The 144,179-nt window shown below is 42.4% G+C and overlaps 1 protein-coding gene across 2 annotated transcripts; it reads left to right on the plus strand.

The window, feature by feature from the left end:
• Positions 1-18,640: 18,640 nt before the first annotated feature.
• On the plus strand, positions 18,641-79,532 carry LOC120049658 (inactive ubiquitin carboxyl-terminal hydrolase 53-like). Of its 2 annotated transcripts, none has more exons than XM_038995994.1 (17): positions 18,641-19,050; positions 38,339-39,062; positions 40,124-40,216; positions 40,447-40,581; positions 42,441-42,551; positions 43,435-43,517; positions 43,659-43,743; positions 44,489-44,635; positions 46,527-46,676; positions 48,816-48,984; positions 52,167-52,319; positions 53,688-53,834; positions 57,733-58,543; positions 61,726-61,793; positions 75,977-76,046; positions 76,256-77,037; positions 77,282-79,532. In XM_038995994.1, the coding sequence occupies exons 2-17, from the start codon at positions 38,919-38,921 to the stop codon at positions 77,356-77,358; spliced, it is 3,225 nt and encodes a 1,074-aa protein (XP_038851922.1). In that variant the 5' UTR covers positions 18,641-19,050; positions 38,339-38,918; the 3' UTR covers positions 77,359-79,532. The 2 variants fall into 2 exon arrangements, with proteins under 2 accessions (XP_038851922.1, XP_038851923.1); XM_038995995.1 differs by having other exon boundaries at positions 76,259-77,037.
• The last annotated feature ends 64,647 nt before the right edge of the window (positions 79,533-144,179 follow it).

A 144,179-nucleotide genomic window follows, 5' to 3' on the forward strand; every position in this document is an offset into this window, starting at 1 on the left:
GCACAACGTTATAATTTCAGTTTACAATTGAATTGCATTTTTTCCTGCTGAATTACATCAGCATATACAGTACACTCTATATCCCTTGTGATTGAGACACAAATTGCTTTAACATATTCCCAGAGAAATGCTTGAATAACTGTTCAGCAGTGAAGCATCCATGGGCCGCATGACATTGTATTTTTTTATTTACTGAGTTACAGTTCATATACTGAAATCAGTCAAATGAAAGAAAGAAATTAGGCCCTGATCTATGGATTTCACATGACCGGGAAGCATACAGATATGCTTGTTGGTCAGATCCCTTAAAAAAAAAAGTAGGGTCGTGGATCAGAAAACCAGACAGTATCTGGTGACCACCATTTGCATCATGCAGCACAACAAATCTCCTTCGCATAGAGTTGATCAGGCTGTTGATTGTGGCCTGTGGAATGCTGTCCCACTCCTCTTCAATGGCTGTGCGACGTTGCTAGATATTGGCGGGTACACGTCGATCCAGAGCATCCCAAACATGCTCAAAGGGTGACATTTCTGGTGTGTGTGCAGGCCACGGAAGAACTGGGTCATTTTCAGCTTCCAGGAATTGCGTACAGATCCTTGCGACATGGGGCTGTGCATCATCATGCTGAAACATGAGGTGATGGCGGTGGATGAATGGCATAACAATGGACCTCAGGATCTCGTCACGGTATCTCTGTGCATTCAAATTGCCATCGATAAAATGCAATTGTGTTCATTGTCCATAGCTTATGCCTGCCCATAGCATGATCCCACTGCCACCATGGGGCACTCTGTTAACAACTTTGACGTCAGCAAACCACTCGCCCACACGACGCCATCTGCCCGGTACAGTTGAAACCGAGATTCATCCGTGAAGAGCACACTTCTGCAGTGTGCCAGTGGCCATCGAAGGTGAGCATTTGCCCACTGAAGTCGGTTACGATGCTGAACCGCAGTCAGGTTAAGACCCTGGTGAGGAAGACGAGCACGCAGATGAGCTTCCCTGAAACGGTTTAACAGTTTGTGCAGAAATTCTTCGGTTGCGCAAACCCACAGTTTCATCAGCTGTCCGGATGGCTGGTCTCAGACGATCCCGCAGGTGAAGAAGCCGGATGTGGAGGTCCTGGGCTGGCATGGTTACACGTGGTCTGCGGTTGTGAGGCCGTTGGACAGGCCGCCAAATTCTCTAACACGTCGTCAGACGTTATGGTAGAGAAATTATCTGGCAACAGCTCTGATGGACATTACTGCTGTTAGCATGCCAAATGCACGCTCCCTCAAAACTTGAGACATCTGTGGCACTGTGTTGCGTGACAAAACTGAACATTATAGTGGCCTTTTATTGTCCCCAGCACAAGGTGCACCTGTGTAATGAGCATGCAGTTTAATCAGCTTCTTGATATGCCACACCTGTCAGGTGCATGGATTAGCTTTCCAAAGGAGAAATGCTCACCAACAGGGATGTAAACAAATATGTGCAAAACATTTTACAGAAATAAGCTTTTTGTGTGTATGGAAAATGTCTGGGATCTTTTTTTTCTTCTCATGAAACATGGGAACAACACTTTACATGTTGCGTTTGCACTTTTGTTTACCTGCTTATCTACAGAACTCCACATGCAACTTAATTTAAATTCAAAAGTGAGATTCTTTCATGGCTTTATGAATAATAATCATCATTTGGAGCCATTATTTTACAGAGTTGACTTCATGCACTCCATGAAAGCGAGGAAAGTATATCACACATGATATAATGGCGTTGTGTGATTGGCTGGGGGGGCACCCCTGGGGGGTTATGATGAGCACAGAGAGGGAGGGAGTGAGAGAGACATACAGACGGCCAGACAGACTAGCAGTCAAATGAATATATACAGACAGACACAGGCAGGGAAGCAGACAGAGACAGACAATCCATTCAAACAGAATCTTGACATGTGTAAAAGACAGCTTTTTGTTTAGCTGTCCATCAACACCAGAGCAGTGTGTGGTACGTCAGAAACCATGGAGTGTAATATACGACTGTACATTGAAGCAAGCTAAATGTACTGCCCTTGTGGATTGCAAGACCGGTTGGTCACTGTGGATGGATCTGAAAAGAATTGGGTTCTCGGCAAATGTCAGCTTTCGGGGAGTGTTTTTGATCTTTTCTCTCTGTACATTTAAGCAATAAGGCATAAGAACCCAGGGGTTATCGTATGAGAACTCCTGACTAAGGGCTGTTCTTAGGCCCAAGGTCGAAGCCTAAACGGTTTGAGCGCCTTATTGTCTTTATAAAATGGTTGCCAACATATGTATAAAAATAATGACATTTTCATTAAAAATATTATTTTCATATATTATAAATCTACTAGAGAGCTGGGAATATAGTCACAGGATGAACAGGTTAATTTTTTCAGCCTTACACTATTTCTCAAGATGAAAGGACAAATTCAGCTACCACAAAGAGAGAACTTTGGCATGTGGCTCATAAAACACAACACATTCCAAAGACAGTTCTCCATCTCATGTAAATCGGCTGGACAATTAAGCTTTATGAATTTCAATACTAGAAAGTTGCTGCAAACTCACTCCCTATTGACAGGGACAACTGATTATGGTTGACAGACAGCGGTCAAATGGGGTCCAGTGGCTGCATGCATTCCTAGCCTCCGTTTTGGCAATCTGTGTAATGCACTGGCCCACACGAACCTCCCCTTTGGCTGTCTTATTGAATTCCTCTCCATCAGTCTCCTGAGCGCTCTGTCTACACTCAGCATCTGAGCACGGCAGCATTGCCAAGACCGTTACGCTATATCCAGCCTGTTTATCAAGAATGGCCTGGCCTCTCTTTGAACTTTGATTATGCCCAGTATCAAAACTCAGATAGGGAATATTTGGCTGGTGATGGGTTGGGGAGGGGGGGGGTTTCCCCCAGGCGTGTATTATTTGGCACGGGATAGCACGACGGTATGTGGGCCGAGCAAGTCGAGGGGCTTTGGTTGGCAGACCAAGAAATCCAGGAATGTGGTCGAAGACAAGGCCTGCCCAGTCACTCCTGTACACACTGTGCCCTGGGGAGTACTGTAAATTAGAAGATAAATCAGCAACTCTTTGAAGGGCAATGGGAGTTTTCTTCAAAAATAACAATTTCAATGAAATCATTTCATTGTTAAAAAACGGACACGTTTCGGCGAATGCCTTCGTCACGGTATTTTGTAAAATCCAACAAAAACATGGCCGTTAGTATAGACCATTACCCGGGTTATGTACCACACTCTCTGGGGCATTGCAGAGAAGACAAGACCACTTTTGCCTTTCAATCGTGTGATTGCCTGAGATTGTGAAACGCAGGACAGACAGACTCAACAATCAGAATTCTCATAACTTCATAACTACTACCCAAACATGCCAATGGTGTTCTTCTTGTTGTTACTTCTAACAGAGTTTAATATCATGTTAGTCTGCCATCTGAATGTTTATATAGCACTCCCACGGTCTTGTGAAGCCATCAATTGGTGCTGTTGCTACTGCACGTACAGCCAGTGAGTGTCATGGAAAAGTACTTCAGTCCCCAGAGAATTACTCTGTACAAACAGCACCAAAAGCCACTTTTTTTGCAGCTGACACTCACACAGGCTCTAAAAGGGTGAGACTCATCTCCCAAAAGGGTTTCCTCTAACCTTTCAATGTCTCATGTAAAGAGCCTGAAACAGAGCAATATCAGTGTAGATTCCAGGCTAATAGCGGGCTATTGTACAGGCTAAAACGGCAAGGTCTCACAAGCACGGCTAAAGGGAGGTGTTCTGAAAGTGAATACTGTACTGTTGCTCTCATGGGCACCTGTTTCTGTCTGAGAATGTGGTTCATCAGAGGACCATGGGACATATTTGGAGAGTTTGACTAGTAACATTTTGTGTTGGTTTCTAACCCTGTCTTAACTCTGCAGGCAGACAACTTTCAAACATACAGCGCTGCATTTGGGACATGGGATAAGTAGTCCTTAGTGATATTTGACCTCCACACGTGTTCTAAATGACTGATATCCAACCATTGGGATTTTTGGTCCTCCAGGAGTAGGTCTAATCCCAGACACACCCACAGACAAAACATAACTTGTAGTTAAAATACAGTTTAAGGGAATCTCCATTTAAAGTACTGTTTGGTCCAGGAGTAGACCTAATCTGTTTCAGTATATATCCACTGTATTATTAACAATACTGTAGATGGTGTAAATATACTGTATGCATGCTTTGGCCTGGTCCTAGTAAATGGACACAGCAGGTGGTCTATTTCACAGGGGGTGCTCAACCCAGTGTGATGGCCAAAAATACAAGTGAAGAAAATATCCTGAGGTTGGTATTAGAGGTCGACCCATTATGATTTTTCAACGCCGATACCGATTATTGGAGGACCAAAAAAAGGCCGATACCGATTTTTTATTTATTTATTTGTAATAATGACAATTACAACAATACTGAATGAACACTTTTATTTTAACTCAATATAATACATCAATAAAATCAATTTAGCCTCAAATAAATAATGAAACATGTTCAATTTGGTTTAAATAATGCAAAAACAAAGTGTTGGAGAAGAAAGTAAAAGTGCAATATGTGCCATGTAAGAAAGCTAACGTTTAAGTTCCTTGCTCAGAACATGAGAACATATGAAAGCTGGTGGTTCCTTTTAACATGAGTCTTCAATATTCCCAGGTAAGAAGTTTTAGGTTGTAGTTATAGGACTATTTCTCTCTATACGATTTGTATTTCATATACCTTTGACTATTGGATGTTCTTATAGGCACTTTAGTATTGCCAGTGTAACAGTATAGCTTCCATCCCTCTCCTCGCCTCTACCTGGGCTCGAACCAGGAACACATCGAAAACAGCCACCCTCGAAGCAGCATTACCCATGCAGAGCAAGGGGAACAACTACTCCAAGTCTCAGAGCGAGTGACGTTTGAAACGCTATTAGCGCACACCCCGCTAACTAGCTAGCCATTTCACATCGGTTACACCAGCCTAATCTCGGGAGTTGATAGGCTTGAAGTCATAAACAGCGCAATGCTTGAAGCATTGCGAAGAGCTGCTGGTAAAAATGCACGAAAGTGCTGTTTGAATGAATGCTTACGAGCCTGCTGGTGCCTACCATCGCTCAGACTGCTCTCTCAAATCATAGACTTAATTAGAACATAATAACACACAGAAATACGAGCCTTAGGTCATTAATTTGGTCGAATCCGGAAGCTATCATCTCAAAAACAAAACGCTTATTCTTTCAGTGAAATACGGAACCGTTCCGTATTTTATCTAACGGGTGGCATCCATAAGTCTAAATATTCCTGTTACATTGCACAACCTTCAATGTTATGTCATAATTACGTAAAATTCTGGCTAATTAGTTCGCAATGAGCCAGGCGGCCCAAACTGTTGCATATACCCTGACTCTGCGTGCAATGAACGCAAGAGAAGTGACACAATTTCACCTGGTTAATATTGCCTGCTAACCTGGATTTATTTTAGCTAAATATGCAGGTTTAAAAATATATACTTCTGTGTATTGATTGGCATTGAAAGGCATTGATGTTTATGGTTAGGTACACGTTGATGCAACGACAGTCCTTTTTCGCGAATGCGCACTGCATCGATTATATGCAACGGAGGACACGCTAGATAAACTAGTAATATCATCAACCATGTGTAGTTATAACTAGTGATTATAATTGATTGATTGTTTTTTATAAGATAAGATTAATGCTAGCTAGCAACTTACATTGGCTTCTTACTGCATTCGCGTAACAGGCGGGCTCCTCGTGAGGCAGGTGGTTAGAGCGTTGGACTAGTTAACCGTAAGGTTGCAAGATTGAATCCCTGAGCTGACAAGGTAAAAATCTGTCGTTCTGCCCCTGAACAAGGCAGTTAACCCACCGTTCCTAGGCCGTCATTGAAAATAAGAATGTGTTCTTAACTGACTTGCCTAGTTAAATAAAAGGTGTAAAAAAATAAAAAATTCGTCAAAATTGAATTTCCGATTTCCGATTGTTATGAAATCGGCCCTAATTAAATCGGCCATTCCGATTAAATCGGTCGACCCCTAGTTGGTATAGGGTTACTGATGAGGTGGGGTCAAAGGGTGGCAGGGCACATGCACGCTCCATGGGAGATGTGACTCAAAATGTCATAAATGGCAGTGCTATATTTCACTGTACATAGTTTTCCAATCAAGTAGTAGCGTTTTTTACCACACCATTACTGATTAGCCTAGTACACCAACTACATCATTACCGATTAGCCTACCAGGTCATTACTGATTAGCCAACTACACTAACCACACCGTTACTGATTAGCCTACCACATCATTACTGATTAGCCTACTACATCACTACTGAGTGCTGCGCTCATGGTTAATCAGACAGTTTTTTTTTTCTCCAGAGAACTTCAGAGAGTACAACTAAAACCTAAAACTCTTTCCTCATTGAGTGCGAGTTTTAAAGTTATAACTGCATAATTAAACACTGAACAACTTTGGTTCATGCAAGCAACGATGGTAATTAGATAGCATTGAGACAACTGAACAACCAAGATTTAGTTCCTGTTTACATGAGAGCCAGCATCCTCGAGACACCAATTAAACAGTGTAGTTTCACAACGAGCCAGCCCATGACCTTTCCCTCTGGGGTTGATCTACAGTAAATGCCTCCCCTGCCGAATGGCCAATGTACAGTATATGTTAACCTCTCTCATTGGTTAATGGTCAGGAAAGAGTGATGAACTTACAAGCAAGTGACATGTTTTAAACAAAGTTATGGCTTGGAATCGAGACGACAGCTTTCCCTTCTACAATCGAATGCCCTTTCCTGTTTCAGTAGTAGACATTTGAGGAGGACGAAAAAAAAAAGTGGAATTCCGCTCTTTGTATTTTGTCCATACAAAATCACCCTCCGTTTTCTGACTACGTTGAAGTGGAAAGAATAATAAATGTCTCCTATCCCTGATGGTGGAGGCCGTTTGTTTCCTTAACCGACAGTACCGAGGCGATAGCATCACTTCCACTGCGAGTGCTGGGGCCCAGGCTGCCACGGATACTGCAAACACAGCAGCAAAATAGAACACAGTCACCACTTGGCCGTGTGCGCCAAAGTTAATGTAACATGGTCAATTGCCCATTTTTTTTTTGCTTAAGTCATCCCCCTTTTTCCCCTAACTGCAGCAGTTAGCAACTCACGGCAGCGGTGCAAGCCTACTCATCGATGAGAGAGCAGGCGAAAAAAAGAAAAAAGAAAGGGCAGATGAAGATGTTGGAGATGAAAGTTCAAGTGAAGGGTAAAATTGGTATGCTGACTGCAGGAATGTCCACTAGAGCAGTTGCCAGATAATTTAATGTTAATTTCTCTACCATCAGCTGCCTCTGACATCGTTTTAGAGAATTTGGCAGTACGTCCAACGGCGAGCAGTTTACTGATGTCAACGTTGTGAACAGAGTGCCCCATAGTGGCGATGGGGTCATGGTATAAGCAGGCATAAGGTACAGACAACGAACACAATTGCATTTTAACTCAGTAAACTCTTAAGTTGTTGCGTTTATATTTTTGTTTAGTATGTATGTATGTATGTATGTATGTATGTATGTATGTATGTATGTATGTATGTATGTATGTATGTACACACACATATGTGTGTGTGTGTGTGTGTGTGTGTGTCAACCTGGTTAACTAGCTCTACCCATTCACCAAGAAACCATCCATAAACCATTAGCTGTTTGGTCGATATCAGTCATGATTACAAACTAATTAATGACAGGACCCTGTTACGCCCTTCTTATTCACCATGTACCCACTAATGTCCAAAACAAAACACTTGAAAATGATGTTCTGTCTAAAACACTACGGGTTGTGCTACTATTGAATTACCACTAACGAGCCGCTATATAAAATGTGAATACCCCTAGTTACATAAGAGAGAGATTAGACACGGTTTGTTTCCACAATGGGGGCCATGGGTGCTAACAACTTGTTCTAGGCCTATATTTATCCAGGAATTATAATCTAGGGTATCCAGTCCACCCACTACCCAGAGTGGGTGAAAACACATTTTGGAGATTACATTTTACTTCCTTATGTTATAAAATACATTTTAGCAAGACAAATATACTTTTTTTTTTTTTTTTTTTTTTTTTAACAAGAAAGTGTACTTCACATAAGTACGAACAGTTCTGTGAAAGAGCAAGCCCGACAATGTGGCCTTGTTTTTGAACGCTAGCGGTTGTCCCCATTTTCAAACAGCGTCTGCCCATTGCCAATAATAGAAACAAGTATGGATTGAAAAACCAGACAGTGATGCTGAAAATATCCCTGCTGTCCTTCAAATGGCTTGCTGCATTTGGGGTGAAACGGCATTAAGCCGCCTGGTGACCCAATCAATGTCACCAACGAAATCCAAAATAAACATGAGCTGATTTCTCTCCACCTAGGGGATTGGTCAATATGTTTGGTAGGCACAGTGAGTCATGGGGGATGCCAACCTAAATTGCTAGCTGGTGAGAGAAACATCAATAGCCAAACAAAGTGAATGAAAACATAACATTTGGATTTGAGAGATGTCAACTCCAAATTGAACGCAGCTTATTGCTTTTATCTGCAGTGTTGGGAATTGAGGGAAAATGGCTTGGGTTGGTGGTACGCCAGAGGACATGGGTTTGTCATTTGAGCCTTTGGGCAAGGCACTGTGTTCAGCAAATCACTAGCTGTTCACTGGGGGCTTTTCTCAAGGTGAAAAGTCAGGGCAAGCAGAGGCAGAAATCCTCAGCGGGCCGTTTATGTGCAGTCAGTGTCTCCTTGCAGAGCTGGCAAAGTCTATGTAATTAATCTTTAATTAAAATGCCCTTCACAACCCAGTCGAGGTAGGGTAGTGTTGATGATCAGTGGTTTGCTATACTGTTAGATGTGTTCAAGAACTGTTTGGTCTCTAATTCTGAAATCTATACTTTGCATAGAGGGCGGGTTGTGGGTTGAAAAATTCCAGTAACTTTCTAAAAAATTCCCAGGTTTCCAGAAGTTTCAGTTGGAAGATTACTGGAATCAGGAAATCAGGAATCCTACAACCACGATTTCTGGTAAACTTGGGAATTTTTGGAAAGTTACTGGAATTTTGCAACCCTTTGTGTGTGGATAGAGCAACTTCTCAACCTCACTGATTCTGAGCATAACAAACTTGAAAAGTATTTAAATGCCAATTAAATGTACTCCTTTCTGCAGGGAATTTGTTTAAATTAGTTCAGATTTGTTTTCCATGGCAGTTTTATGCCCATAGTCATTGTTAAGAAATATGGTTTATAAAGAGTATCGTTGTAGCTATTCAGAGACACCTAAACATCCATTTATTTTAAGTTGTTGCCACGGTCCTCTAAGACAGGGGTTCCCAAAACTTTTCACTCAGGGCCCCCCCTTCCAGCATTGGGAAAATCCCGCGCCCCGCCCTGCGTGCATGCGCGCGTATGCGCCACGTCTATTTCTATGGGCACAAGCATTGTTTATGAAACAAACTGTCCACACCCCTCTTGTTGGTGGAGAGAATTTTGCAGGTTTAAAGCTTATTTCCTGCAATTCTACACATTGTCATGGGGTGCAAAGAACATTGTGCAGTTTTAAAGCACATTTTCTTGCAATTCTATACATTTTGGGATGTCTAATGTGTATTCATGTGATATGAGTGACAAAAAAAATTACAACAATATCTATGGGCTACAAAACAAACAAAAAAATGTTAGCTGGCATGGGCTAGTTGATCTGGACATTTCTGACAAGGTATAAATAGCTCTCTAAGGTATGCAATGACTGATGATGCACTACCCAATTTCGAAATTGCACCTTGTACATTCTAAAAGAAATCTAAAAATATTATTTTTGTCGGGGGGGGGGGTGGAAACCGGCGCCCACCCCTGCGAACCCCTCACGCCCCACAGTTTGGGAACCACTGCTCTAATATACAGTCTCCATTACCTCTGAACAAGAGAAGTGCTAAGCGTAATGCTGCTGGAAGGACAAGTTTGGTTTACAGTTTGGGCATTGTGCTGTCTGCAATGCCAATGACCCAGAGCTGGACAATGAGAGACCAATGAGCCGTTGATTCCTGGGAGGCAGTTACATTAGGTCTAAACCGGGCAATAACCTGTCCATGCACATGCTGCAACTATACAGTAATATTCGGACAGACTCAGTGTTGCAGAGCGATGCTGATGTGGCACAAATCTGTGGATTCAACTGCTGATATGCAAGCTATCCCCAAGGTCACAAACCAACTTTTGCAATGTGTTACTCAACTTGGAAAGGAAATAGCCGAAGCCTGATCCATCTGTATGCATAAATATTCAGTGGCATCACTTCAAAGCAAGGTGAGGATGGCTAATGTTGGGAAGAGAGCGTCAAAAATAAAGTCAGCTTAGTATGTGTGCAAAACCACCCCACTGATGTCAAAAACAGTTTTTTGTTCATTCTTTCCTGTAAGCACAGAAACATTCCTAGCCTCTTGGGAGGGACTGGTATGTTATCATGTTTCTAGTGTAATTGCACTTCAGTGTTTGTTGTTGAAGTACACCAACTTTATTTCAAGCGCTGACTTCTTAATTCCCGTCGAAGAATTCCCCACCCAGTGAGGGGATAATGTCCTCTTCCTTACTGTAACAAGCCAGCGTCCACTGCATGGTTTTGAATTGGTGAATGTTGATAAGGGCTCAGTGGCGTAGGCTCTTAGCTCACATCACTTAAAATGATTAACACACTCCTAAACTTGGCTGAGAGGAAGCACTATGTGTCCCCCAGGGAAACGTTTGTTGAGGGAAAAGGCATTGTCTCCTCTATTACGCTTTCAAGTACTTCCTGGGGAAAGCCTGGGCCATACTGTGACCCCCTTTCACCACACATTTGATTGTCGCATCGGATTTCCACGACCACTCTTTGCCATTGGACAGCTTTGTTTAAAATCCAATGTTTATTCAGTGCAAGCTCCACGAGACCTTTGGCCCGCCTGAAAATGATTAGCCCATATTGGGTTGTACAACCGATTGGATCAAGTGTGAGATCTACACTGCATTAAAGCTGATCGATAGGACTGGTTGCCTGGCGAATCAAACTAAATTCTTCTGCTGCTCTATGTTTGCTACATACTTCAGTCTGTGGCGGCCATTATTGAAGCCGTTTGTGGCGACATTAAAATGAGGGGTGTTGTACAAAACAAAGTCATCAGCGATTGGATAATCTCTAACCAATCCGAGTATCAAAGCCAATGATACATTTTCAAAACGCTGCTTGACCCACGTGTGTTCTGGTTCTGGCCCAACCCATCGGTTTGTGGAATCAATCAGAACCGTTAGAATATGTTGGCGTTCTAAAAATTGTCTGGGAGGTACTCGGATCCAGACTCATTGCAGAGAAGAAACTAACGTCCTTGGGCATGGCGTAGCATAGCGTTCGGCCGGAGCAAGGAGTCTGGGTAGGCAGCCAAATGAACCGGAGCCCAAAGCAGCAGAAATTACATTTCATCACTTTAAACTTTGTCCCAAATTCAGCTCACTACTTCAGGATCTTCAAGATGATAAAAGAGGATTGCACTCTAAAGATACTGTCAATCAAAATACAATGCCATTCAAAGCGCTTTCAAATCTGGGAATTAATAAGAAACAGATGGTTGAAAAGTTGCGGTTAGATGACCTTTGCAAGTCTGTGTCTGTTTATAAAAAGAGTCCCGTTATTCCTTTTTCCTGACCCATAAGATGTCAAAATAAAGCCACAACCAAACAAAACTGTGTTTGAGTGAAAAGCATGCAATATACAGTACCAGTCAAAAGTGACTAATTAAATTTAATCAAAAAATCTACATATTAGAATAATAGTGAAATCAAATCAAACTTTATTTGCCACATGCGACAAATACAACAAGTGTAGAGTTTACCGTGAAATGCTTATTTACAAGCCCTTAACCAGCAGTGCAGTTCAAGAAAAATAAAATATTTACCAAGTACGCTAAAATAAAAAGTAATAATAAAAAGTAACACAATAAGAATAACAAAGCTACAATGGGGCAAAAAAGTATTTAGTCAGCCACCAATTGTGCAAGTTCTCCCACTTAAAAAGATGAGAGAGGCCTGTAATTTTCAACATAGGTACACTTCAACTATGACAGACAAAATTAGATTTTTTCCCCCAGAAAATCACATTGTAGGATTTTTAATGAATTTATTTGCCAATTATGGTGGAAAATAAGTAGTTGGTCAATAACAAAAGTTTATTTCAATACTTTGTTATATACCCTTTGTTGGCAATGACAGAGGTCAAACGTTTTCTGTAAGTCTTCACAAGGTTTTCACACACTGTTGCTGGTATTTTGGCCCATTCCTCCATGCAGATCTCCTCTAGAGCAGTGATGTTTTGGGGCTGGGCAACAAGGACTTTCAACTCCCTCCAAAGATTTTCTATGGGGTTGAGATCTGGAGACTGGCTAGGCCACTCCAGGACCTTGAAATGCTTCTTACGAAGCCACTCATTCGTTGCCCGGGCGGTGTGTTTGGGATCATTGTCATGCTGAAAGACCCAGCCACGTTTCATCTTCAATGCCCTTGCTGATGGAAGGAGGTTTTCACTCAAAATCTCACAATACATGGCCCAATTCATTCTTTCCTTTACACGGATCAGTCGTCCTGGTCCCTTTTCAGAAAAACAGCCCCAAAGCATGATGTTTCCACCCCCATGCTTCACAGTAGGTATGGTGTTCTTTGGATGCAACTCAGCATTCTTTGTCCTCCAAACACGACGAGTTGAGTTTTTACCAAAAAGTTATATTTTGGTTTCATCTGACCATATGACATTCTCCCAATCTTCTTCTGGATCATCCAAATGATCTCTAGCAAACTTCAGACGGGCCTGGACATGTACTGGCTTAAGCAGGGGGACACGTCTGGCACTGCAGGATTTGAGTCCCTGGCGGCGTAGTGTGTTACTGATGGTAGGCTTTGTTACTTTGGTCCCAGCTCTCTGCAGGTCATTCACTAGGTCCCCCCGTGTGGTTCTGGGATTTTTGCTCACCGTTCTTGTGATCATTTTGACCCCACGGGGTGAGATCTTGCGTGGAGCCCCAGATCGAGGGAGATTATCAGTGGTCTTGTATGTCTTCCATTTCCTAATAATTGCTCCCACAGTTGATTTCTTCAAACCAAGCTGCTTACCTATTGCAGATTCAGTCTTCCCAGCCTGGTGCAGGTCTACAATTTTGTTTCTGGTGTCCTTTGACAGCTCTTTGGTCTTGGCCATAGTGGAGTTTGGAGTGTGACTGTTTGAGGTTGTGGACAGGTGTCTTTTATACTGATAACAAGTTCAAACAGGTGCCATTAATAGAGGTAACGAGTGGAGGACAGAGGAGCCTCTTAAAGAAGAAGTTACAGGTCTGTGAGAGCCAGAAATCTTGCTTGTTTGTAGGTGACCAAATACTTATTTTCCACCATAATTTGCAAATAAATTCATAAAAAAATCCTACAATGTGATTTTCTGGATTTTTTTTTCTCATTTTGTCAATTTTTTTTCTCATTTTGTCATTTTGGTGGCTGACTAAATACCTTTTTTCCCCACTGTATATACAGGGCGCACCAGTACCGAGTCAGTGTGCAGGGGTACAAGGCTAGTTGAGGTAATCTGTACATGTAGGTGGGGGCGAAGTGACTATGCATAGGTAACAAACAAACAGCGAGTAGCAGCAGTGTACAAGAGGGGGGGGGGTGTTGTTAATGCCAATTTTTATGAATTGCTCAGCAGTCTAACGGCTTGGGGGTAGAAGCTGTTGAGGAGCCTTTTGGTCCTAGACTTGGTGCTCCAGTACCGCTTGCCGTGCGGTAGCAGAGAAAACAGTCTATAACTTGGGTGACTGGAGTCTGACAATTTTATGGGCTTTCCTCTGACACCGCCTATTATATAGGTCCTGGATGGCAGGAAGCTTGGCCCCAGGGATGTACTGGGCCATTCGCACTACCCTCTGTAGCGCCTCACGGTCAGATACCGAGCAGTTGCCATACCAAGCGTTGATGCAACCGGTCAGGATGCTCTTGATGGTGCAGCTGTAGAACCTTTTGAGGATCTGGGGGCCCATGCCAAATCTTTTCAGTCTCCTGAGGGGGAAAAGGTTTTGTGGTGCCCTCTTCACGACTGTCTTGGTATGTTTGGACCATGATAGTTCATTGGTGATGTGGACACCAAGGAACTTGAAACTCTCGACCGCTCCACTACAGTTCGGCCCGCCTTTTCCTGTAGTCCACAATCAGCTCCTTTGTCTTGCTCACATTGAGGGAGAGGTTGTTGTCCTGGCACCACACGGCCAGTTCTCTGACCTCCTCCTTATAGGCTGTCTCATCGTTGTCAGTGATCAGGCCTACCACTGTTGTCGTCAGCAAACTTAATGATGGTGTTGGAGTCGTGTTTGGCCATGCAGTCGTGGGTGAACAGGGAATACACGAGGGGACTAACTACACACCCCTGAAGGTCCCCAGTGTTAAGGATCAGCGTGGCAGACGTATTGTTGCCTACTCTTACCACCTGGGGGCGGCCCGTCAGGAAGTCCAGGATCCAGTTGCAGAGGGAGGTGTTTAGTCCCAGAGTCCTTAGCTTAGTGATGAGCTTCGTGGGCAGTATGGTGTTAAATGCTGAGTTGTAGTCGATGAACAGCATTCTCACATAGGTGTTACTTTTGTCCAGGTGAGAAAGGGCAGTGTGGAGTGCGATTGAGATTGCGTCATCTGTGGATCTGTTGGGGCGGTATGCGAATTGGAGTGGGTCTAGGGTGTCTGGGAGGATGCTGTTGATGTGAGCCATGACCAGCCTTTCAAAGGACTTCATGGCTACCGACGTGAGTGCCACGGGGCGGTAACCATTTAGGCAGGTTACCTTCGCTTCATTGGGCACAGGGACTATGGTGGTCTGCTTGAAACATGTAGGTATTACAGACTCAGTCAGGGAGAGGTTGAAAATGTTAGTGAAGACACTTGACAGTTGGTCCTTGCATGCTTTGAGTACACGTCCTGGTAATCCGTCTAGCTCAGCGGCTTTGTGAATGTTGACCTGTTTAAAGGTTTTGTTCACGTCGGCTACCGAGAGCGTTATCACACAGTCATCCAGAACAGCTGGTGCTCTCGTGCATGCGTTAGTGTTGCTTGCCTCGAAGCGAGCATAAAAGGCATTTAGCTCGTCTGGTAGGCTCGCGTCACTTTGCAGCTCGCGTCTGGGTTTCCCTTTGAGGTAGTGATTTGAGATTCTCCACCCTTGATGACAGCTTTGCACAGTCTTCGCATTCTCTCAACCAGCTTCTTGAGGACTGCTTTTCCAACAGTCTTGAAGGAGTTCCCACATATGCTGAGCAATTGTTGGCTGCTTTTCCTTCACTCCTCGGTCCAACTCATCCCAAACCATCTCAATTGGGTTGAGGTTGGGTGATTGTGGAGGCCAGGTCATCTGATACAGTACTCCATCACTCTCCTTCTTCATCAAATATCCCTTACACAGCCTGGAGGTGTGTTTTGGGTCATTGTCCTGTTGAAAAATAAATGACAGTCCCACTAAGCACAAATCAGATGGGGATGGCGTATCGCTGCAGAATGCTGTGGTAGCCATGCTGGTTAAGTGTGCCTTGAATTTTAAATAAATTACTGACAGTGTCACCAGCAAAGCACCCCCACACCTCCTCCTCCAAGCTTCACGGTGGGGACCACACATGCAGATTGCAAATTTGGACTCGTCAGACCAAAGGACATGAACTTATACTCTGCAGCAGATTTAACTCTGGGCCTTCCATTTCTGTGGTGGTCCTCATGAGAGCCAGTTTCATCATAGTGCTTGATGGTTTTTGCGACTGCACTTGAAAAAACTTTCAAAGTTCTTGAAATGTTCTGGATTGACTGACAATCATGTCTGAAAGTAATGATGGACTGTCGTTTCTCTTTGCTTATTTCAGCTGTTCTTGCCATAATATTTACTTGGTCTTTTACCAAATAGGGCTATCTTCTGTATACCAACCCTACCTTGTCACAACACAACTGATTGGCTCAAACGCATTAAGAAGGACATAAATTCCAAAGTAATTTTTAACAAGGCACACCTGTTCATTGAAATGCATTCCAGGAAACTACCTCATGAAGCTGGTTGAGAGAATGCCAAAAGTGTGCAAAGCTGTCATCAAGGCAAAGGGTGGCTATTTTGAAGAATTTATTTTGATTTGATTAACACTTTCTTGGTTACTACTTGATTCCATATGTGTTATTTAAAAGTTTTGATGTCTTCACTACTATTTTACAATGTAGAAAATAGTAAAAATAAATACAAACCCTGGAATGAGTCGATGTGTCCAAACTTTTGACTGGTACTGAATGTGTTTGGTCAACAACTCAAATAATTAACTGTAAAAGTTGTTTCTAAAGCTTGAAATTACATCACGTTTTGCCTCTGGTATCATGTGACCTTGTTAAACCACTCTTTCTCCAGGCACTAGGGGTTAATGAGTTACATTTTCTATTACCATGAAGGAAATGAGTGAGAGAGAGCAAGAGAGACAAATCACATATGCATGGTGTGACCCAGAACTGTTATTTGTATTTATTTAACCTTTACCTATCCAGGAAACTCACTGAGATGAAAGAGATTCTAAGGGAGACCTGTTCCAACCAATACAGCAGCAGGGGGAACAATGTGCCAGTCAAATATGAGACGTAACGACTTACAGACGTAGACACACCATAAACAAATTACAGACATAGACACATACGTGTAGGTTACAACTATAAAATACAAAAGTGGAGCAAAGTAGCCTATACTAAAGAATATAATACAATAATAGAATGCACAATATTTGCATTCTACACTACTGATTTTTTTGTTTTTTGAATTTTTTAAATAATTGTATTGCTTTCTTTATATAACAGGATTGGGCAGATGGTGTTTGGATAACAGGATTCTTACATCACATTTTTGTAGGCCCTACAACTGGGGTGTAATCATTTGTCCAAACATTAGCATTTTGCAACGAAAGAGAGAGTTTCTATTGGACAAATTCAGCTAGGTCCCGCCTAGTTTAATTTGCTTACATTTAAGAAACATTTTGCAACAGAATTGAGGTAATGATTTCAGTTCTTCATAATCTAACAAGCACAGGTAAAATTGACACAAATGATTGGGAGGAGGCGGGGGTCATGTCCCCCCCCAATATTCAGAACAGGTGGTTTTGTCCCCCACAATCATTTCAGATATGATATGAACATGCCATAAACAATGGCAAAATGTGTAGAATTGCAGAACATTTGTTTTAAAAGAGTAGAATGAGATGAGCAATAAAACACCACATTTTTCTCTGAGCATCATCAAAAAAAATGTGTTGAAATGCAGGAAGTTAGCCGTTTTCCTAAAACAATCTGTTTTACCCCAGAAATATTATTATTGCTAGTTTTTGGGGGGTTTGGGGGACCCCTGGAGGTAGGTGCCCCATGGAACCAAATGTTGGCTAGAATAATATTTTGGCTGCTCCATCGAGTTTATACAGTCGGGAGACAGACTCCTGAGTCGGGATCAACATTCAACGACACAAGTGTAAGTCTGACCATGGTACTGTATGTTCACACTCAATTATTATTATACAGTATATATATTTCTAAATTTGGACTGGGCATAAGGTAGGGGAACTCAAACTACAATAAAACTCAGTCTTCATATTTTGCGTCTTCTTAAAGCTGCAATTTGTAACTTTTTGGACGACCTGACCAAATTCACATAGTAATGTTAGTTATAGATCTGTCATTCTTTTTGAAAGCAAGTCTAAGAAGATGTAGGTCTGTTCTATATATGTGTTTTTCTATGCTTCCGTTCTTAAGTTTGTTTTTTTGTGTCATTTACTTTCCAGTTTTTTACACCAGCTTCAAACAGCTGAAAATACAATATTTTTGGTAATGAAAAATATATTACACAGCAGTTTAGATGGTACAATGATTATATACACTATATTTGCTTGTTTTGACACATACACTGAAATTTTGTGAACTATTAGAGCAACCAGGAAATTATAATACAACTCAGTCTTAATGATGATGAAGACATCCTTCCACTTACAGTTTCCAAAATACCTCTCCATATACCCCTCAAGAGATAAGTCATGTCAAACTGTGTAGAATTACAGGAAATGATTTTCAAATGTAAAAAAAAAAAAAAAACAAGTTTAAAAAACAACAACATCCATCTACTGTTCTTTGGACTCGTCCCACCAATATCTAGGCTACACCACAATTTCGCCCTTGTTGTCCTCAAGCATTGTTTTAGGCCTAATTGTCGCCATATTGCTTGCGTTGGAAGGCTGTATGTAGCCGAAGCATCGCAGGCTATTAACCTGGACAAACTATATAAAAATGCATAGCCAACCGATATGCCAAGTTCGACTCCTTCCACACCTGCAAACAGTTGCCGCCAAAATATTCTCAAACTGCATCCTACCTGAGTGGTTGATGGTGGAAAGTTCACAAGAAAGTGCAGTGAAACTCCTCCCTTCGCTCGCGGAGAGTCGTGGTTGCTGCCTGTGCGAACGTAGTTCAGTAGGCTACAGAGGGCTGCAGTAAATACAGTGCCGCTCAAGAGGCGGGGTTTGACCTCGCAGCTCTGAAAACATCACTAATCCAGTATTTCAGGTGCCGAAGTCGATCATTGCTCACTCCATCTGCGTATCAACAACTGCAAGAAACAGACGACTCTAAAAACCGGAATAGGCTACAGCAAGTGAATGGGACGGATGGTGTCAAAAACTGGAATTATACAGGAAGAAAGAGTCCGTAACAACGATAACAGCAAAGTTGTAACACGTGCTTTTAGTTATGTGGTTTAATTTATAACGAGCCCTCTGTATATATATATTTTTTTTTTTTTACCGCAACGACTGTTGGGACAGTATCATAGGCGTCGTCAATTTCCTCCCGAAACTCCTAGCTGTTTCAATTTCAAGAATTCAAACACATTTGGAAGAGCTGCAGATTCCCTACCTTGGGATATATTGGTATTTCTTTAAAACGGTGAGTGTTGTGTTCTTTTGGTTTAGATTGGGTTGTTTGTTATTTTCTCTCTACAATTTCCAGCATCAACGCGCATGAGGCGTAAATGTACCTGCATTACAGGTAAACTCAGTCGAAACGTATGAAATCGCTGATTAACTTCCGATTTGTTAGCCTATCATATGTGTCATTGGCCTATTCATGAACGAAACAAAAACGTCAAACTATTAGTGCGGTATTAGTAGTGCTTATGACTGCATGAAATAAAAAGTAGCCTTCATGTTATTTATATATATATATCCTAAAAATTGTGGAAGGGCCTGGCTTGACATATTTCCTCATTGTTCTTGCGACATTTTCAACACACGAACGAAGACTAGTCTGTCACATAGTCGTTTGACACTGACAGCAATTCATAAAAGTTTACTTATTGAAAGGCTCCCAAACCCATTTCCCATAGGCTATGCCATATTTTTGTGCCTGGTCAATCATGTTATATTGTTAACAATCTCCTACTAATAGGCCAAAATACTTGTGTAATTGCAACCTATTGAATTTGGCAGGTTACGTTGTCCATGCAGCCGTGGCCTGGTGTTATTCTCACATACACCTGAAAGATGCAGTGAAATGTGTTGTTTTTACAGGGTCAGCCATAATATTATCGGCCCCTGGAGCAAATTAGGGTTAAGTGCCTTGCCCAAGCGCACATCGACAGATGTTTTTTTTATTTTTTCCGACCTTGTCGGGTCGGCTACTCGAACCAGAGACCTTTTTGTTACTGGCCCAACGCTCTTCTAGACTACCTGCAGCCCCAAAAATGTCCAATGCAGCAGTTTTTTAATCTCCAATATCCAATTATTTCTGGGTAACAATTACTATGATTGTTTTCAATTAAAATGGTAAAAAAAAAAAAAAAGTTTTTTTAGGAAATAGCAATTTCTCAAGCAAGAATTTTGGGAGGTCTGTCACTGCTCAATAGTCCCTCTGAGGGGAAAATGGAAAATTAGCAGAAATTGACAGAGCGGTTTGGAACTCTTTCTTATTGGTCTATTAACTCATTTGATTTCACCAGGCAGACCAAAACTCCATCCCACCAAAACAGGCAGACATTTGAGTCTGTCTTTTCAAACAGCTCTTACACTAAAAGGGCATTATCATTTTCAAAATGTCACAGTATTATTCCAACCTCGGTGTGGAAATATACTCTCACTGAACAGTTTTAGGTACACCACCCCGTTAATAAAAATGTATCGCTTCTACAGAGCGTGAGTCACATGGACGTGGCTTGCTATATAAAGCAGGCAGACAGGCATCCAGTTATATTCGGTTGAACGTTAGCATGGGCAAAATGAGTGACCTAAGCGACTTTGAGCGTGGTTTGATCGTTGGTGTCAGGCACACCGGGTCTAGGATCTCAAAAACAGCTGCCTTCTTGGGCTTTTCATGAACAACAGTGTCTAGGGTTTCCAGAGAATGGTGCGACAAACAAAAAACATCCAGTCAGCGGCTGTCCTGTGGGGGAAAACAGCTTGTTGATGAGAAAGGTCGAAGGAGAATAGCTTGCACAATTCTTGCCAACAGGCGGGCCACAAATATTGCCGCAGAATAGCATATCTGAACGCACAACTCGTCGATCCTTGTCACGGATGGGCTATTGCAGCAGATGCCCACACCGGGTTCCACTCCTATCAGCTAAAAACAAGAAGAAGCAGCTCCCGTGGGTACGCGATCTCCAACACTGGACTGCAGTGGAAAAACATTGCCTAGTCCGACGAATCCCGGTTCCTGTTGCGTCATGCTGATGGCAGATTCAGGATTTGGCGTAAACAGCATGAGTCCATGGACCAATTCTGCCTGGTGTCAACAGTACAGGCTGGTGGCGGTGGTGTACCGCCTTCCAATCTGCAGCAATTGCGTGATGCCATCGCATCAGCATGGACCAACAACCCTGTGGAACGTTTCTGTCTTGTAGAATCCATGCCCCAAATAATTCAGGCTGTTCTGGAGATAAAGGGGGTCCGACCCGGTACTAGATGGGTGTTCCTAATAAACTGGCCTGCGAGTGTATATGAAACACAGGACAATCACTTTTTTGACTGTGCCTAATTATCATGCAGAGCTACATTCTAGTCCTCTGTTCCATTTGATTACACATACGTCATTTGACGATGGCATCTTCTGTAGAGGGCTAGTTTTGTTAAGAACCGCAACGCTCGGGCTGAACATTAACACACTCATTGCTTGCGGTACCGTTTTGGAAGCATAAGGACCTTTCATATCAGCGAGAAATAATTTTCTAAAGTTTAATTGATACACAGCCTTTTATAGGGTTAGCGTTAGTTTCCCACATAGCCATGTCTATGTTACAGCCATAGCCGTGGGAAGTAGGGGTGCTGAGGATGCTGCAGCACCCCCTGATAAATCACAATTTAAACAAATGAATTAATACAAAAATAAAATTCCCCACCAAATGAGTGCACTAGGCCTTTATTACTCCTTTATGAGTGGAGCAAAGAACTGGTCAGCAGAGCAGGGAGAAATTTATTTCTAGAACCGTATGTCACAATTGAGAATTGTTTCCCGTTTAGATGGAGTATTTTATTTGGCTGTTTTGGCTGCCAGAGCCAGTCTACCTCTAAAAAATAAAAAGTCCTTGGACTTTAAGGAGTAACGGTAGGCTCCTTAATACATCTTGGGCTAAACTACACTTATGCATTTCTATTCCTTTCCATTCATGAACATATCTTTTCTATAATAAACAGAAATATAAACACAACATCTAAAGTGTTGGTATGTTTCATGAGCTGAAATAAAAGATCCCAGAAGTGTTCCATATGCACAAAAAGCATATTTCTTTAACATTTTGTACAGAAATGTGTTTACATCCCTGTTAGTGAGCATTTATCTTCTGCCAATATAATCCATCCACCTGACAGGTGTGGCATATCAAGAAGCTGATTAAACAGCATGATTTTTAATCCTTGTTTTACCATGTAAGTTGACTGGGAACACATTCTTATTTACAATAACAACCTGGGGAATAGTTACAGGGGAGAGGAAGGGGAATGAATGAGCCAATTGGAAGCTGGAGATGATTAGATGGCAATGATGGTTTTAGGGCCAGATTTGTAATTTAGCCAGGACAACAGTGTTAACACCCCTACTCTTACGATAAGTGCCATGGGATCTTCAGTGACCACAGAGTCAGGTCACCCGTTTAACGTCCCATCCGAAAGACGGCATCCTACACAGGGCATTGTCCTTAATCACTGCACTGAGGCATTGGGATATGGCCCTCCAATACCACTTCCGGCAGCATCTGGTCACCCATCCGGGAACCAACAAGGACCAACCCTGCTTACCTTCAGAGGCAAGCCAGCAGTGGGATGCAGGGTGGTATGCTTCTGGCACAGGTGCACCTTGTGCTGGGGACCAAAGGACCTCCACATTTGGCTTCTTCACCTGCGGGACCATCTGAGACCAGCCACCTGGACAGCTGATGAAACGGAGGAGTATTTCTGTCTAATAAAGCACTTTTGTGGGGAAAAACATAATATGATTGGCTGGGCCTGGCTCCCCAGTTGGTGGGGCCTATGCCATCACAGGCCCACCCAAGTCTGCACTGATTTCTTTATATGAACTGTAACTCAGGAAAATTGTTGAAATTGTTGCGTTTTTAAAATATTTTTGTTCATCATATTTGTCATGATGACCAACACTAGTTTCTAAACACTGCCAATAACAAATTTCTGTACATGATTCACTTTTACATAACATTCAGCAAACATCTGAGTGATAAGCAGACAACCAATTAGTATTTTTACCACATAAATACTGTATTTTTGTATGACCAGTGAGTACAGTTTGTACTCAACTCCCCAGTGAGTTTCACTGATATGAGGCGAGTCTACGACACCTTATTTCCCCCCAAAAGCCTTGCTAGCAAAAAGAATACCTCATCCTGTCCTCAAACATCAGGCACTCTTTTTATATTCCTCACAATCAAAGGCACAGAGCTCATTAAAACCCTGAGTTGTGGATAAGGTATTAAACTGAATGAAAATTCTCATCAGAAACAAATGGTTTATTGTAGACTATGATATTGTAGGCTACTTTTATATACATTATGTGAGTTTCTTTGAATTATTTAGAGGTGAGAGAGTGGTGTTCACTTAGAATAAAGCTCATTATGAACGTGTTACGAATATAGCCTACTTATTCATCTATTTTGGGACAACAATGAGCCTCGACGGTGACAGGGTTATATTTTCCCATTTGACAAAGCTCCAAATTCAGTTGAATTGATATGAATGATAATTTATGTTTTAGAACAAACTTCTTTCCATCACAATTAATGTTGGAAAAAATACTTAATTCAGAAATTATTCTCTATTTTACACAAACCGTATTTTACACAAACTGAAGAACCAGATTGTTTCTGTAGCAGCATGGCCCATGTTACACAATGTGTTTACTCAAGAAAATGAATGGGATATTTAAGGGAGGAGTGGTTGCAGAGGTTCACTGTTGTCTATGGAAGTTTGTTGGTGGGATGTTTTTGTGCTTCACTGGGATAGTCAAATCAAGTGCCATTCGGAAAAGAAAAAGTGCTATCTCATTGCAGTGCAGTTCACCAGTCAGTTCTCACAATCAGCACTATTTATGAGGTTTGATTTTATGGTACCTGGCAGTATTGTAGTACGAGTCTGGTCTCGAGACCACATTGAGTGTGGCCTTATCTCTGTGTCGGTACATTTGTACTCGGTCTTGGACAGTGAGGACTAGTAATTTCTTCCCGAGACCAGCTGAGTAAAAGAACTCAGAATTATCAGCATCCATTCAGTCAGCGCATAAAACCGCTTCACCAGGACAAATGTATACGCTCCTTTTTTGAAACATTATCTTAACAGCCTTTATATCTATTGTAGACATGTTTGCATAGTAGAGAACCTATAGGCCTTCAGTGTGTGACAGGTTCCTGATTTCTGAAAGGACAGCAACCGTAATACCAGCGCACTCATGTAGGAGAGTGAAAATGTAAATAACCTCTCTAGGAATTAAAAAATTAAACATAGGCGGGCCGTTTGGAAACTTTTTGGCAAAATTAGAGTATGCCCCACTGCATAGGGCCGGTTAAAAGGCGGCAGTCACACACAGCATGATGTTAACGGATAAGCAGTCCATAAACTTGGTCATAATAAGCCAGTAGGTCACAATCATAAGAATACAAAAACACAAACATTAAGCATTTCCAAATCGATTCGGGATGCACTGTTTCAGTTTCAATGACTCACATTCGTCCATTTTTGTCCAGAATATTAACTAAGGCTGGGAATGTCAATGCAATCAAACTAGCAACGGCCTTGTCAATAAGAATTTGTTCTTAACTTCTTCGGGGTAGGGGGCAGGATTTTCACTTTTGGATAAATAGCATCCCCAATTTCAACTTCCTTCTACTCATCCCCAGAATATAAGATATGCATATTATTAGTAGATTTGGATAGAAAACACTCTGAAGGTTCTAAAACTGTTTGAATCATGTCTGTGAGCATAACAGAACTTATGTAGCAGGCAAAACCCCGAGGACAAACCATTCAGATTTTTTTGTTTTTTTTGTTTCACTGTCTTTCAATGAGGTTTCATTGGGACACCAGATTTCTAAGGGACTTGTTTGTAGTTCCTACCACTTCCACTGGATGTCACCAGTCTTTGGAAATTGGTTGAGGTTATTCCTTAGTGTAATGAAGTACGGCCATCGTAAAGGAGGGTCACTTGAAGTAAATTGTTTGAGGCACATTACCAAAAAAGTTGCGTCAGTTTGTTTTCTTTTTGTATTGAACACAGATCATCCCGTCTTCAAATTGATCAATTTATTAACGTTTAAAAATACCTAACGTTGTATTACAAAAGTAGTTTGAAATGTTTTGGTAAAGTTTACATGTAACTTTTGATATATTTTGTAGTGACGTTGCGCAAGTTGGAAGCTGTGTTTTTCTGGATGAAACGCGCCAAATAAATTGACATTGTGGATATATATCGCCGGAATTAATTGAACAAAAGGACCATTTGTAATGTTTATGGGAATATTGGAGTGCCAACAAAAGAATTTCGTCAAAAGGTAAGGCATGAATTATATTTTTTATTTCTGCGTTTTGTGTCGTGCCTGCAGTGTTGAAATATGCTACTCTCTTTGTTTACTGTTGTGCTATCATCAGATAATAGCATCTTATGCTTTCGCCGAAAAGCCTTTTTGAAATCTGACATGTTGGCTGGATTCACAACGAGTGTAGCTTTTATTTGGTATCTTACATGTGTGATTTAATGAAAGTTTTTTTTTTTTATATCATTTTATTTGAATATGGCGCTCTGTATTTTCCCTGGCTATTGGCCAGGTGGGACGATTGAGTCCCACCTACCCCAGAGAGGTTAACTGACTTGCCTAGTTAAATAAAGGTTACACTAAGAGCATAACATTTCTGCACCCTAATTTTCTAATTCTAGTCTAACAAATACCCAAACGGAGATTAAGTGAAAATAAAAATCTCATTGATTTGTCAAAACCAGTCCCCATGCTTGTCTCCGAGCTGCGCGAAACGGTGCTAAAATGTTGTAGGCTTTTGCTTCAAATCCTATTGCTTCTAACTTCAATATGCTCTTTAAATAAATAAGACCTGCAACCACTTTTAACAGCACATTACTCAACACTAGTGAGACTCATGTCGCCTACAGTATATCGAAAAATATGACGTGACTCTCCGCCAATAATTACTTAGAGGATTGGAGGATATTTCTGCAATTCAGTGATATTTATTGCCATAGTAATTCGTTATGGATCCATAACTAAATAAACAACGGCAATTTGAAAGAGTATTTTTATCATTATTTTATTAATGAAATCATAAAGATGCCATTATTAGTTACATTGTTTTAGTTTGAATGTGCAGACTGGTACTAAGAACAGAACACTAGGAACGTTTCCCTAGTCAGCGCCATTATTAGTGCAATGCCCCTTAAATATTTTGGAGATTTAGTTTTTCAAATAATGTAAAATGATTGAGGAAAAAGTCCATTCTTGAACATGGGGTGAGACATTGTTACTAATTTGTAAATGAAGCCAGTTTGTTATTTAGAATTATTTATTTCTGTTTTTAGAGGGAGAAAAACGAAAAACCTACACTTATCTCATGGGTCTCCCAGTCGAGGCCGGCATGGGTATTGAACCAGCCTCTGTATCAACACAGCTATGCAGTGTCTTAGACCGTTGCACCACTCTGTGCAGCACAATGTGACCTGTTGGGAGTGGCCTACAGTACTACAGTAAGAGTAAAATAATAAAAATCTTAGTGTAACAACAGGTTTAGTAAGTAATACTGAAGTCGTGTACAATTATCAGTTTCTATTTCGGTTTATGTCGCCCATTCATTGTCAGTCAGAGACACAGTAGGAACCAAAAGCATAATCAGTGCTCTAACTCCCCCTTGCGCTGGTCTGGAGCAATGAAGTGGTGATGCAGGGTAACGTATTAAACCACAAATGACTTCTAAGTCCCGCGGCATAAGCTTGCAACTTTTAAAGGAGGAACCACTGTATATGAACAGATTTGAATAAGATTTCATGTTGCTAAAATAATGTCAGTTCCACTTTAAATGCAACAATGTTTCAATACGTGTTATTTTCAAAGATGTCTAACAGCAAGCGCGCTGCAATAGAGAACACATTTCCACTCACCAGAGGATGATCATTTGAAACTTAATTTCTTGTTGAAAGTTATTCTTGAAAAGGGAGAGGCTAACAAATTAGCAACAACATCCTCTGATAACACCTGCTGCAAACTAGCCGACAAAAAAAGCTAGCTAGACCGTGGGAAAAATACTGCTCGGTATTGCGCCGGGACCTGTTGGCCTTCACGAAAGTAGAAGTTTCCATATGGTTTTGTAAACCGGTCCCACTCATTAAGTCAAAGTGTGATTGGTTGATTCCACTGTCACTCGAAAATTTTGCCCAAATACAGTTGAATGGCAATGCCTTTTATCTAGCTTCTGATGTCCTAGCCAATGTCTGATTTTTAGCTAGCTAGATGTATCTCCCCAGAGACCAGCAGTGTTAACCCTTTCCTTTCCAACAAACTGAAGAGATTTAATTATTATAATCATTATTTTATAAATCCCTTCTTTGAAGGCCCATTGTTCCCCACTGTGGTTAGTAATACTTTGTAGAGTGGCTTTATTTCCCCCCAGAATGCATTTTTCCCACTTCTGAATGTCTAAAGTATCCATATGTTGTTCTGAAATATGAACACAGACATACTGGACATTTCGAGCTCTTATGGTGGTGACTTGATCAAATTTACAATCATGGTCTTGAATTGGACTCGCATTTTTCTGGTCTGGATTTGGTCTCGCCCCCCCCCCCCATCCGGTCTTGGTCTTGAACACAACACCGGTACCTGGCATTGATTATAACTTGTGCCCCATTTGTTGGCCTATGTAGCAACTGCATCGTCCATTCATTAAAGCCACAGTCTGGAGGTGGTAGGCTACATCAGTGGACCACTAACCAAACTGTAGACAATGGAAAAAATGCATCCAATCACATTTTCACTGTAGTGTTCAAAGAATCACATTCCCTGCAAGCAACATTCATTTTTAAAACATGTTTTGAAGCTATACATCATTTTCTTACAAATTACAGAAGTCTTACAGGCATTAAAGGGCTAAGCCAGAGTGCACTAAAACTCTCTCATACACACCACCCGCTTGCAGAATTTCAATTAGCTGCTGGAACTGAATAAACTCATTCATCTGTTTTAAAATAAATAGGAGGGTGGGGGTGGTGGGGGGAGTTGTTGGCCATCGCTCTGACATTTATTGGCAAGTCGTGGGAAGCAGCGAAACATTTAGGAAGTAGTCTGAACAGTCTAAGGGAGGACGTTATATTTCAATCAGAGCCTTAAAAAAAGAAAATACAGGATTTGTTTTTGGGAACATTTACTTCTGTTCTCTCCCTATTCCACTCTTGCTGTGACCGAAGGGAGCTGTTTGTTGAGTGGCTCAGCGAGGTGTGGGTGACCTGTTCAGTTTCATAGGGTTCAAGCAGTGTCCACGTGCTGGAATGTTTCAGCAGGAAGTTCACACAGGAAACTTCTGCTTGCTTTGGAAAATACAAATATTTGGGTTGCGTACACATATTTGAAGGTTTTATCGCAGGTGCAGCAAAATGCTTGTGTTTCTAGCTCTAACAATGCAGCAATACCTTTATCTAGCTTCAAAAGAATTGAAGAAATTAAGAAACATCCTAACGAGAAATGTCAGAGTTATCTATATCTAAATAAATTGTGTGTGTGGACAGTATATTAATAGAAAAGGTGTGTACAGCTGTAGTTTTATAAGGTTAACCTTGACTAGAATACAGAATGTGCCTTCGGAAAGTATTCAGACCCCTTGACTTTCTCCAAATGTTACGTTACAGCCTTATTTAAATTGATTAAATAAATTACAATTCTCAGCAATCTACACACAATACCCCATAATGACGAAGCGAAAAAACAGGTTTTTACCAAATGTAAATAAGGTATTTCTGTTTTCTATTTTTAATACATGTATTCAGACCCTTTGCTATGAGACTCGAAATTGAACTCCGGTGAAGCCTGTTTCCATTGATCATCCTTGATGTTTCTACAACTTGATTGGAGTTCACCTGTGGTAAATTCAATTGATTGAACATGATTTGTAAAGGCACACACCTGTCTATGAAAGGTCCCACATTTGACAGTGCATGTCACAGCAAAAATCAAGGAATTGTCCATTGAGCTCCGAGACAGGATTGTATTGAGGCACAGATCTGGGGAAGGGTACCAAAACATTTATGCAGCATTGAAGGTCCCAAAGAACACAGTGCCCTCCATCATTCTTAAATGGAAGAAGTTTGGAACCACCAAGACTCTTCCTAGAGCTGGCTGGCTGCTAAACTGAATAATCGGGGGAGAAGGGTCTCCCCAGTAAAAGGCACATGACAGCCCACTTGGACTTTGCCAAAAGACACCTAAACTCTCAATCCATGAGAAACAAGATTCTCTGATCTGATGCAACCAAGATATAACTATTTGGCCTGAATGCCAAGCATCACGTCTGGAGGTAATCTGGCACCATCCTTACGGTGATGCATGGTGGTGGCAGCATCGTGCTGTGGAGATGTTTATCAGCGGCAGGGACTGGAAAACTAGTCAGGATTGAGGAAAAGATGAATGGAGCAAAGTACAGAGAGATTCTTGATGAAAACCTGCTCAGGACCTCAGACTGGGGTGAAGGTTCACCTTCCAACAGGACAACAACCCTAAGCACAGAGCCAAGACAATGCAAGAGTGGCTTCGGGACAAGTCTCTGAATGTCCTTGAGTTGCCCAGCCAGAGTCTGGATTTGAACCTGATCGAACGTCTCTGGAGAGACCTGAAAATAGCTGTGCAACAATGCTCCCCATCCAACCTGACAGAGCTTGAGATGATCTGCAGAGAATAATGGGAGAAACTCCCCAAATACAGGTGTGCCAAGCTTGTAGCGTCATACCCAAGAAGACTCGAGGCTTTAGTCGCTGCCAAAGGTGCTTCAACAAAGTAGTGAGTAAATGGTGTGAATACAAAAAAAAAAAAAAAACATTTTAATATTATAAATTAGCAAACATTTCTAAACCTGTTTTTGATTTGTCATAATGGGCTATTGTGTGTAGATTGAGGGGGGATAAACAATTTTAGAAAAAGGCTTAAACGTAACAAAATGTGCAAAAAGCCAAGGGGTCTGAATACTTTCCGAAGGCACTGTGTTCTATGACTATGTACATAGGGCAGCAGTCTCTAAGGTTCAGGGCAGGGTACTGGGCGGAGGCCTGCTAGTGGTGACTATTTAACAGTCTGATGGCCTGGAAATAGAAGCATTTTTTTTTTTTGTCTCCCAACTTTGGTGCACCTGTACATCTCCACCTTCTAGATGGTAGCGGGGTGAACAGGCTGTGGCTCGGGTGACTGAGGTCCTTGATGATGATCTTGGCCTTCCTGTGACACCGGGTCCTGTGGATGTCCTTGAGGGCAGGTAGTACGCCCCCAGTGACGTGTTGGGCTGACCGCACAACCCTGCGGTTGCGGACTGCAATTGCCGTAACAGGCAGTGATACAGCCCAACAGGATGTTCTCAATGGTGCGTTTGTAGAAGTCCGTGAGGGTCTTAGGGGCCAAGCCAAATTTCATCAGCCTCCTGAGTTTGTAGAGGTGCTGCTGCACCTTCTTCACCACACTGTCTGTGTGAATGGACTGTTTCAGGTTGTCAGTGATGTGCACGCTGAGGAACTTGAAGCGATTCACCCTCTCTACTGCGGCCTGTCGATATGGGGGGGGGGGGGGGGGGGCGTGCTCTCTGCGGTCTCATGAAGCTCTTTCATTTTGTTGAAGTTGAGTGAGCGACTTTCCTGGCACCACTCCACCAGGGCTCTCACCTCCTCCCTGTAGCCTGTCTCGCCGGTAATCGGGCCTACCGCTTTTGCTCCAGTCTGCAGGGAATTCTCCAGTTTTTGTTTCTTTCTGTTATTTCAGGATTTTCATCAGAGGGGTCTTGTTTCTTGTAGTCAGCTTGCATTTTTACATGGTCAAAAAGGTTTGAGGATTTTATGTTTCAAGTTGTACTGCCAAGGCCTCTGCAGCAACATCTAGGGATTGTGACATACACAAGTGTTTTCGATTGAAACCAATTGAAGCAAAAATGTGTGTAGGAAGCAAAGTGAGGCAGGTTCTGACCGAGTGTGGGGGACGATATCAATAAACATTGGTTTTCTCTTCACTTTCGCACTTCACTGCTTTTGCCTAACGGCAGCATTAAATTAAGTAGTCAGTGAAGTATTGAGCGCACATTGGAATTGATCAATACCAAGGTTTGGGTCAATTCCATTTCAGTTCAGAAAGTACACCAAATTCCAAATTTCCCTCATTGAAAAACATGGAATTTGTGTACTTCCTGAATTGACTGGAATTCAAATGGAATTGACCCCAACCCTAGCCAACACAGAGAAGGCTGGCTTAACTCTCTGGTGTCTGCCCCACATGAGAGAATTGTTGAAGTCCAGGGGCCTCATTTTCCCGCAAAGGTTGATATTTATAAACGATGAACTTGACGGGAAAGTGTGCGTATCTCCACGCAAATCCCAAACCATGCGTGCACACAACTTCAAGAAGGTTGGTCAACTGTATTGCAAACAAATAGGCTTATTGATTGTTTTGGGGAAATGGGAGATGTTTGCTGCACAGGAAATATAATAATGGTAGTCTAATAACCTTGAAATGTAGGCCTAATGATAAAACGGAGGCATTTTGAACAACAATTTGCATTGATTTTGCATAGACGTGTGGACTGTAGCATTTACTTTTAAAATAGTTAGAAAGGACAATCAATCTTGCAGAATGCGCGGCCAGTGTTTGGCACCCGCTAGGCGGCATGTATTTTTAGTTTGAAGAAGTCACTGCAACATTCTGCCCAGACCTCTACAGAAATGTGATCAAATTTTCCATTGGGCTTTCTTTTACGAACTGTCACGATCCAGTTTCAACATCTCCAAGTCATACAGAAAATGAGGGTGTTTTTGTTACCATAAAAGGTGAATAGACAGCCTGGTAGGGCTGTAGCGCTCAAATATATTATGGCTCTGATTTTTATCGATGAGAATATGCGTAAATGTTGACAGTTTGATTACTATTTGATTTGGATTTGATTTGAAATGTACACATGGTTGATAAATGAGGCCCCAGTACATGAGGGTGGAAGGGACATGACATTTCCAGTTGGTCAAGGCTGTTTCCTCTGTTGATTTAATGGATGGCTAACTGTATGTCAATCTACTGAGTTCTTAACTTCTAGTTCCTCCCAAACCCGGATCCGGGAGCACCCCCATCAGTAAAAAAGCTGACTAGCATAGCCTAGCATAGCGTCACAAGTAAATACTAGAATCTAAATATCATTAAATCACAAGTCCAAGACACCAGATGAAAGATACACATCTTGTGAATCCAGCCATCATTTCTGATTTTTAAAATGTTTTACAGGGAAGACACAATATGTAAATCTATTAGCTAACCTGCAGAATCACTCCTTTATTGGGGGTGTCTTGCTAATTGCCTATAATTTCCACCTTTTGTCTATTCCATTTGCACAACAGCATGTGAAATTTATTGTCAATCAGTGTTGCTTCCTAAGTGGACAGTTTGATTTCACAGAAGTGTGATTGACTTGGAGTTACATTGTGTTGTTTAAGTGTTCCCTTTATTTTTTTTGAGCAGTGTATAAAGGAATGTGTTCTTGGCAGTTAGTTCATCAGATACCTCACTTGTGCCCTGTTATATCTACGTGCATGAGTAAGTAAAGTGACAATGGATGGACATGTTTTTTTTTGTTATTTCCAAAACATGCTCTGTCTGGTTCTCATCTATTTTGGGTCAGGCGGGGTGTCATGGCAAACAGTCTCCGGCGGTGTCTCAGGGGGATTTAGGATATTTCCATTTCACACATGCATATAATGTGTGAAACAGGAAGATTTTTGGGGGGCGTCATAGCAAACAGTGGAAGAGTTTATAAAAGTATTAAAACATTTTTTTATAGCAGCTGTCTTAGGTTATTGTAAGTGTGACTTCTGAACATGTTGAGTTGACCACAGTCGGAATTTGGAACAGATTGGTCTAATTAATTTACTAACACACAGGTCAAAGTGCTGGGGAAAACAACTTGTTTTTAAATTAGTCATGGAATATTACGAATGTTAAGTTGCTGTATTTACATTTTTGGCAGTCATCCAAGTTATGCTGCCATAGACAGCTCTTAGCTAAAATGTCAAGAAAGAGAAAAAGTATATATACTTTACTTTTCATTAAGATTGACACCCATAGATTTAGCCTACTGCAGAAATTTAAAGTGCAATGAGCCACACCATTTCTTTCCTTTATCGTCTCATATGCCAGAATCTCAAGATGAGCAACATCTTCAGAGAGAATATGCTCTACATTTTAAAGACCATTGTTAATACCTAATTTGATTTGAGGACAAAAAGCAGCAGCTAGCCGGAAAGCATTGGGCATTCTATCATCCCAGGGAACTAGTTTCACCACTGAATGTGTTCTCCTATTGGGAAAGCCATCCATCAGTGTTGAGTCGGAGTCGGCGAGTTGTGGGGAGGGACACGCTTTAGCCGCCACAAAGGTGTGTAATGCGCCAGCTAGGTGGGATGATGTATTGATCTGCATTGAGCAAAGGCACACTGCACCACTGTCTAACATGAAGGATTCAGTATAGAAGTATGGAAATGCCTCGGAGTTTCATATTGGAGGCAACAAGAGTGGGAAAGTCAGTTATTGAAGTTGTTACACAGGTATTAGGGCAACTTGATGTAAAATTAAAACAAACTGAGCTTTGCCTTTTTGTGTTTCTGTAAAATTTAGTACATGATGACACGTTTTCTGCCAGTGGCTGCTTCTTGAACAGTCACGTTTTGTTATTATTTATCTGACGTATGTTAAAGGAATGTTACAGTTTGACGACAGATCTCCTATTGAAAGGCTCTTGACATTGCCATATAAAATACATCAGTTAAACCTCTGAGGCCATTCATCAACACATCTCTAATAGATCAATTACATCACCAGATGACTTAAATTCCCCACACTGTAGACCAGGTCACGTTTGCGGTGTTCATGTCTAACGGACAGCTTTACCCTGTCAAAAATGCTGATGCAGAACAGATACTCTAGCTGATTGCTCAAAGGTGCTAGCCTTAGGATTTTTGCTATGACGACAAGATTTTTTTGTTTGCGCTTGGAATTCGCAAGACTCTCTCTTTACAAAGGATGTCTCATAACTCCTTTATGTGCTTTGGTCGATTCCAAAAATCCAGACCAGTGAAAAGACTCGGGTAACCCCTCACTTGGCTATGAATCAACATAATGCTTAGGATATTACTGTTGACCAAATAATGATTTTAGAGGAATATTGTGTAGCAGAATCACAGAAAATGACTGACCGTACACAAAAATGCTTCAGTCTGTGTCTGTAATTTTCGGTTTATCTTCACAGCTCTAGTCAGGGATGCAAATTACAGTTGTTGTTGACCAAGGATATGCAAAACGAATCCAATAGAGATGTGATGCATAGGCCCCTTGAAAGGCCTGCCATCTCAGTTGAATGTGCTTTTCATTGAGATAAGATGTTTGTTGGTGGATTTTGCATGTCTGCACTTTCTGTTTGACCCAAGGATAAGTGATCAAGCCACACTGCTTTATAAACAAGTCTTGCCATCATTAACAAAGACCCATTTAAAGCTGCAATATAACTTTTTGGGCGACCTGACCAAGTTATAGATTTGTCATTGAAAGCAAGTCTAAGAAGCAGTAGATCTGTTCTATGTGCGGTATTTCTATGCTTCCTGTTCTTAAGCTTACTTTCGGTTTTGTACACCAGCTGAAAATATGTCACAGCAATTTAGATGGTACAATGATTCTTTCCACACTATACATTGCATATTTTTTCACAAACTGAAATTCACAGGGTATTAATAAGGATCCACCCCTCTTTTTCAATTTTTGCCTAAAATGACATACCCAAATCTAACTGTCTGTAGCTCAGGATCTGAAGCAAGGATATGCATATTCTTGATACCATTTGAAAGGAAACACTTTGAAGTTTGTGGAAATGTGAAATGAATGTAGTAGAATATAACACATTAGATCTCATAAAAGATAATACAATGAATAAACATGCATTATTTTGCATATATATATTTTTTTATACCATCTTTGAAATGCAACAGAGGTTATAATGTATTATTCCAGCCCAGGCACAATTTAGATTTTGACCACTAGATGGCAAGTGTATGTGCAACGTTTTAGACTGATCCAATGAACCATTGCATTTCTGTTCAAAATGTTGGATCAAGACTGCCTAATTGGTTTATTAATACATCTTCAAGTTCCGAACTGTGCACTCTTCAAAAAATAGCATGGTATTCTTTCACTGTCAGAGCTATTCTAAATTGGACAGTGCAGTTAGATTTTACAAGAATTTAAGCGTTCTGTCAATATCAGATATGTCTATGTCCTGGGACATTTTCTTGCTAATCGCATTAGCCTACGTTAGCTCAACCGTCCCGCGGGGGACCCACCGATCCTGTAGAGGTTTTAACCAATGTATAACACTTGTATTTTCATGAATGTTTATTATTACTATTTTTGTAATTTGAATTTGGCGCTCTGCAATTTCACCGGATGTTGTCGAGGTGGGATGCTAGCGTCCCAATGAGCCCAAAGAAGTTAATAATGGTGTTGGAGTCATGCTTGGCCATGCAGTTGTGGGTGAACAGGGAGTACAGGAGGGGACTAAGTACACACCCCTGAGGGGCCCCCATGTTGAGGATCAGTGTGGCAGATGTGTTGTTGCCTACCCTTACCACCTGGGGGAGGCCCGTCAGGAATTCCAGGATCCAGTTGCAGAGGGACGCGTTTAATCACAGGGTCCTTAGCTTGGTGATGAGCTTTGTGGGCAGTATGGTGTTGAACGCTAAACTGTAGCCAATGAACAGCATTCTCACATAGATGTTCCTTTTGTCCAGGAGGGAAAGGGCAGTGTGGAGTGCAATTGAGATTGCGTCATCTGTGGCTCTGTTGGGGCAATATGCAAATTGGAGTGGGTCTAGGGTTTCTGGGATGATGGTGTTGTGAGCCATGACCAGCCTTTCAAAGCACTCCATGGCTACTGACGTGAGTGCTACGGGGCATTAGTCATTTAGGCAGGTTACCTGGCGTTCTTGGGCACAGGGACTATGGTGGTCTTCTTGAAACATGTAGGTATTACAGACCCGGCCAGGGAGAAGCTGAAAGTGAAGACACTTGCCCGTCGGTCCGTGCATGCTCTCAGCACACGTCCTGGTAATCCGTCTGCCCCTGAGGCCTTGTGATTTGTTACCTCGTTCGTCACCATTGATAATCATTATTGCGTTATTGTTGCCAGATTCATTGAATTATAGCGTCGTTGAGGCCATTGACTCTTCTCAAGGCTTTTGTTTGTGTAGCGGCAGTCATTACATTCCCATTGGTTTGAAAAAGATACCAATTAACATATCACATTGACTGTAGGTCACACAGGATTATACCCCCGTGGTCAGGGCAGGTGACAGCATTCTTAGAGGACATGACAATGCAGAGTATGAGCAGCAGACATTGTTTTGACCTGTACTGGCTGAATACCAGCACACCAGGGAGACAGGGATGGTGTTTCTTTCCAAACTGACACACAGCATACCTAACCTGCTGGTATAGAGAAGCTATGACAGGAAGAATGATAGCATGACCGCGCAGGTAAAACTGCAGAACATGTTGTCAATAGCCACTGTGCTTTTAAAATAAACTATAATATTAAAATCAGACAAATGGATGCTGGTTCTATTAACAAGGGTAGCATAGAGACCTTGGACTATTATGTTGTTGAGACATAAGTTGGTCCTGTCTGGTTGCTGTCTGTCATGCTAGTGCCAATGTAGCCTGTGCATTTCTAACACAATGGCCCATTTTTCTTTCTGTCAAGGCCCCAACTCTGGCCCATTTTTTTCTTCTTCTTTCAAACCCTCATTATCAGTTAAATGATGATAATTCTCTGCATAAAACCCCTAAAGATGGACCAGCCCACCTGTCATTCGCCAGAACTGCCCTATGGCCAGTCCGTTTCTGACTGCATGCCTTAACACACAGTATCTACCAGTCGCAGTAGATTACTAATGCTGTGGATCTATTTGTTGATTGTTAAGCTATGAATGGCACTTCACTGTTCTACATGGGTGCTTGTGAGCTGCGGAATACAGGATTTGCATCATCGTGTACTCAGAGGTGCCTAACTTAAAACAGAAGTATGAATTGTATGACAGTGGAAACTGCTGCTCAGTGTCATTGTATAGCTTCTAGATCATTTCCTGTGATTATCCCACTTGTCTGATAACTTCCCCTAACCACATTTTTAGCTATATGGGTAACACTAATGAATAGAATACACATTCGTATAGAATCCTTTGTGTTTCTCAGCTAACATTTACAAGTTTCAAACACAGATAAGAACAACAAAACACCACATGTTTTAGGAAGCTTGTTGGTTGACTGTGGTCTGCTGGTTCCCCAGTGGGATGTGTCACCCTAATAACCTTGGTACTGAATTGCCCGGCTCCTTTAGCAGTATATGTACATGCATTGTACTTAAACAACCCTTAACCAGCATGTCCAAAGCGAGCAGATGACACATTGCAGATGACACCGGCAGCATTCTGGGAAACAGCTCTATGTTGTCTCTGTCGTGGCTGCCTTACGGGTCGGTTATTGCATTTGCATTATTGCATTTGAAGTTCAGTGTGCCGGTAGGCCCTTGAGCATGTGGGCTGCACTGCTTCCAGGATCAACTGAGTCTCAAATGGTTTACGACACGTGTCCCAGTTATGTTTTGAGAGGCTATGGTGAGCAGCAGGTCAGGCTGGGCAGGATAATTCCTTGTCTGCCATGTTAGCCTAATGCTAAGTCCGCTCCACACACACGTTGGCATGGCTATGAGAGGCACTATGTGACCTAATGTTGAAGACTGGCCATTGACCAGGCGTTGAACCTGAAGGAAGGCATGCTGCAACTAGCTTATTTGCACTACATTGTTTACTGGACAGACGATATTACCGTATAACTTGGCATCGCTCCCATTATTGTTCAACCTTCAACTCGGTAGCTGGGGCACGACTATTCAAAGTGACAAGATGACGAAAGGTTTAAGCTTTACAGCATGTAATATGCATGCACAGTTGCATATAATATCTTAGTTTGGTGGACTTTGGAATTTGTGACCTGATTTCTCAAGACCTAAACAATGTCCTCTTTGGTAATGTTTTATACATTGATACTGTGAACTGTAATTGATCAATAATTACTTTGTTTTCCCTCACTCCAATAAATGTGTTTAGAATGAGGGGGGTATATTAAATGACAATTAGAACAAGGGTGGTCCAAAAAGTGAATGTATAAGCTTTGTTGACATATGTTATAAGAGTGTGGGGTCAACTACTGCCCTGGAAATAGGTGAAACCTGTTTACTATTGCCAGAAATATAATTTACTGACTAGAAGGATCCAAACACCCCTTTTTCAATAAAGGTCATACAGTATTGCACAATAGGTCCTCGAGAATGTTTCTCCTGGATATTCATTTGTTTTGAGTTAATTTATTATATTTTGTTGTGACTCAAGGCTCCTTTCACTCTTTCTTTTACAGATCAGACCCAATTGACATCCAATGGTAAGAGCTGCCTGGATAGATCTTCGCTATGGATGAACCTTGGAAAGGGACGATCAATTATATTTGACTGCTCTATAACGTCAGGCCAATGTGGAGAGTCCCCAGAGACAACCGGTACCCACAGCCCCTCCCATCCCTGTACTGAATCCCCAGTGCAGAATGATCCAGGTTGGAGAATGCCTAACACCCCTACTTCAGGAGTCAAACAGCTATGCATAAGAACAATCAGACTAGCAATCTGTTTTAAAAGGATTTTCTCTGGATTCAAAAGACTTCCTAGCCAGTGACTTAACATTTAAAATCCAGTTTTCTTGTGACATTTAAGACTCTTCCAAGTGGTGGACAAGGTCAAATCACCTTCCTATCGAGCTGTGGAGAGGTGGCAGTAGTCGCCCATGTGTAGCAAGAAAATAGCTGCTGATAGCGGAATAACGTAGCCTCAGATTGTCGGGGTTCGTTTCTTAACGGGGCGAGAGATCCCACCGCTACCAGCAACGAGCCCCAGTCTGCCTCACTGAGTCACTCCACTCCCGTCCAAAGGCAGACACTCTATCAAATGGCATGGGCCAAGTTCTTCAGGAAGCCGGGGGGCAATCTTGCCAAATCCTACCAGCCGGGGAGCATGCTGTCTCTAGCCCCCACCAAAGGCCTGCTGAACGAGCCGGGGCAGAATAGCTGCTTTCTCAACAGTGCAGTGCAGGTGAGTCCTAACTTACCAATAAATAGTAAATTATTACTGCATGTTTTCTTCATATGCAGCAGAGGTAATGGCCATGAACAGAAATGCTTTGTTTTTGAATGGTTATGTATCTAGAACAATGGGATGGATGTAGAGACACTGTTAATCTCTGATTAGGGACATTAGTAAAAGCTTAATGTAAATTGCAACAATGCCAAATCCCTTTATTGCAATACCTGGTAAGCCGAGTCAATACAAAACATGTTCTCATTTCCAGTAGGCTACGTCACTCATGTTAGCGTTGCATAGTTATAAGAAAGGATTCGACAGCATGTCCCTCCGGACAAAAATATTTACCAACACCAGCATTACTTTACAGCCTCAAAGCCCATAGCTTAGTCACTATATTCGTCAGCATGTCCCGGCAAGTTACTGGAAGGTTGTTTTTGGCTCGTGGGATGGCAGTTGGCGACAGGGTTGATGGGTGCAATCATCCCGCAGTGAGGTCACTCTTGCAGGCCGTGACTCAGGGGGCGAGACATGGCTGAGCTGGGTGAAGATGTCTGACACCTAGGGCTATGTTTCCAAGGAACAGTAGCCTTCCTTCCCCTCTTAATTTCCCCTCCCTCCCTCCCTCCCTCCCTCCCTCCCTCCCTCCCTCCCTCCCTCCCTCCCTCCCTCCCTCCCTCCCTCCCTCCCTCCCTCCCTCCCTCCCTCCCTCTGTCCTCCTCATGGCCTGACTCAACCAGAGACCCCCTTTTAAATCTAAGCACCATCTAACAAGGAAGGCCATCACTAGCCCCAAATCCATGGTTGAGAATGTTTGAGGACAGGTGAAGTAAAGCTGGATAAAGCTTGATTTCCACTCATAATTATTAACTGGCCAACAAGGGTCACATTTGGAGCTGAAAGAGTGTTTTCTAAAACAAATCCCATTAACCTTTGATGAAAGACAGGTTTTTATCGGGAAGGATTAGCTGAGCAAGTCTGGGTTATAATGAGAGTTTGGTTTGGAAAATGAGTAACTTAATGAACATGACAATACTTTCTCAATAATATATTTTCTTCAATCCATTGTTCAGGTGCTGTGGCAGCTGGACATCTTCAGACGCAGTCTGAGGCAGCTTCCTGGGCACTTCTGTCTCGGAGACTCTTGCATCTTCTGTGCGTTGAAGGTATGCACCCCCTACATCAAGTCTTACAGTTGTTGAAAGCAATTACAATATATTAAAGTTACTTTTTAGGGCTTTATTGTTGCTGACACGTAGTTGTCCCTTGAACTGCTGTTAATAATTCATTTTAAATGTTTTCGTTTTCAGGTTCTTGAAGGTCAGTTAGGTTTGTTCAGAAACCTCAAATTAAATGAATGGTCTGGTTAATTCCCAGCTTCTTTCCTTTTCCGCAGGGCATCTTCTCCCAGTTCCAGCACAGTCGGGAGCGCGCTTTGCCCTCGGACAACCTGCGTCATGCCCTGGCAGAGACCTTTAAGGACGAGCACCGCTTTCAGCTCGGTTTCATGGACGATGCTGCAGAGTGCTTCGTAAGTTTCCCATGGTGACCGACCAAGCTTACCGGCATAACCCAGGTATCCAGGGGGGCCTCTGAGCAGAGGCGACTGGGGCCTTCCCAAGGATAGATTGGAATGTGTGTTGGGAACATATGAGGGCAGATGTGCTGTAACAAAGATTTCAGCAAGGTCACCGTCTGAAAGAGCCCTGTCCCCTCTCCCACCAATCTCCTCGACACAACCCGTAATATATAATAGTGGCGGATTATGGAAGCAGAAGCACCATCTTTGGGCCTTTTTTGGTTTCCTCACTGTGTATGAAGCATCACTCCGAGTGGTTTAAAGATGTCTCTATGAGCCCTCTGAATGATTCATTATAACCATAACTATTCAGTCCACTTGTGCTTAGTTTGGCTAACTTCCACTGTAGTAGTAATGCTTTCTTACCTTGTTCTTTTTTTAACACTCATTCTAGACCCAACAGAGAAAATGTCATTACAAGCTCAGACCAGGAATGTTCAGACGCTTCAACACCAACTAAGAAACATCCAGGATTTAGGAATATTACTGTACATTATAGTTTTAGACTTCATCTTCGCTAATGATTTTGTTCCTCTTTAGCCATAGGGTTTAGGGGACGGTACACTCCAGTACATTGTGCCAGTATTGGGTTTGACTCTGTAGCGAAATTGCTGTAAACCTACTCAGCACAAACGTACACTCATTTTCTGTTCAGCGCAGCAGCTCTCAAGTGGGGAGGTCATTCACTCAGGAGGGCTCATTCTACAGTGGAGGATAAATGGATTTGAAAATTAAGTCGCTCTTTCTCTGTAGAACAGGAGGTGATGAGAAAACGAGAGGCCAGCCAAACCAAATAACCAATAAGCCCACTCTCCGAGCTCCTCGGCAACACAGGGAACTACTCACACAGGCCGTTTGTAAAATTTACCTCAGATTCCTGTGGTTTCCGTCTCGTACTGGAGTTTGTTTTGAATAAACAATGATTTAGAAAGAACCCCAATCAAACCCAAGGTGGTGGTCAGAAGGTCAGGTCCCAGACAAAACAAAAAACGAAATGTTTGTTCTGTAACCAATGTCCCATTCTCAGTTTGGCAACAACCCCATTTTAATGATATAGCTAGAATAGAAATGTAACGTGAGATCACAGGTTTTTGTCCCTTTATTTTTACCTGCAATTTGGTCAGGCATGTCATCTGAATCATTCTAACATTGTTTCAACTGGTTTAATTCTCAATGTACATTTCGCTGTGTGCATGTTCATATTTGGCAAGGCCTTGCATATAGCTATTCTCTCTTTTTCCTAATGACCATGTGAATTTTAGGTTCACGTGCGTAAATTAAAGACAAAATCAAGGCCCCGTAATGCTTCAGCGGTACGACTTGGATTCATTTCTGAGCAGAATTAGCCAGTGTCAGATTAAATGGCTGTGAAATGATGGTCTAAAAGCAGCCTGACTCTTTCATAAACCCAGTGGGTCTGAGTGTAAGTGGAGGCTGCTTACACTCAGACTGGTTCCTTAACTACAGTAGTGAGGCACCGCATAACTCCCTAGCTGTTAAATGTCACAAAACTATACAGATGTATCAGGGAGGAAAGTATTGGTTTACCAGACATTATTTTTCTCTTTACTGGTACATTAAGGAGATAAGTGTATAGCTGAGGGTGAGTTGAGGGCGATACATGCTGAGGAAAAATAATTAGCTGATGATTGCTAATATTTCAATAGAGGGGGACAATTTCCAAAGTTTCAATTTGAAAATGTGAATATTCCTTTGGATAAGATCAAGCTAACTTTGCTAATGGTGATTCGGTGAAAACTGTTAGCTGTTTGTTTTGACCCATTTCTTATCGTCATGCTATATTTTCACAGGAGAATATTCTGGAACGGATCCACCTGCACATTGTGCCTGAAGAGACAGATGCCTGCACCTCCAAGTCCTGCATCACACACCAGAAGTTTGCCATGACACTCTACGAACAGGTTAAAGGAAACTCCTAGCATTTGGTAGCATACACACACACACACACAGGTCCATATCCAGTTGCAAGCACAGGGATCACACACACACCATCCGGGGGTACAGCAGCAGCCACATGGATCACTGTCTGAGATAGGAGCTACCCAATTCGTCACGTCTCCAGAGTGGGGTTGCTACTCTGCAATACAGAGGGGGGTTTTCCTCATTCCCCCCTGCCCGTATGATGTTCATCTCACTAAATCCCACAGCAGTCTTGTCGTCAACGTATCAGACAGCTTTGATGCAGGGTTTGATGATGATGCATAGTTGGCCAACTCTGAGAGCAAGTAGATATGCAAGTTCTTCTTCCAGCAGGCTTTTACACACCTGATTCAGTTAATCAGCTGCTCAACAGGTTAATGGAATCGGGTGTTGTGTGGTGTTGGGACCGCTGGGGTCAGAGCGCGTTGTGGTCGAGTGCACTGTAGCGGAATAGTTTGCTGTGCTACAGTTACAGTATGGTTGGAACAAAACACCTGTATACCCCAGTAGATCTCCAGCGGGAGGGTTGCTTTGATGTTTCGGTAGAGGCCCTATAGTGTAAAAGCCAGCAGTGCTGTGGCCCAGTATTGAGAAAGGAGGCAATAGATGAAGTCTGAAGACCGGACACAAAACACAACCCACCCCCGCCTGCCACTTTTCCTCTCAACTGACAAACACTCCACTCTCTTCCATCACAGTTCACACAAACACCCTAAAGTAGTAATTTCCCCATAACTGCCCCCAAACTACTACACCTCGTGAAATGACACGCTGACTTGATAATTAGTGCTTGGCAGTGGCTAAGCGGCGCCTAGCTAACGGCCATGTGTCTGTGTTGTGTTCCTGTTCCCCTCTCCCCTGCAGTCTGTGTGCCGTAGCTGTGGGGCATCCTCCGACCCCCTGCCCTTCACTGAGCTAGTGCATTATGTCTCCACCACTGCCCTCTGGTAAGCCATGCTTACTGACGTCACACAAAATACACATTTCTCCATGTTCCTCTTAGGGTTACTGAGTGACTTTTGTAGCTTTGTCGCTCTCTGTAAACTCTCTCTCATATCTTTCTCTCACACTCTTTCTGGTTCTCTCAGTCAACAGGTGTATCAGAGGCGGGACGAGTCATTTGGAGAGCTGCTGCAAGCGGCCAGCACCATCGGGGATTCCCGCAACTGTCCGGTAAGTGTCTGTCCTATCAAGCATTAATAAAATCATACATTGATGTCAATGCCAGTTTTGTGCAAAAACTAGCGCACGCATATCTCAAGTCAGGATGCAGCTCCATTCTCACACTAAACAACTAGTAGGGGGCGAAGTCAGGATGCAGCTCCATTCTCATCACACTAAACAACTAGTAGGGGGCGAAGTCAGGATGCAGCTCTATTCTCATCACACTAAACAACTAGTAGGGGGCGAAGTCAGGATGCAGCTCTATTCTCATCACACTAAACAACTAGTAGGGGGCGAAGTCAGGATGCAGCTCTATTCTCATCACACTAAACAACTAGTAGGGGGCGAAGTCGAAAAGTCACTAGCAAGACAACAGCAGAAACCCCTCCCACTGTGAAGTCGTATTTAGGGTTCTTGTGACTTAGTTGTCTGGTTACTTTAGTTAGTTAGTTAGCTAATAGAGCTGGGACGATAGCAGTATCGCAATATTTTTTCCCATGGCAAAAATGAAAATACAAAACCGATCAAACTCTTTGGTCCTTTAAAAACCTGCTGTATGTAACATATTGTGTGCTATCGCTTGGAAAATAAGTAAATGTGACTCTGGATGACAAGCATAATGATGTTTGTTTCCAACATTAGGGCTGTTCTCCTAAAGATGTGAAATCCACTTTCTGTTTTGTTTCCTTGCCACAATTCAAACGAGTACCTGCTCCCCTAGTTATCTGTCTCCTCCCTCTCTCGCTGTCACCAGAGTAACTGTGGCCAGAGGATCAAGATCCGCCGAGTCCTCATGAACTCCCCGGAGATCGTCACCATCGGCTTCGTGTGGGACTCAGACCAGTCAGACCTCACGGAGGACGTCATTCGCTCACTGGGGCCACACCTCAACCTCTCTGGGGTAAGGACGGCAAGCCAGCAGGGACAAAAAGCACAACAAATGGATTATATTACTACGAAAATCAGTTCAATATTGTAGCGCAGTCTTTCCCAAACTTGGTACGGAGACCCCAAGGGGTGCACGTTTTGGTTTTTGCCCCAGCGCTACACAGCTGATTCAAGTAACCATATCATCATTAAGTTTGTATTATTTGAATCAGCTGTGTAGTGCTAGGGGAAAAAACAAAACATGCACCCCTTGAGGTCCCCAGGACCGAGTTTGGGAAACACTGATGTAGCGTTTTGTCAAAGTCAGTCTGCGCTTGTGTTTCGTTTTAATGAAAGTGGTGGTTTGTAGAGAAAGTAAAAAATGTTCAAACACAGTGGAGAACTGTACTTTTCCAATCACTTTGTCATAAAACAACCATAAGGCAATATAAAGTTGGATCTTTGATCAGGGACAAGCCAAAGACCTGTGGAAAAAAAGTTACTGATGGCCAAGAACCTCCACATAAGATTAAAACATGTTTAATTCTCCACTGTCAGCCCGTAATAAAACAGATTAGTCAAGTAGTGTGATTAAAATTGCAAAGGCAGTGATTGCACCCAAACAAAATGGCTACCTCACCTCCCCAAAATGTGAACCCTGGAAATAGGAAAAACAACAACAATACACTATTTAGAAATGGTCGAGCTCCTAAAATATGGTTCAAATCACTGCATTCCTGTTTTACTCTATTTGCTTTCTGTCTTTTTTTGTTTGTTTGTTTGTTTGTTTGTTGGAGCCTCCACAGCTGGTGTTCCTTGCCCTGGTTGTGTTGGGGTCAGTTTATTTTGGTGCCATGGAGCATATGGGGGAAATAAAGTGGGCTTTATCCCTGCGTAAGTCGGAGTGTTGCGTAAGCAGTGCGTGGTGCAATGCCCAGTTGGCCCACGCTGCTGATCAAAAAGCCCCTGCTGCATGGCCAGATCGTGTCAACACCCCCTCAGTGCCACGATGGAAGAGCACAGTGTTTGTGTGCGATTGTTTGTGAGAGTCAGAAAGGTTACATGTGAATATGTGTATATGTGTTATGTGTAATAGAATGGTGCGTGCCTGGAAGGTGTGGTGTGTGTGTGTGAGTTCATGTTGGAGTACAGAGTGTCCTTGGCATAGGCGTACAGGAGGTTTCATTTGTAGCACTCAACTCTGGCTGACACTGTCCCTGTTCCTTCAAGAAGAAAAGGATTGAGCTTCACTGAAACCTGCTACAAATCTAGAACAAACTGGCATAGGCCAGGCCCAACATATTACACAACACCATCTCCCTTGAATACTACAAGCACAGATTCCTCTTTTCCCCTCTCCTTGTTTTGAGCGCATTCCAGAACTGGATTAGTCTAGCTAGTCTAGCAGAACCCCCCCACCAAGTACCACAAAGGGCTTGATTCATACTCGTACTATTCATGTGACTGTGTTGGAGAAAACCTCCCCCTGCCTAGGAATCCATTGTCTCCCATGGCCAAAGAGAACCAGCCATTCAGGAAAAACAAGAGGCTATTTCACAATCTCCTCATCCAGCGGTCTATTCAAATTGGTGGGAGGATGACATTATACTGACGATTGCCTGAGCTGCTAGAGATGTGGCAATTTACCATGCAGGCGATGCCAGCAATAATCCAAGTTGAAGGGCAATTTTACTGTCCAAATGATACCGTGTGGATGACAAACATGAATGTTTTGGTAAAATGCTGTATATCTGACTGAGAAGGTTCTGCTGTGTGATAAGACTGTTAGTCCATTGAGCTAAAGTTCAGGGAGCCAACCTAAGTCTTTAGGTCTTAGGCAAGATTACTCATGGACAGGGTGGGAGTGTTTTGGGCAAAATTTGACCAAATAAAGTAATTTTAAATTTGTGTGTGTGTGTCCGCAGCTCTTCTACCGGGTGACAGACGAGCACGCCAAAAAGGGAGAGCTTCTATTGGTTGGGATGATCTGTTACTCCAGTCGCCACTATTGTGCATTCGCCTTCCACACCAAGTCCGCCAAATGGGTGTTCTTCGACGACGCCACAGTCAAAGAGGTGAGGGAGGGGAAAAAGACATGCAGTCCTCCTAGTAAGGGAGTAAAAACACTACACCTCAACCGACACTCATAGCCTCTCACACTTTTGCTGTGCTGACATATGCTGCTTGGACCATACGCGTATAAATGCATGGACAGGCGCACGCCACACACACTAGCCTCTGTCTCGTTTGCTGTAGTGATGCACACACACTCCCTCTTTATGACACTATGACAAGAAAAAGGAATTCGCCAAGTAACTAAAGTAACATTTTTGTCGGTAACTTTCTTTAAAGAGATTCAACTAGTTGATTTGAAATAAAATCAGGAATACAGTCTGACATGAGAGGATTTTCCAGGAAGCTGATGTATAAATATCATGGGATAAAAATCTGCTATTATCTGGAGCTAAAGCCTCCCTAGACAACAACTCAAAGTGCAGAAATGTACTCGTCTGAGCTGATGAAAAGGAGACTGTTTTACAAGAGAATGAGAGCAGGGAAGTCCCTGAGCCATCTCTTATCTCCACCATCTTCTTATAAGGGCCACATCGATCTTTCTTCACCACCCCCGGGTTGATGAGCCTTCAGTGGGGTTGAACAGTCTGCAATAATCACCACCACCAACACCCACACATGTTTGCAAGGGTGGACACACACACACACACACACAGCAGCAGCACTAGTATTAGGTTTTCCCAGTGGAAGCACCTTCAGTCTTTCCCTAGTTAATTGCATCATCAGTCATCCACAGTTGAGCTACACTGTTTAGTGGACTTCCACATTTCAGGATATCAAATCGAAATGACTTATGGTAAGACTTGGTATGTTGTGTGTGCATGCATATGTGAGAATGATAATGTACAACACTGGGTGTGTCTGTGTCCAGTCCATTTGACTGGACTGCGGTGCTGGCTGGCTCAGTCAATCCAGCAGCAGCTTGTGCTGTGTATGCACTTCAGCCCGACTGGGACAGAGTGCTACAGCACAGCAGCCGAGCCAACCAAATAACACGTCATATACCTGCTGTGTTGCTACTCATTCTCTTACGGCCTCACACCAAGTAATGAGCAGAAATACCCTACAGTTTATGGATGGCTTTTAAAACTATATTTTTATTTGACATTTATGGTTGCGGTTTGTTGACTGTCGTTCTTGTCATAATTGCTTGTATCATTTATTGCAGCAGCAGTGGTTCAGCGGTTCCACTAAGCCTATGTTGTTGTTGTCCCAGGCGGGGATCAGTGGCCAACATGAAAAATGTCAACTTTGAACACCCTCTCTCCATCTTTTAATTAGACCCCCCTCCCATTTTACTGCCACATTCCTTTCTTGCTCTTTCTCCTTCCTCTCTTTCACACCTTCTGCTCCTCTCTCCTTCTCCTTACTTTGGTTAATTAAGGTGCACACTAGCATCTGTTAGCCTCCAGTCTGCCTCTGTGGCGTTTTGTAGTGAGGCACGCATTTAACTCTGCTGATGTGATTGTGAAACTGCTTCAACGCATAATATTCACTTAGGATCCAAGACAAAGGGACAATGTGCTTTCGCAGTGCACAACAATGTCTCCTTGGACATAGAGTTTCGTGTGGAATTCTAAAATTAAATTTCCTCCCTGAACCGTTTTGTGACATGCCTGGTCTATGGTCACCATATGTTTTTGAGGGTAGTGGTTCAAAGAATGTCCCTGAATTCAAGCAAGCATTTTCAATGATTTTCTTCCCAGGGTTTTTGTTTGTGCACTATCAATTTAAATGAGGCATAAGATAGTATGTACTCTGAGAATAATATTTCTTAGAGCCCAAGCCCTTTAAATGTCTAAACCAATTCAATTACAAGTCAGAATTTTCTGAAAGGTGTACTCAAGGTACCTAACATTTACATAGTTAGCTTTTGGCAACTGATGCTCATCAAATAAATAGTCTCTTCAAAAATAGTAATGTGTATTGAATGGCACTAAATGACACATTTGGCTTCTGACAAGACCTCTCTGTCTAATGAGATGAGGAAACTGGTCGGTGCCAGAAAGACACGGGTAACATTTTATTTTCTTGTCACATTGGGAAAATGCCAGTTCGCCTTTTTGCCTGTCAAGCAGGAACACACACACACACACACACACACTCCTATTGACCTCCCAGTCTCCTCTCCCCTATCCTAGATTGGGACCCGGTGGAAAGATGTGGTCACCAAATGCACCAAAGGCCACTTCCAGCCCCTCCTCCTATTCTACTCCAACCCAGATGGCAGCGCCATCTCCGTAGACGACACCTCGCGCCAGAACACTGACCACTCCTGCTACAAGTCCCCCGTCAACGGAGACGTCCAAGGTATACATCGGTCAAAGGGACATTCTTTTTTTCCGTTTACAGGAAGAACTACACACTACCCCTAGAGTCATGGAACATTTACAGCACATTGAGGGGATATAACTGCGTTCAATTTGCGTATCATAATTCTGCACAAATATTGCTTCTTTTCAGGATGCCAACAATATTAAGTCAAATGTACAATCACTTTTCATGGTGTCATCAACCCATGATGTGACTTCAGGTGTTTTTGCGATGGCGACGCAGTCTCTATCTCATGGTCTCTGACTTGAGACAACTTGAGACCAAATGTCGTCTTGGTTTAGGTCTTTTGGAGACCCGACTCAAATGGCCCCCCTTTCCAAACGACCCCCTTACCTTCACTCGAGACGATTCCCAGGAACCACACACCACGTTTATAATTCACAGTTCCTTTTAATTAATGCTTAGCATGGGGACGCTATATTTAAGTCGGTGCAGTAAATTCGCAGCGAGAGGGGGTCCTAAAATAAGTGCTTCTAAGAGTAGAGGTCTCCGGCAAGAGCAATTTGGAATTAATGCCAGCAAGTGTTGCCAATGGTGTGACTGGTTACAAATTGTTTTTAACAGTGTGTACTAGCCAAATGACCGCCACAGAGCAGTGATTCTCAAACTTTTTGGCTAGCATCCCCTTTAAATATTTTTGGTCTAAATTTGAGCCCTGTGCCAGACGCACGTGAATTGCTTTCTGTGAAGTGTCGGCCTCACCACATTCAGTCGGAGAGAGTCTGTAAAAAAAAAAAAAGGAACTACACTACATGTTGCAGTGTTGAATTCTGTTTTGTTAATGTGATTGGGTCAATGGGTCTGTTCGGGCCACATTTTTGGCATTTTGAAGTCTCACAATGTGCTTGAGATTTTATTTTTTGACTGTATGACCAGAAAATACGTGCAGTTTACAAATACGTGCTGGACTTCAAAACAAGTTTGGGATGCCCATCACTTCAGTTGGATTTATGGTTGCAAAATTCCAGTAACTTAACTAAAATCCCCAAATCCTGTTTGGAGGATTTCCGAATTTCCTGCTTATTGTTTCCTGATTCCAGGAATATTCCAAACCGGGATTTCTGGAAAAACTGTCAATTTGAGTAAAGTTCCCAGAATTTTGCACTCTAGTTGGATTACTGTTTTATTAGTGTATTAGCTAACGGTGTTCCAACCTTTTCTGTACCACTCAATCAATACTTGATTTGAAACTGAACTACGAGAGTTCATGAGCGAAGGCATTAAACAATATTTTTTTTTTTTACTTCGACCTTGACCATAATACCCGTCGCTGTTGTCAATGGCAAGAAGTTGTACATTTGTACAGCTGAACATTTGTGTGAGGATTAAAAACCTCTGGATTTGTTTGGGGTGGGGTTTATCCCCCTTAATGATCTGCTCTCTAACTCTCTGAGCTGGCCTCGCCCCCAGGTCGTGATGGTGACTGCGGATCACTGGCCTTCAGAAGAAAGACAGAAAATGTTCCGTTACATTTTCAAAAATGTTGTTAATTGGGTCGCGTTAAACTTTAGTTTTTTTTGTCAAAATTTTTCCAGATATTTTTGGAATTAACTGAAATCGTAAATGGTAATAGGATGCTTATTAATAACTTCTTACGGCTGAGATTCCGTTAACGGGATCGACTTGACAACAGCCAGTGAAAGTGCAGGTTCCCAAATTCAAACAAATCTCGTAATTAAAATTCCTCAAATATACAAGTATTTTACACAATTTTAAAGATAAACTTGTTGTTAATCCCACCACAGTGTCCGATTTTAAAAAGGCTTTACGACGAAAGCACACCATCTGATTATGTTAGGTCAGTACCTAGTCACAGAAAAACTCCAAAGAGAGGAGTCACAAAAAGCAGAAAGAGATAAAATTAATCACTAACCTTTGATGATCTTCATCAGATGACACTCATAGGACTTCATGTTACACAATACATGTATGTTTTGTTCGATAAAGTTCATATTTATATCCCAAAATTTTAGTTTACATTGGTGTGTTATGTTCAGTAATGTTTTGCCTCCAAAACATGCGGTGATTTTGCAGAGAGCCACATCAATTTACAGAAATACTCATAATAAACATTGATAAAAGATACAAGTGTTTTAGATGGAACTTTAGATAAACTTCTCCTTAATACAACCGCTGTGTCAGATTTAAAAAAAAAACTTTACGGAAAAAACACACCATACAATAATCTGAGTACGGCGCTCAGACACAAAAACAAGCCATACAGGTACCTGCCATGTTGTGGAGTCAACAGAAGTCAGAAATAGCATTATAAATATCCACTTTCCTTTGATGTTCATCAGAATGCACTCCCAGGAATCCCAGTTCCACAATAAATGTTTGTTTTGTTTGATAAAGTCCATAATTTATGTTAAAATATCTTCCTTTTTGTTCGCGCGTTTAGTTCAAAAATCCAAATTCATGACGTGCAGGCCAGACAAAGTCAAAAATTTCCATTACAGTTCGTAGAAACATGTCAAACGATGTAGAGAATCAATCGTTAGGATGTTTTTAACATAAATCTTCAATAATGTTTCGACCGGAGAATTCCTTTGTCTTTAGAAACGAAAAGGAACGCAGCTATCTCTCACGGGAGCGTGCCTGAGTGAGCTCGTGGCACTCTGCCAGACCCCAGACTCAATCAGCTCTCATTCCCTCATCCTTCACAGTAGAAGCATCAAACAAGGTTCTAAAGACTGTTGACATCTAGTGGAAGCCTTAGGAAGTGCAACATGCCCATAGACACTGTATATTGGATAGGCAAACCTACAAACCTCAGATTTCCCACTTCCTGGTTGGATTTTCTCAGGTTTTTGACTGCCATATGAGTTCTGTTATACTCACAGACATCATTCAAACAGTTTTAGAAACTTCAGACTGTTTTCTATTTCAAATCTACTAATAATATACATATCTTAGCTTCTGGGCCTGAGTAGCAGGCAGTTTACTCTGGGCACCTTATTCATCCAAGCTACTCAATACTGTCCCCAGCCATAAGAAGTTTAACATAATACCTAAGAATTGCTTGTTGGAATTGATCCCCACCCTGGTTTGTCTCACCAGTAGAAACGGTTCCATGAAGAGACATTTAGACATCCATATGTCTAAAAAAAAATACAAATATAAAGATTTGTTCCCCCTCCTCCTTTTTGACCAACCAGCTCCCTCCTCTCCACTTCCGGGCCCCAAGAAACTGGACCTGACCAGGGAGAACCTGAATGCCCTGCTGGGCCCCAGCAGCTTCCAACCGAATAGCCAGACCCCTTCCACCTTTACCAGGGGCAGTGGCCAGACTGGCGGAGGCCGTGGACCAGGTACGACAAGGGGTTGGGGGCAGGGGGGATATGATGGGAGACAGGAAGAGGGGTGGGTATTTCTACACATAGCTTTGGAAAATGGGTATTATCAGAGTGAGACATTTGGGAGGTACATGATAGATATTGAGAGAAGAGACTGAAAGATGTGATGGGGTTAGAGGTAGAGAAGATTGCAAGGTAGATTACAGAGTTACTATAGAAGGGGGGGGGGGGGGCATGGATAAAGGCAACCAAAGCGCAGGGAGGGTGGCCAGAGTTTGAAAAGTGACCTTTATGATTGAACAGGAAGGGAATGAGGACACATGGGAGTGAGGGATCAGGAGCACATACACCTCCAAGGAGAAGAGGCAAGCGAGAGTGCACAAGAGAAGCAAGGAAAGAGCCGAAGGGTTGACTCGTTTAAGCACCCTATTCCCTATATAGTGCACTACCTTTAACCAGTGTCAAAAGTAGTGCACTATATTGGAAAGTGTGTGCCATTTGGGACACAGCCTTAGTTATTATTGCACATTCCTTTGTTATTACGAAGGTCCCCCTTTGTTGTTACTCCCTGCTTAAAGCCATCAGCTCAATATTATGCATTTTGATTGTTTTCTATCCCCCCGCACTGGAAAAGTTACCAGTCGCTCAGGGATTTTGAGAACAGCAAGGCCACCCCGAATGACTGAAAATAATAATAATAGCAGTCAAGTATCTTGTGGGAAAAGTGATGAATTGTCCTCGTGACACTCTATCCAGGCAATAGAGTGACTGTGCAATTTGCAAAATTGTCTCGTCATTGATTTCAATGCGAAGCCGAAAACTTCACAGTTCTTATTCACAGAGAGCCTCTTCGAGCACATTTTCTGTGCTACACAGAGTTGTTTGGCATTTTCAATGACCGCAGCACATGCTTCTAGTTCTATCCATCGTATCTGACTTTCTCCTACTTTACGAGAGAAGCTACAGAGATGACTCAGAGAGGATAGAAGGAGAGAAAATGTCTTCCGCGGGTTCCATCTCACTGCATTTCCCCCCGTGAAGCAGAAAGGCTTGGCGTAGTACATCAGCACATCGATCGGCCCTAAACTTCTCCTTAAACTCAGCACTGTTCAATGCCTCCAGGGGGCTAGTCAGGGGATGGAAGGGAGGAGTAGTGGAGGGTTGGAGGTGGAAGATGGGGTGGGGGTGGGGGTGGCCTAAGTGACTGTAGTTTGTTGGGATTAGAGGTACAGTAGAAAGGACTGTACCTTTACCCCTTCGTGTTTGACGACTTGTTCCTTTTGGTGTGTTTTCCTTGTGTTGTGTCTTGGAAGTCACTTTGTTTCTCAAAATGACTGTTATAGAATGTAGTCTAGAATGTGTTTCTTGCTCCCTGTTGTGCAGTGAAGCTGGGCACCAGTGATCCTAAGAGCCGTCTGAAGGACATCTCCAGAGAGGTGGTCATGAAGGCAGGGGAGGTCCGGGGAATGCACCCCTCCAGGAGAGACCAGGACAGGACAGACAGGAGGAGACAGGACGCCCGCTACCAAGGTATGGCGCTACACACACACACACACACACACACACAGTTTACACACACATGTCCTTGGTCGACGTAAATATCATAGAAGAGTGGTATTGTCTTTAGGACAGCTGTTTTTTTAGTTATGACATTTGTGTTTATGTAATTGTTGTATTGTGTGTGTCTATAGTTTTGTTCAATGTTGTGTTAGTGCATGTAAGTTGTTTTGTCTGAAACTTTGTTCATCCTGTTGCTGTTGGACACGGTCTCTCTTGAAAAAGAGATTTCAACTCCATGAAAAAAAACCTGTGTAAATAAAGGTTGAATAAAAACACACGCACACACACAGGGAGGAAAAGTAACTGATATGAAATTATAGTGGCATTGCACTATGTACACACACACACACACACACACACACACACACACACACACACACACCAATGAAAATAGAAAATTATCCTTGACACAATGCTCTAAACAGTACACATGCAATACATCATTACCAACATAAAAATGCACAACAAACCAGCATTCCACTGTAATGGCCTACCAGGCCAATGTGTCAGGATGGGGATCATGTCTCCCTCCCTTTTGAATCAGGCCCTTCCACGTACCGTTCTCTATTCTCTCACTACTGGATACTGTGGTAGTGTTTGAATAGCATGGTAGTGTGTATACCCTGTTCTATTTGGATTCCTAGCTGCTGTCTGTAGGTGCTATTTCAATGTCTTGAGTGTTCACACGACAGAGTTAGTAGAGTATGTGAGAGTAGGATCATGGAACTCCTGGCCCTGGACCCATATCGCTTATATCTAGGCCAGCAATAGAAATAAGGCAACATCTATGGCCACATGAGACCCACTACCACCCTCCTATAGTCTACCTTCTCCCATCCAACCATAAGTAGTCCCTCAAAGGTGTTGTGGCTTGCTGTGTGTGTGTTGGTGGGGGACTTAAAGGTAGATCAATATGAAAGCAATCTCTAAAATTGTTCATAAGAACGGATCTAGGATCAGCATACCCAAAGCCTAACCTGAACCATTGGAGGAAAATGCCAAATTGATCATAGGTCAGTGTCTACAGGCAACTTCACCCCTTTCCTCTTTGCTCTCTAACCCTCTGTCGTATTTCTCTCACCTGTCCTGTCGTTACATTTCTGTGAACACCAAACGGGTTGGAACTAGGGGCAAGGTGCTAGGAACTGAAATTGAACTAGCCCCCACAGCCACCCTGTTAGCACCAGGCTCACGTCCCATTATGATTGAATGCACCAGGCTAACAAAGGCTAGCATCATGGCTTTGATGAATGGTGAGGCTGGAGGTGAGTTAAAGTAAGCGGAATAAATCTATATATAATACTGCTCGTGCCCAGGCTAGCTCTCTTCAAAGGTACTTGATCGTTTTAGTTTCAAGTTTTAACGCTATACACACGATCAGTTCCACTACCATATTTACAATATGCAGGGATACTGGAGTGATGGAGGTAGATATGTATAGGGGTAAGGTGACTAGGCATCAGGATATATGATAAACAGAGTAGCAGCAGTGTATATGATGATTGTATGTGAGGGAGTGTGTGTGTGTGTGTGTGTTGGCGTGTCAGTGTGTGTATGGCACTATGAGTGTGCATAGAGACAGTGTAAAAATAAAATACAAGGATCAACTTGGACAATCCGTGTAGCTATTTTGTTAGCTATTTAGCAGTCTAATGGCTTGGGGATAGAAACTGTTCCGTAGCATGTTGGTGTCAGACTTGATGCACCAGTAGCGCTTGCCATGCGGAAACAGAGAGAACAGCCTATGGTTTGGGTGGCTGTTGTCTTTTAACGATTTTCCGTCCCTTCACACTTAGAAAAATAGCAAAACAAGAAAGTTAGCGTTCAGGTCAAATAGGGAGAATTGGTGTCAATGGGAGACATTGGCTTCATCGCAAATGGCACCCTATTCTCTATATAATGCAATACTTTTGACCACAGGGTTTTGGTAGTACACCATGTACGAAATAGGGCTCCATTTGGGATATTGCAGTTGGTGTTACCAGGACACGTTTCCCTGTTTTCATCTAGCACAGTAACTGTGTTGACATTTAGCTTCCAATCCTAACTGACAAGCATGCCGTGTTAGCATCGCTACACGCATAGTTAGACTGTCTTTGTCGCACGTGTGTACACATGCACGCACACACATGGCTGGACCAGTTCACAGAAACTGTTACATAGACGGACACAAGCGCACAGAATCACACATCAAATATCACACGAGTCTCTCACACATGCCATGTGAACAGAGCAAGTTACACTCGAGGTGATTTAACTCTCGCGCTCCCTGTCAGCAGATTCCCTAGCCATAGCGACTCCGTCTCTCAGGGGAGGTTCCATCCTAAGGCGCTGTGGATTGTAACCTCTCATAACTCTCTCTGCACACCTGAGACCTCAGTGCAGGCCTCAATCCTAGATCACACACCCTGTCATGCTATTAATTAATATAAATATGGGGATTTAGACACACTTTTATACCAGACCGCTTCCAGTTATAAAATGTATATCCAAACCAGGACATATGTAGAATGTGTGGGCATCAAATCCCACAGCCGTGATGTTGGAAGGACAATGCTCCATCCAACAGAGCCATTGGACCCGGTCATCCTAACGTTGAGTAATTGTCCCTTAGTGCGTCTTCTGTTAGTCTTTGTTGAAGAGCTCTATCAGTAAATAAAGTTAGACGGAAATGAATAGGGCATATATTTAGCAAGTTAACCTTACTGCATACCCCTCCCCCTGAATAACATATCACTGTACTGTTCCAGTGGAGATGTCCAGTCTAATCATATTTTTCGAAAGTGGCCGGCGTGACTCGGTGTCCTTGAAAGACAAACACTTGTGTGTACACACACACACACACACACACACACACACACACACACACACACACACACACACACACACACACACACACACACAAACACTATGTCCTCAAAGTCATACACATCTCCAGGCCACAGACTCCTCTATTCAAGGAGTCATGGACAGCCAGCAGGGAGTATGTATACAGGCACTGTATACAGACATACACACAAACACACACACACACGCACACGGCCACCTTTCATCATTAATATCTCCACAGATGTCCCAGCGTGAGGTTGTTACCCATACTGCTATGCCACGGAGACACACACGGAATCCCGGCGTCCATTATTTACACCTCCCTCTTGTCTACAGACGTACAACAGACCACAAACTCATTGTTCCCATACTCCACTACACCCCTGCGGTCTTCCTTAGCAAACGCTGGCTTGGAATGACATTGAAAGTCAGAATTGTTGCATTTGACAATGTGTCACAATACACTGGCATTTGGCATTAAGGGTGGCAGTTTGGATACTACGCCAGCTCGAGGGCAATGTTGGAATCAGCATTTCCCATGTGGAAAAAGAGACTTTCTTAGCGACATCAACCAGAAAAGGTTATTTTCCTAAGAATGTAAGGTCCTCTCCCTTCGCACCCTACTTTGGCCTCAGATGAATTGATGCGACTCAGTGGGTTTTGTTTGCCTCTTTTCGGACAAGCCTTGGCGACCTTGTAATGACAGAGGTCGCCCAACGTGTTTATTTTGTCTCATATTGTAGGAAAACATGGAACAAATTTGTCTTGTCATGTGGAATAACAGCTTCTTGCAATGAAGCTCTAAATAGGTTTTGCTAGAGGATTTTCTACCTCATTGTAGCCAACAAATTGAAGAGGACAGCAGCTTTTAACGTGTAGGGTAAATTATCTTGAGCAATATCTGTAGAAAAAGCTTACCAAATCCTTGTAAGTAGCAGACAGACTTCTTGGACAATGTCCTTACAAAATGTGTGCTTATGTCTTCCTAAACACTACACTTGAATACATTCTCATAAAATTCTGCTTCTCTTTCCTTCAGATCCAATATCAGAGAGATACTCGCGCTCCGCCTCCCCGCCGGAGAACGGCTTCAAGCAGTACCTGGATACGCGCCTGTATGCCAGCCAGGGCAAAGGGCCCACCAGGACAGAGAGGACCCCCCACTTTGGCGGCAGGTGCTCCTCTCACGAGGGGCCTCCTCACTCCCATTCCAGGGTCCAGGTACTACCAGCCCTGCCCAGCGGCAGCGAGGGCTCCGGTGGCGGCCATTACAGCCGGAGACTAGAGCAGCTTTCTAACGGCTACGACACGGACAGCAGCCAGGAATCGCGGAAGCGCCCTGGGAGCCGGGAGGGTGGCCGTAACTCCAGCAGCAGTAGCAGCAGCAGGCCAAGTCGGCCATGGAAGCCCATGCGCGAGGTGCTAAATGTGGATAGTGTGATAAGCGGTGGTGGTGGAGGGAGTCAGGAGCACCGGCAGCACAGTCCCCACCGGAGACCCTCCAGCCAAGAGATGGCGCCACCCTCCCACGAAAGAGACAGGGAACAGGACCAGGACTTCACATGGGGCGGGAGTGAGGAGCACAAGCCCAAGAGCCTGATGACCATCTACGAGGATGAGCAGCGGCCCGAGACGGGCGATAGCCGCAGTTCACTGGAGTCAGAGGGCAAGGACAGGTCAAAGGTCAGTGCGCTGAAGGTGCGCAGCGACAACTGGAAGATCCAGCGCACCGAGTCGGGATACGAGAGCAGCGACCGGCTTAGCAACGGCTCGGCCAACCTGGACTCGCCCGTGGTGGAGAATTTCACGTCCAAAGAGCTGAGGCCCAAACCTGAGGTACACCTGACAAGGTAAACAGGAGTGATATTTTCTGTGTGCTGTTGATTCTCTTAAAAGATCATTTGAAACACTAAGACATTTAGTTAATATACAGTGTATTCGGAAAGTATTCATACCCCTTGACTTTTTCCACATTTTGTTACAGCCTTATTCTAAAATAGATTAAATAATTTTTTCCCCTCAATCTATACACAATACCCCATAATGACAAAGCAAAAACAGTTTTTTAGAAATGTTTGCAAATTGAAATATGACATTTACATAAGTAGTCAGAGCTTTTACTCTACTTTGTTGAAGCACTTTTGGCATCGATTACAGTCTGGAGTCGTCTTGGGTATGACGCTACAAGCTTGGCACACCTGTATTGGGGGAGTTTCTCCCATTTTCCTCTGCAGATCCTCTCAAACTCTGTCAGGTTGGATGGGGACCGTCGCTGCACAGGTCTCTCCAGAGATGTTCGATTGGGTTCAAGTCCAGGCTCTGCCTGGGCCACACAGACATTCAGAGACTTGTCTCAAAGCCACTCCTGCGTTGTCTAGGCTATTTGTCCCGATGCCACTCCTGTGTTGTCTTGGCTGTGTGCTTCGGATCGCTGTCCTGTTGGAAGGTGAACCTTCACCCCAGTATGAGGTACTGAGTGTTCTGGAGCAGGTTTTTTAATGTACTTTTCTCTGTTCATCTAGTCTCCCAGACCCTGGCGCTGAAAAACATCCCCACAGCATGATGCTGCCACCACCATGCTTCACCGTAGGGATGGTGCCAGGTTTCCTCCAGATGTGATGTTTGGCGTTCAGGCCAAAGAGTCCAATCTTGGTTTATTCAGACCAGATAATCTTTCTCATGGTCTGAGAGTCCTTTAGGTGCCTTGTGACAAACTCCAAGTGGGCTGTCGTGCCTTTTACTGAAGAGTCGCTTCCATCTGCCCACTCTACCATAAAGGCCTGATTGGTAGAGTGCTGCAGAGATGGTTGTCCTTCTGGAAGGTTCTCCCATCTCCACAGAGAAACTTTGGAGCTCTGTCAGTGACCATCGGGTTCTTGGTCACCCTCCTGACCAAGGCCCTTCTCCCCTGATTGCTCAGTTTGGCCAGGTGGCCAGGTCTAGGAAGATGCCACCGTGTTCTTGGGGACCTTCAATGCTGCAGAAATGTTTTGGTTCCCTTCCCCAGATCTGAGCCTTGACACAATCCTGTTTCGGAGCTCTATGGACAATTCCTTCGACTTCATGGCTTGGTTTTTGCTCTGACATGTACTGTCAATATGTGGGACCTTATATAGACAGGTGTGTGCCTTTCCAAATCATGTCCAATCAATAAAATGTACCATAGGTGGACTCATATCAAGTTGTAGAAACATCAAGGGTGATCAATAGAAACAGGATGTACCTGAGCTCAATTTCAAGTCTCACAGCAAAGTGTTTGAATATTTATTTAAGATATTTCAGTTTTTTTTTTTTTTTTTACATTTGCAAACATTTCTAAAAACCTGTCTTTGCTTTGTCATTATGGGGTATTGTGTGTAGATTGAGGATTTTAGGATAAGGCTGTAACGTAACAATGTGGAAAAAGTCAAGGGGTCTGAATACTTTCTGAATGCACTGTATAGACTACTTTTAGATTTTTCATTCTGTTCTAGTCAGATATTTTTGAGACACCTTTTATTCACTCACTGCCTCCAGCTATAATCTCTTCGCTACTCATGTTATGATTCGACTCAACTTCAAAATCTCTGCCATTTCTGAATAATTAGACGGTGCAAACAACCCATTCTGAGAGTGAAGCGTGACCTTTAAAAAACATTTTTTTTTACATACGTGCACAAAGAGCAGAATCTACCGAGGTTGTGCTAGGGTCTTCAGTGTCGGCTCGCCAGTGTGTCTGGTGATAATGATCCCAACTAGCTGACGACTGCTTTCTTCCCAAGAGGCATAGTCAGTCGATGGGCCAACACCAGTCTGACCAAAATGCGTTACACAATCCAGCGTCTACTGACAATAGTGTAGTCATTATAACAAAATAGTACAATATATAATTCAAATGGATTAATATGATATAAATACATTACTCAATGAGTGAATGATTTGTTTTCGATGAGTCAGTACTACGACTATATGGGACTATATACACTGAGTGAAAAAAAACAACATTAAGACACTTTCCTAATATTGAGTTGCACCCCCTTTTGCCCTCAGAACAGCCTCAATTCGTCAGGGCATGGACTCTACAAGTTGTCAAGCATTCCACAGGGATGTTGACTCCAATGCATCCCACAGTTGTGTCAAGTTGGCTGGATGTCCTTTGGGTGGTGGGCCATTCTTGATACACACAAACTGTTGAGCGTGAAAAACCCAGCAGTGTTGCAATTCTTGAAACAAACCGGTGCGCCTGGCACCTAGTACCATACCCTGTTCAAAGGCACTTAAACATTTTGTCTTTCCCATTCACCCTCTGAATGGCACGAATACACAATCCATGTCTCAGGTTAAAGAATCATTTTTAAGCCTCGTCTCCCCTTCATCTAAACTGATTGAAGTATATTTAACAAGTGACATCAATAAGGGATCATAGCTTTCACCTGAATTCACCTGGTCATTCTGTCATGGAAAGAGCAGGTGTTTATAATGTTTTGTACACTCAGTGTAGATACTTTACTTGACCAAGAAATCCATGTCAAAATGTGTAAGTGAAATCTCTAAAAGGCCTTAATGTACGTAGATAATCTCTTTACATGCGTCTGTAGATCACTGAACTTTATTGCTAGTTGATTTTAAGAGGTGATAGTGCCACACTATAGCCTATTGTATTGACAACCCTCAATTCAGTGCTCCATTCCTGTTAGGGCACAATTGGTATTGACTCTTCTCAGTCACCTGAATTCACCAATGCACCAAACCGAGAAGAGAAATGAATGTGAGCCATGCATGGACTAAAATAAAAAAGCTGTTTTGTAGATTTAGTATCAGACTACTCATGAATAAATCATTCACAGAACAAAGTAGTGTGGCGTGGATCTGGGTGGGTGGGGGTGTTATTTCTGTGTTTACTCTAGTAGTTTAGATCCAAAATAATCTCTTTAAAAGGTTGGAAAAACCTGCATGTCGAGAGACACCATACAATGGGACATGCATAGAAAGAAAGGCCTTTTTCATGTGGTGTCAGCGTTTGACTCAGCCCTACCCAATTTGTGAATTTCAGGGATCCCTTCCCTCACCGAAGAGGTGACGACTCCAAGACTGACATCTTGCACTCCTCTTTCTCCTATGGTAAGCACTACAGGGTTAAGTTTCCCCTACAGTAGGTACAGATCTAGGATCAGCTTTCCCTCCAAACACTGGTAATTCACCATTAGTTGTCCAGCCTTCCCATGATGCTTTGTGCCAGTTGCCTTTCGGCTTTCACGTACACAACTCCTTATTTGTTTTGCTAGTTTTGTACACCTGCTTCTCAGGTACTTTTTAATGATGTTGTCCTTGTTTGTTAGTTCTCAGAAAAGCCAAAGCATCTGGCAAAATTCTCACTTTTGCCCAAAGCAAGAACACGCAAAAATGATTAAACGAGGCAGCTGTCCTAATTTCAAGTCAATATTTTGGCGACCTCGATGAGACCTCATCTAGACTAAATGGATTGTTGTGTAAAGTGACGATGGGTGAAAGAGGCAGCTGAACCTTTCTGATGGTAGGAAATATATAATTTTCTGTCAGCCACTATGTCTGATATGGAGGGAAGGACGACTGGTGGAGTCATTATCAGAGAATGATAATCTTTGTCATTAGGTCCTAAAGTTTAATTTCCCCCGATAAATTTAATGTGCAGTATAAGGTCTAGCGATATTAAGAAACACCACTCTGTAATTTCCTTGATTTATGGTCCCATCAGTTGTGCTAAGGTCATAGCCCAATGGTGGAGATTTTGTATGGAAGTACATGTGAGACCGATTCCTCATTTACTGGATCTGACCTTTTCCAGAGGAAAGTTTGTGTTCTGTGCAGTGCACAGAATAATAGGATGTGTCCTGCCCTGAACAATGCATGTATGAGCATGAAAAGTGGTGTGGAGAGGGGTGAATATCAATGTAAATAGTGTTTTAACACTTAATCAACCAGTTTCAAAGAAGTAGAACAAATCACTAATTCCTGTGTCGGATTGACGATAAAAAGCAACCATCTTTTAGTACAAAAAAAATAACCGGAATAAAAGCCAGGTTTACAACTAGCTATAATAGCTATTTTTTGCCCCCAGACAGGATAAAGGGAGATTAGCTGACATGAATAGCCGCAGGGTGGTTCGCCGCTCAGTCTAAGGGTGAGAACGTTTAAACGAGTAAAGGGCGCATGACAGCCCGCTTGTAGTTTGCCAAAAGGCACCTAAAGACTCTCCGACCATGAGAAACAATATTGAACTCTTTGGCCTGAATGCCAAGCGTCACGTCTGGAGGAAACCTGGCACCATCCCTACGGCATTCTGGTGGCAGCATCATGCTGTGGGGATGTTTTTTCGGCTAGTCAGGATCGAGGGAAAGATGAACGGGGATGATAGTGGACATCTTGAAGCAGGTGGGGATAACGGTCTGAGCTAGTGAGAGATTTGGAAATGTCAGAAAACACAACAGCTAACATACTCTGTGTCCTTTAGGCTACTTCTGTGAATTTGCGAGACATGTAAGACAAGACATTGTGAGATTTTTTTCCAATAGAAACTGAATTTATCAGATTAAAAACTCTTGTTTTAGTTGCATACTGTTTGGACTAATTATTACACCACTGCTCTTTCTCTTCGGTAATGATGCAAGTGTGTGTTCGGTCTTCGGTCTGTTGTGTGTATTATATCTTAGCCTATTCCTTGATGCTAGGCCCTGCTTTACTGAAGTTGCGAGACATTGCAAGCCAAGAAATTGTGAGATAAAGCATTCCATTGCGATAGAGTCAGAACCGTGTACTAGACATATCTATCTGCCTGGTGTTTGACCTGCCTATACTGTGCCCCTCTCTCTCTCCATCCCTCGCTGGCTCGCTATGAAAGATGCGTGTGTTTGTGTTCTAGGAAGTACGGCAACTAATCAGTCTCCTCCATTAAAAAAAACGGAATCTTAGGAGTCGACTCCTAGCCGAATCGATTTGAGGACAATTGCTGGCAGCAGCGCAGCTCTGTTGTGAATTCATGTTGATTTTTATGAATATTTCTATCCGTTTTAACCCAAAACCGGTAAAAAATGGCAGTTTAAACGTTAAGATTGTTTTTCTCCATTTGTTACATCCCTAGCTCAGACACCCCTTACGTATACTCTCTGATTTTCATCACATGTTCCCACTGTCTGATCCATCTAGTCCACCAGAGAAAAAACATTGTTTTGTAATGCTCCAATCTACGGCAGCCCTTTAAACACCCGTCACCAATTCTCAGAATTGAAATCCATGGAGTTTGTCCTTACAGAGCAGGGATGATGAGCGAGCTTGCGGGGGCCTCCCAGCTGTGCCCAGCTGAGCAGAAAATGCCACGACCGGGCCTGTCAGAAGGTGGAATTCCCTCATGCACATAAATAAAATGCAATTTTCTGTGGCCCAAAATATTTTCTCCTCCCCTCCTTTTATTGTGTCCCTTCTTCATAAGAACGAATGGGGTGAATGCGAGGTCTCAACCAGTGTTTAGAACAGAGGGAAGGTGGGTTGGTTTTATGTAAGTCTGGTGAGCTGACTAATTGAAGCGGGAAAAGGGTAGTGTTTTGTGGGGGGCCCTGTGCTAGCCCTTGAGCGTCTTTGTATGCAGAGCAGAGCAATCCATGTGGAAATACTCCCTGGCAAGGAAACAAATGCTTTTAAGCCTTGATGTATTTTTCACCGCTGGGATTTCTGTTCCCCTGCTTCCCCCCCCCCCCTTTTTTTTTTAGCAGTTGTTTTTCATTTGAAAACAGTGGTGACCAATGGAATAGATTTTAATATTTTTTGTAGTTTATTGCACACACAGTAGGACTACAATAGAATCATTTGATTTAATTGTTCCGGCACCATGTTGATTCATTGCCTTGCACTTGGCCTCCATGATATTTTTCTGTAACAAAATGTCATATTTCCGATTTGCGTCTCACAAAGACACGGAGGTTGGAACTTAAAATCTCAAATTTGGACTCATCATACTTAGGTGCCGATACGATATGTATTGCGATTCACCCTATGTCTGCTGCAGAGGGACAAGTGAGAGCCATGAGGAAACAATTTTTGATCAGTCATGGAAATAAGTGCTGAAAACAAACTGCTCACTATAAGATGGAAAACAGGCTATGAATGGAGTTTTGGTCCAGGTACAGCCAATTGGTGCAAAAAATAATATAGCAATATATCATTAAAAATAATTTCCCGATAGCTAACTATTGATTTTGTTCCCCCATCACTACTTGTTGATAAACTGAGTGTTCGATGTAGTCACCCTATTTGTGCCTGGGATGTTGCCTCTGCTCCCTGCCATTTGCAAATTGTATTGACAAGCTACAGTGTTTTGAAGTCAATTTGGCTGGAGTTCAGCTGTGGTACTCTGGCCTGGGCTGTGCTGCAGATACGTCTGAGTAGATTCCAGAGGTCCATTAGAGGCTAAAATCCTTTTTAAAAGCACATGGCTGTGTGGGTGGGAGAATAGACTGCAAAACGATAAATAATAATCTAAGATGTAAATAGTAAACACCATTTTAGAAACCACAAACCTTTGCTTTGTCTGGATATACAGTGTTACGTCTACAAACAACAGTAATACAAGTTGAGAATGTGGATGTCTCTCTTCTGGAACAGCCATCCAGATTTTGCCCACCTAAATGACAGCGCTATATTCTCTGTTGCCGGTATGCCAGCCTAACCACAGCGTACTAAAATGGATGCAATGCCTTTCGAGATTGCATTATGTGTGTGTGACGGTTTCGAAAGGTCACGGCCGCTGGGGGGGAGAAAGTCCAGCCGCTTCAAACAGCCATATCCAAGCAGTAAATCATGCCCTCACTTGATTTACTCCGATTGGCTCCTGCGGTTCCCCAGACGCTCGTCTGGAGACCACAGTCACACGCTCTGCAGTGCTAACTGTTGTTTTGCTATGGTGTTAGCACAACATCCCTAATGCTACCTGAATATGCCCCCTTAGACCAAATATGGACCTGTCTCATTAACAATGAAAGTGACATTTCAGTCGATAATTACCCGTCCTTTTCAATGCACCAACCTCTGTTACCAAGACACAAACTATCTCTATTCATCAATGCTGACAACTTATTGCTATGTAGGTGTTCATTTGATTGTGAAATACGGAAGATTTTGAGCAAACAAGTGATGGTCTTTGTGCTCAAGCATTTGTGGTGGCGTGTATTAGTGTGTGTCTAAGACTTTGTGTGTGTGTGTGCGCGCCCACTGCTTTGAGAGCAGGTCTTAGCTCTGCTGCTTCCACCTGTTGAGATGGAAAGAGTGCCTTTTGATTCCCAATGGATAACCAAGCACAACCAAAAGCCATGTCTGCTTTCTCAAGGGATTAATAGGCCTCTTTTGCATATTAATTTCAAACATTCATCCAGTCATGTGTGCTATCATATCTCTCCCTTTTTAATACTCACATATTTGAATGAACATAGTAAATAGAAGAACCTATATTAAATTAATGGAAATTATTAACATAAAGCCTTTTCCATGCAAGGTTTCTCTCTGTCCTGTACCAAATGACATCCTATTTCCTATACACTGAGTATACCAAATATTAGGAACACCTTCCTAATATTGAGTTGCACCTCCACCTTTTGCCCTCAGAACAGCCTCAGTTCGCCGGGGCGTGGACTCTACAAGGTGTCGAAAGCGTTCCACAGGAATCCTGGCCCATGTTGACGCCAATGCTTTCCACAGTTGTCAAGTTGGCTTGATGTCCTTTGGTTGGTGGACCATTCTTGACACAAACCGGTGCGCCTGGCACCTACTACCATACCCCGTTCAAAGGCACTTAAATCGTTTGTCTTGCCCATTCATCCTCTGAATGGTACACATTCTCAATTGTCTCAAGGATTAAAAATCTTTATTTAACCTGTTTCCTCCCCTTCATCTACACTGATTTTGAAGTTGATGTAACACTTAACAATAAGGGAACATAGCTTTCACCTGGTCAGTCTGCCATGGAAAGAGCAGGTGTTAATATTTTGTACACTGTGTATAGTACACTACTTCTGACCAGTGCTTTATGGGCCTGGTAGTGTAATATATAGGGGACGAAGCCTATGGCGGATTGGGAGCTGGGTTTTAATGCTCCCACGCTCCCAGGCTTAGCTAGCCCATTGACACCACATAAGTCACTGGCTTGTTAACGCCCTCAGATAGAGTACACATTAATATCGGGCCTTTTTAGGTTTAATGTTCTTAGACCCGCGTCTCAACATACCTATAAACCATACAGAGTGGATGGATTACGTTGAGTGATGATTGGATTTATAGACAATATTTATTTATTTATTTTATTTCACCTTTATTTAACCAGGTAGGCAAATTGAGAACACGTTCTCATTTACAATTGCGACCTGGCCAAGATAAAGCAAAGCAGTTCGATACATACAACAACACATAGTTACACATGGAGTAGAACAAACATACAGTCAATAATACAGTGAAAAAATAAGTCTATATACAATGTGAGCAAGTGAGGTGAGAAGGGAGGTGAAGGCAAACAAAATATATATAAAAATAAATAAAAATATAAAAAGGCCATGGTGGCGAAGTAAATACAATATAGCAAGTAAAAAAAACACTGGAATGGTTGGTTTGCAGTGGAAGAAAGTGCAAAGTAGAGAGAAATAATGGGGTGCAAAGGAGCAAAAATAAATAAATGAATACAGTAGGTAAAGAGGTAGTTGTTTGGGCTAAATTATAGATAGGCTATGTACAGGTGCAGTAATCTATGAGCTGCTCTGACAGCTGGTGCTTAAAGCTAGTGAGGGAGATAAGTGTTTCCAATTTCAGAGATTTTTGTAGTTCGTTCCAGTCATTGGCAGCAGAGAACTGGAATGAGAGGCGGCCAAAGGAAGAATTGGTTTTGGGGGTGACCAGAGAGATATACCTGCTGGAGCGCGTGCTACAGGTAGGTGCTGCTATGGTGACCAGCGAGCTGAGATAAGGGGGGACTTTACCTAGCAGGGTCTTGTAGATGACCTGGAGCCAGTGGGTTTGGCGACGAGTATGAAGCGAGGGCCAGCCAACGAGAGTGTACAGGTCGCAGTGGTGGGTAGTGTAAGGGGCTTTGGTGACAAAACGGATGGCACTGTGATAGACTGCATCCAATTTATTGAGTAGGGTATTGGAGGCTATTTTGTAAATGACATCACCGAAGTCGAGGATTGGTAGGATGGTCAGTTTTACAAGGGTATGTTTGGCAGCATGAGTGAAGGATGCTTTGTTGCGGAATAGGAAGCCAATTCTAGATTTAACTTTGGATTGGAGATGTTTGATGTGAGTCTGGAAGGAGAGTTTAGTCTAACCAGACACCTAGGTATTTGTAGTTGTCCACATATTCTAAGTCAAAGCCGTCTAGAGTAGTGATGTTGGACAGGCGGGCAGGTGCAGGCAGCGATCGGTTGAAGAGCATGCATTTAGTTTTACTTGTATTTAAGAGCAATTGGAGGCCACGGAAGGAGAGTTGTATGGCATTGAAGCTCGCCTGGAGGGTTGTTAACACAGTGTCAAAAGAAGGGCCAGAAGTATACAAAATAGTGTCGTCTGCGTAGAGGTGGATCAGAGACTCACCAGCAGCAAGAGCGACATCATTGATGTATACAGAGAAGAGAGTCGGTCCAAGAATTGAACCCTGTGGCACCCCCATAGAGACTGCCAGAGGCCCGGACAACAGGCCCTCAGATTTGACACACTGAACTCGATCAGAGAAGTAGTTGGTGAACCAGGCGAGGCAATCATTAGAGAAACCAAGGCTGTCGAGTCTGCCGATGAGGATGTGGTGATTGACAGAGTCAAAAGCCTTGGCCAGGTCAATGAATACGGCTGCACAGTATTGTTTCCTATCGATGGCGGTTAAGATATCGTTTATGACCTTGAGCGTGGCTGAGGTGCACCCATGACCAGCTCTGAAACCAGATTGCATAGCGGAGAAGGTATGGTGGGATTCGAAATGGTCGGTAATCTGTTTGTTAACTTGGCTTTCGAAGACCTTAGAAAGGCAGGGTAGGATAGATATGGGTCTGTAGCTGTTTGGGTCAAGAGTGTCCCCCCCTTTGAAGAGGGGGATAACCGCAGCTGCTTTCCAATCTTTGGGAATCTCAGACGACACGAAAGAGAGGTTGAAAAGGCTAGTAATAGGGGTGGCAACAATTTCAGCAGATAGTTTTAGAAAGAAAGGGTCCAGATTATCTAGCCCGGCTGATTTGTAAGGGTCCAGATTTTGCAGCTCTTTCAGAACATCAGCTGACTGTATTTGGGAGAAAGAGAAATGGGGAAGGCTTGGGCGAGTTGCTGTGGGGGGTGCAGTGCTGTTGACCGGGGTAGGGGTAGCCAGGTGGAAAGCATGACCAGCCGTAGAAAAATGCTTATTGAAATTCTCAATTATAGTGGATTTGTCGGTGGTGACAGTGTTTCCTATCTTCAGTGCAGTTGGAAACTGGGAGGAGGTGTTCTTATTCTCCATGGACTTTACAGTGTCCCAGAACTTTTTTGAGTTTGTGTTGCAGGAAGCAAATTTCTGCTTGAAAAAGCTAGCCTTGGCTTTTCTAACTGCCTGTGTATATTGGTTCCTAGCTTCCCTGAAAAGTTGCATATCACGGGGGCTGTTCGATGCTAATGCAGAACGCCATAGGATGTTTTTCTGTTGGTTAAGGGCAGTCAGGTCAGGAGAAAACCAAGGGCTATATCTGTTCCTGGTTCTAAATTTCTTGAATAGGGCATGCTTATTCAAGATGGTGAGGAAGGCATTTAAAAAAAATATCCAGGCATCCTCTACTGACGGGATAAGATCAATATCCTTCCAGGATACCTCGGCCAGGTCGATTAGAAAGGCCTGCTCGCTGAAGTGTTTCAGGGAGCGTTTGACAGTGATGAGTGGAGGTCGTTTGACCGCTGACCCATTACGGATGCAGGCAATGAGGCAGTGATCGCTGAGATCTTGGTTGAAAACAGCAGAGGTGTATTTGGAGGGCAAGTTGGTTAGGATGATATCTATGAGGGTACCCGTGTTTACGGAATTGGGGTGGTACCTGGTAGGTTCAATGATAATTTGTGTGAGATTGAGGGCATCAAGCTTCGATTGTAGGATGGCTGGGGTGTTAAGCATGTTCCAATTTAGGTCGCCTAGCAGCACGAGCTCTGAAGATAGATGGGGGGCAATCAGTTCACATATGGTGTCCAGAGCACAGCTGGGGGCAGAGGGTGGTCTATAGCAGGCGGCAACGGTGAGAGACTTGTTTTTAGAGAGGTGGATTTTTAAAAGTAGAAGTTCAAATTGTTTGGGAACAGACCTGGATAGTAAAACAGAACTCTGCAGGCAATCTTTGCAGTAGATTGCAACACCGCCCCCTTTGGCCGTTCTATCTTGTCTGAAAATGTTGTAATTAGGGATGAAAATGTCAGAATTTTTGGTGGTCTTCCTAAGCCAGGATTCAGACACGGCTAAAACATCCGGGTTGGCAGAGTGTGCTAAAGCAGTGAACAAAACAAACTTAGGGAGGAGGCTTCTAATGTTAACATGCATGAAACCAAGGCTATTACGGTTACAGAAGTCATCAAAAGAGAGCGCCTGGGGAATAGGAGTGGAGCTAGGTACTGCAGGGCCTGGGTTCACCTCTACATCACCAGAGGAACAGAGGAGGAGTAGGATAAGGGTACGGCTAAAAGCTATGAGAATTGGTCGTCTAGAACAGAGAGTAAAAGGACGTTTCTGGGGGCGATAAAATAGCTTCAAGGAATAATGTACAGACAAAGGTATGGCAGGATGTGAATACAGTGGAGGTAAACCTAGGTATTGAGTGATGATGAGAGAGATATTGTCTCTAGAAACATCATTGAAACCAGGTGATGTCATCGCATATGTGGGTGGTGGAACTGAAAGGTTGGATATGGTATAGTGAACAGGGCTAGAGGCTCTACAGTGAAATAAGCCAATAAACACTAAACAGAACAGCAATGGACAAGGCATATTTACATTAAGGAGAGGCATGCTTAATCGAGTGATCATAAGGGTCCAGTGAGTAGAGGTTGGTTGGGGTCACGGCGATCCAGACAGCTGGCCGGGTAGATGGCTATCGGTAGCAAGATAGCATAGGATGGAAGTCTATTTTTTTTTTTTTAGACACCTCGTGCGTTTCCGTCGGTAGATTAGTGGGGTTCCGTGTAGTAGAGGGGATCAATCCAATTGGCAAAATAGATATAGTGACCCAAGAAAAATTGTCCGATATACTTATTCAGATAGCAGCCGATAAGACAGCTAACGATTAGCGGGCCCCAGATGAGCGTTCAGGTAACGTTGCGACGGAGGTGCCAGTTGGATAACTCCCTCGGGCAGATAATGTCGGCAGTCAGTCGTGAAGGCCCGATGGGGCTCCGCATCTGCAGCAACAACAAAACAAACAAAAAAAAACGGGTCCGGATAGGTGACTGTAGCCCAGGAATGGCTGATGGAACTCCTCAGCTGGCTAGCTTCGGAATAATTTAAGTTTGCTCCGGGATCGACGTAAGCCAATAGTCACACGGTTTGCAGCTAGCTAGCTGCGAAATCAAGGTGCAAACGTCCAGAGCCTGCGGCTGAAATCCGGGGACACTGAGAAAAATAGGCCCGGTATGCTCCGGTCCGAGTCGCGTTGCACAAAAGTGCCGATAGATTATCGAGCTGAAGGAATAGCTGAAGACCACAAAACGTGGGCAGCTGAAACACCAACGCTAGCCAGCAAACCGGCTAACTTCTGGGCAGCTTCAGATCAGCTACTGGCTAGCTTCTAGTTAGCTTCTGGGTAGCTTCCGGCTAGCTTCTGGCTAGTTTCGGCCGGCTTCTGGTTAGCCTCTGCCTAGCTACCACTGTGGATTTTCAGATTTGAGGTAAATAATACTTTTTTTTTGTAATTGGTGAGGCGGGTTGCAGGAAAGCTTTTGTAGTTGAGTTCTTGGATAATAAAATATATAAAGATATGCGAAGAAAGGTGTAAATATATATGTATACAGGACACGACAATACGAGGACAAAAAAAGACGTCTGAACTGCTATGCCATCTTGGATCAATATGGACAGGGTTGGGGTTTAAAGTGATGCTAGAAATGTTTTGTATAATTTCAGCTAGTAGTTTTGAAAGTAGTGATCGTGAGCCAAAATTGTGTACAACGCCATCCTTTTCATATGATATGTTAGGTTCTGAAAAAAATGTTTTTTTCCTGCAATTCGTATAATACATTACAAATGATAATTTGTACAATATGTTACACATGTGTAGGTGCTTAAGATCCCGATCAAACCCTTTTAATAACGATCTCAAATATTGTACGAAATTCGTAATGATTTTGAAATTAAATGACTTAGTGGCCAAATGGTCCATTATTTCATAATTGAATTTGAACAAACTGCCTAAGTAAATGTGGAGTTGAAATGATTGATTCATGTATTGAAGTACAGAAGTTGAGTTTAAAACTGAATCTGAGCAACGCGAAGAGTCGTAAACTTGCGAGATCCTATATCTTTGTGTCCCTGCCATCCATACCAGCTTGAGTTATATTCCTCTGATCTGTGTGCTATTGGTGTTTCAAGCTGGAAGAGGAACCATTTATTAGATGTCAATAAATACTCTTGGCAGTTTTTTTTGTCCCCTGATCACTTTGATCACCATCAGTTCACATTTAGATTTATCGAAAGCTCTACATTTTTACCACGGTTAACTTTTTTCTCCTCCCATAATTGATTCACACAAGAAACTGAATTGCAATGTGAATGCAAGTATGATTGATGTTGCGGATTTTGAAGGACTGCAGATCAGCAGAAAACCCTGAGGTCTACAAATCTTGGCTCTGCAATCTTAAAATTGAAACGCCTGACGCTGCCTCATTTTGTTGCATCAACACAGCTATTTAAGACGTTCAAAGAGCTGTCAAAACATTCTGGTGTTATCCTAAAAAAAAAAATGGGAGAGGTTGGAGTTCGTGATTTGCAAAATAACCTGACGCTCACACAAAGATGCTGAGTTATGATGGTAGAGCTTTTGAAACAAAATGACATCACTACTGTGATTAGTAAGATGATGATTTGATTGGCTTTCGTCACATGAGAAGGTGTCCTTTTCGGCTGCTCTGTGTAGTCCCATTCACTGAAATGGGATCGGCGATTTAGGTCCACAGAGATGGTATCTTCAAAACCGTCACTGCTGGAACACTAAATACTGAATGACGTACACAGAAACACCAGAGGCCACAGTCAATCAAAGAGAGTAACTGGGTTTCAAAGTGCATGTTCTCATTTGGATTCATCCAGTAAACAAATGTATTTTAAGTGTCGTTGTGAGGAAATATTGTTTAAATTTGTATATATTAGCGCTTTTGATTCAATAAGGACCCAAGCTTACCCATATTGTTTCTTATGCCAGCACAAACAACTTAATGCAACTGTTAGCCACACAGTTTTTGAACTATACTATTGAACTTGTGGTGCCCCTAACTTCTAGGAAATTAACCAAAACCACATGACTTTATTAATGCACCCTACCTCAATGACTTTGTGGCTCTCTAATGGTTATATTTGTAACACTAAAGGAAAAGTGCACCACAATGCTATTAGTGACCCCGACTCTGCCGTTAATCACTTAAGAGATTATTCAGCCATTGATTAGATATTAATCTGATTGCTGATGTCTGAAACATTTTGTGATTTTAAAGTGCGACGAGGCATCTCTGTAAGCAGTGACCGCAGCCGCCTTGCTCTTTTGTTATACAGCAGCTACTCTCCCCGGTCCCTCAAGTTTTCTCTTGGCAACAGCCCACACACTGTAAAGAAGAGCCAGGATTTGCTACAGTAAGGAGCAATGGTGTGGAGGGCTGTAAACTGCATCCCCGCTTTGTTTTTCATATTCGTATTGTTTGGGTTGCTTGTCCACATTACAAATCAACAGCATCAAATTGAGAATCGCCACACGGACTTAGCGGCTTAAAAACACGCAGCGTTGGGAGGGGAGGGAGAGAAAAAAAGAATGAAAACAGTGCCTGGACTCTGGAGTCCGATCCCAGCGTAATAATAGCATGCCAGCAGAAGGGATTTAGACAGTAATGCTCCTGCGGAGAGTGCAAAAAAAAAAGGAAAGGGAGAATGTCGAGTGTGCTGACACGCCACAGATATCCTAAGCCACTCGCTCACGTCTCCAACCCAGTCAGCTGTTCAAAGCCCGACACAGTGCTGCAAACACACCCACCTTCTCAGTGTGCTTATACACTGAACAAAAATATAAATGTAAATTGTTGGTCCCATGTTTCATGAACTGAAATAAAAGATCCCAGACATTTTCCATATGCACGAGAAGATTATTTCTCTCAAATTTTGTGCACAAATTTGTTTACATCCCTGTTATTGAGCATTTCTCCTTTGCCAAGATAATCCATCCACCTGACAGGTGTGGCATATCAAGATGCTGATTAAACAGCATGATCATTACACAGGTGCACCTTGCGCTGGGGACAATAAAAGGCCACTATAATGTTCAGTTTTGTCACACAACACAGTGCCACAGATGTCTCAAGTTAGAGGGAGCGTGCAATTGGCATGCTGACTGCAGGAATGTCCACCAGAGCTGTTGCCAGATAATTTAATGTTCATTTCTCTACCATAAGCCACCTCCAATGTAATTGTGTAATTGTAGAGAATTTGGCAGTACATCCAACCGGCCTCACAACTGCAGACCACGTGTAACCATGCCAGCGCAGGACCTCAACATCCGGCATCTTCACCTGCGGGATCGTCTGAGACCAGCCAGTCTGATGGAACTGAGTTTGCACACCTGAAGAATTTCTGCCCAAACTGTCAGAAACCGTCACAGGGAAGCTCATCTCCATGCTCGTCTTCCTCACTGGCGTCTTGACCGCAGTTCGGTGTCGTAACCGACTTCAGTGGGCAAATGTTCACCTTCGATGGCCACTGGCACGCTGGAGATATGTGCAATTCACAGATGAATCCCTCTTTCAACTGTACCGTGCAGATTGCAGACCGTGTGTATGGCGTCTTGTGGGAGAGCGGTTTACTATTGTCAATGTTGTGAACAGAGTGTCCCATGGTGGGGTTGTGGTATAGGCAGGCATAAGCTACGGACAACGAAAACAATAGCAGTTTTATCGATGGCAGTTTGAATGCACAGAGATACCGTGACGAGGTCCTGAGGCCCATTGTTGGGCCATTCATCCATCGCTATCACCTCATGTTTCAGCATGATAATGCACTGCCCCATGTTGCAAGGATCTGTATACAATTCCTGGAAACTGAAAATGTCCCATTTCTTCCATGTAAGGTGAGTATGCAGGCCATGTCACCCATTGAGCAAGTTTGGGATGCTCTGGATCTCGTCAATATCCAGCAACTTCGCACAGCCATTGAAGAGGAATAGGACAACAATCTACAGGCCACAATCAACAGCCTGATCAACTCTATGCGAAGGAGATGTGTCGCGCTGCATGAGGCAAATGGTGGTCACACCAAATACTGACTGGTTTTCTGATCCACGCCCCTACTTTGTTTTAAAGGTATCTGTGAACAACTGATGCATATCTGCATTCCCAGTCATGTCAAATCCATAGATTAGGGCCTAATACATTTATTTACATTTACTGATTTTCTTATGAACTGTAACTCATTCAAATCTTTTAAATTGTTACATGTTGCGTTTATATTTTTGTTTAAGTTCTCACTTTGCGTTAGCAAGGATTAGCATCGTTAACCTGAAGGCTAGCAAATGGGCATCGGCTTGGTACTTCAGCTCCGGCTCCCTTTGAGGGGCCTCAGCCTCGCTCATGCCAGATCAGACAGTGGTACACAGGGGGGCCCGGGGGCACTCTACCAGACTGCCGCTCTACTTTGATACCTCTTCCCCCAGCACCTGGCTAGGCCCTTAACATGACCCCAGTTAGATAACATGTCTGTGCTAGAGACGGGCAGGAAAACTGTGACCCTGTTCGAACATGGGATCAAAGCAGAGGCACAGCAATATTTGAGTAGTTTGTGTGTGTCAGTGAGGGTAAGATTTGAAAATTTATTTAGAGAAGTCATTTTTGGTACTTGATTCAGAATAGAGCAGTGTTGTTTCTAAGTGTTTTGGGCTAAGCGTTTTGTTTGTGTTTTGTATGTTTTACTAGATATAGAGGAACATATGCCAACTATAATCAGTCTTATAATAGCAATAAATTCATACCTTATGCAGGGTATGTCAAATGCTTTAGCAAATTAGGAGCAATTTACCAAACCTAATGAATGTATTAATCTATTCCAGGTGAACACCCAGCAAAGTTTCCAGAGCTGCAAGACGCACATCTCCTAAAATTGAGTCCAAGTTCACAAACGTAAAGCATGATCATTGTACTACTTTCAGTAGAGTGAATGGTTTCTTTCTTTGATTCTTTATTATAACTGAAAAGTAATGGAAACTATTGACCCATTTTGATGTGCCAGTATTGATGCTTGTGATAAAGTATTACATCTTATTCTGGATAGACTGTTTTCCTTCAAGTTTGAAAATATATTGATGTATGTCCTATTCTTCTTGCGACAGAAGAAGAGCCTTCCGATATACGCATGGAATTCTGGAGAGGACGGAAGGTCTGGATGACGAGCAGGAGGATAACATCGATGGCAGCCCCAGCCCGGTCAGCCCTATTCCCCCATACCTGCCCAAGACCAGCAGCTCAGAGTGGAACAGCTATGGCGACCTCGCCGGCTCCTTCTCCGAACAGGAAGAGACCAAGCCCCTGGTAACCAAAGACCGCTCCCCCCAGCCCCACTACCACATCCTGGCCCCACTTCTCCCTCCCAAGACCAACATCCACCGGTTGACAGACCAGTCGGGCTTCCGCGCTCCCCAGCTCCAGGAGCCCATTTGCACAAGTGCCAGGAACGAGGCCAAAAACGGGCCGATACTCTCCCAAACCATCCTCCGCAGGTGGATTGAGACGCCCGCCGACCACAAGCTCTCATCGGACGCTAGCTCCAAGTCAGGCTCGTCGGACCAGGACCGGAACGATCTGTCGGCCAGTGAGAGCGGAGAGGAGAAGTTTCCCAGTTCAATGCCAGGGGACGACACGGACGACCTAGACTCCCCGGTGACAGGGGAGATGGTTCTACCTATGGGCCTCCCCACCACCTACTTCTCTGTGGACAATTGTATGACAGACACATACCGGGCAAAATACCACCAGAGGCCCGCTCTGTACATGATGACGAACGCTAAAGGCGGGGAACAACACGTGTCGTCTGGTGAGAGCGACCTGGGAGAGGGGGGACTCCCCATCCCAGAGGCCCAATCTACAGAGCCCCCTAAGAGCCAGCCTGAATCAGGTAACTGGAGCTCTCTGTAGATAATTTGCCACGGAAAGTGGAAGACACTTGGAGCCCTAGTTGTTTGTGGTCATACCCATGTCACCATTTGTGGTTTTAATGTGACCAAAGTGAATGCATGTTCTCTACTATAGATTTTTTGGGTCATCAATAAATGTTATAAAAACTTTCATTAGAAGTCTATTACAGGGGTGAATAATATGTTTTCTTGGCATATTCTAATATATGTTCCTGTCTTTCGCAGGTTACTACTCCAGTAAAACTATAGCTAAATGGAATCCTGTTACACCCAAAGGACTTGATGAACATGGGTTTCTATGATGGAAATTCTACTGTTGAAGGGGCCTGGTACAAAAGCAACAGTTAGAAAAAATGTCATCTCCTACAAGTTTTGAATCCTCTTGCGGTGATGCTTATTTGCTTGTAGAGATGTCATATCAGAAGACAGACATGAATCTGGAATGCCAAAGAGATTGGTAACTCCCAGAGGCAGCAAAAGTCTGAAGAGTACTCTTCAGTTCAGCAGTAGTCTCAGGAGTCCACGCCTGCACAACGGTCTTCATGTGATTGTGATTGTGGCCACTAGATAGCAGCAGCAGTAATTGTGGATTTGCACAGTAGAAAGCCAAAAATAAATTACGAAAGAGGATCCAAACCTAGGATGGTTCTTGGTCGATGCGGGGACCTGCTCGAACTTACTTCCAAGGTCATTCACAGGTTGGCTCACTGAAGAATGTCTCCCACGAAACCACTTTTCCCCTCCAGAGATGATCAAATAAACTAAATGTAACAATGACAATAACTAATCTCTAACCAATTTACACTTTAGCCAGAAAATCTATGAAATGGTTGTATTTATTTCTCGAATTACGGTCATTTCATTGTTCTACAGTGACTGCGCAACTTCTGCCTATGTAACAAGGTGAGGTAAATCCGTCTTGAGCAGGTTTTTACTTTGAATGTCCAGTGTTGATGCAGTCATGGAATAAGGGAGATTCAGTTTGTGTACACTTATGCATTGTTTTTGTTGGAGCACTACTTTAAAATAAGTCCCAAGGGTTCCCCCTATGTGGCCAGAGGCACCTGGTGTTAGGTGAATCTGTTCCAGTCTGAGGTTGAATGAGTGTTTTAAAGGCCCAGTGCAGTCAAACTTGCTTTCCCTGTGTTTTATACAGTGTATATATTTCCACACTGACGTTGGAATAATACTGTTAAATTGTGAAAATTATAATATAATTTCAGTGTAAAAGCTGTTTGAAAAGACTGCCTGAAATGTCAGCCTGTTGTGGTGAGACTGAGTTTTGACCTGCCTGTTGACATCACCAGGCAGAAATGAGTTGATCGACCAATTCAGAAGAGTTCCAAACCTCTCTGCCAATAACAGCTAGTTTTCAGTTTCCCCCTCCCCACTCAGAGCACTCCCATACAGTCCTATAAAATTCTTGCTTGAGAAACTGCTCTTTCCTAAGAAGCTTTTTTTACATTTTAATTGAAAACAAATCACAGTAAGGTACTTAATTGTTACCCACAAATAATTTTATATTGAGATAAAAACGGCTACAATGGACCACTTTTTAATAATTGTTAGGAGAGAAGCATCTCAAGTCATTGGTATCTGGCGTATGTTCTAAGCTGCCTTTTTAACCCTGCCATCCCAGGGGTGTATTCACTAGGAACCAAATGGATGAAACGGGGAGTGACTAACCTGAACTTGTTCAATAAGAAACACTAACTTTTGTTAAATGGTTTGCACTAACAAAGACACCCCTGACAATTCACTGCTGTGTTTTGTAATGCTTTCTATCCCCAGTTCAGATCGCCTCTCACACTCCTTTCCAGATATAAGCCTCTTTGTTCACTCTTTTAATGCTTCTCCTGTCACATACTGGGCAGTGTGTTAAAGGTACGTTACTTTTCATGTTGTCAAACCATGCTTCTGTATATTTGTCTCCTGGGTCAAACACGTGTCAAATTCATTCAAAGTGTTTAATTTAGATGTTCCTGTACAATGGAACCAATTGAATTAGTTCCAAAAGTCTAAACTCCAAGCTAAATCCAACCCACCTCAAACTTGTAAGTATTTGAAATATGAATTTGACCCAGGTCTGATTGATTTACCTAAACTTGAACCAAAACCTCAAGAATGGATTGAGTACTGGATGTAAGGATTTTAAGAGTGAAGTAGAAAAGGCCTGCTTTTCTGCAAGTATTGTTCTAGTTTTACCCCCAGAGATTATCACAACATTGCCTACATGTACATGCTATGTCATTTTTTTTCATGGTGGACCATTCTAGTGATGCTGTAAAAAAGTAATTTGTTGTAAATGTTTTAATATATTGCCCGGCAGACTTCACTGCACAGTGCCTTTCTAGTTTTCTATGTCAAGTTGAAATAGGAGCCGTCATTTGTACAATATGTAATTTTTCTAGATGTTTTTTAATTCAATTTCATTTTTGATTAACAATTGTTTAATAAATAATTATATTTAACCATAGCCATGTCCAAGTTTTTTCTAAACCAGTTATTCTCATAACATTATTAATGTACATAATTATAATATCCATAATTATAAATAGCCTACTTGGGGTAAATATAATGTCTGCAAACCTGAACCTAAATCTCAAATGTAATTTATGACTATGCCTGTACACGAAAGATTAGGGTAAATGTAATCAAACAAGTCTACAAAGATATAAACAAAAAAAGAAATGTGCTCTCACTGTCAACTGCGTTAATTTTCAGCAAACTTAACGTGTAAATATTTGTATGAACATAAGATTCAACAACTGAGACATAAGCTGAACAAGTTCCACAGACATGTGACTAACAGAAATGGAATAATGTGTCCCTGAACAAAGGGGGGGGGGGGGGGCAAAATCAAAAGTAAGTCCGTTTCTGGTGTGGCCACCAGCTGCATTAAGTACTGCAGTGCATCTCCTCATGGACTGCACCAGATTTGCCAGTTCTTACTGTGAGATGTTACCCCACTCTTCCAACAAGGCACCTGAAAGTTCCCAGACATTTCTGGGGGGAATGGCCCTAGCCCTCACCCTCTGATCCAACAGGTCCCAGATGTGCTCAATGAGATTGAGATCCGGGCTCTTCGCTGGCCATGGCAGAACACTGACATTCCTGTCTTGGAGGAAATCACACACAGAACGAGCAGTATGGCTGGTGGCATTGTCATGCTGGAGGGTCATGTCAGGATGAGCCTGCAGGAGGGGGACCACATGAGGGAGGAGGATGTCTTCCCTGTATCGCACAGCGTTGAGATTGCCTGCAATGACAACAAGCTCAGTCCGATGATGCTGTGACACACCGCCCCAGACCATGACGCACCCTCCAAATCGATCCCACTCCAGAGTACAAACCTCGGTGTAACGCTCATTATTTCGACGATAAACTCGAATCCGACCATCACCCCTGGTGAGACAAAACCGAGACTCGTCAGTGAAGAGCACTTTTTGCCAGTCCTGTCTGGTCCAGCGACGGTGGGTTTGTGTCCGTAGGCGATGTTGTTTCCGGTGATGTCTGGTGAGGACCTGCCTTACAACAGGCCTCAGTCCAGCCTCTCAGCCTATTGCGGACAGTCTGAGCACTGATGGAGGGATTGTGCGTTCCTGGTGTAACTCGAGCAGTTGTTGCCATTCTGTACCTGTCACGCAGGTGTGATGTTCGGATGTACTGATCCTGTGCAGGTGTTACACGTGGTCTGCCACTGCGAGGATGATCAGCTGTCCGTCCTGTCTCCCTGTAGCGCTGTCTTAGGCGTCTCACTGTACGGGCATTGCAATTTATTGCCCTGGCCACATCTGCAGTCCTCGTGCCTCCTTGCAGCATGCCTAAGGCACATTCACGCAGATGGTCAGGGACCCTGGGCATCTTTCTTTTTGTGTTTTTCAGAGTCCGTAGAAAAGCCTTTTTAGTGTCCTAAGTTTTCATAACTGTGACCTTAATTGCCTACCGTCTGTAAGCTGTCCGTGTCTTAACGACCGTTCCACAGGTGCATGTTCATTAATTGTTTATGGTTCATTGAACAAGCATGGGAAACAGTGTTTAAACCCTTTACAATGAATATCTGTGAGGTTATTTGGATTTTTATGAATTATCTTTGAAAGACAGGGTCCTGAAAAAGGGCAGGTTCTTTTTTTCCCCCTGAGTTTACATTGTACTGGAAGAGTAAATAGGAAGCCCACAGTAAAATGATACATGGAGTTAAGTGAAGTTAGAGGCAGTGCAGTGAAAAACTAGATTTCCCCATGTTTTAGATTTCTACACTATGATTTTGGAATAACACATTGTGAAAAGTATAATGCAAGTTTAGTGTAACGAGCTGTTTGAAAAGACCGCCTAGTTTGGGGTTTTTGGACCTCCTGGTGACATCACTCCAATTAGGCCCCTCAGACCACTCCCAGACAGTCCTGGCAAAAATTCTTGCTTGAGAAGTAGCATTTTTCTAAGAAGCTATTTACTTAATTTTTATAAACCGTTTTAATTGAAAACAACCACAGCAAGGTCCTTAATTGTTACTCAGAAATGATTTGATATTGAGAAAAAAACTGCTGCAATTAACTTTTAAGTGATACATGGAGAACAAGAGGCTTAGCCATGGAGGCTTGGAAACGTGAAGCTCTGCTACCATCTAGATTAAGGTAAACCCCGGAGGAAGAGGAAGATAAACTGGGCCTATAGAAAGTATACACCCCCTTAAACTTGTTTTCACATTTTGTTGCATTACAAAGCGAGATTAAAATAATTACTGTATTTTTGTTGTCATTGATCTACACAATAGTCTGTTAAAGTGAAAATACAATTCTACAGATTTTTTTAAATGTATAATTTTATAACAAATATAGTTGATGCATAAGTATTCACCCCAAGCCTAAATTAGCTCAGAACTAAAATCTAGCTTAACAAATCACAAATTATATTGGCTAAATCTGTGTGAAATTGTAATGGTTGATATCATTTCTTATGACCCACATAAATACAGTATAACATCTTTAAGGTCCCTCAGTCAAGTACTGAATTTCAAGCACCGATTTAACGACAAGGGCCAGGGAGGTTTTCGAAAGCCTCAAAGAAGGGCAGTGATTGGTAGTTGGGTAACAATAGAAATCAGACATTGAATATATATTAAGCATGGTCAAGTTAATAATTATACTGTGGATGATGTATGAAACCACCCAGACACGTCAAAGATGCCGTCGTCCTTCTGAGCTGAGCTGCAGGACAGGAAGGAAACTGCTTAGGGATGTCACCATGAGGCCATTGGTGATTGGCTACAGAGTTCAATGACTGTGATGGGAGAACTGAGGATAGATCAACAACATTATAGTGACTCCACAATAATGACCTAAATGACAGAGTGAAAAGATTAATACAAATATTCCAAAACATGCATAAGTATGCAACAAGGCACTAAAGTAATACACTTTTTGGCCTAAATGCAAAACCTTATGTTTGTGGAAATCCAACACAACACATAACTTAGTAACTGTCCTTATTTTCAAGCACAGTGATGGCTGCATTATATTATGGGTATGTTTGACAGGAATTTTTCAGGATGACAAGAAACAGGATGAAGCTAAGCACAGGCAAAATCCTAGAGGAAAAGCTCCTTGAGTCTACTTTAAACCAGAGACTGGGAGAGTAATTCACCCTTCAGCAGGACAATAACCTACAACACCAAGCCAAATCTACACTGGAGTTGCTTACCAAGAAGACAATGAATGGTGGCCAAGTTATAATTTTGACTTAAATGTGTTTGAAAATCTATGGCGAGACTTGAAAATAGCCATGATCCCCAACTCCTTGACAGCTTGAATAATTTTGTAAAGAACAAATGGGCAAATATTGCACAATACAGGTGTGCAAAGCTCTTATGAGACTTACCCAATAAGAGTTACAGCTGCAACCGCTGTCAAAGGTGTTTCTAACATGTATTGACCCGGGGGTACTTATCTAATCAAGTTGTTTTATTTTTCATTCATCTTTACAAAAAAAATATTTATAAAACATTTAGCAAAAAAATGACAAATCAATTTTAGTCCCACTTTAATACAATAAAATGTGAAGAAATTCAAAGGGATGTAAACGTTCTATAGGCAGTGTATCTACAGAGTGTGTCCACGTAATATCTCCTTTCTCCTAAAGTGTACACTGGTTTACTACTTTCCAAAAATCTAAAAGCATTGGATTGGAGAAGGCATAACATATATATGTTTTATATAAAATGTTTACACCACCATTGTGCTTGTGCGATTATTTATGTACATAAGAATTCTGTTGTATCACAAATCCCAAATGTCTGTAAATCACGGAGCCGATGAGAAACGAAAGAGGACTTTAGTACACGACTGGTGACCTCTATAGATCCTCAAATGATGACATGTACAGCAAATGTTGCCAATGTGCACTCCTAAGGACATCGCACCATCTTGTGGCGTTAATGGGACTGACAATCTTGTGCATAAAGACGGAGGCTCCATGCACTTACCACAAATTCCTAATTTTGCCGCATTGTAAATTGCTCTACGTTACTCTTTAAAAAAAATGGTCATTAGTACAGTATACATGATCCCAATTTTTGCCAATATTCAATTAGAATATTTTTGTTGTTGTTGATTGTGCTGATTTATTGGCTGATTTAACCGTGTCGTGCGCCATAGTTTCAAAACTCAATGGATAGTCCTGAAACAATGACGTCATATCTGAATTCTGCGATCTTTACGCATGTTCACTCAACCGCACTCCGATACCGAAGTTACTTTGTAGTAGCAGGTTAGAATTTACACAGCAGGTTAGGAAAATGAACGTAGCAGGTTAACCACTTTGTATCGAAGTGCTGTAAATAGAGTCCCATTTCCAACTGCAGTTGCACGTTTTCAAATGAAACCTGCCGATCAAGCCATTGCAATTAGGTTCATGATTCACAACTGAGCACTACCTGGAGGAATGAAGTCAGAATTGAAGAGCCAGGTACCGAGAGACTGTTTGGCTTTGCCTGCTGTAACATTTCAACCTCCTGTGTCATATTACTGATTCCATCCAACTCTTTCAGGTGTATGAGGGATCATGAAACATGTAAAGTGATTAGGGAGTGTTTATATATATATATATATGACTGAATTGCAGACATTATTTAACCAGCTTCAATGGGATTTAAGTATGGCCTTGACAGTTGACTACAGAACGACTATAACATTTGGTTTATATCCGACTTTCGAGAGTTCTAGTTCTAGTATCGTACTCATAATTTGCCTGGGAAATGCTGCACGTTCCAACACAGGTGCCAGTGTCAAGCCCCACAATTCCCCCATCCAAAAGTCACTGCATTGGCCACAAACAGCTGCAGAAGGATCCGATAGGGAGGGAAACCGGTAGGTGATGTGGGTTTTGGTCACCAGATGGACTGGTTCCTCAGCTAATTAACTGACTAAACACTTGACAAAGGAAGGTCCACACTGATGAAGCGCTAACTCGAGGCTCCATTAATTTATGGGCAAAGACAGACTCCCCAGTCGGTGCGCTACCAAGGCGGGACGTGGTCTGGAGAGCAAGCGAGCCACCACTTATTAAGCAGGTGCAACAGCTCCCCCAATACACAGGCTTGCACTAACTTGACGTTGTCCCCAAAGAGAGTTTACTCTGAAAAGTGTCTATGTTGTGTTTAGAATGATAACTCCGAGACGGCGATTTCTAATCAACCATGTTGTTCTTTATCTCAAACTCAAGTAACGTTTACAGAACGAAAGCAATGAATGACATATCGCAATACAACAGATATAACCCAACAATAACAGCACTGTCACACTGTGTGCTTGCAGCTAGTCTCTCTCAATGTAGCTCTAGCTAGATTACAGCAGTTTATTAATTAAGAGCCTGTGAACTAGGGAACACCCACCTCCCAAATCCCAATTGAACCGCTGGTTAGATCCCTGTGCCATATTTTCCATACAGAGTTCTAGCGTGCTGCGTGTACCACCAACTACATCGAGTCACTTGTAAAATGTTGATTATTTAATGCTTACCTTGTAATTAGCATATGTTTGTCCTGAGTAAATGCAAGATTTTCTTTTGGTGCTTTCTCTGCAGTTAAAAAAGAAAATGACTGCCAAATTTCACCTGGTAATCAACTGTTTTCCAAAGGAGTAGGACGTTCGTGGCTTATCACTCAATACATTCTTAAAAATATATTCTTTAACACTTACTGTTTACCTGTGCTTGTCCTGATTTTTATAAAGTTGTCAGTTGGAATCCATCGTTTTTTTTATTATAAAAAATTGCATTCTATGCATCCCATGCTAAAACGGTAAAATCTTCCATGCAACTACGGTATGCTTCTTCTCTGTTGACAAAGGCTCCTTTGGCAGAGGTCGCGTAAAATGTTACATTTATCCAAAACTACAGATTTCAGCACCCAAAGAAAGGAATACAGGACAAACATAGGTACATTAAGAATTTACATTTGTACAAGAATCGACTGATAGTGACTCAATGTAATTGGCTTCCCTCCGCTGACACTCGTATCAACTAAACTCCGTAGAAATATTGATGGAGTTAAGTTTACATACAGATACCTTATTTAGATAAGTATTCAGACCCTTTGCTATGAGACTCAAAATTGAGCTCAGATCCTGTTTCCATTGATCATCCTTGAGATGTTTCCACAACTTGATTGGAGTCCACCTGTGATAAATTGATTGGACATGATTTGGAAAGGCACACACCTGTCTATATAAGGTCCCACAGTTGACAGTGCATGTCAGAGAAAAAAACAAGTCATGAGGTAGAAGGAATTGTCCGTAGAGCTCCGAGACAGGATTGTGTCGAGGCACAGATCTGGGGAAGGGTACCAAAATATTTTTGCAGCATTTGAAGGTCCCCAAGAACACCGTGGCCTCCCATTCTTAAATGGAAGCAGTTTGGAACCACCAAGACTCTTCCTAGAGCTGGCCACCTAGCCAAACTGAGCAATTGGGGAAGAAGGGCTTTGGTCAGGGTGGGTGAATGGGTGAAACTTCCAGAAGGACCACCATCTCTGCAGCACTCCACCAATCAGGCCTTTATGGTAGAGTGGCCAGACGGAAGCCACTCCTCAGTAAAAGGCACATGACAGCCCGCTTGGAGGCACCTAAAGACTCTCAGACCATGAGAAAGAACATTATCTCATCTAATGAAACCAAGATTGAACTCTTTGCCCTGAATGCCAAGCGTCACGTCTGGAGGAAAGCAGGCACCCCTCATCACCTGGCCAATACCATCCCTACGGTGAAGCATGGTGGTGGCAGCATTATGCTGTGGCATGTTTCTCAGCGGTAGGGACTGGGAGACTAGTCAGGATCAAGGGAAAGATGAACAGAGCAAAGTACAGAGAGATCCTTGATGAAAACCTGCTCCAGAGTGTTCAGGACCTCAGACTGGTTCGAAGGTTCACCTTCCAACAGGACAACAACCCTAAGCACACAGCCAAGACAACGCAGGAGTGGCTTTGGGACAAGTCTCAATGTCCTTGAGTGGCACAGCCAGAGCCTGGACTTGAACCCGACCGAACATCTCTAGAGAGACCTGAAAATAGCAGTGCAGCGACGCTCCCCATCCAACCTGACAAAGCTTGAGAGGATCTGCAGAGAAAAATGGGAGAAACTCCCCAAATACAGGTGTGTCAAGCTTGTAGCGTCATACCCAAGAAGACTTAAGGCTGTAATCGCTGTGAAATGTGCTTCAACAAAGTAAAAGAGCTTCCAGCCGATAAGCATGAAATATTTTCTCTAAATATCACTGGGCTTTTTTAAAATGGTCTTCACTCTTTTATTCCTCTTTTACCCTTCCCTCCATCATTAGTAAGCATTTTACGTTATATTCTACACCTGTTGTATGGCTGGTTGTATTCGCCACATGTGACAAATAAAAATGTATTTGATAAGGTCAGAAGAAACTACATTAGGCTATTCTCCTTCTCTTGTCCTTTAGAGGGCAGCAGAGGATAACAAAAACCAATGCCCTTGCACATCTCAACACCCCGTCTACCCAAAACTATCACAGAATCCATAACAGGCAGGTTAATTAAAGATATAAGTCTCACAAAAATACATTTCCTCTACAAGATAAGGCCCCCTAATCTCATTAATCCCTGCATGCAATCAGCCTCAAACGTAATTAATAAATTTATAGATCGTTATTTGTTGTAGTAATTGCAGAGTCTCTCGACTACAGACCGTTTTACTAATCATAGCTAATTAGTCTACCATCCCCGCACAATTTCTATGCAGAAATAGGGTATTGATCCCGGGACTGTCTCCATTCGCGCCTCGAAGAGAAGGAGGCTGGATGGAAATTGCACGGCTCACTTCTTCTCTCCAATCCCTCTGTTCCTATTTCCAGGTCAGTGCCGCGAGGTAGTCGACCATTATTTGACTAAAAACAAAGTGACGGTGCCAGCTGACTCCTTTTCCTTTGAGAAGGAGAAGAGGTGAGATGATGCCTTTGCAAAGTTCCTGAGACTAGTGATTCGGTGTCATCAATAATATCAACTCTGTCAATGGAATGGTTGAAATCGCAATTGATGGGTATAAATACTAGACACCACAATTCATTGATTTCGGTGGCTCTTGTGATGAATTTCTTGCACTCCCAAGGGTGAGTAAACTCACCTGGTGATCACAAAACCCTTATTGGTGAGACGTAACATGGCAAACCCAAAGGAACTAAGGTGGCCCTTTCTATCGTTTCTGCCATCTGGGTAGCAGTCTACTCCTGATTGCATGGGTTGTTTGTCACACACAGAGTTTGGGTGTTTGAGTCTTGGCTGACTCCGAGAGTTATGCGTGTATGTGTTCCCTCCTCTGTCTCGCTTCCTGTCAGGGCGGCTCGTCCTCCGCAGCTGGCTTACTTCATTAGGAGCCATCAGCCAGGCTGAGCACACTGTCAGAGGCAGGCTTCTGCTTTGTCATTTCCCCCTCTCTCTCGCTTTCTTCTATCTCTCTTTCTCCTCTCCCCCTCTTCCTCTCTCACCACACATCTCCATGTGATTCCTTACTCTGTCAAACTCCCTTAATCTCTTTCCCCTTGATAAATGTACCCCTTCTCTCACTCTGCCTTCCTCTCCCTCCTGTCCTCATCCTTCCATCACATCCTCCTCCTCTAGTTTCTGTACCATATCTGTTTCTCTCTACACGCACACACACAAACACAAAGCCCCCAGGCCTCTGTAGTAGGATTATATAAAGACGCCTCTAATTTGGGGCAGTAGAACGTGTGGAATCTGATTGCTTTGGAAGATTAAAAAAACTGGGCGGGCTGGGGAAGTAAAGTGGTAGGGGTGTAGTCTGTTCCAGGGATTTACCAAATGTTGAGATTTGAGAGGGTGGCTTAATGGAGTACACAGAGAGAGCAGACTGGAGGCTAGGCCGGAGGTTTGAGACCACACACCGAAGAAGCTCTCTCCAGCAACCTTCCTCAGGTTGTATGTTGTATAATGATATGCTGCATATTCTGATACATGTTTGCTGTATTTATTGATGGGTGTTCATTGAAAGACTGAACATGTTTAAATCTGACTTGGGTCAGATCTTTATCTTGTTGTTACTTGCCCTCTGAAATTTGAGTTGGCTGATTCTTTACCATATTACGATATGGAACAAAGGAACAGTATTTATTGTATCATATGAAGTCACTTTGAAGTCTCTTAATAAATAGGAAGCTCCATGTATACGTTGTCTTGGACATGTCATGTCAAAGTCCTTGGTTCAACACTAGGGGGCAGTGATATACTGTTTGACATTTCCCTTCTATGTAGATTCCCATTTACACCACACGCACACGTGCCTCTCCCACTTGCCTGCATGAAACGAGACCAATGTAATGACTGTGACACAGACACATACATTGACAAGAAACAATGTCTTGAGAGAGTAGAAAATGCCAATCATGGTGGCAACGTGTTGGCGTTTCCCACAAGGCCAAGCTGCCAGGTCTACGTTCAGATTTAGTCACGGTGAAGCTTCCTGAAGGCGATGGCAAACCTTTAGTTGGAAGAACACTCGGGTCGGGCCACCCTGATTTCCATTGGCAGGTTAATTGACATTTTGCAGGGCCAAAGCTCAGACACTAGCGGGCTTTTAGCAAAAATATGTGGATTAGAGTGACAGAAAAAAAGGTAGGGAGCAAGAGAGAAGACAAAACAGTGTATTGGCTATCAGAGGCTTTCATGAATAAACTGCCTTGCTTTTAACTTTTGCTCTCTGGGACTGGCGAAGCACCGTTTAATTGCCATTTGAAGGGTTTAATCCCTTGCGAAGCTGAAACGCATTATTTTTCTCTCTCTCGACCGTTAATAATCTTCCCCCTTTTCCCTCTCAAAGCGGTCAAACAGTGTTAACGTATTAGCACTTTGACCCTGGTAGACACAGTCTTTTTTAAAACCACTTGCAAAATTGTTCACGACCGAACTCGGTCGTCGTTGCTCAGGCCAGCACTCGGGCAATTCACGCTTTAACCTTCATAGCTGTGTGTCTTTGAGTCTCGACAGAAGGGACATTGAATGCCCCACCCTTGTTCACCATTCATGTTAAAGAGGAAAGGAAAGGAAGGAACACATTTTAAAATGGAAGGATTTCTATTTCTAGAATCGAGGTGATAGATTTGTTGGGTATTACCTGGATTATATTTCTGCCACTGTACCACAGGTTACCCTTATATGGTACACTGTGTTGTGCTATTCCACATTTTTAGCTTGTTTGGTGTGGCTTCAGGTTTTATTTTGTTTACCATCTACCCCAGGAATGGATGGGGTTGGGGGCCTCAAACAAATCTGAACTCATCATGAGGGGCCGCAGTGGTTCTCGGGTCTGTGTACTCATATCCAATTCTACACATGCAGTCAGAGCCCTAAAAAAATTGTTGTGCAATTCTACACATTTCCTGCAATTCTACACATTTTGCCATAGGGTCCACCCTATATATGATATCTGATGATCAATGGCCGACCCCGGTCTGTAATTCGACCATTAATAGCTTGCCGCTAGACTAACTTCCAAATGTGAAAATTGTTAGCTGACATGGGCTAATTGAGTGACTGTCAGTGACTGACATAACAAGAGAAAAACTGCTGATGCACAACCACATTTTGAAATTGAACCTTATGTATTCTACCTTGTGTATTCATTTCCATCGAAAATGACCCATGGCCACCAACATGTGAAGTTTATAGGAGCATGTCAAATTAAATATAAGAGTCTACATTTCAGGGAAATGAAGGCAAGAATACATTTTTCAACCATTTTACATATAAAAATTTAAGCATAAGTTAAGGCTTTGATTTATGGATAAACAGATGGAAAAGGGTTCTTAGAAATTGTTTAGCTTCTGTAAATTTAAGAATTTTTGCCTTGTAATTCCATTACCAAAAAGACACATTTTATAGATATTTTCAAATTTCTCTCTCTCACGAGGGAGGATAATGAAAGTTCACAGAAGTAACAATAATGCTAGACCTACCAATTAGTTAATAAAGTCATTTTACTCATATCAATTTAGTTTATGAATTATTAAGTGATTAAAACTCGTAATTCTGGTACCAAATTGGTAACGAAATTACCCAAAAATCTGTAAGGGAATTCCTTCAACTGAATTGGCTACAATGGGAAATAATAATAGCCAGAAACCAGAGTTGCGTCACCTGCCACAGTGATCCTTTCCACTGGCATACTGTCATGTTCAGCTTATAACAATTCTCTTTGTCTTTCTGTCATCTGGACAACCCCCCTCTCTCTCCCTCTCTGCCTTTCTCTCTCTCTCTCCAGTTATTGTCAACTCTCCCAGCTCTTATTGACACCTAGCCATGAGCCCCCTCTCTTTCCATTTACTGTAACCAGCATCCTCACCTACTGAGCACTGACCGACACCAGACATTGAAAAGTAGTTGACATTTGGTCAGTCCGCCCTGGTCACAGACGGACCGGACTGGAACAAATCTGATATCTGATAGCACAGTACAATACAGTATAGTGAGTAGAGCACCGTACAGTACAATACAGTACAGTAGTACAGTTCAGACAATACAGTACAGAAAAGTATAGCACAGGTGAGTAGAGTACAGTATATTGTATGGTACTTTGCTCTACTTTACTGTACTCTACTGAACTGTTCTGAACCCTACTCTACCCTACTCTGTTGTGCTGCATTGTACTGCACTGTACCCTACTGTGCTCTGCTCTTGTAAAACAAGAGGAGAATAACATTAATATCCATAATCTTCCATTTCTGTGTAGTACAGATCAGGGACCTGTTAACGTAATTCTGTTACCTGGTGTAAATCCACTTCACTTATTGTAGCTCAATAACCAAAATAGATTTTTTTCAACAGAGTAGGGTAAAGCAGAACTAATCTCCCTGCAGGTGTAGTTTCCATGTGGACATTGCACAAACATGCCACGCTTGAGTGTAGATACATGTATCAACAAAAAATCCATGGGTGTGTTCGTGTTACAAAAACAAGACATTTTCTCCGGTAAATGGGCTATAATATTGATTTGCTTAGAAAGACAGTATGCCTACACTTTACCTAGCAAATGAAAATACGTTGTGTGCAGAGTATAAGCACAGATAGAACAAGGAGCATACAAATCTGTGGTATAGAACTAGCATTCTATTCTATTTCAATGGTTTATTCTAAGGAGATGGCTGTCTAAACACACTGACATGCACAGCTCTATGGGGGAGGTTCAGTCTTCAAGTCTCCAGTGGGCGATGAAGTCCCTTCCATCTATGTATTGTATGACAGGTTATGGGCAGGTGCAGTCAGGTGGCAGGAATCGTGGAGAGTTTACCTCAACCCATGGATCAAGGTGACTTGTCCTGGTGACAAGTCACCCACTTGTATACCCCCTTGTATAATTTAAATGCTGAGTGCAAGTTCAGACATCTGAATCAACCTGTCTTTTAGTCAGGGGACTAGAACAAACCATCTCTCCTGTCCACCATCTTTAGAAAAACAAGGCAGAGTTGGTACACAAAGCACTGATTACATTATCAGTGGTTGTTAGGTGAATTCCAGGACAAAGGATAGTATTTTGACCTATGAGCAGATCAAATGTGACCATCCTAAAGTGGGACTGGTGCCTGGCCACGTACAGCCTCAGCCATCTGCTCCTGATTTGGTAGGGGGGTTCCCACAACACTGCTGAACAACAAATCCACCAGGTTTTGTTAGTAGCTTGTGAATGAAATTAAATATAATCAGTATACATATGTGACCAACCACCTGGATTCGGTCCTATATAGCAACATTTTTATTTTATTTAATTTTTTACATTGGATAAAAGTAGATCATATATCATACACTGCAGTTGAGGAACAATGGGAAACTTAATTTTGCTTTGAAAGTTGATAAACTTGTTATCCCACTTTTGAGAAAATGGGTCTTTAATGTTTTGGTACACCTACTGGAGAGCTCTTCTTTGTCTACACCCATTCAGCATCGTTCACACCCTCTTAAGCTTTAGACCCACCCATCTCTTTAAGAATTCACACGTGAGGCCATGTGCTAAACAGGGTGTGTAATGCAGTAAACAACCAAAGTTTTCAAGACTAAAAGTGGTAAAAGTAGTAGCTTAGAATAAGGAAAAACTCCAGGTAAATATACACTATCTAATCCTTGGCCTATATCCTAATCTGACTTTGGTGCAGGTCATGTTGTTCTTCACATTGTTGTCTCTGGTAAACACACACTATATCAAATAAAATCAATGTTTATTTGTCACATACACAGGATACAGAAGGTGTAAACGGTACAGTGAAATGGTTACTTACATAGTAGCAATGTCAAAAATGTCCAGATAAAAATATTTTATAAATATTTTATAATTATTAGATGACTCTCTCCCAGACACACTGGGATATATAAATTGATGGGTCTTGTGAAAGAAATGCTATAACCACCCCCCAGCCACATCTAACTAAGTGGATGAGTCACTATTGTCTACACATGTTCATGAAATACAATAGATGGCCTTAATCACCACTAGACACAACTATAAATACCTAGGTGTCTGGCTAGACTGTAAACTCTCCTTCCAGACTCACATTAAGCATCTCCAATCCAAAGTTAAATCTAGAATTGGCTTCCTATTTCGCAACAAAGCATCCTTCACTCATGCTGCCACACATACCCTTGTAAAACTGACTAACCTACCGATCCTTGACTTCGGCGATGTCATTTTCAAAATAGTCTCCAACACTCTACTCAGCAAATTGGATGCAGTCTATCACAGTGCATTCCGTTTTGTCACCAAAGCCCCATATACTACCCACCACTGCGACCTGTATGCTCTCGTTGGCTGGTCCTCGCTACATACTCGTCGCCAAGCCCACTGGCTCTAGGTCATCTATAAGTCTTTGCTTTAAGAGTCAGCTGTCAGAGCAGCTTACCGATCGCTGCAGCTGTACACAGCCCATCTGTAAATAGCCCATCTGTAAATAGCCCATCCAACCAACTACCTACCTCATCCCCATATTGGTTTTTGTTTTTCTGCTCTTTTGCACACCAATATTTCTACTTGCACATCCTCATCTGCACACACAGTTGAAGTCGGAAGTTTACATACATGAGGTGGGACGGTAGCGTTTTGTAAATTCAAAAACAACAGAAGTCCCATAATTAAAATTCCTCAAACATACAAGTATTTTACACCATTTTAAAGATACACTTGTTGTAAATCCAGCTACAGTGTCCGATTTCAAAAAGGCTTTACGACGAAAGCACACCAAACCATTATGTTAGGTCAGAGCCAAGTCACAGAAAAACAGCCATTTTCCAGCCAAAGAGAGGAGTCGCAAAAAGCAGAAATAGAGAAAAAATGTATCACTAACCTTTGATGATCTTCATCAGATGACACTCATAGGACTTCATGTTACACAATACATGTATGTTTTGTTCGGTAAAGTTCATATTTATATCCAAAAATCTGAGTTTACATTGGCGCGTTATGTTCAGTAGTTCCAAAACATCCGGTGATTTTCCAGAGAGCCACATCAATTTACAGAAATACTCATAATAAACATTGATAAAAGATACAACTGTTATGCATGGAATTTTAGATCCACTTCTCCTTAATGCAACCGCTGTGTCAGATTTAAAAAAAACTTCACGGAAAAAGCACACCATGCAATAATCAGAGTACAGCGCTCAGAGACCAAAACAACCCAAACAGATATCCGCCATGTTGTGTAGTCAACAGAAGTCAGAAATAGCATTATAAATATTCACTTACATTTGATGATCTTCATCAGAATGGCTTCCCAGGAATCCCAGTTCCACAATAAATGTTTGTTTTGTTTGATAATGTCCATCATTTATGTCCAAATACCTCCTTTTTGTTCGCGCGTTTAGCCCAGTAATCAAAATTCATGAGGCGCGATCACTAGGTGCAGACGAAAAGTCAAAAAGTTCCGTTACAGTCCATAGAAACATGTCAAACGATGTATAGAATCAATCTTTAGGATGTTTTTAACATAAATCTTCAATAATGTTCAAACCGGAGAATTCCTTTTGTCTTCAGAATTGCAATGGAACGCAAGCTATCTCTCACGTGAACACGCATGGTCAGCTCATGGCACTCTGGGAGAGACCTTACTCAATCCCCTCTCATTTGCCCCCACTTCACAGTAGAAGCCTCAAACAAGGTTCTAAAGACTGTTGACATCTAGTGGAAGCCTTAGGGAGTGCAATATGACCCCATAGACACTGTATATTCGATAGGCAATGAGTTGAAAAACTACTAACCTCAGATTTCCCACTTCCTGGTTGGATTTTTTCTCAGGTTTTGCCTGCCATATGAGTTCTGTTATACTCACAGAAATCATTCAAACAGTTTTAGAAACTTCAGTGTGTTTTCTATCCAAATCTACTAATTATATGGATATTTTAGCTTTTATGGCTGAGTAGCAGGCAGTTTAATTTGGACACACTTTTCATCCAAAATTCCCAATGCTGCCCCCTACCCTAGTGAAGTTAAACTCAGTTTTTCACATTCCTGACATTTAATCCTAGTAAAAATTCCCTGTCTTAGGTCAGTTAAGATCACCACTTTATTTTAAGAATGTGAAATATCAGAATAATAGCAGAGAGAATTATTTATTTCAGCTTTTATTTCTTTCATCACATTCCCAGTGGGTCAGAAGTTTACATACACTCAATTAGTATTTGGTAGCATTGCCTTTAAATTGTTTAACTTGGGTCAAACGTTTCGGGTAGCCTTCCACAAGCTTCCCACAATAAGTTGGGTGAATTTTGTCCCATTCCTCCTGACAGAGCTGGTGTAACTGAGTAAGGTTTGTAGGCCTCCTTGCTCACACGCACTTTTTCAGTTCTGCCCACAAATTTTCTATAGGATTGAGGTCAGTGCTTTGTGATGGCCACTCCAATACCTTGACTTTGTTGTCCTTAAGCGATTTTGCCACAACTTTGGAAGTATGCTTGGGGTCATTGTCCATTTGGAAGACCCATTTGTGACCAAGCTTTAACTTCCTGACTGATGTCTTGAGATGCTGCTTCAATATATCCACATAATTTCCCATCCTCATGATGCCATCTATTTTGTGATGTGCACCAGTCCCTCCTGCAGCAAAGCACCCCCACAACATGATGTTGCCACCCCCGTGCTTCACGGTTGGGATGGTGTTCTTCGGCTTGCAATCCTCCCCCTTTTTCCTCCAAACATAATGATGGTCATTATGGCCAAACAGTTTTATTTTCGTTTCATCAGACCAGAGGAGAATTCTCCAAAAAGTACGATCTTTGTCCCCAAGTGCAGTTATAAACCGTAGTCTGGCTTTTCTATGGCGGTTTTGGAGCAGTGGCTTCTTCCTTGCTGAGCGGCCTTTCAGGTTATGTTGATATAGGACTCGTTTTACTATGGATATAGATACTTTTGTACCTGTTTCCTCCAGCATCTTCACAAGGTCCTTTGCTGTTCCGGGATTGATTTATACTTTTCGCACCAAAGAACGTTCATCTCTAGGAGACAGAATGTGTCTCCTTCCTGAGCGGTATGATGGCTGTGTCGTCCCATGGTGTTTATACTTGCGTACTATTGTTTGTACAGATGAACGTGGTACCTTCAGGCGTTTGGAAATTGCTCCCAAGGATGAAACAGAATTGTGGAGGTCTAAAATTTTTTTGCTGAGGTCTTGGCTGATTTCTTTTGATTTTCCCATGATGCTCAAGCAAAGAGGACCTGAGTTTGAAGGTAGGTCTTGAAATACATCCCCAGGTACACCTCCAATTGACTCAAATTATGTCAATTAGCCTATCAGAAGCTTCTAAAGCCATGACATCATTTTCTGGAATTTTCCAAGCTGTTTAAAGGCACAGTCAACTTAGTGTATGTAAACCTCTGACCCACTGGAATTGTGATACAGTGAATTATAAGTGATATAATCTGTCTGTGAACAATTGTTGGAAAAATTACTTGTGTCATGCACAAAGTAGATTAAAATTAACAAGAAATATGTGGAGTGGTTGAAAAATGAGTTTTAATGACTCCAACCTAAGTGTATGAAAACCTCCGACTTCAACTGTATATCACTCCAGTGTAAATTGCTAAATTGTAATTACTTTGCCACTATTGGCCTATTTATTGCCTTACCTCCTTACTTCATTTGCACACACTGTATACAGATTTTTCTATTGTGTTATTGACTGTAAGTTTGTTTATCCCATGTGTAACTCTGTGTTGTTTATGTCTTACTGCTTTGCTTTATCTTGGCCAGGTCGCAGTTGTAAATGAGAACTTGTTCTCAACTGGCCTACCTGGTTGGTAAAAGTGGGTATGTAGGTAATCCATACCCCACCCATCCATACCAGTCGTGACGCACTAACTTCCAAAATCTCCCTTTGGACGAGACTGATTTATTACCCTATTTACACTATGTCGTCAATTTCCACACTAAAATGAATGTTTCTGACTCATATCGATGCCACATAGGCTGTTTATAACCAGATCAGTTGGTTCTAGGAGGCAGTTCCCGTTTAAGTCACTACAGTGTGTTACAATGTCATCATACAGTCGACATAGAGCCTAGCTGAGAAGTCGGTGGCTTGCACTTCGGAGTAGAAGAAAATGCGGCGTAACACATTGAACCACTCATACATCCAGAAGTACTGCTTTTGCCATCACCTAGGAAACCGTTCCCAGCTGCTGCCACTTGCAGCCACTCTCTTACGGTTACAGGAGAAACACGGGGGTACATGAGTGTAAATGAAAATGTATAGTAAATGTGTGTGTGTTTTTAGCATGAGCAAGCCACTATGAGGAAAAGCCGACAACACACAGCTCTCCTTCAGCATCCTCCATATTAGGAAGGTTTATGTAACATGAATTAGCATAAGTTGCAGCAGCGCCACAACATAAGGCGGTTATGTTCTGGAACATGCAAAATTGCCACTAATAATCTACCTTTCAATCATCCTCGAGTGGGCTCAACTTTTTCCCAGCGATGTCGTTTGATACGAGTGCAAAGAATGCAATCATGTTCTCTTTGACACTTGTATAAACAGACAATGGCTGTGAGCTTGTATGTTAGTGGCTGGGATAATTCCCCACACACTGCCTGTTTGTGTGTAAACGGCTTTTAGCGGCTTCCTACGTTTTGTCGCTAGATGACTGTTGAGTGACGTCTTGTGTAGAGTACAAAAGCGCGGAGGCCTCTTCTTAGTCACTCTTTTCCTCAGAGTAGTCATTCCACTGTTTTCCTCCAAAATGGAGGTTATTGTATTCTCCTCTGGAATGGTAACAAAGTGCCTCTTAGTAAATGGCATGTCATTGTTGTGAATAATACAAAGTACATAAAATCCTCAAGAATTGAGAGCTTTTGTGATCATTTTACATGAGATTATGAATAGCCATAACTTGTTTCTTAGTCAATTGATCAGGCTTACGTCACATTAACCTTTCCAAACAGTGTCTTTCGGACAGTGTGATAGTCTTTAAAAGCTGTCTAACATACTAGTCTAATATATTAGTGCACTTATATATATATATATACATACATACACAAAAGTTTAAGAACACCTACTCATTCAAGGGTTTTCTTTATTTTTACTATTTTCTACACTGTAGAATAATAGTGAAGACATCAAAACTATTATATAACACATATGGAATCATGTAGTAACCAAAAAAGTGTTTAAAAAATCTAAATATACAAATAGCCTTGATGACAGCTTTGGACACTCTTGGCATTCTGTCAAACAGCTTCATGAAGTAGTCACCTTGAATACATTTCAATTAACAGGTGTGCCTTGTTAAAAGTTAATTTGTGGAATTTCTTTCCTTCTTAATGCGTTTGAGCCAATCAGTTGTGTTGTGACAAGGTACGGATGGTATACAGAAGATAGCTCTATTTGGTAAAAGACCAAGTCCATATTATGGTAAGAACAGCTCAAATAAGCAAAGAGAACGACAGTCCATGAAGGTCAGTCAATACGGACTGACCTTCATGTGCAGTTGCAAAAACAGTTAATGTGCAGTTCATGTGCAGTTGCAAAAACCATCAAGCGCTATGATGAAACTGGCTCTCATGAGGACCGCCACAGGAAAGGAAGACCCAGAGTTACCTCTGCTGCAGAGGATAAGTTCATTAGAGTTACCAGCCTCAGAAATTGCCGCAAATAAATGCTTCACAGAGTTAAAGTAACAGACACATCTCAACATTAACTGTTCAGAGGAGACTGCGTGAATCAGGGCTTCATGGTCGAATTACTGCAAAGAAACCACATCAATAAGAAGAAGAGACTTGCTTGGGCCAAGAATCACGAGCAATGGACATTAGACTGGTGGAAATCTGTCATTTGGTCTGATGAGTCCAAAGTTGAGATTTTTGGTTCCAACCGCTGTGTCTTTGTGAGACGCAGAGTCGGTGAATGGATGATCTCTGCGTGTTTAGTTCCCACCGTGAAGCATGGAGGAGGAGGTGTGATGGTGTGGGGTTGTTTTGCTGGTGACAATGTTGGTGACTTATTTAGAACTCAAGGCACACTTAACCAGCATGGCTACCACAGCATTCTGCAGTGATACGCCATCCCATCTGGTTTGCACTTAGTGGGACTATCATTTGTTTTTCAGGACAATGACCTAAAACACACATCCAGGCCGTGTAATTGATTTTTAAACAAGAAGGAGAGTGATGGAGTGCTGCATCAGATGACCTGGCCTCCACAATCACCCGACCTCAACCCAATTGATATGGTTTGGGATGAGCTGGACCGCAGAGTGAAGGAAGAGGAGCCAACAAGTGCTCAGCATATATGGGAACTCCTTCAAGACTGTTGGACTAGCATTCCTCATGAAGAAGGTTGAGAGAATACCAAGAGTGTGCAAAGCTGTCATCAAGGCAAAGGGTGGCTACTTTGAAGAATCTCAAATATAAAATATATTTTACATTTGAGATTATTTTGGTTACTACATGATTCCTTTTTGGTTACTACATGATTCCATATGTGTTATTTCATAGTTTTATTCTACAATGTAGAAAATAGTAAAAATAAATGAAAACCCTTGAATGAGTAGGGATGTCCAAACTTTTGACTGCTACTGTATATATACATATATATGTATGTATGTATGTATGTGTATATATACTGAACAAAAATATTAATGCAACATGCAACAATTTCAACGATTTTACTGAGTTACAGTTCATATAAGGAAATCAGTCAATTTAAATAAATTCATTTGGCCCTAATCTATGGAATTCATATGACTGGGCAGGGGCGCAGCCATGTGTGGGCCTGGGATGGCATAGGCCCACCCACTTGGCACCCAGGCCCACCCACAGGGGAGCCTAGCCCAGCCAATCAGAATGAGTTCTTCCCCACAAAAGGGCTTTATTACAGACAGAAATACTCCTCAGTTTCATAAGCTGTCCGGGTTGCTGGTCTCAGACGATCGTGAAGACGGTGAAGAAGCTGGATGTGGAGGTCCTTAGCTGGCGTGGTTACACGTGGTTGGATGGACGAACAGCCAAATTCTCTAAAACGACGTTGCAGGCTGCTTATGGTAGAGAAATTAACATTCAATTCTCTGGCAAAAGCTCTGATGGACAGTGTTACCTCAAATGTTTCTCGGCACTGAGCAATGGGACATTAAAAACCATGCATCGGCAGGACAGAGAAGCTTCGTCTGGTAAGACGACTGGCAGGGGTGTGTGTCTATTTGTCAATAACAGCTGGTGCACAATATCTAATATTAAAGAAGTCTCGAGGTATTGCTTGCCTGAGGTAGAGTACCTTATGATAAGCTGTAGACCACACTATCTACCAAGAAAGTTTGTATCTATATTATTCATAGCCGTCTATTTAGCGCAATAAATTGATGCTGGCACTCAAACCGCACTCAACGAGCTGTATAAGGCCATAAGCAAACAAGAAAATGCTCATCCAGGAATGGCGCTCCTAGTGGCCAGAGACTTTAATGCAGTAAAACTTCAATCCGTTTTACGTCATTTCTACGCAACCTTCAATACGGAAGTGGTCAGATGATGCAGATGCTACGCTACAGGACTGTTTTGCTAGCACAGACTGGAATATGTTCCGGGATTCATCCAATGGCAATGAGGAGTATACCACCTCAGTCATCTGCTTCATCAATAAGTGCATCGACGACGTCGTTCCCACAGTGACCGTACATACATATCCCAACCAGAAGCCATGGATTACAGGCAACATCCGCATCGAGCTAAAGGAGAGCTGTCACTTTCAAGGAGCAGGACACTAATCTGGACGCTTATAAGAAATCCTGCTACTTTTTTTAACCTTTATTTAACTAGACAAGTCAGTTAAGAACAAATTCTTATTTACAATGACGGCCTACCCCAGCCAAACCCAGACAACACTGGGCCGCCCTATGGGACTCCCAATCATGGCCGGATGTGATGCAGCCTGGATTTGAACCAAGTACTGCAGGGACACCTCTTGCACTGGGATGCAGTGTCTTAGACCACTGTGTCACTCGGGAGCTCGATATGCCCTCAGACAAACAGGCAAAGCGTCAATACAGGATTAAGGTTGAATCCTACTACACCAGCTCTGGCGCTCGTCGGATGTGGCAGGGCTTTTTTTTTAACGGACTACAAACCCAGCCGTGAGCTGCCCAGTGACACGAGCCTACCAGACAAGCTAAATGCCTTTTATGCTCGCTTCGAGGCAAGCAACACTGAAGCATGCATGGGAGAACCAGCTGTTAAGGACGACTGTGTGATAATGCTCTCGGTAACCGATTTGAGCAAGACCTTTAAACAGGCCAATATTCACAAAGCCATGGGGCCAGACGGATTACCAGGACGTGTAGTCAAAGCATGTGCGGACCGACTGTCAAGTCTCTTCACTGACATTTTCAACATCTCCCTGACCGAGTCTGTAATACCTACATGATTCAAACAGAGCACCATAGTCCCTGTGCCCAAGAAAGCGAAGGTAACCTGCCTAAATGACTACTGCCCCGTAGCACTCACATCGGTAGCCATGAAGTGCTTTGAAAGGCTGGTCATGGCTCAACAGCATCATCCCAAATACCCTAGACCCACTCCAATTTGCATACCGCCCCAACAGATCCACAGATGACGAAATCTCAATCACACTCCACACTGCCCTTTCCCACCTGGACAAAAGGAACACCTATGTGAGAATGCTGTTCATTGACTACAGTGCAGCGTTCAACACCATAGTGCTTGCAAAGCTTATCACTAAGCTATGGACCCTGGGACTAAACATCTCCCTCTGCAACTGGATCGTGTACTTCCTGACGGGCCGTCCCCAGGTGGTAAGGCAACAACACGTCTGCCATGCTGATCCTCAACACTGGGGCCCCTTAGGGGTGCGTGCTTAGTCCCCTCTTGTACTCCCTGTTCACCCAAGACTGCGTGGCCAAACACAACTCCAACACCATCATTCAGTTTGCTGACAACACAACAGTGGTAGGAATGATTACAGACAATGATGAGCCTATAGGGAGAGTGTGGTGCCAGGACATCAAGCTCTCCCTCAATTCAATGTAAGCAAGACAAAGGAGCTGATCGTACACTACAGGAAACATACAAAATAAAATGAATTATTATTTCCATACTATTATTACAGAGAATCAGACAAATTATGCTACCCTCTGCCTATTGGCTACTTAGCTTATTCAAGCCTGTCTCGAAATAGAACACTGCCCCTTTAAGACATAGAAAAACACTTTACCTTTACCTTTTTTTCCAAAGATGCCTAGAAATGTACACGTTATGTGCTCTTGTAGGAAGCAATCCCTCCCCTAGTGCTGAATTCAAATGATCTATAACTGGGTTAATAACTCACTAACTAGCAAAGGATATGAACAAAATGTGCACACGTGGCTACATGCAGCTCTCACTTTGATATCAAAACAAGCACATCTACTCACGACCACAGCTGTAAACACAATCCAGATTAAAGTAAATGGCACAGATCCATATATGGTAATGGTCTATCTGCATATAGGCATACTGCAGCTCTGATTGGTTATGCCACAACGGTCTTTGTAGAGTACTCAGTCATGCATGTCAATGTTTCGCTATGTTGCATTGAAAGTGGCCAATATTGCATTGATTCAATCACAATTGCCACAGAAAAGGGAAACATTGATAGTGTTAACTAACAGGGAAAACTCTAGAAAGTTGAGTGAAGTTCAATCTCGTGCTTCTCTCTGTGGGTTGATACAGTATTTCTTCTGTGCGGCAGTCCCGGGGAGCTACGAGGCAATCTCGAGGCTACTGCGCGCCCACACACACGTGCAGCTTAGAGAGACCATTTCTGGTGGACATCCGCTCAGCAAGGAAGAAGCCGCTGCTCCAAAACCGCCATAAAAAAGCCAGACTACGGTTTGCAACTGCACATGAGGACAAAGATCGTACTTTTTGGAGAAATGTCCTCTGGTCTGATGAAACAAAAATATAACTTTTTGGCCGTAATGACCATCACTATGTCTGGAGGAAAAAGGGGGATGCTTGCAAGCCGAAGAACACCATCCCAACCATGAAGCACGGGGTGGCAGCATCATGTTGTGGGGGTGCTTTGCTGCAGGAAGGACTGGTGCACTTCACAAAATAGATGGCATCATGAGAACGGGAAATTATGTGGATATATTGAAGCAACATCTCAAGACATCAGTCAGGAAGTTAAAGCTTGGTCGCAAATGGGTCTTCCAAATGGACAATGACCCCAAGCATACTTCCAAAGTTGTGGCAAAATGGCTTAAGGACAACAAAGTCAAGGTATTGGAGTTGGTATCACAAAGCCCTGACCTCAATCCCATAGAACTGAAAAAGTGTGTGCAAGCAAGTAGGCCTACAAACCTGACTCAGTTACACCAGCTCTGTCAGGAGGAATGGGCCAAAATTCACCAGACTTATTGTGGAAAGCTTGTGGAAGGCTACCTGAAATGTTTGACCCAAGTGAAACAATTTAAAGGCAATGCTACCAAATACAAATTGAGTGTATGTCAACGTATGACCCGCTTGGAATGTGATGAAAGTAATTATAGCTGAAATAAATAATTCTCTACTATTATTCTGACATTTACATTCTTAAAATAAAGTGGTGATCCTAACTGACCTAAGACAGGGAATTTTTACTAGGATTAAATGTCAGGAATTGTGAAAAACGGAGTTTAAATGTATTTGGCTAAGGTGTATGTAAACTTCCGACTTCAACTGTATCAATCACCTTGAAAATGTTCATCCTGATTTAAATCAATATGCATGATTTTGCTTAAACTGTTTGGGCATTCACAGTGTGTACGATTTTGACTCCAGTCCAAATGACCCAAGTCACCCCATTGCTCATCTCAAGCATGTACATTAAACGGAGATATACCCTTGTAATCAGGCGCTTCATAAACAACTTCATTTTCATTAAGCCCAATAACGACACATTTACATTAGACGACGCTGAGATGAATGCCTTCAGCTAGCTACACTTGAGAGGGACGCTGATATTATTCTCCCCCTGAACCAGAAAGTATGAAATATACTTATACTTATAAGGAGATACATTATTTACTTATAACGAGGGTATACTGAAGCAAATACTCAAGTGAACATTTAGGGGCCATATGTATCAAGCATCTAGGATCAGGTATCCCCTTTCCATGTCATCTTATTCATTGTGATCTAAAAGGCCAAACTGATCCCAGCCCCAGAAGTAGTTTAGCACTTCTCTGCTCTGTTTTCAGTAAGTTTAAGCATCTAGTCTCTCTAGCTTCCATTTCATGATTCCTTATATTATCTCACAGGAAAAAGATTTGTTTTTCTCAAGTTGTCTCCTAAGTTGTTGTCCCATCTGTTCCTATTGAAGTTTGTCTGGCTAAAGACAGCCGATCAAGATCATTCAATGCTGCACTCCTTCACTCTGTCTCATTGCCCATTTAAAAAGGAGATCCACTTTAAGCTATATTGTGTTGGCAAATTTGCCAGGCCATTGAAAGTAACTACAGTATCCACTCAATAAATGGTTAAGGATAGCAGGGAGATTGTTCAAGATTGACTTCGAAATTGGACGACAGGAAATTCCTTCAAACCGGCCACTAGGGGCAACAATGTGCGCTAATACCATCAAGTAGGATTGGGTTTTGCTAGGGCGTTGTGGACGAGGATGGTAGATAAGTGTAATCCCATGACTCTGGATCAGAAGGTGGCATGTTTGATCCCAGTGGTGGACATTTAAAAAAAATAAATGCTTTACCCTATCCCAAACACTTACCTTAACCATCCGGAGTGAGTGCCTACATTTAACCCTTCACTTCGAAAATGGACGTTTGGAGAAACTTCTAATTCTGGAGTGAGATTGTGAGAGCTTGTTGAGGAGAGACCCATAATGTCATGGTAAAGTGGAGAAAGGGACATAATAATCCTTGGCATATTTTCCTCACACTTATAGATAATACGCATGCTTACACGCTGGTGTGCAGACGACACACTCGCTCACAATCACACCTGTGCTGATACACGCAAACACACACACACATAAATGAAATCTCTCTCACATACACACACCAACGTCAAAATAATTTATTTGCAATTTCACAAATATGAGCTGTGATTGCTGGTTGTCGAAGGTCAGTCAGCAGTTAATACGTGAAATGATTGGTAGAGTGAGGCTCGTTCCCATTATTTTGTCCCTTTCATAGTAATTATCGCTTCTGCTCTTTCTGCGCCGTTGCTCTCCTCTCCCATCGCCATTGTAATCGTGATTGACTGGCGCAGTTGCCAAAACAACGCCTCTGAAAAGGCATCAGACACCCATCTCATAACCGGACCGATGCTTCATCTCCTCCTTCACACTGACTGACTCTCCATCCGTCCATCTGATCCTATCCTTTCATCCCTGTTTGAGGTGAAAATGACAGCTAACATGTTTTGACCGGCTCACACATTTGGGGCTATAACAAGCTCTTGTGAAGATGCAGAAACTGATTGTACGACGTCAATAACTAATCTGTTGATAAGAAATAAAGTGGACATGTCGCAGTGTTTCTGCTAAACTGACAGACATCAAGCATCATTGATGTTTACACAGAAAAACATAGTCATACATGTCCTAACACGTGACACACCCTCCTTCACTCACTTCCAATAGGGTCTGGCTCCAGCAGATTCCTTTTTCACGCCACAGACGCAGTGAGACATACGAGATGTTACCGCCACCAACAGCATGGGTGATGAAATTCCATTTATAATTAGAAGCTAGGTAGCTAGTGTGTGCTAGCTAGTGTGTACTAGAAAGCTAGCTAGTGTGTAAGTACTAGCTAGCTAACCTAGCTGGTGTGTACTAGCTAGCTGCACAAGCAATAGTGGTTAACACAACGCCCTGGACCAGAGCTAGTGCCCCGACTGGTATGTGCGTAGCACACTGACGCCCTGGAACAATGCTACTGACTCTTGTGATACACGAGACCAATAAACTTCTACAGGTTGCGCGTCCACATACCATTTGAAACGCAAAAATACGCATAATCTGCAGCTGGATGCTTCTCCTCACTTTTTTGATATGGGTAAGAACAATGGCAACACATTTGTTACATGCGCTCACTTAGGGCAACCTACACACTTTACAAAAACCTCTCAGCCCAGTGTTCTTCAACCCTGTGCATATACCGTTGTGTGTTCCACTACTAACACACGTCATTCAACTAATCATCAAGCATTTGATTTGGGCTGGAACAAAACCCTGCGTATCCTAGTCCCCAGGACCAGGATAGGAAAAGACACTGTCTGGTCCCGTATGCTGGACGTTTTGAAATGTCGAGACAGTGCCCTGGCAGATGACAGGTCTGAATGATACACCTTGTCAGAGAGGGGAGTTCATCAGCAGAGACGGAGAGTGTCATCGATCGAGCTGCCCTGAGCCTCGCCAGGTAACCGATTGTATTTATCCTGCTCTGGGTAAGGCTCCCCTCCTCACTCTGACAGGCATTGGCAGACAGGCGCAAACACACACCGAAAATGCATACGCATGCACGCAGAGAGACACATGCACATGGGCGCACGCACACACACACACACACAGAAAAGCACACACACATATTCCACTGTGACATCCAGGCTGCCTGGAAATGTTTGTGATATTTAGCAGACAGTGGGAAAAGTTGGGATCAAACGCACTGGATCGGCAGCGGATCCACGGACAAAAAAACAAGGCTAGAACATGGAGCTCCTACAAATATTGAAACACTTGTCATGCATCTGTATAGGCTTATTTTGGTAGTGAGAGATGGGAAGCATCAAATCAATCTTTGGCGGAAAAAAAAACTTTAAGTGATGTACTCAAAGCTGAGGGGTCAATGTCAGCATGTCAACTTAACTTTTTTTCTAGAATGTTCCGTCACCTATACCATTCTCATTTGGGTGCAAAACAAGTATTTAGCAGGATGACATAGTTGATAATGTGTGGCAAGAACCATTTGAGCATTTCAACAACCATTATGGCAATGACAGTAAACAGAATGGGAGATGCAAAACACTATTAAAGTGACATTTCGCTCGCAACTCTAGCTTTAAAGAGGCAATGCATCACAAATAATGTACAAAGATGAGCAAAGTTAAAGAGAAAATGAATTAGACGACTAATCTTTTAGCCAGGAGCTTTACCTATAATGGCTACAATCTATGGACTAATATGTTTGAGAGAGTACTTAGTGGCAATTCATATTCTGCGATGCCTCGAGGCATTGGAAAAACATTACATATTTTTTGTTTCTGTTTATGGGGGCCTATTTTTTTGTTACTTTTATCATTATTTTATGTTCAGAAATAAACTTCCCTCACGCAGACAAACAAACACCCACATGTGCACACACACAAAGCGGCATTCAATCAGGAATGTCACTGATACGGCAGATGTGTGTGGTGATCTTAGAAAATCAATATGGCCGACATTATGACTTTTTGAATGTAAACAAAACAACGAATGCATTAATGTGTGAATACATTTGGCAGTGTTGCTGCTACAACATATGTGTGGTGTTAGTCTGTGGTCAGAGTTTATACTTCCTGGTTGTGGACCTGGAAAAACCAACATGGCTGACGAAGTTAATGTAAACAAAACAAGAATTGTGTTAATGAATGAATGAAACCACATACATTCTGGAATGTTGTTGCCATAGCAGATGCGTGGTGTTTTTAGAATGCAGATGGCCATGGTCAGAGTTTCTCTTCCCTGGTTATGGACCTTGAAGACTCTTGCTAATTAGTGAGGTGGACCAAAGCATCTGTCTGGTCATCTAAAAGTACCTCACCATGTGGTATTGTGTCAGCGACCGTCTGGCTGCGCGCCGGAGTCACGCCTCGGCGGGTGGGGTTAACGTTGTAATTAGATTCTGCACAAAGACGCTCTCGCAGGTACTGTAGCTAGCGCTCAATTTCCCAGTGACCCTGACCCTTCGACATATCCTTACAGTCAAGTTGTGTGTCGTTGGTTTGCACAGTGGGTTTGCCTCAGAGGCCATTGGAGGCTTCTTTGTAATGCCAAAGGAAGATGGTCAACAAATCTTATACATCTTATAATCTAAAGATACTTGATTTAACTTCTGTGTTTAACCTTGTATTATGAGAAGATCCATGCAAAGGAGAGTAGCATCATAACTACCAGGTAGTACGATGTCATTTATATTTTACAAGATTTTTACAAGTTATCTCTGGGTTGTAACATTATGCATATTTTCTTTTAAAGGTCCTGAAGTGCCTAACCCCTAACCACTTCAAATTCAGCTGATTCAGTTGAAGAACCCTGTAGATTACATAATGAACAACTGATAATTTTCTTTCACCATATTACAGACCACATCATCCATTGGCTCAAGACATTGCAAAATTCCCAGTTCCACAAGCTGGTTAAAAGGCCCATCTATACCAACAGAGCCAAAATACATTTCATGGGGTCCGCAAGAGGCCTATGTACCAATTGAAAATCCCTGCAATCGAGGACTCTTCGGTTGCCCCCTCCCCCACAAGAATCATGAACTCGCTAGGCGAGCTCCCGGGTGGCCGGGCATAAAAGCTAATGAAGCACCCAAGTCCCCTTTGGAATATAATGAGTGCACTTCACTCTGAAGAAGGGGGCATCTCCAAAGGATTTGCAGAGTGTGTGTGCCTACTTTGCTGAGTTCTTAATCATGTCACAGAGGAGGAGCTTGATTATGGGATGCCATTATAGGAGCCGTAAGTCAGCTTCCACTCCTAGACTGCGTCCTAAATGGCTCCCTATTACCTATATAGGGGGCGCTGGTCAAAAGTAATGCGCCAAATAGGGAATAGTTTGGCATTTGGGATGCACACATAGGCTGGAAGGAATTATGGTACGCTTGATTGAATTCAGCACAGTTCAGCTTCGGTCCTCTTAGCGGTTGTCAGATAGGACTGGGTTTGTTCCTGCTAAAAGATGAGTCACAGGCAGCCTATAGAATGCAGGCCCTCTTATTCTTGTCCTGTAGGATCACCATCAAACTTGGCTTGGGTCGACAAGTAGCCTAGCGGTTAAGAGCGTTGAGTGTTGGGTTACTGGTTTGAATCCCCGAGCCAACTAGGTGATAAATCTCTCGATGTGTCATTGAGCAAGGCACTTAACCCTAATTGCTCCTGTACTCTGGATATCCAGTCACTCTGGATAAGAGTATCTGCTAAATGACTAAAATGTTGAACAAGTGCTTGTAACATTGACCAATTTTTTTAAGCAAATAGAAAGGCTATGTAGTTCGAATTAGAGGCTACAGGGAGTTTTTACATAGCACTGTCATACCTTTTCAGTTACTTTTCAGTAATAGTGGTAGCTGGTATTTCCTGGATAGAGCATCTCTCTTTCACAAGAATTTATGACATTTTACTACATCACATATGAACAAGTACTGTAGGTCTTGCAAGTGACTGGTCCAACACCAATTAAACACTACTGCTTTCAAAGCCTGCAAAGTACAGCTTTGTCAACTACTCAACTTGAAAAGGCTGTCTCTCTGTTTGCACCTACTAATGGGAGCCATTACGATAGAAGGTACTGACAACTAGGTCGACACTACAGTATGACGGTGGACGACAGTGCCATGAGATGTCTGCACCTGAGGCACACACCCCCACACACACCCTTCTTTATATTTAGGACATTGGCGTGACGGAGTATGCATGTTAGGGAGTTGAAAGGACCTCCCCCCTCTTCCCTCTCTTTTTCTCTCCATTCTATCTCTCCATTCCCTTTCTGTCTTTTTGCGTCGTGTCACAGTGTCATGGGGCACACCTGTCTGTTGCAGCTGTCAATTACTTCACCGAGTTACAGACTGTCACACAATTAAAGTCCGCCTCACGCACTGCCCCACGCTGATAATGAGTTTCCCCAGCCATTGATCAAAGTCACAATCCCACTCCAGCCCCAACTGTTCCCAATTAACTTTTCCTTTTTCCACCCTCTCTATCTAAGTCCATATCCTATGTTGAGTCAAGTGAGACTGTTGCTCTATTTAAATCCCAATGCTCGAGCTGTGGGCTTCCCAAAACAAGGGAGCGGGATTATAATTTTCAGTGTCACCGTTAGACTTTGTTAAAGCTTTGAGGATGAAATGTAAGACGCTTTAAAGTAACAGTAACATAGCTGTTTTCTTTTGAAGGGTGGGTCAGGTGGCGGAGCCTAGAGGTTAAGAGAATTGGGACAGTAACCAAACAGCTGGTTTGAATCCCCGAGGCGGCAATGTGGAAAAATCGACCGTTTTGCCCTTGAGCAAGGCAGTTGACCACCAACAACAACTGCTCCCCGGGTGCCAAAGATGTTGATTAAGGCAGCCCCCTGCACCTCTCTGATCCAGAGGGGTTGGGTTAAATGCGGAAGACACATTTCGGGTGAATGCTTTCAGTTGTGCAACTGACCAGGTATCCCCTTTCCCTGAGATATCGCTAGAAAGCAAGCGAAGCTAGTAATTACTAAGACATAGCACAGAGCCCCAGAACTCTTGGCTGCTGTACAGTAACTACCTATCTTAAATCTGCACAATAACTGATTGGACTTTGTATTCATTCTCACTGATCTCATACACTTGGCCAGTCCTATACTATTAAGCAGCAACTGCTACATACAGAAAGCTAAATTGCTATTTTCATCTTGCAGTGTGTAAAGTACAACATAATACGTATACTACTATACTTCTACTACTACTATGCATAAGAGTGGTTCGCTTACTGGCGTGCACGCCATCCTAGGCTGTCAGGATAAATGGGCATCCTCCTCTAAATCATCTTCCCAACCGAGCCCCCTTCAAATCCTTTGCCTGCCGCTCAAGATCATTTAAATAGAGTCTGCATCTGATGATCAGTTGATGTGTGTACATATATGTTCTCATTACGCCAGTGTCAAGTCGCGAGTACTGGAGAGGCCTGGCTCCCTCGCACATAATAGAGGTATAACATTGCTTGTTTGTTGGGTGAAAACCCAGTGAAGCAGGAGGTGAGAGATAGAGGGAGAGGAGTGTAGGAGGGAGGAGGGGTGGGATGGTGGTGTTGGCGAAACGGAATGAGCCGAGCATGGCAGCACACAGTGTTCGAAGCCGGCGGGCACGTGTTTCCACAAATGACAGTTCGGCGCAGATGGGTACCTCCTAGTCACGCTTGCCTATCTAAATAAAATGGCTGCCGTGATTGCTGCTAAGACCGGTGGCTATGTACTGTAGGTCTCTCATTTGGAATATTCAATCAGGGAGACTATTTTCAGCCCCAGTCTCTTCTTATAGTTTGAGCCAAATAATTCAAAATTAAATTGGCGAAGGTTCACAAGGTAAACACCATACCCCAAATGTTGGGATTTTCAAATTAGAACCCTTCGGCTATAGATCCGAATCTCGTGGTAAATACATGGTAATTAATTCATTTCTCTTCACGGCTCACTAGTGGAGGGAACCACGTTGAGTAATGAGGGAAGGGAACGGTGATAATGAAATGACTAGCGTACAAGAAGGAGGGAGGTAAAGGCTGGGGACAGTACAATTGCCCCATTGGGGTATATGTACAGTATATACGAGCAGTGTCATTGTCATTGTTTACTGTTCACCACCCTATGCCCTTTGAAATCCAGAGCCATCTCCCCACATTCCGTGACCTATTGACCGAATGGGGTCAAGGTCATCCTTTGTTATCGAGTATGTGACTGGTTGAGGAGACAGGCCTCATGTCAACTCAACTGTTAATGGGAAACTGTTTGGGGGAGCTATTGGATGGATGGAAGGATGGGGTGGAGGTGGGGAAGGCGGGGGGTCAGGCATGTACATGGCTGATAAGGTGTTGGGCTGTAAATAGGTGGAAGGACCCGTCAATGCTCTGTCACAACTGCAGACCTGAGACCGGGTTAGGAAATGGATGATAGAAAGCGTCAGGTAGCCTAGTGGTTAACAGTGTTGCGCCAGTAACTGAAATATTGCTGGTTTGAATCCCTGAGCCAACTAGGTGAAAAATCTGCCTATGTGCCTTTGAACAAGGCACTTAACCCTAATTGCTCTGGATAAGAGTGTCTGCTAAATCAGGGTTTCCCAAACTCGGTCCTGGGGTCCCCCCTGGGTGCACATTCTGGTTTTTGTCCTAGCACTGCACTGATTCAAATAATCAAAGCGTGATGATGAGTTGGTTATTTCAATCAGCTGTGTAGTGCTAGGGCAAACACCAACACGTGCACCCAGGAGGTTTTGGGACACCCTGTGTTACACGACTAAAATGTCAATGTCAATGCTTCAAGTTCTTAGTGTCTCTTGATACATTCCAGAGGGACTCTCAGGGATGCACCATTTAATGTAGCTCTGACACACTAACACTAATTAAAAGAATCAACTAATCATTAAGCCCTTGATTGGCTGAATCAGATGGTTTGTGCTGGGCTAAAACAAACATTTGCACCCCTTTGGGGTTAACCTGGAATGGACTGAGAGACAACGATATTATTGGAGCTGCAAAACAATCACAAACAGACAATATTATTGGCGTGTGGCAACATGTGCATGGAAAGAACAATAGAAACCAGTAGTCATAAGAAAACACTGCGGCAACCTGAGCCGAGCCATGTATGGCCTCTGTACCTGGACTGAATGATTGGGCAGTTATTTTTGTCGTCCGCATACTGGGACTTTAATGTTGTTACAATAACCTTTAATTTACAAATTGTTTTTTTATCTCGATTTTAGCATTCAGTGAGTTCTTGGGTGGTAAAAACAACTCTGCTTTACTGTAAAAGGATTTGTCTACATTTATTTTTGCAATACGTCAGTGAGTATAGGAATAAGACTTAATGCCACATGCCAGTTGGTGCTGTCATTCAAATAATAGGTCATCCTAGGGTAAATTAATTTGATTACAGGATGTCATGCCAACGGTTTCTGCGTTAAGCAGCAGCCAATCATCCCACGCGAGAGGCAGACTAATGGGTACTTTCTGTTTGCATACATCAATGGCGAAAACTTGACTTTTCAATCAAGATATTTTGCTACTATAATAACTTAACATGGCCCTTTGTAGCTCCAATTTAATGCGCCCATTCATTCTGTAATCCTTGAGAATGCAATTTTCAGCTGAACAAAAATTTTATTTTTACCTTTTCATGGCAATTAATGAAAAATGCTCATTTCTCGGCAGTGTTTGTTTTATCTTTCTTTGTGGGTGTCCAAAGTATGTCCTGAACCTACCAAGTGTAATTTGTGTGCTATTAAGACAGAACAACATTCTGTTCAAATTCATTGCAATGGCAACCGAATTACCTTATCTCAATCTCTTCAATTTGATGTCTGAGTTAGGTCTCTTTCAATTATTGTGTACATAACGAAATTCACATGCATCTCTAATTATAAATATTGATTGGGTCAGTATTGACTCTTCACTGATAAGCCAAAACCATACTCCTAAAACATTAGCCGTTAATTTATCCAGTACAATGAAAATGATTAGAGCTGTTGTGTCATCACAATGTAACAACACCGTAATTGACCATAGGTAATAGTAATACTCTATGAAAGTGACTCATCATTTGCCAGCACAGACAGAATAGAGTTAAAAGAGGAGTTAACACGCACACTACTAAATTAATCGTATTGCTCCAAAAATCAACGTCATAGAAAAGGGCTTCTACCAAAACTTTGACCTCAATAATTGTACAGAGGTAAAATTGTGTGAGGGAGTCATTTTTATTTAAAAATAAAACATCTAGAATAGTGTTAAACTCATTGATCTGACATGAGAACAGGATGTTTTAGGAGAAAAGGGAATATGGATCCACAATGAGTAGGTGGAATGTTTAATTCAAGCTTTGACTCACTACCTCATTACACTGCCCACTTCATCAGTCACTTACACTTAGCACTACAAAGGTCACAAGGAAATATGGACAGAACATAGCATTAGCATTTAGGCTACTTATCGCAATAAACAATATCAGAAAAATGCCTGTGATAAGTGATCAGTGTGGTCGGGGTTGATAATGTTCTGTTTTTCGTCCCAGCTTTAGCTTTGGCTGAATCCTACTGTACAAAAGGATGGACAAAGGCAGCAAATGGACACAGACAAAAAGTGTGGAAATCTTTCCTTGTTACTTCCCATGTTACTTCCCTTGTTACCTCCCTGTCACACCCTGATCTGTTTCACCTGTCCTTGTGATTTTCCCCACCCCCCTCCAGGTGTTGCCCATCTTCCCTATTATCCCTTGTGTATATATAACTGTGTTCTCTGTTTGTCCTTTGCCAGTTCGTCTTGTTTGTCAAGTCAACGAGTGTTTTGTGTCTCAGCTCCTGCTTTTTCCAGTCTCTGCTTTTCCCACGCTCCTGCTTTTGACCCTTTCCTGTCCTGACTCCGAGCCCGCATTCCTGACCACTCTGCCTGCCACTGACACCAAGGCTGCCTGCTGACCTGTACGTTCGTTCCCCTCTGGATTACTGACCTCTGCCTACCCCGACCCTGAGCCTGCCCGCCGTCCTGTACCGTTGCCCCACCTCTGGTTACTGACCCCTCAAATCAAATCAAAGTTTATTTGTCACGTGCGCCGAATACAACAGGTATAGACCTTACAGTGAAATGCTTACTTACAGGCTCTAACCAATAGTGCAAAAAAAGGTGTGTGTGTGTGTAGGTAAGTAAAGAAATAAAACAACAGTAAAAGAAATGTGACAGTAGCAGTAACAGTAGCAAGACACCGGTTAGTCAGGCTTATTGGGGTAGTATGTACATGTAGGTATGGTTAAAGTGACTATGCATATATGATGAACAGAGAGTAGCAGTAGCGTAAAAAGAGGGGTTGGCGGGTGGTGGGACACAATGCAGATAGCCCGGTTAGCCAATATGCGGGAGCACTGGTTGGTCGGGCCAATTGAGGTAGTATGTACATGAATGTATAGTTTAAGTGACTATCTATGCATATATGGTAAACAGAGAGTAGCAGCAGCGTAAAAGAGGGGTGGGGGGGTGGGGGGGCACACAATGCAAATAGTCCGGGTAGCCATTTGATTACCTGTTCAAGAGTCTTATGGCTTAGGGGTAAAAACTGTTGAGAAGCCTTTTTGTCCTAGACTTGGCACTCCGGTACCGCTTGCCATGCGATAGTAGAGAGAACAGTCTGTGGCTGGGGTCTTTGACAATTTTTAGGGCCTTCCTCTGACACCGCCTGGTGTAGAGGTCCTGGATGGCAGGCAGCTTTGCTACAGTGATGTACTGGGCCGTACGCACTACCCTTTGAAGTGCCTTGTGGTCGGAGGCTGAGCAATTGCCGTACCAGGCAGTGATGCAACCGGTCAGGATGCTCTCGATGTTGCAGCTGTAGAACCTTTTGAGGATCTCAGGACCCATGCCAAATCTTTTTAGTTTCCTGAGGGGGAATAGGCTTTGTCATGCCCTCTTCACGACTGTCTTGGTGTGTTTGGACCATTCTAGTTTGTTGTTGATGTGGACACCAAGGAACTTGAAGCTCTCAACCTGCTCCACTACAGCTCCATCGATGAGAATGGGGGCATGCTTGGTGCTCCTTTTCCTGTAGTCCACACTCATCTCCTTAGTCTTGGTTACGTTGAGGGATAGGTTGTTATTCTGGCACCACCCGGCCAGGTCTCTGACATCCTCCCTATAGGCTGTCTCGTCGTTGTCGGTGATCAGGCCTACCACTGTTGTGTCGTTTGCAAACTTAATGATAGTGTTGGAGTTGTGCCTGGCCATGCAGTCGTGGGTGAACAGGGAGCACAGGAGGGGACTGAGCACGCACCCCTGGGGAGCTCCAGTGTTGAGGATCAGCGTGGCAGATGTGTTGCTACCTACCCTCACCACCTGGGGGCGGCCCGTCAGGAAGTCCAGGATCCAGTTGCAGAGGGAGGTGTTTAGTCCCAGGTTCCTTAGCTTAGTGATGAGCTTTGAGGGTACTATGGTGTTGAACACTGAGCTGTAATCAATGAATAGCATTCTCACATAGGTGTTCTTTTTATCCAGGTGGGAAAGGGCAGTGTGGAGTGCAATAGAGATTGCATCATCTGTGGATCTGTTTGGGCGGTATGCAAATTGAAGTGGGTCTAGGGTTTCTGGGATAATGGTGTTGATGTGAGCCATTTCAAAGCACTTCATGGCTACGGACGTGAGTGCTACGGGTCTGTAGTCATTTAGGCAGGTTGCCTTTGTGTTCTTGGGCACAGGGACTATGGTGGTCTGCTTGAAACATGTTGGTATTACAGACTCAATCGGGGACATGTTGAAAATGTCAGTAAAGACACCTGCCAGTTGGTTAGCACATGCCCGGAGCACACGTCCTAGTAATCCGTCTGGCCCCGCAGCCTTGTGTATGTTGACCTGTTTAAAGGTCTTACTCACGTCGGCTACGGAGAGCGTGATCACACAGTCGTCCGGAACAGCTGATGCTCTCATGCATGTTTCAGTGTTGCTTGCCTCGAAGCGAGCATAGAAGTGATTTAGCTCGTCTTGTAGGCTCGTGTCACTGGGCAGCTCGCGGATGTGCTTCCCTTTGTAGTCTGTAATAGTTTGCAAGCCCTGCCACATCCGACGAGCATTGAAGCCGGCATAGTATGATTCAATCTTAGCCCTGTATTGACGCTTTGCCTGTTTGAAGGTTCGTCGCAAAGCATAGCGGGATTTCTTGTAAGCTTCCGGGTTAGAGTCCCGCACCTTGAAAGCGGCAGCTCTACCCTTTAGCTCAGTGCGAATGTTGCCTGTGATCCATGGCTTCTGGTTGGGGTATGTACGTACAGTCACTGTGGGGACGACGTCCTCGATGCACTTATTGAGAAAGCCAGTGACTGATGTGGTGTATTCCTCAATGTCATCGGAAGAATCCCGTAACATGTTCCAGTCTGTGATAGCAAAACTGTCTGCCTTGACCTGTCTATTGCCTGCCCCTGGTGGATTATTAAACTATTGTTTCTTTGATGTGGTCTGCATCTGGGTCTTACCTTCATACCTTATACTCCCTTGTTACTTCCTTTGTCACTTCCCTTGTTACTTCTCTTGTTACTGCTCTTGTTACTTCCCTTGCCCTCTGGCCAACCTGAGTTTTAGCTTGTAGTGTGTAGAGCCTTACAGTACTACAGTGCTCTACTATGTAGTATTAGCCTTCTTATACCTTGAAAGTACCTTTTTCTCTGGGGTAATTTCATCCCTATAATGGCAGCACTTTATTTTACTGTACAGGATTTTTACACAGCAGTAACCTATTTGTTTGTTTCCTTATTATTCATTAAAACAAGCGCTACTGGGCAACATTTGGTACCAGGTAGTTTGTGTTGAATTGAAGTAGCTAACTACCAAAACGTAAGCTGGTAAATATCAGCTAAATACCGATGGACACAGTACCATAATAGAAATTGCTGTTGTTATGATTGTTCATTCAATTGAAAGCCACTGTGGCAAGGCGGATATTGTTTCATAACCATACTTGGCTGTCGTCCATCACCTCTCAAAGTGGAGCATTTGTTTGAGTTGATCTATCTACTCTTACCAGGAACCCACACATAAACAACACTCCACATTCCCTCAATTTTACAGCTTTTGCAGATTTGTATTTGTTTGTCCGACCGCCATTTCAAAATGATAAACAGGACAACATTAGCATCAAAACACCATTCTTGTCAGGGACGTGGCGGGCACCTTGATTTAGTACACATGCTCATTAAAGAGAATATTTCTGATAGCGTTTATTTGCCTTTAAAGTGTGATTCATCACTCAGGTGCCTCTGTAATATGTTCCTGGGACACCATGAGTTATGGCTTATTAAATTAATCACTTTTAATGGTGCTTTTCAGAATGGAAATGACCTCACCTCCAATGTCCACACCTCCTCTCAATCTATTGCCGCAGTGACATATGCTTGGACCACACACACACGTACGTAGACACACACACACACACAAACACATGCACACACAGACACGCACGCATACACACTCCACTGGTGTGTGTGTGTGTGTGTGTGTCTGTGTGTGAGGTATTTCCCTAATGGAAAAAATAACTGTGCCAGCGCTCCATCAAACTATTTCCCGTTGTCAGCACAAATGCGCCGGTCGCTCTTCACTCTGCAATGAACACCAATGAGATTTATGGACGTCGATGACTGATTTCATTTCTCCCCCAGCACTCCTCTCTCACCCTTTTGAAACCAACCCAACACTTTAATTTCTCTGAAGTCTTCCTAAGTGCAATGAATTGCTAGAGAAATTAATAATCTGATGAAGTCCAAGATTTTAATTTAGTTAAATTCTCCAGAGCAGGTTATAAATGCCTTTGGATCATAATTCAAGCGTTGAAAAAAAAACTATGTATGTGTGTGTGTGTGTGTGTTGCCCTGCATCTTGAAGATTGGGGAGCAGATGCTGTGAGATGGGATTTGCGAGGCCACAGCACTTCTGACCATGATGAAGATTACACACACACACACACACACACACACACACACACACACACACACACACACACACACACACACACACACACACACACACACACACACACACACACACACACACACACACACACACACACACACACAAGCATTAGCCTGGGTGCAGCTGCTGCATTGTGTTTGATACACGTTTAGAAGGAGAATTATTCACCTCAGCGTTCTTCACTACTGTAGGTTCCAGAGGATTCGCCTTGCTACCAGTAATACATTATTACATTTCTTGTTTCCCCTGGTCCAAATGCTCTTCATCTTGCGTTGGTTTGAATGTGTTTTCTTCAACTCAAATCCTACTTGTCCTGTAAAACCAATCACAAAGATGTTTTTTTGTGTTTGCCTGTTGTGTGTTTGACTGTTGTGTTTCTGTCGATTTCAAGACTGATATCCCAATACCCTCACAGGAAACTTTTATTCATTTCATGGTATGGTATTATGCATTCAGACTTGGTATAAGCATGTATGAGCCCTTTGTGCATGTATGAGTAGGAACATGTATGAACACGTATGAGTACACGTCTCAATAAGAAAACTTGAAATACCCAGATAACATAACTTTTGCCATTATCCACCTGAATTCCAACTTCAGCCCTCTTAACTTCTTATGGCTGCAGGGGCAGTATTGAGTAGCTTGGATGAAAGGAGCACAGAGGTGCCCAGAGTAAACGGCCTGTTCCTCAGTCATAGTTGCTAATATTTGCATATTATTATTAGTATTGGATAGAAAACACTCTGAAGTTTCTAAAACTGTTTGAATTATGTCTGTGAGTATGACAGAACTCATATGGCAGGCAAAAACCCGAGAAGTTCTACTTCCTGTTTGGATTTTTTCTGAGGTGGCAGATTTTCAACCAAGCTCTCATTGAAATTACAGCGAGATATTTATGAGTTTTCACTTCCTACGGCTTCTACTAGATGTCAACAGTCAATAGAACTTTTTCTGATGACTCTAATGTGAAGGGGGGCCGAAGGAGACAGGAATTAGTCACCACTGCCACGAGCTGACCATGCTTTGACCATGCTTTGACCATGCTTTGACCATGCTTTGACCATGCTTTGACCATGCGCGTTCACGTGATAGGCAGCTCCGTTCCATCGCTCAACTGAAGTCAATCTAATTCTCCGGTTGGAACGTTATTCAAGATGTATGTTAACAACATTCTAAAGATTGATTCAGTACATCGTTTGACATGTTTCTACTGACTGTTATGGAACCTTTGGACATTTCGTCACGTTATACTGGACGCGCTTTGTGATTTTGGAATTGTTTACCAAACGCGCTAACCAAAGTAGCTAATTGGACATAAATAACGGACATTATCGAACAAATCAAGCATTTATTGTGGACCTGGGATTCCTAGGACTGCATTCTGATGAAGTTCATCAAAGGTAAGGAAACATTTATCATGTATTTTCTGGTTTCTGTTGACTCCAACATGGCGGCTCATTTGGCTATTGTTCTGAGCTCCGTCTCAGATTATTGCATGGTTTGCTTTTTCCGTAATTGTTTTGGGAAATCTGACACAGCGGTTGCATTAAGGAGAGGTATATCTATAATTACATGTGTATAACTTGTATTATCATCTACATTTATGATGAGTATTTCTGTTGAAACGATGTGGCTATGCAAAATCACTTGATGTTTTTGCAACTAGTGAATGTAACGCGCCAATGTAAACTCAGATTTTTTTATATAAATATGAACTTTATCAAACAAAACATGTATTGTGTAACATGAAGTCCTATGAGTGTCATCTGATGAAGATCATCAAAGGTTAGTGATTCATTTTATCTCTATTTCTGCTTTTTGTGACTGCTATATTTCGCTGGAAAAATGGCTGTGCTTATTGTGGTTTGGTGGTGACCTAACATAATCGTTTGTAGTGCTTTCGCTGAAAAGCACATTTGAAATCGGACACTTTGGTGGGATTAACAACAAGATTACCTTTAAAATGATATAAGACACATGTATGTTTGAGGAATTTTAATTATGAGATTTCTGTTGTTTGAATTTGGCGCCCTGCACTTTCACTGGCTGCTGTCATATCGATCCCGTTAGCGGGATGGAGCCATAAGAAGTTTTAAGAACAGAACTCTTGTAATTACTAGTCAACATTTAAAGGAAACATTAATACACTCAGCCACGTTTGTGGAATCACTGATGAAGACTCACTGCGCCTCAAAGGTATACGCTTCGAATCAAAACGTCTAATATCGCCTCATGTCACCATGTACGTCTCGCCTGCCTGGACCGTTACGGCAGCAGGGTGACTCACACTCAACAGGAGACGTTCAAAAGGCGAGGGCTGAAAAGACACTGATTAACCTGTCGTGTTCCAGGCAGGTATCCATTAGCTCTGTCTAAACGCCATGAAATTAAAATGTTCAACCCGCCGTGGTGCCACTGGGGACTCATTGAACTGAACTGATACGTGGCATCTATACGTCTGCTCTCATGAATGTTCAGACCTGTTCCTCCGTTCAACGCTTTTCCACTGAGGTGCCTCCGAATGACCCTTTTTATTCCAACCCATGTCAAAGACACACTTTTCACACTTTGCCTCTCACACATCTTACGAGATCTCGTGGAGTGACAAGACCTGGAGTTTTTTAAAGGTCTCTCACGGTGCTATGCCTACTGATGATAATTAGTCGACGGGGGGCCCGAAAGAACAAACAAGGCGTAAAAAAATAGCCAGAGGAGAAATTCACTGTCTTAAGAATTAAGAACACATTTTTGAACCTCCCAAAGAGATGACAGTCAATTCTTGAGAAATGCACTTTGCATCAGTGTGAACTCTACTTTGTATTGGTCCTGATAACTGCACGTTCCAGTTTACTGCCTGCTATTATTATAGTCCCAAATAGCTGCTTTCAACAGGAAGTCAACTGTATTGAATATGATTGACCTCAATGACCTCTCATTGATCATTTAATGGCATAGATTGGTCACACGATGTAAAATGGCAAGTATAAAAACCAGCTGATACTGCAGTCCTTGAGGGCCAGGATTGGGAATATCTGATTAAATGGGGATCTATAATTACCTCCATCCTCACTCACATTTTTGCATGTTTTGGGCGTCTTTCTGTAACGCCCCCCACAAACACATACCCCACCCCAGTGTGGAGTATCCCAGTGACTGTGTGTTTGACATGATACTCGAGGTAATAATTTGCCGTCCCTGGTAAAAATTAAGTCGGCAATTACCCGGGATTGAAGTAAAAAATCCTTTCACACCAGGGGCTCCTTTTCAGTCAGCAGGTTTGTTCAAAGGTTTAGTATCATCTCTCCCGTCCTTCTGTCCCTCCTCCTCCTCTTTCTCCCACTATATCTGTGTTCCCCAGTCATAGAAGAATAGAGAGCATGGTTGTTCTGATGTAGGATTTGATAGATTTGTTTTCTGCCGCATTCATTTGCTCCATATCAGAAAGCTGACAGGCCGTAAAATGAAAATGTGCCTTAGATTTTCAGCATGACTGTTTGGGGTCAAAATGTGAAGGTTCTCCCTGTGCATTCCTGATACATGTTTCTCTACATCTTAAAGTGCTTTACATACAAATGATATGTATGGATTGATGTTTTGTATAAAGGCACACTTTTTTAAATTCCTATTTAGAAAAATATAAACAGCAAAAAATATTATTTTGGGGCGGAAGGTAGCCTAGTGGTTAGAGCGTTGGACTTGTAAGCGAAAGGTTGCAAGATCGAATCCCTTAGCTGACAAGGTAAAAATCTGTCGTTCTGCCCCTGAACAAGGCAGTTAACCCACTGTTCCTAGGCCGTCATTGAAAATAAGAATTTGTTCTTAACTGACTTGCCTAGTTAAATAAAGGTAAAATGAAATTAAAATGTAAATTGTGATGGGGGTGATACTGTGGTGGGAAGCTATATTCCATTTTCTCTTGTTTTTAACAGTAGTTTCCAGATCACAAAACATAATTAAAAAGTGACAGTTATGGATAGAGTCCTGCTTTTCAGGTAATTAGATTCAATTAAAATGCATGGTGTCTTCCAGTGATACTAACAAACTCTAATTAAAATGAATTTGATGAAAACAGGGGGAAGCATTGTTTTCTCGTTTGAAAACAAAAGGTAAAGTTAAAGGAGAAACAGAAACACAACTAGAAGAGAGGAATAACTAGTTGTATGAATAACATTCCCCATACTGTTTAGTAAGACATTTAGGACAGTCATAATTAGCAATTATGATTTATCAAACTTTTACTGATTTTCCTTAAACAGTTGGCAGAAATATTTATGCATTAATATTGTGTTCAACAATATATGTCCTTAATACCTATGCATTTATATGGCAGGCCTAGTTGCATAAACAGATACAGTGTAATGACGGAGTGGGTAGGCACACATCGTTTGAGCATAGGTACAGTATATTACAGTTTGTGGAGCAAAAGCAATCTGTACAACAGCTATTCTGTAGTGGTCATGCACCGACTGTACACGTTTTGATATGGTACACTGAATGAGATACAGATAAACAGAAATGAAGTATCTAGCACACATCTTTACAACAGTCACTTTACTGTTATTTACTCCCTCAACTCAACAGGTTCCAAAGTAGTAGGAACCAACCAACCAGCCAGTTCCTTTGAACTGTTCCTCTGTGTCCCTGTAAGACCGAGCGTGATGCGAGACCAGAACAAGTCCGTAGCAGCCCACTCTGAAGGAAAGCGTCGTCGAGTGCACGACACCCTATTGCTCTTTCCGCCTGGTCCCCCAGCCGGTGTCATCGAGCGGCGCCGGATGATGGAGCACTCTCATTCCGAGTTGAGCGAGTCGGCAAGAGACCCAGTTCTTTAAATATACCCTACCTCTGCCTGCCTCTTGATCCAACTCGTTCAGAAATATAAATGGACTTTTTGACGCCCGCTCAGATCGCATACTGTCCTTGGGTTTTGATAAACAAACCACATGTTTGTTTGTGTTCAATGTATAGTGTGTCACATGGGGATCATGTGACCCTTTTCAATACTCATAAGTGTCAGAGGGGGTTTTATACAACGGGTGGGTCTAATTCTGAATGCCGAATGGTTAAAATCGCATTCCAGCCGGTGTCTATTCCACAAGTTACCACCGGCTAAATCTATGACGTTAAAATGCCTATTTACTCTGCTCCATCTGACTGCGCAATCCACTGTCTCATCAGCCCAGCCAGGCACTTTATAAACTTGATCTCCACTATAAAAACTATAGTGGATATCAAAAAAAGCAACATTATTTCACATTTATTTTAGATTAACATTTCGTTTTCAACAGCGGAATCAGATTGCTCAGGTCTAAAATGGATACTGGGATTTATTTGGGGGAGAATGTATTACATTGGCATGGGTATCATATTGGTGTATTTGTGCTTGATCATTACTCTGCGGGTGCTGTCAGTTGTTCATCAAAATGGATACATTTTCACACAGACTATTTTTTACAAGTCTAGTTGTAGTATTTTTTCCATCGCCCAAGCTGCTAAAATGCATGCATAATCTATACTGCCCCTAGTGGCTTTACATAGCAATAGCAAGTAATTATGTAGTGCTTAATTAATTAACTCAAACAGTTCTGTGTAGAGAGAGACATTAGAATATGTTTAGCTAGTCACAGGAAAGCAATTGGAACCGTGAAATAAATATATGTTCTAGCAAATCTCATTTAGTGGTCGACTGATCACACAAGATGATGCTCGACTTGACAATTCACTATCCCCCAGTGTCTCATATTTGGTTCCCTTCTCCATTATATTTGACCTTTTCTCCATTTCAGAAATACATCAGTAACTTTCCCCAAAAATGTGCTATCTAATTTTCCACTTAGACGTGCGATATCACCAGTCAAATAATTTAGTTGTCAGCATCTTTTCAATGTAATGAAAATTCATTTGATGAACACTAAACTGACTCGATTGTCAAGGAAACTCGAATGGCAAATCCTGTTACATAAAATTTGTTGGAGGAAACACGTGCACTCAAGTAACCCACGTCTTTGATACGGTCTTGACTGTTGGTGTGTACTGACAACATACAGGTCTGCGTCAGTCATTTACGCCGCGAGGGCCAATTACTTTAGCTCTCAAACACCTGGGTCTGTTAAAATGACGAGCCTCAAGAACATCTCCAATGACATTTGAAGACAAGAGTATTTCAGGTCAAGAAAAGTAGATTCTGCACACGACTTGCATTCACAATGCACAAACCACAATGCAATTCTTCACCAAAGCAACAACTTGGGCGAATGTTATATTATTTCGTACAGTCACATGTCAGGTTAACTGTCATTGGTTTAGCCTTCATGCTTGGAAACCAACAAAGCCAACATAGCCTAAGATAGAAGAAGAAGCAATGGAAGGAAAACCTTTGAAAATATCCCTCAGGTCAGGAGGCCCTACTTACTGTATGTACTTCAGTGTATTAGAGTATATAATCATGAGGAGGATGTAAATGCTTCCTTTTCATTGAGGTCAAATCAACAATTTAACCTCCCAGATCGAAGATTGGTCCCCCTCCAATACTTTGACAGTTCTGCTGCATAGATGCATTTTGTGAAATGTGGTTTCCCAGCTAGCAGCAGGAGTGTAAAAGTCAATTTTCACTTAAGTACCCTGTGATATGTTGTAAGGCCATTTATATACAATGTCTTGCCTCCACACATCCCCCTGGCACTTTGCAAGCACTCTGTAGGCAGCTCTGTTTGATGGTAAAATCAACACAAATTTCTGTCATTCAAACACTTTTTCACAGCCCCATTTGTGCCTGAAGGGTAAACTAACATCCATTCTATGTTGCCTTTATGAGTCATTCCCAAACACAAAGAGATCATGATGTATTTGTAACTTTGCCAAGATTGAAACTTCAGATTTCTCAGCATTCCCACATTGTCGTCGCTGTGGTTTTGTAGATTAAATGATGCTCATACTCGGGGACAGCCGACAACGGATTCTTTACCATTTCAGATGCACGGAATCTATTAGCTTCGACGTCGAGGAAATGTTATTTGGTGCGCTTCCTGTGCAGAGTTTTGCCAGCTGTCTTTTGATTTCACTGTCTTAACGGAGGTAATCAAACCCATGCTGGGTGCCTTGACACTCTTGGGATCGCATCTTATCTCTTTTTGAGTGAGCAGGTACTTTGCAGTGGAAAAAGGGACGCCTTTCCCCTCCATTACAATAATAATAGTAAAGTAGAGAGGAAGGAGGGAGAAGCCCTGATGAGGAGTTTGATGGTAGGGAATAAAAATGCAGAAGACAGCTGGTATCCAAAATGTGGAATAAGTCAAGTAGTATGAATACTTTCTGAAGGAACTGTCACTTTTGAGTTAATGGAGAAAGGGCCAGATTCAAAAGTTTCTAATTATTTCTACACGTTTCTGATACCTCCAAGAGCCTACAATAGGGAATGATATAGCTTGATGGAATATCATTGTATTATAGTATCTTAAATATCATGTGTGAATCCATTTCATATCAAGTATGAACCAATTACACTTCGTGACTCCCCAATCCTCCTTCTCCGATGGGATTAGGGGTTCGCCCAGCTAGCTTGTTTCACAAAAGTCGCTCCCTCAGAAATATTAGTGACAACCACTGCTCTAAACATTTGAAAGAGTTGAGTCAGGCCCATAAACTTTTATTGGGAAATGAATGCTGGAACACTTTGTCAGCAAGCTACCCCATCTTCAGACAGTATTTTATGTGAATGTTTTCATCCCTCATTGATAGTGACAATGAAAGATTTTCATGCCATTCCTACCAGTTGCTCAAGGCTGACAAGTGCTTCAGGTTGTTATCGGATCCGGAGGAGAAACAAAAGTGAGTTTCGCTCTGTCACTACTCACCTGTTTCTCACGCTGAACACACAGGACTCTCTCGCCAAAGTCACAGAGTCTCTAGTCATCCATTTTAGCAGTCTCAACACTGAGCATGGCAGAAATCCTGTATCCTCACCCCTCCCTCTCTCCCTTTCAATCCATCTCTCTCCTTCCCCCTCACTTATACCATGACTGAATTTTCACGCATCATCTCAGTGAGTGTATTGGAGTTGATGGGGTGCGGAAGATGACGAGGATCAGAGTCAGACAGCTCCTGTTCTGCCACTCACTGCCCCCCTCCTCACTCTCTCGATCCCTCTCCCCATCCTGGCTCTGCAGAGTGTGCTTGATGGGCATGTCTGGGCATGTTCTGCTTCAGGTGGGCGAGTTGAAGGTAATATCTGGATTATCCAGCCATATGCTCTTCAGGGGCCAGACAGGGAGCTTGGTGTCCTGGGGCCACAGCTAGGGACCCCTTCACCCCCTATGTAAAAGGGACTCCTTGTTTTCAAGTCCATGTCTGAACACTGCTACATGACTGAACACTGCTATTTAATAGTGATGGGTTGTTCGCGAATGAACAGCTCTTTTTGGTAAACGTTGGGAACCGAGTCGCATCGGTGAAAGAGCCGTTCATTTTATTGGTCACGTACACAGTTAGCAGGTGTTCTAGCGGTGAAGCAAAATGCTGATGTCACTAGCTCCTAACAATGCAATCAAATTTGAATACGGCTACTGCTTTTTAGAGCTCACAATCACTCTCTGAAGATGGTGAATCCTCACTGCAGAAACAATAACAAGTGGGGAGAGCACCTCACTCTGGTCCACGGTCATCTTGCAGTGGGAAAAAAGTTTTTGCAGGCGATGTATTAATTTGGTCAGGTAAAAATGTATTCGTAACGTGCATATACGATCTGACATAATGGTAGCCTACCGTTTGGAAGCTAAAATGATGCGTCTCTTTTACGTGAATGGAGCCAAATGATGCGGTTCACCGAAAAGACTCAGAATGCCCATCACTACTACTACTACTCACAAGCCAGTGCAATCGACAGATTCTACATTATTTTGTCTTCTACCATAGCTATGCTATTTCTACATTCCGATACTAGAAAGGCGTTACATTTCATTACATCTCATTATATTTTGCTACCACTATAGCTTCCTATTCATACCATTTTGCTGCATTTCAGTGAAGCTCCTTTGTTTTGAAGTGATTGATTTGAATTACCTTGTGTCTTAAATCTTGGTCATATTTTTGAAGAGGCTTTATTCTAATCTGGGTTACTTCAGCTCTGAAAGGCTCCGGCGCCGTCAGAAGAATGGAAAGAGATATTGTTCCTTTTCCCGCCACTCCACTTCCCTTTTGATTTCTTATCTCTTTTATTAGCTCTGCGTTATTACTACCGCTCGCTCCCTGGCTTTCATTATCCCTTTTTTTATGCCACAATATTCCCCTGGAATTGTTATCGTAGGGAGAGTTCATCTTGTCGCGCTGTTTATATATGATTGATTTGTGGGGTGCTGATCACTCCCGTCCACCCCTTGCTCAGTGCCGACTTAGCGGATCCAAGGGGTTAGTTATTCATTGGTGATAGACATCTTTATTAGAGGAAGAGAATGCTTTAAACCCTTAAGCACAGGCATTTATCTGTGAGGTGCCGGCGTCTAGCTGCCGAGCAGCTAGACAGACCGGGGCTAATCCATCACGGACGGGGCGATGGCCCGAGTGCAGACCGTTTGCCCTCGCCGTCAGCCTGAAGGACTGAACGAGGCCCCGAGCCTGAGGGAGGCCCCGAATCTCAACGAGGCCCCGAGTCTCAACGAGGCCCCGAGTCTGAGGGAGGCGAGGCGGGCGTGAGTGCAGAGTGCTTTCTTGCATCATCTCCACTCCAGTGGGGTCATGGCTCCCCGCTCCCCCAGTGTTTACCAATAGAACATAATTGTCCTGTCAGTCAGAGGTCAAGGTTACACTAACCATAATAGGGGATGTCAGTGTTTTTCAACCACTATAAAAAAAAATATAATCCATAGAAGCGCCAGGGAAACTCTCTCTCTTATAACAGAATATAGAGTTTACAGCAGTCTATCTTCCTTCAGGGTTTTTATCAGGGCTACTAGGCTGAAGCAAAAAGCAGGAGCCCCTGAAAACATTTGTGGGACTCAGCCTATTTTCCAGTGAGCGGATGGCAGCCTGGCACATGCCTTTATGTAATCATGCGTCTGGGTAATGAAGTTGGTGTTTGCCCTCCTTTGCCCGCCAGTGATGGCAAATGTCATTAAGGCTTGTGAAGATGATGATTCAGAGCACTCGCATTAAGCTGCGTCTATGAACATGACTTGTTTTTTAAAGACACATCATTATCCTCTCCCTGTGGCATGACAGCAGTTGGCTTCAATACTTAAGGGTGAGGAGATTTCATTTATTTCCTGCTCTTTAGCCTTTTTGAAATGGAGTTGGGTTGCTTTACCCCATCTCATGTTAGTCATGAGAGGTCTTTAATATAAAATGGATTAGCATAACTGGTCACAGTAACGTTGTGTATTTATGTAATGGTATTTTAGGGTTGAGAATGCACCGTTTTTCATGGTACTCATATATGAGGTCTTGACATAGTTATCTCTTAACAAAATAGCACTTACAGTACATGTTCTTGGCAGTTCAAAAGTTATCTTGGCTCAAATGAAAAGTTGTGCTCAGAAGTAAATCCCCTTTGCTGGAGGGATAGGTTACTGTATTAATAGGTGTCAGTGTCCATGAAATGCACTGTTCTCCATCTCCTACTTTAGATCTGACAGCAAAATGAGGGGCTATTGCTTTAGTGGGAAATAAGATGTGAAATCGAGTGTTGCACTGAAACATCACTAGATTTATTTTCCCCTGGCATTTTGAGCCAATTGATTATTCATGCTTGGGTGGCCAATTTACATTAGCGACCCGGATGCCCCCCTAAGATGATTGCTTACATGCGCTTCAGTGATCTATATTTAAAAGTTTAATTACCATTGGTGAGCCATTACCCTCCATCCCGGCATCACAGAGTGTGGGTAGTAGCGGCCAAACTCCACAACACTAATTACAGATTGTTGACGAGTTACGGTTCGTTCCCAGACATTCGGCCATGGCAGTGACCGCTTGGTAGGCCAGAGGGGGTTCAAGGGGGCAGTCAAAGTCTCACTGACTCCCACACAATGACCTCACTTCCTCTTTTCATGACACCTCTCTGATTAACGCTACAGGGGGAAGAAGTATGACTCTATTTATGCCCTGGAAAGTTAATTGTTTTTTCTTCGAAAATTCTTATTAAATACCAACTTCTCTCACCATCTTCACCAATTCGAACCACACATTTCTCCCAGTGTTCATTGGGAAATGATGACAATAGATACATTTTTTCACTGTCATGCTTTGCAAAATGGCATAATTATACCACTGTTGTCCCACTTACATCACTCACTCCTCATGTGTTCATTATCTGGGATTGAGGATGTGTCAAATGTTGTTTTTATTTCAATTAATTTTATTTCATTTTATAAATGAAGAGTTGGAGTTGTGCCATAACGCTTTTTTAATCAGTGTTTCTATGTGAAGTAAATGGGATGGTGTTTAACCCTAAAAGCACCAACATATTTTAACCCCAAATTGGAAATTATGACAAAAAGACACAACAGTAACACTTTTCTTTAATTAATCTTTTGTAACACAAGTAAATGGTTTAAATTCCCCAAAATTATTACACATTTATTGTAAAATGTGATGTTTCAAAACGTTTTTGTAGGTTTTTCATGTTTTGAACATATATTTTGATCAATTTCCTCCATAGCCACATGTTATGAACATTTGTCTGTTATTCTTTCAAATCCAAAAAAGGGCACCTTTGGTGCTTTTAGGGTTAAAAAACCACTAACAAAGACCTTTGTATTAGAGTAGACACATTTCCTCGGTAACACGCACGCACGCACACACACACACACACACACACACACACACACACACACACACACACACACACACACTTATTTTGTTCTCAAGTAAACTCACACTAGTGTACGGTACCTCTTAAAATGATCGTTGTTTATGTGTATTCGAACTCTTGCAGGAACCATTATCAAGGACATTCAAATCTCGTCAACTGAGACACATGGTCAATTGAACTTGGTCAACTTATTGTTATTTATCAAAGTGTGAAAATGGTTCATCGTCATAAAATAGCCCACCATCACAACAGTCAACCTCGACTTTTGATTAGTGAAAAACATAATTGACTCTCCTAGGGCTGGTAGATGAGCGAGCCCTCAACACTGATGGACCAAACCGGCAAACCTGCCATATTGATAAAATAAGAAAAAGAGGCCCCTACTGTATGTAGTGCACTACTTTTGATGAGTGTCCATAAGGCGCTGGTCAAAAGTATTGCACTATGTAAGGAATAGGGTGCCATTTGGGACTCAGTCCATACTTGTTGGATCAGGCATCCTTGACTTTCAGGTAATGGAACTGTCATCCTTCTCTCTCAGATAAAAATCAGCCTCCCTTCTTCTCCCCTCTCCCTCCTTCCTCCCGTCTTGTCCCTCTCCTCTGCAATATTAAAAGCTGTATAAATCTGGAAGGTGGTGACACCATTATTGAAATACATTTTCTATCGTTTTTTTTTTTTTTCGCCACCAGACTAAAACCGAAGAGCCTGGAGGATGGGAGAAACAGAGGAATGGTTCGGCATAATGATGCCGAACGACTACTCTCACTAACATTAAGTTATCAACACTGCCTTTGCAAAATTACAGTAACTTTTCCAAAATTCCCAGGTTTCCAAGAAATCCTGGTTGGAAGATTCCTGGAATTAAAACAAAAACTGGGACTTTTGAGAAACACACCGGAATTTTGCAACCCTAGTGTACGCTCTTCTTTGCGTTATGATCTGGTACAACACACCCAATACCGTCCAGGCAGTTTTATTTCATTTTATCTGTCGACGAAGTAGCAGTTAGCTATCCATTCCAAATAAATGACGCGATAATGAGTATGCATTTCGCAAGACGTTTTAAAATATATTTAGCAAGGAAACACTGGTCTAAGCAAGTGTTAATCACATCACTATGTAACCGCCTACTGATATAATGTGTGTCAGTGACAGGCGGACATGCCTTAAAAGAGGGTTGAAATAGTACTGTATAGATCGAGCCTTGCATTTCTTTCCTCGACTCTCACACTTCCTTTACTTTGTTCACAGTAGCAGAGTAGTGTGGTGATACAGGATGTTGTGAAAGGTGACTCAATAATATGTGAGAAGTGCCGGCCAAAGCTAGCCTGGTGTGAGTTAGAGGGACACTGCAGAGGCAGGAAGGGTTCTTCTTATTTTCTCCACTGTAGTTTTCATTAGCGCTAGTGTGCAGGAGGCGGAGGTGGCTATTTGGCCCGGTCCCTCGCCCCCTACGCAAGGGGTCAACAGTGATGAGTCACATGACACACGCTTCCGCCCCTTCCCGGTTCTATTTCGAGAGCAGCTGGGAGCACGGGATATTCCGGGCAATCTTCCGGTGTGTGTGTGTGTGTGTGTGTGTGTGTGTGTGTGTGTGTGTGTGTGTGTGTGTGTGTGTGTGTGTGTGTGTGTGTGTGTGTGTGTGTGTGTGTGTGTGTGTGTGTGTGTGTGTGTGTGTGTGTGTGTGTGTGTGTGATGAGCGTAGGGACATCAAGTCAGTCCAGTAGGTGGGTGCAATCTCTGGGAAGATGCCAGAAGTACAGTTCCCTGACTTCTCTCCGTGTGTGTGTGTGTGTGTTGGTGTGTGTGTGTGTGTTGGTGTGTGTATATGTGCGTGTGTGTGGATGTGCGTGTTTATGTGTGTTATTGTCCACTAAGGAATTGGGAAACATTCCATCTGGACATGCTACTCTCACATTGCCAAGGTTTCTCCTGCTGATTGTATGCCACGTGCCACTGCTCTGGTCATCGAACATGGTGACAGCATGACCGGTGAAAACGTGCATGTCCTATTGATGCTTTTACTTCTTTTGGTCTGTTATTTTTTGGACCTGCAGCTTTTGGGCAATGGGATAGTCATTCACCTAATAGGTGAGATTACAGTCACAACAAAGATAAAGATGTACAATTTCAATGCAGTAAACGTGAACTTTTACGGAATAAAAAGCCATACTCTTTTCATGTATAACGCTCTCAAACACAGGCTTTAATAGTCTACAGTATTTCCAATTTCCTCCAAGATTTACGGAGTATTTCCCATACCCCTTATTCGTGCTTAGCATAATGTTCTGGTGGAGCAGCCTGCATCAATCAGTTTGTTATCTGATCTGACACCTGCCTTGACCAGTTGGTTCAACACGCTGCCGACATCACTGACAAACAAACCTGGATTAACCATCCATCCCATCTGCCCCTTACATATGTCATCTCATGTCATGGACTGGGCCACGACATGGCTACCATTCTGTGAAATCAGTGTTCTCGTTTTGCACCTGCAGTGTATTAAGCCATCGAGGCAAAGATGCAGCCAGTTAGCTAATTTATCATTTTCAATTAACTGAGTATATGTAATACAGTGCAATAATGTACCATGACATTGGTTGTAGTATGGAAAACAGCTTACATCAATATTAGTCACAACCATTATGCATAAAGGATAGACTGTCATTTCTTAGTTCAATACACTACAGAACGGTGCAGTGAGTCAATGTGTGCTTAGCCCAGAATGACATGAAAATAAGGGCTTTGGGCTTAATGGAGTGTGTGGAAGTCCATATACTGTATGTCAATTTATTGTCTAATATTGTTTGTTAGCATAGTAACAGTTCTATCTTAACATTAGGAAAGGCAACGTTGCACAGAGGTGAGGAGCAGGATAATAGTAAGTGTTACATGAATTGCCTTAGTCTCCTGGAGGTTATTATTTGTACTGTATGTAGTTCATTAAATTCATCCTTTAAGTAAACAATGCATCACATACTAACCATGTCCCTCGGTTGATATTGAATGGCGTTCCTTCTTTTTTTCCCTTCTTTTTTTCTCTTTTGTCACCAGGCAGAATAGAACATATTTTTCAATTACATCCCCATTATCCAACACTACCTCAGCATATCTCTAGATTCAATATTATTTCCGCCCACATTTGAACACCAGTCATTTTCCCTCACGACTGTAAACAAACTTGAGCCAAAACGGCCAACGACGTATCTTAATTTCCTTCTGAGTGAAAGAAAATGGAAGTTGATAAAAGTGCGGAGGAAATCCTGGTCTTTTTCATTATTTATTTCTTAAATACATTCTCATTACTTATTATCTCTTGGTAGTTATTATTATATATATTTTGGAATAAACAAGAGATAAGTGAAATCCCCCATCTCGTCCCGCAGCCTAGGCCCAGACCTGCAGCCTCAGATAATGAATGCAATTAAGGCCTTGCTGCATTAAACCGCGGAGTAAACAGAGGGCTTAGCGGCAGAACAATATTACCCATACTATTTTTTATTTAAGGAGAAACGGAGAGATAGGGGAAGCGTTACCTTGAGGGAGACGACTTTCTGACAGGAGAGGAGAACTTCCCATAAAAGTTCCCATAGGAGTCAGCTGGAGAGTTTGGAAAAGTTGAGGTAAAACTAACCATAAGGGAACAATACATGTGCTTACCCTGGGCTATGATAACTAGTCATATTTAAGAGATTGCAGACTCTGAGATTGCAGACCCTGTTCTATTGATGTTCCCTTTAATAGTTGACAATGTTATACAACAATAGAAAATAAAATCATCATAAACGGCCCAATTCACCACCTTGAATTTGAATGCATGTCAATGTGGCAATTAGCTACCATCTGTGCTGAGGACACGTTATGAATGTCCTATTATTAAGTCCAACGAATGTTCATAGACTATACGGTATGTTCTTATATACAATCTTTTTTGTTTCTATTGTTTATCACATTTTGCAAATATTTTGGTAAAAGATCTGTGCACTATTCACATTACCCTCCCAAACACCTGTGGTAAGCGATAGCGAGTTAGATGTGCATGTTGAGTGAGGGCAGCGGTAGCATGAGACCAACGCTCCAACTGCATAATGGAGTCTCCCGCCGTGAAAACAACAGCAGGGTTTCACAATCTCTCTGAAACGTTACAATGTAACATCTCCCCTCATATAGAGAGACCAGGAACATTTCCGGAAAGGGTTCAAGTACCACACAAACGCAATGCAGCCTCAGGCTACAAGCTACTGAATGGACTGAGCAAAACCAACACAGGTAGAGACATTACAACAAAAACATAATATGAGGGAGGAAACTAGGAAGTGGAGTGTGATTTATCATGTCGGCATTGATACACTAGACCCCTCATTTTATATGACATGGATACCAACTGGTCCAGGGTTTGTTACTGTTGAATCTGTCAATCATGTTGTAGTTTTCTAATTTCCTGGGTGTACCCGTGAGGCCCCTTGAGAATGAACACTTATCCCTCAAAGTCACAGGCAGTTACGCAATGCACTACAGTCAGGAAGTGGCTCCTAGTTGTAAGATAAGCGCAACATACAATATATCTTATAGAGAAGAAAAATATAAATGTAACATGCAACAATTACGATTTTACTGAGTTACAGTTCATTTAAGGAAATCAGTTAAAACCTTTTAGGGATAGGGGGGAGCATTTTCACTTTTGGATGAATTGCGTGCTCAGAGTGAACAGCCTCCTACTCTGTCCCAGATGCTAATATATGCATATTATTATTAGTATTGGATATAAAACACTCTGAAGTTTCAAAAACTGTTTGAATGATGTCTGTGAGTATAACAGAACTCATATGGCAGGCGAAAACCTGAGAAAAATCAAACCAGGAAGTGGGACATCTGAGGTTTGTAGTTTTTCAAAGCTTGGCCTACCGAATACACATTGAGATATGGATAAAATTGCACTTCCTACAGCTTCCACTAGATGTCAACCATCTTTAGAAACTTGAATGAGGATTCTACTATAAAGGAGGGGCTCATGAGACCTCTTTGAGTCAGTGGTCTGGCAGAGTGCCTTGGTCTCATGACGCGCGCTCCCGACAGAGTTACCTCTCGTTCCAGTGCTTTTCTGAAGACAAAGGAATTCTCCGGTTGGAACATTATTGATGTTTTATGTTAAAAACATCCTAAAGATTGATTCCATACATCGTTTGACATGTTTCTAAAGGACTGTAACGGAACATTTCGAGTTTTTGTCTGGATGAAGTGCCTGCGCCTCATGAAGATGGATTACTGGGCTGAACACGCTAACAACAAGTGGCTATTTGGACATAAATGACGGACTTTATGGAACTTTATGGAACAAATCAGTCATTTATTGTCGATCTGGGATTCCTGGAGTGCCTTCTGATGAAGATCATCAAAGGTAAGTTAATATTTATGGTGTTGTTTCTAACTTTGTTGACTCCAAAATGGCGGATATTCCTCTGGCTGTTTTGGGTTCTGAGCGCCGTTCTCAGATTATGCTTTTTCCGTAAAGTTTTTTTGGAATCTGACACAACGGTTGCATTAAGGAGAAGTCTATCTATAATTCTGTGAATAACACTTGTATCTTTTATCAATGTTTATCATGAGTATTTCTGCAAAATCACTGGATGTTTTGGAAATCAAAACATTACTGCACGTAAGGCGCCAATGTAAACTGAGATTTTTGGATATAAATATGCACATTATTGAACAAAACATACATGTATTGTGTAACATGATGTCCTATGAGTGTCATCTGATGAAGATCATCAAAAGTTAGTGATTCATTTTATCTATTTTCTGCTTTTTGTGACTCCTATCTTTGGCTTGAAAAATGGCTGTGTGTTTTTCCGACTTAGCTATGACCTAACATAATCATATGTGGTGCTTTCGCTGTAAAGCATTTTTGAAATCGGACACGATGGGTAGATTAACAAGATGTTTATCTTTCATTTGCTGTATTGGACTTGTTAATGTGTGAAAGTTACATATTTCCCAAAAATATTTTTGAATTTCGCGCGCTGCCTTTTCAGCGGAATGTTGTCGAGGGGTTCCGCTAGCGGAACACCTGCGCTAGAAAGGTTAATTGACATATGACTGGGGTGGCATGTAGCCTAGTGGTTAGAGTGTTGGGCCAGTTACTGAAAGGTTGCTGGATTGAGTCCCCGAGCTGACAAGGTAAAAATCTGTCATTCCCGCTCCTGAACAAGGCATTTAACCCACTGTTCCTGCGTAGGCCGTCATTATAAATAAGAATTTAACTGACATGCCTGGTTAAATATAAAAGTACATGAAAATAAATAAATTAGGCCCTAACTGATGGATTTCACATGACTTGGCAGGGGTGCAGGCCTGGGAGGGCATAAGGCCCACCCACTTGGGAGCCCATCCCACCCACTGGGGAGCCAGGCCCAGACAATCAGAATATGTTTTTCCCCACAAAAGGGCTTTATTACAGACAGAACTACTCCTCAGTTTCATCAGCTGTCCGGGTGACTATTCTCAAACGATCCCACAGGTAAAGAAGCCGGATGTGGAGGTCCTGGTCTGGCATGGTTACACGTGGTCTGCGGTTGTGAGGCTGTTTGGACGAATTGCCAAATTCTCTAAAACGACGTTGGTAGAGAAGATTAACATTTGATTCTCTGGCAACAGCTCTGGTGGACAATCTTGCAGTCAGCATGCCAATTGCACTCTCCCTCAAAACTTGAGACATCTGTGTGACAGAACTGCATATTTTAGAATAACCTTTTATTTTCGCAAGCACAAGGTGCACCTGTGTAATGGCCATGCTGTTTAATCAGCTTCTTGATATACCACACTTGTCAGGTGGATGGATTTTCTGGGCAAAGGAGAAATGCTCACTAACAGGGATGTAAACAAATGTGTGTACAGCATTTGAGAGAAATAAGCTTTTTGTGCGTATGGACAATTTCTGGGATCTTTTATTTCAGCTCATGAAACATGGGACCGACACTTTACATGTTGAGTTTATATTTTTGTTCAGTGTATATAGGAGCTTTGGTATTTTCTCTACCCTCACCTCCTCTCACCTGCATATGCTGTGTTCCATCCCATGATGTGCTAGCTGTTATGGTTAAAACCCATTGCCTTTCTATTGGTGGGGGTTGCTGCTTCACAGAATGGATGTGTACAATACGCACACTGCTTCTTTTCCATTCTAGTCCTTCAGTGGAGGAATTAAACCAGCTAGTGCAAGAAAAGGGGAATAACTGTTATTCACCTCACTCAAACGCTCATAGTCAAACAGCACTAAAGGTTTGCATTAGGTCTATGCATTAGACACACAATACAGCACAATTCCCAAGTTCTCCCTTCTGGGCTCTCAGTGGATAAATATACTGTACCTACTACTGCTGTAAGAAAAAGGGATATACTGCTATACACTCATAGCTCAATTGCACTTGGGCACAGCTCCAGTCCTCCTTTTTCATCCTCCACTTATCAACTTCCTTGCTATTCCAAACACTTATCTGTGCACTTTGAGCGAGTCTATATTACAGCCCTATCGAGGGCACGATCCGTAAAAGTTTTGCTTGTGGTACTTTGGCTCAACTCATTATTTTTCAGATAAAGCCCTCCTAGATAACAGCGAGCACCTGCTAGCTAGATTGTAGTCGGACCAACGCAACTATCGTATGGGATTGGTTGAAGCTCAATGTTAAATTAATATCTCCCTACCATCATATCTAAGCCAATATGACAATGATGTCAATGAGAATTCGCCAATCAACTTGATTGGAGGCACACACCACACGCCTCTCGTCATGATCCATCCAGCCATTACCAAGAAGCATGATACCGGATTTTTGACAGGGTCATTAGCATTAGGGTCATTAGACAAATTTTGCCCAAACCTAGCTAAAATTCTAGACGTCGGATTAAAACGAGGCTACAGAGTCCGTAACACTCCCGTGCAAAATTTTGGGGTCACTTAGAAATGTCCTTGTTTTTGAAAGAAAAGCAAATTTGTTGTCCATTAAAATAACATCAAATTGATCAGAAATACAGTGTAGACATTGTTAATGTTGTAAATGACTATTGCAACTGGAACACTGCTGATTTTTTTATGGAATATCTACATAGGCCCATTATCAGCAACCATCATTCCTGTGTTCCAATGGCACGCTGTGTTAGCTAATCCAAGTTTATCATTTTAAAAGGCTAATTGATCATTAGAAAACATTTTAACAATTATGTTAGGACAGCTGAAAACTGTTTTTCTGATTAAAGAAGCAATACAACTGGCCTTCTTTAGACTAGTTGAGTATCTGGAGCATCAGCATTTGTGGGTTCAATTACAGGCTCAAAATGGCCGGAAACAAAGCACTTTCTTCTGAAACTCGTTAGTCTATTCTTGTTCTGAGAAATGAGGGCAATTCTATGTGAGAAATAGCCAAGAAACTGAAGATCTCGTAGTACCCGTAAAACACCAATCTCAACGTCAACAGTGAAGAGGCGACTCCGGGATGTTGGCCTTCTAGGCAAAGTGGCAAAGAAAAAGCCATATCTCAGATTGGCCAAAAAAAGAAAATATTAAGATGGGCAAAATAACACAGCCACTGGACAGAGCAACTCTGCCTAGAAATCCTGGAGTCACCTCTTCACTGTTGACGTTGAGACATCTGTAGCAATGAGGCTTGCACTGTGATGCAGCGTCTTAGACCGCTGCACCACTCGGGAGGCCCCAGCCACAAAGTTTTTAATGCTGATCTATTGCCTTGCAAAAAGTGTCAAAATACAGAGAGGTGTTGGTAAATGTATATTGTCCTGCTAATAGCCCATAATGGGCTATTATAATACTGTACATGGTGTCCAGGTCAGGATAACCAAAAAATTTCTTTATTAAAGACTAACATAAAGAATTTTGGAACTTATTTATTTTGATCCAAAGCCATGAATGAGTGAGTCACTCAGCTTTTTGTAGGTGCTGGGCTATATGACTGTGCCATCAACTTGATTATATATAACGATATTTTGGAGATGATTTTGTTTTCATTTAACCTTGAGTGAGCGAGAAAAATGCCATTCTTGAACATGGAGTGAGACATTCTCACTAATTTGTAAATAAATCCAGTTTGTTATTTAGAATTATTTATTTTTGAAAAAAAAACTAAAGTCGTCTCATGGGTCTCCCAGTGGTGGCCAGCACGGGTATCGAACCAGCATCTGTAGCAACGCAGTTTGCACGAGATTATTTCATTTAAAAAAAATTGAAAGTGAGTGATTGTATAATCTGAATAAAGGCCAAAGTAATATTTGTAAAGGCCAAAATATGTATTTCTGTTTTTAGATGGGGAGCAAAGCTGGGCCAATTGTGGGCCGCCCAATGAGACTCCCAATCACAGTTTGATGTGATACATAATAATAATAATAATAATAATAATATGAATACTTTTTCCACCTTCCACATGTTAAAACTTGTAATGGCTGAGATCCCGTTAACTTCTTATGGCTGGGGGCAGTATTGAGTAGCTTGGATGAATAAGGTGCCCAGAGGTGCCCAGAGTAAACTGCCTGCTACTCAGTCCCAGTTGCTAATATATGCATATTATTAGTATATTTGGATAGAAAACACTCTGAAGTTTCTAAAACTGTTTGAATGATGTCTGTGAGTATAACAGAACTCATATGGCAGGCAAAAACCTGATAAAAATCCAACCAGGAAGTGGGAAATCTGAGGTTGGTCATTTTTCAACTCATTCCCTATTGAAGATACAGTGGGATATTGGTCATGTTGCACTTCCTAAGGCTTCCACTAGATGTCAACAGTCTTTAGAACCTTGTCTGATGCTTCTACTGTGAAGTGGGGCCGAATGAGAGGGGATTGAGTAAGGTCTGCCATGAGCTGAACATGCGCTGACCATGCCCGTTCACGTGAGAGCGAGCTCTGTTCCATCGCATTTCTGAAGACAAAGGAATTCTCCGGTTGGAACATTATTGAAGATTTATGTTAAAAACATCCTAAAGATTGATTCTATACTTCGTTTGACATGTTTCTACGGACTGTAATATGACTTTTCGTCTGAACTTTTGCCTGGACCTGCCCGCGCGTCGTGAGTTTAGATTGTGTACTGAACACGCAAACAAAACGTTAGTTATTGATTTTGCAGAGAGCCACATCAATTTACAGAAATACAAAAAATAAACATTGATAAAAGATACAAGTATTATACATAGAACTTTAGAAAAACTTCTCCTTAATGCAACCACTGTGTCAGATTTCACAAAAACTTTACGGAAAAAGCACACCATGCTATAATCTGAGTACAGCGCTTAGAGCCAAAACAAGCCATACAGATATCCGCCATGTTGTGGAGTCAACAGAAGTCAGAAAAAGTATTATAAATGTTCACTTACCTTTGATGATCTTCATCAGAATGCACTCCCAGGAATCGCAGTTCCACAATAAATGTTTGTTTTGTTCGATAACGTCCATAATTTATGTCCAAATACCTCCTTTTTGTTTACGCGTTTAGTTCCAAAATCCAAATTGATGACGTGCAGGTCAGATGAAAAGTCAAAATATTCCATTACAGTTCGTAGAAACATGTCAAACGATGTATAGAATCAATCTTTAGGATGTTTTTATCATAAATCTTCAATAATGTTTCAACCGGAGAATTCTTACGGGAGGGCACGTGGTCAGCTCATGCCAGACACCTGACTCAAAGAGCTCTCCTTCCCTCATTCTTCACAGTAGAAGCATCAAACAAGGTTCTAAAGACTGTTGACATCTAGTGGAAGCCTTAGGAAGTGCAATATGACCCCAAAGACACTGTATATTGGATAGGCAAACCTACAAACCTCAGATTTCCCACTTCCTGGTTGGATTTTTTCTCAGGTTTTTGCCTGCCATATGAGTTATGTTATACTCACAGACATCATTCAAACAGTTTCAGAAACTTCAGAGTGTTTTCTATCCAAATCTACTAATAAAAAATGCATATCTTAGCTTCTGGGACTGAGTAGCAGGCAGTTTACTCTGGGCACCTTATTCATCCAAGCTACTCAATACTGCCCCCAGCCATAAGAAGTTAAAGGTTCCAATTGATAAATGTCCTTTTTCGGATTAGCCCCTTATTTCCAATTTTCGCCTAAAATGTCATACCCAAATCTAACTGCCTGTAGCTCAGGCCCTGAAGCAAGGATATGCATATTCTTGGTACCATTTTAAAGGAAACACTTTGACGTTTATGGAAATGTGAAAGGCATGTAGTAGAATATAACACAACACAAATACATTTGATGATATAATTTCCCCCCTACCCTCCTTCTAGGCAAGTCTATTGTCCTGCTAATAGCCTTGCTAATAGCCATAACGGCGCTGTACAATGTGACCGCGTGTGTTTGGAAGAGTATTTTCCAGTAAGCAACGATTTGTTTACCTTCATTAGCCTACTTTTTTTCCAATATGTATGTCATTCAGTGATATTTCTTCCCATAGTAATTGGTTTTGGATCCAAAAGGAAATAAACATCTGCATTTTGAAAGAGTATTTTTATCATTATTTTATTAAGGAAAGCATAAAGATGATGAAGAAATACAGTACTGTACAGTATATGCTTTATGAGATATTTTGCGGTTGCATGAGGTTGCCCACACGCACTTTAAACATTTGGATAATAAAGCATTTAAAGCATTTTGAAGATAGAAGCCAATACCGCCTGACTCTGGACCAATGCATCAGCTGTCACCCGTATCTCTGCCCTCAGATAATGTTTCTCTTTCTGCTGATCTGCCTTCAATGACTCGATCTCGGTCTTCAAAGTTTGAATCTGATCCATGTGCACCTTCATCAGATGAGCAGAATGGTACCGCCCGGAGCCCCCATCGATTTACAGTGGCCTATGATAGAAACGGTAGAGCAATTAAGAATTAAAAGTGACTCCAACACACAAATGCTGCGTACACATTTTAAGAATCTAGCAAAACTAACGGCTTTCTTGGCAACCATGTGTTTTTTAGGTGCGGCCCGTTGTCCAACCCTTTGTCTACTGATCTCCACGGATGATTGTCGGCATGGTTGTACGCTCTGCAAAAACACATTCACGTTTTTAATACACAATCATTTTTATTTAACCTTTATTTAATTATCAATTTTATTACACAGTATGCCTACACATTGATAGGCTATATACATTTTTTTTTTTTAAGAAAATGCACTGAAACTAAAATACTTTCAGTTTTGGTGAACCTCTCAGCTCTGGCTCATTCTCAAGATCTCTTGGAAATTCTAACCCTGGAACGGGTAGCACCATAGAAAGAAGCTGGCTTGATGAAAACGATGTCCATTTCGTCTGGGGGATGTTCACACCTACAGTAGCTGGGCTATAAAGAGTCTATTGTCCTGCTGATAGGGTTACACCTGCAACAGTACTACAGTACTCTTGTGAAAAACAACTGTTTTCAAAATTCCTCCAGCTGTCCATCACTACTGTAAATAAAAACACAGCATCTTGTTCACAAATAATTTGTGTCTACCTTTCCAATTACTTTCAGAGTTTGGGATTTACAAACGTGCACTTTTCATGTCATCCAGTTCGGATTTAAGTTAATTTTGACTGACGCCTTTTGTCAGAGGTCTAATGCTCTAATATTTAATAATTTCTGCCCTCTGAATTCATATCTAAGGGGCATTTCTCGCGCCATTAATAAATACATTGTTTTAGTTTGAGCGTGCAGACAGGCACAAAGAACAGCGGGAACGTTTCCCCAGTCAGCGCCATTATTAATGCAATGCCCCTTAAAGTGTTGCTCTGTGCTCTGTGCTAATTGTAAATCAATTCATAATAATAATAATAATAAAGCTTTGTTTTAAAAATAATGATATTTTGGAGATTATTTCGTTTTCAAATAACGTAAAGTGAGTGAGAAAAAGGCCATTCTTGAACATGTCGCTGTCGCATTTCGCAACGCTCCACAGGTAGTATTACATTTAAGTATTACATTTAATTTAATTTCATTACAGTACAACGGTTTGATTTGTTTGATCTTAGCACTTTTTTCTTAGCTAGCTACATAGCCGTCTTTGTATCAAAGATAATTGTGTAGTTTAGATTATTATCGAATTATCGAATCTTCTAACGTTGTCAACACTGCTAGCTAGCCAGCTAGCCAACTTCTACCGAATCATTACAACGGAACGATTTGATTAGTGTAGTGTTAGCTAGCTATATAGTTGTCTTTGCTGTCTTTGTATCTAAGATAATTGTGTAGTTTAGAGTAATTATCTAGCCAGTTATCGAGGTTACCTAGCCAGCTCCACTTTCAAACAAAGTCAGCTAGCCAGCTATTTTCGCCGTCCTAACGTTGTCAACACTGCTAGCTAGCCAGCTAGCCAACTTCTACCGAAACAGTACAACGGAACGATTTGATTAGTGTAGTGTTAGCTAGCTACATAGTTGTCTTTGCTGTCTTTGTATCTAAGATAATTGTGTAGTTTAGAGTAATTATCTAGCCAGTTATCGAGGTTACCTAGCCAGTTATCGAGGCTACCTAGCCAGCAACACTTTCAAACAAAGTCAACAACGCAGCCACTGCTAGCTAGCCTACTTCACCAGCCAGCAGTACAGCATCACTTTAATCATTTTAGTCAATAAGATTTTTGCAACGTAAGCTTAACTTTCTGAACATTCGAGACGTCTAGTCCACTTGTCATTCCAATCTCCTTTGCATTAGCGTAGCCTCTTCTGTAGCCTGTCAACTATGTGTCTGTCTATCCCTGTTCTCTCCTCTCTGCACAGACCATACAAACGCTTCACACCGCGTGGCCGCTGCCACCCTAACCTGGTGGTCCCAGCGCGCACGACCCACGTGGAGTTCCAGGTCTCCGGCAGCCTCTGGAACTGCCGATCTGCGGCCAAC

Source organism: Salvelinus namaycush, chromosome 6 (genome assembly GCF_016432855.1).
Source record: "Salvelinus namaycush isolate Seneca chromosome 6, SaNama_1.0, whole genome shotgun sequence".
In the NCBI taxonomy this organism is placed as follows: domain Eukaryota; kingdom Metazoa; phylum Chordata; class Actinopteri; order Salmoniformes; family Salmonidae; genus Salvelinus; species Salvelinus namaycush.

Bases quoted from the DNA above. Each gene is read 5' to 3' on its own strand.
- LOC120049658 (XM_038995994.1), top strand. From the start codon at position 38,919: ATGGCATGGGCCAAGTTCTTCAGGAAGCCGGGGGGCAATCTTGCCAAA. The intron at 40,582-42,440 runs GTAAGTTTCCCA...ATATTTTCACAG, and splicing joins ACGATGCTGCAGAGTGCTTC to GAGAATATTCTGGAACGGAT. The intron at 44,636-46,526 runs GTAAGGACGGCA...GTGTGTCCGCAG, and splicing joins CACACCTCAACCTCTCTGGG to CTCTTCTACCGGGTGACAGA.